The sequence below is a fragment of the Chelmon rostratus genome, chromosome 1, assembly GCF_017976325.1.
Source record: "Chelmon rostratus isolate fCheRos1 chromosome 1, fCheRos1.pri, whole genome shotgun sequence".
NCBI classification, from domain to species: Eukaryota; Metazoa; Chordata; class Actinopteri; order Chaetodontiformes; family Chaetodontidae; genus Chelmon; species Chelmon rostratus.
In genome coordinates, this window is record NC_055658.1 from 7,403,731 (window position 1) to 7,511,233 (window position 107,503).

Consider the following 107,503-nt stretch of genomic DNA (forward strand, 5'->3'; position numbering starts at 1 on the left):
TTTTTTTTTTTTTTTTTTTAGCCATGCTAGCTGCATTGATGTATAGACAAAAATGTCAGCTTGTGGGCTTGTCGGACAGTCGACCACTTTGAAAGATTTGCCTGCTACTGAGGCACTAGATGTTACCAACGACCTGCTCATTCAGACTTCGCTCTATTCTAGAAACCAAATGAAAGCATAATAAGTGTGGAGAAATACAACTTTTTTGTTAGTGGTTCAGTCAACAGCCTCAGTACCGAGGGATAACTGTTGTTTTGTTTTTGCTGGGGTGAGGAGTTTTTACTGTCCTGTGGATAAACCTAACAGCAAAGGTTAACCACTCGCAAAGGTCCTGTGAAACGCCACCAACCCTTATGAACAAAAACTTTTGGTACTCGATAAAAGCTCCTCATTGTTTCTCGGTTTGATCGATTTGAGCAACGGTGAGCGATGTGAAACACTGTGTGTGTTATAGTGCTTCCTACGCAGAAAATCGCTTCCTGCCCTCCATCTGCAGTTCAGGCCACAACAAAAGGGTGATGTGACGTCACATGCAAACAACCTATTAGCAAATGAGCACGCTTCAACGCAGTACGCTAAACTAACATTAGGAACATGTCCATCCAACATCACCATGTTACCATTTGTCATTGTAAACATGTTAGCATGCTGATGTCAGCGTTTTGCTCAAAGCACCGCCATGTATAAGCACAGTCAGTACAGAGATGCTAGTATGGCTGTAGGCTGAAGGTGTTTTCAGACAGCAGTCGATTACCGCAGTCGCCTGGTTGCTGTTTTGTATTCTGAATCAGCAGCAGTAGGACGTGACGTCTGGGGCCAGAACAATGACTGTAAATTTTGGCATCAAAAATTCAATTTGCCCAGACTGGTTTCAGTGCCAACCCGACTTTTTCCAATGCAAGTGTTTCAACGACTGACAGTGCTTCCTTTTTCAATGCCAAATTATATTTTTTGTGATGCCAAAATTTAAAGTCACTGCCCTAGCCCCATTGTAACACCACGGTTGCAGCTTCTAGCCACCCGAATGATCTCGAAGCTCTGCAGCTTTAGAAGACACAAGCAAATTAAGAAAACACCTTCATCAATTTGACACTCTGCATAGACTCACAACACAACCAAGTAGGCTACAGAAACACACTGCATGCACAGTGGCACATAGGACAAGACGTGTCTCCAGGGGACCCTGAGAATGAAGATAAACAAAGATATGTGTGCGTTTCTGGACACCTCCTGCACTCAATAAAAATCCACATCTGCAAAACTCCATTATGTAATATATTAATTTATTCTTAGTTCTTTGAAACTGTTCCCTTTTAAAAGCAAAGACATTCATATACAGTTGACAATACATGCCACCAGCAGGCATCTACATGGTCAATATACAATTAATACAAACACAGTTCATTTCTAGAAACCAAAAACATGTTACCTTAGTGTTAAATACACATTATATTTTCTGCCATGATGACACTTAAATAATGCTAAGAATTGATCTGTTCACACCGCCTTCACTTTGTTAGAGCAGGTGCCAGATGATATTCTGCTTTAGTCTGGACTCTGTGGTGTCAGCCTTCAAACTCTTTGTTTTTTATGCTGACAATGTTTGACTCACGTACAAAAAGAGGACAAAAAGTAATATTCCTGTTCCCACTGACTGACAGTTGTTTTTGTTGTCTAACTTAATTATCCAACCAAAGAAGACATATGATAAATTTGGCATTGATTGACTGAATGATGGATGATGATTTAATTCATGAGTTGGTTTTTGATCCCCTTATATTTACTCCATGCCAGTGTGTCTAAAACAGACAGATAGAGAGATCTGCACATCTATTGCAGTTTCTATTTAAAAGCGTTACACTGACTGCAGAAAAAACTCAGGACAGTCTGGCTGTCATCATGCAATCAGGTTTAATGCTATTCTTCACTGGAGCCTGGCTTGTATTGAGATGACTGCTGCAGATTGTGTTCAATAATAAATTCCCATAGCAAGGGAGCCATGGTGTGTAGTGTTTAGTTCAGTGTTTGGTAGAGGAGTGCGAGTCAGTAATGCTTTTGCACAGCAGCACAGTGGATCATTGTTGAATAAAGCTCTTGCTCTTATATAAGTCTTTTATTATGTATTCACTGCACATTAGCAGGCCAAAGGCAGGCAACTGAACATCATTCATTAAAACCATGTAAGCATTAGGGACGTGCATAAGTAGCTGACCTGTCAACTAGAACCAGAAGTACTTGTCGGTTAAAACTATTATTTTATTAATGCACACCTTGAAATGACAGGATAATGTGTTCATAATGCACGGCAGGGTTTCCATATCCACTAATAACTGTTTTTCAAGCGATAATCTGTTCAAGTCTGACATATTTAAATCTCTCGAGTCATAATCTCTCAGAGAAAATTATTCACAAGTTAGATGTGAAAATGTTCTGGCTCTTCACGCCGTTTGGCCCGCTGCTTCTCTGGTGTCCTCCCTCTCTTGGATGAATAAGGGATTTATTTTGACCAAAGCAGAGATGGTGGTGATTGTTGGAAGAGTCGAAAGATGAACCAAGAAGGTTTTATTGAGTTTAATTTTGGTTCTGTCAAGTTTGAACAAGGTGTGTTTTGTGATGTTAAAATGTTTCTGTAAATGGAGTCTGGTGGCTTTTGACCAGAGCGATATAGCTTCTGTACCTGATTAAAGAAAAATTATCTTACTCTTTAACAAAAAGGTCATTCTCTGCAGGGATCTTTTCCATAATGTCGTCAGACACTTAGAATAACAACCTGAGCCCATAAGTGGCAAAAACGAACACTTTCAGTGGTCGTTCATTGACAGTGCACAGATGCATGGAGGGATGTTTTCCACAAAATGGAAACCCTGACACATGGCGCAAAGTGCAACATTTTTTCACCTGCATTTAAAATGCAATTTGGTTATTGCACAATGTTAATAACCGTTTAAAGTGGCTCTTTTAATATACACAGCATTTAACAATGTTTAATCTTGTAGATTCAATTGTGCTCAATTTCGACTGCTTTCAAAGTGTCTTCTTACTTTTAGATCAGTCAATTAGTCTAAACTTCCATTTGAATGCCATGGAAAGTAGTCGTTACGAACACAAGCTGTGGCATCATCGAGCTCCCATAAGTTTGTAGCTTTCAGTGGATGAAAAGAGACCAAAAGAAACATTCCATCTTGGGAACTGAACAAAATAAAACAATAATTCAGCAGGCATGCCACACAAAGGGAGGCCACTGTAATGGCCTCATACACACAGTATTAGTAAGGAGAGGTGTTTACAGTATGTGGACAAATACTGGCACAGTATAACACACCACAGCAAACCACGAGCAGAGTGGCAACATATATGCACAGTAACTTTGCACATTTATGGATATCCATCAAGTCCTAGTCAACATTAACCTCTGGGCACAATACACACGGTACCACTATGTCAGCACTAGTTGCCTACAACCAGACTACAGTTTTTAGAAGTCACAGTGGATAATGACGAAGGCAATGCTGGGATGCAGAATACTGTTGACATGGAGAAAGCTGCGGCACATCCCGCCTCCACACTGTGAGCAGTGCTTCTCCCTCTTAAGATCTGTAGATACTCACGGCCCGTATTTATCTTTGACGGATGGACGTCTTTCCTTAAACCAGCATCAGCGCTTGTTAATTCATAAACGTCATGTGTTGATAAATGACATGGGAAACTATCAAGGTTGCCATAGTTACCAAAAATCCACAACAGATCTAAAAATAAACACTTGTTATTCCACTTGTTGTTATCCCCACCTAACTCCACCTCTCTGGGCGGCGGAGGGACAGCAGCGCAGTCCATCTGTCCTACAGCACATCTGACTGAATGGCGTGCCAGCGAGCCGTCTCCGTTTGCCCCCGGCTGCACATTTCCTTCCAGTGTCCCTGTCCCGCCTCCGAAGCATTGCTGCCAATCAACACGCGACCCAGAATACTGCTCTTGGTGTAGAGACGGCCCTGTAGATACATAGAGATAACCAAATTTTGTATGAAGATGTTAAGCATAGTAAGATAAAACTGCATGTCACTGTTGAATGTGTGATGTTTGCCAAATAACACAGAACTTCCAACCTGCATAACGATAAACTCAAGGACCAACGGTAGCTGAGTGATGTCACCAGAGGGCAGGTCAAACAGGAATGGAGCGTTCCAGATGGGGTTTGGACCGCTGGCCCCTTTGGTCTCCTTCGTGCCAATTACTTTCCCATCCTGACGCAGATTGATAACAACGTAGTGGTCTGTGGGAAAAAATCCCCCACAGAAAGTCCACAGTCATTATTCTGCTTATCTATGTCTGAACACATCTCTACTGTCACAGTCCCCAAATCTCCTTCATCACTTGCACAATATGATTGCCCCTGTAAATCCATTCCAGCATGCTAATTGGATTCACTAAAATGAAAAAGCAATGCGTCATTGCCAGACAGGAATCATGCATCTCCAGCGGACGTGTTCCCACTGATTTCAGGAAATATTTGCTCTTGAAGCTCACCGCCTAACTGACCGTGCAGTTCAAGTGTGGAGAGGCAAAACATCAGAGTTGTTTACAGAATCTGCTGCTTCCTCTCCTGACCGGCATCATCAAAGCAGAGCTTTAAATCAGACGCGCTGAGATACGATGCAGACAGGAGGGGAAATGACACCGGGCTGATCGGCTCCTAATCTGATTACACTGCAAGCCAATCAGGGATCCGGTCTGTCTGACTGAGGCTGAGGCAACACAGCAGAACACAGACAGACGCTGTAAACCTCATGAGCACTTTGCATGTTAGCCAGTGCGTTCATGTACGTTGCAACTTACAGTTCATGAGGTTTGGGGGTTTAAATCTGTTTGCAAATGTTTGAAAAGCCAAAACCTGAATAAACAGTTTACTGAATAAGTAGTATTGTGTTTTAGTTTGTTTCTGTTGCTTCAAAGTGTCCCAAAAGATCACTTATTGCTGTTTTTTTAAAGAAAATTGTGATAGAGATTTTGAATTACTGTGTGTAATCGTTTTGGTCTCTACCTGGAGCTCCTGGGATCCGTGTGAGCTTGGCCAGATTCTCAGCCTTTCTGACCATCACCTTGATGCGCTGGGCCAGCGTCTGGTACTGCAGCAGGACGAACAGCTGGCCCAGTGCCCGTGGCGCACACACCGAGCTCTTCCTGCGACCGAGCGTTTCCTGAGAACTCACGCTCTGAGGAGGGCAAAACCAAGAGAGGAACACAAAATGGGAGAGCTTGAGCAAGAGGGAGAAAGACGTCTTCTTTCACTCAGCAGATGTTCCCTTCATCCTTTGGGAGTGAAACCAAGAGACTGGAGCAGATCCAGGCTGTAAAGCACTTCAAACCCACACTCATGAATATGTTTCTATAGTTCTGGTTTTGACTGAGTCAACTAATGCATTCGCTCTGAATCGCTGCCTGTCAAAGTAATGGAACAGTTGAAGGTCTGGTGTGTAGGATTTAGGAGGATCTATAGCGTGGGGTCGCTACAATCTGCAGCCTCACTGCCGAATCCTACACGCCGGAACTTCAAGAGTTTCAATCTCAATCAGGTTTTCTTCAGGAATGATGGGTTTTTATTCATGAGGCATATTGGATTGACCTGCCTGAGGAGCTCAGCTGGGCTAAATCTGAATCACAATTTAAAATCACTTAAAGCTAATCAGTAAGTATTGGTCACATTTATATGGACTGTCAGGGATGAGCATTTTGTTGCCAATTTGACCATTCGTCCAAAAATAATACAGATGTTCATGCACTGAGGCGCTTTGGATAAAAGTAACATCTGATGTGTAATGTGCAATTCCCATCTAATTCTACGTCAGATCTCATTAGTTTGCATTGTTTGGGGTCTGCTGAGTCACAGTCTGTCAAGTGGCTGAATTGTAGCCCGCCGGCGGCTTGCTGAGGCCGGGCAGCAGAGTGTGAAAGCGATTTCATCCAACAACTGGGTTTCGGTTCACTGCCTCTGTCTGTCACTAGCGCCTCGCCTCAGAGACCATCGCTCACACTTACACTGCCTTTTAAAAGGAGAGATGTTATTTGTTAAACAAAGCTCAAAGCTATAGCAAGAGATTTGTTTTCAGGGAGCTTTTTCAGCCTTTCATCAAACTGGAGTTTCCAGCTGATGCCGGTCAGATCGTTGGCTGTTTAGAAGCAGCTTCCTAATAGTAAAACTTGACAATTTTCCACATTAGCTTTGGTCTACCAAGCTCAGCTCAGTAGCCATCAGTCACCCCTTCACATACAGCATACAGAACTATTGGAGAGAAACAGCTCCTGATTTATGATACAGCAAAGGACTCAGCTTAGGATGAACATACAGTATTTGATGCCAAGCACTTTAGTTTTTATGTGTCTCATTATCATTAAGGTGATGGTGCATTTAATGCAAAGAGAAGAGATGTTTTATCAGCCTTTTTTTCTCCTAAATCACTCCCACTCCCTCCTTCATGAAGCTGCATCCCTCCCTGTGGCTCTATTTTCTCTAAAACTGTAACGTCAGAGACGAGGTAATTCTTCTTAAGGTTGTTCTGAAAAGCTGCCTTCTCAAAATGCATCTCTGTGCTAAAAAACATACCTGCAGGAACTACTTGCGTGTTAAATCTTACATTCTAATCAGATAGAACATGCTTTCATGTACGTTTTTTGCTCTTATTTTAGCAGTGAGATTGCAGAAGTCGGTTATCATTTGGTAACTGTGTTCACTCTAGTTATCTCTGGTTACATAACAGATCCAAACAGGCTGATTATTTGAGTCATTCAGTGATCTCCAAAGCACGGAAGCCTCTCCCTGTGATCCTGCTGTTATTGATGGAGGAATGGTTGACTGAAAACTCAGACTATCAGCAACCACTTCACACTCACAGGAGCTGCTCAGTACAGCAGTGCGCTCTGTACGCCACTTTGCTATCTTTGTATAATACAATAAAATAGAGGGTTACGTGATGGCTGAAAATTTAAAGGAGATATCGTAATCTGTATTTTTGCAATGCAACATCTGGTCACTAGTGGCAGCATGGAGTGCTTTACTGCTGAACATCAAGAAAGGAAGAAATCCTCTGCCATCATGTAACTTGGTAAGAAGTCTGCTTCACATTAAATGTGTTTGTACTTTCAACATTGTTCCAGCAACAAATGCATGAATGCGGATGGAAACTCCGGACCTTGACACCACAGACCAGGAGTCTCATTCAGACTTCCGTATATGGTTAGCTGTAGGTAAGAAAAGCGCTTTGGTTAAGGTCTGAAGTCACTTTCTTTGAATTAAGCCAGACCATGACATTTAACCAATGTTAACCAAGTGCTGTCAGTGTCTTTCCCAACCATAAAAAAGTTGAATAATGCTGCAAATATTGTGTTACAAGATGGGATATTTTGTCAGGAAACAAATGACATACATTGTCAGTGAATGTTTTACTGATATGTTGGGTATTAGATATGGTAAAGAACATTTCCTCACTTTGTTAACAGAAACTGTAATCCACTTGTCACTATGTTTTCGTGTTTGTTGCATATGGACATCATTTCCCCGAATACACTAGAGACTGGTGAAGAAAATTAAACATCCAGCAAGCTAAAGACAATAATACTCTTCCAGAGCTAAAATAGGAATCAATGGAATGATTGCGTTTCTCTCTTGTCTGCAGGATAAGGTCAGTAGGTAACTCTTTGCTAACAGGTTAGAGATTTATAATCCAGTATTATATCAGGTGCTGTTTTTTAGAAACCATTGGCATCTGCTTTCAGCCCACAAACTCAAATAAGTCAATTTGAAGCTAAAGCCCGGCACAAAATTGTGTGAAACTGAAGTAAATGAGCAACCCGGGATAAAAGGTGAACGTCTAGCAGGCCAAAGAGACCCAGAACATTACCTCAATTATAGCTCAGGGACCGCAAAAAAGACTAGTGGGATCCCTGTGATGCTCTGTTTTTGAAGCTTGATGCAGCAACAGATCATAAAATGTGAGTTGAGGACAAAATATCACTTATTCCTAGTTCTGTCTAAGGATTAAAGATGTTTCACCCCAATATGCAGTCCTAATTTTAGTCGTATTTGTATGCTTATTGGCTGCCTCAGCTTTCTGAGGTTAATGGCAACAGAATGATTGTAAAATAAAGAGCCTGCATGTTCAGAAAGCTAACAACTTAATGCTTTTCATCCTAACAATGGAGCCTCCTCTTGTGCTGAAATGCACAGTCCTGCCGCGTCATGCCCCCTACTCCCATGAAATGTCAAAACAAGCAATGTCATGCAGATGAATAATCATCAATACTCTGGCTGGTCCCATTACACTGATTAGAAAACCTGGTGTTTTACTATAAATCCAGGAAGTGCCGACATTAAAAGATGGCGTCACTACTGCACAGCCTCTGTATACACACCCAGTCTGTACAGAATTATCCAGACTGCTGAGCAGCTCTTTCAAAGCCGCCTCCATCACACCCGGCAGCTGATGTCACTGGCAGAGAGGACGGTTGATGGCGTGTGCGTGTGTGCGTGTGTGCGTAGTGGAGGATGCGCCATACATGTACATGAAAGGAGAGAGAAGGGGAGTACACCTGACTCTGATTTTCACATAACTGTAAAATGGGAGAAATGATACCCACCACCAAGCACACTACAGAAGTGCCTGGCTGAGTAATGTCCACTGAAACATCAGGACCCCTCCCGTCACAAGCCTGTTATTAACGACCTCTGGCAGCGCTTCAACAGAGCCGCAGAGGGCACGGCGTGGGCGCGCTGCCAGTTTGCTCTCTCTACTTGTTTGCTCTGCAGTCGCTAACAACAATGTCACCATGACTAACAACAGTGGAAAACTGGCTAATGGGAGAACTGATTAGACGTTACATTCCTCCATGGATAAAACATGATATCTGCTATTTATACTGTAGGCCTGCGTGTGTCGTTTCCCTCTCTGTTCAAGCAGCTGGAAATGCAGACTTTGCTCAAAAGATTTTTGAACATCATACATTCATTGCGATCAGGCGGAGCGGTTCAAAAGTGCATACAGTTAATCCCCACCACTCAGAAACACACAAACACACACACACACATCCACACACACACACACACACACACTGTGCACAGCCAGGAAGCTGTTCCAGCATGTAACTCCATGTAAAACCACAAACTGTCATTGTTTGTAGAGATTAAAAGGGATATAACGTGTTCGTTGATGAGCTTTAGAGGTGCAGATGTTGCTAGCTGAGGACAGAGCCAGGATAGCGGCTTCCTCCTGTGTCCAGTCTTTGTGTTAAGCTAAGCTAACCAGCGGCTGACAGCAGCTTCATATTTGTCAAAGTGAGAGTGACGCTGATTTTCTCATCTAATTCTTAGTGAGAAGGCATTTTTTGAAATGCATAACTATTCCTTTTTATTTTGTTTGCAACACTTTAACATGTTCAGCATCACTTTTACTAGACTCTGCAAACGGGATCAGGGCTCAGCTCCAGTTGCTGAGAACCAGGTCCTGCTTGGGTTTGAGTCAGAAGAGATCTAATCTGCAGTGTTCTGACTACAGCACTGGCACTTTTGTGTGTTCTCTTATAGTAAAGCTTAAAGTTGTGATACATACTTCAAGTGAATTAAACCATCCAGTCACCATATACCTTTTTCAGCTTGCTTTTAGTTGGGCTAAGCTGCCTGGTGTAGGTGGTTGTGGTGTCAGGCTCCCAATCCATCTCCTCACAGGGCAGATCCACCACCCCCAGCGCAGCCTCTCTTAGGCCTGAGAAGTCCCTGCTGTAGACAGCAAGTCTCAAAGTGCAGGTGCGCAGCTCTTCCACAGAGCCCACCTGCAGCACGAAGCTCTGGCTGTGGAGGTCTGGGCTGAGGCTGCGGCGCCGAGAGGCTATCTGCTGAGGGGAGGGGCAGAGGGGAGGAAGGCTGGCCCGGACAAACAGCCCGCTGCGCCTTCGGCTGGCACCAGAGAGCCCCAGGATGTTGACCACCAGGGTGCCACAAGCTGAGGAGAAGAGCAAGGAGAAGTGCAAAAGAGGAGCCGGCTTGGTAGGGATAGAGAGAGAGTTGGACCCATACTGTGGTAGGCAGGGCTCCCCCTGCTGGGCGGGAGCTCCAGCAGCACCAGCAGTCAGTTGACTGCTCTCACTGTAAAGAAAACTTTCTCCGCTCACGGTGCTGCGGCGGCCCATTGCACGACGGGACTTGGACACCAGGCTCAGCTTAGTGAGGGAAGGCAGAGAGGCTCTGCCATGGCTTGTACGTTTATTGGGCGAGCAGGCAACAGCCGGGGTGCTGAGCCGCCGCATCGGAAAAGAAGTCCCAGGAGACTGCACCAGCTCAGCTGATCTGGTAGGGCTGGGGTCAAAGGGCAGAGCAGTGAGGTCATCCTCAGAGGGAGAGGAGCTGCTTTTAGAGGAAGGGAATTCCAGCACGTCCCCATCCAGCTCCTCATACTGCTGCTTGACAGGCTGGGTACATGGAGAGGGAGTCAATGTCACAGTCACCCTCTTGGCAGGATGCGCAGACGAGAAAACTGCCTCCTTGTCCTCCGATGAAGCGCTCTTCCTTCTGCGACAGCAAAGGATGCAGCCGAGAACCAGACAGTAGCAGAGCACAGCCAGACCCACCGCCAGCAGGATCTGCAGGTGAACTAAACAGACAGAAAACAAAGCAGCCATGGTTTAATATTGAGTTAGTGGGATTAATGAGGAGCATGAGAAAGTGAGTTTGAGTGAATCTGTGAAAAAGAAAGCAATTGGGAGACAGAAATAGAGAGAAAACAGGGAAAGGAGAGAAACAAGAGCTGAAGACAGAATTGTCACAAACAATCAAATCAAATTAGTTGCGTGCTGCTGAGTGACCTGTCAGTAAGAAAAAAAATGAAAGCGAGGCTATCAATAGAGCCAAATTCATTACGAAAGATCTGCGGAGATCTGAATGAAACATTATCTTGTTGTGTCTGCACTCTGCATCTCTGATGAGGTTAAAGAGGAAATGTCTCAGGGCTATAATCATAATAGTATAAATGGTATTGTCACAGTTACTGCTATGATCCAAAGCAGGGGCAGTGCACACATAATGCGTTGGTGTCAGTTTTCCTGCCAATCAAATTGAAGGGGATCTCCTACTGCCTCGCCAAGGACCAGATACTGACTGGATCAGGGTCAAATTATAATTCTTTGCCTAATTCTTAACTATCACTTATAATCTTAAAAATTCTAAGTCTTAGGAGAGATCAGCTTTTCTTCAAAAAATGCACAGAGTCTGGAAAAAAGAGTCGGAGTCCAGAAGAGTTGAGTCCAGGGAGCTTTATTCTCTTCACAGATCAAAAAGCCCAGGCAAGTCCTGCCAAAAATACCCAAATTCTGTTCTGCGCATCACCTTTTATACACTTGTCAGAGGGCTTGGCCATACAGTTTGGCCACATCCTTTTTATCAAGTTACATCTTTACACTGATTTTATTGGTGTTTACATAGGGGGGGGGGGGGTCTTCCCCTTTAATGCATAATTAATAATCTCTTACCTAGTTTCTACTGGTAATTTTCCACTGTAGCCTTTAGGGATTTTCCACTGAGATCCCTCTGGCCTCAGTATCTATTGGGATCTTAGGAACTTTCCAGATTACTGCTTTGTACTAAGTTTAGCAAGTTATCTCTATTCTAGTGTTTTTATTGGTGTCTAGCCAACTCTTAGGACATTTTTTAAAAAGATTTATATAACAGAACATAGGCCAAGCAAAACAGAAATAGTACTAACTAAACAGACATATGACTCACTAAGTAAACAGAAATTTCACTAAATAATCATAGATGTGATTTCTTAAGTATACAGAGTTAAGAGTAAAGATAACATGTACAGAAATCCTCTTCATGTGCCTGTCTCCCCCATGCCCCTGAGCACAGAGTGAGCACAGAGTGAGCACAGAGTGGAGTGGCACAATCTTGTCTTGCAACCCTCAAATCTGACACTACAAAATCCTGAGTGTGTGTGCGTGTGTGTGTATTCATCATTCTAGCATCCTGCTGATTACACATTAATGGACAGCATTATGATTTAAAACAGTCAAAAGACATAACATAACATGCACCATTAAAATATCTGCATTAACACATCTAAAAATGACTCAACCTATGTTTTATATTTATTTATTTATTTTATTTAAATATGTAATTTTATTTAAGATGATGGTGTGTTTTATTTGGTCACCTGTCAATAGCGTCATATCACCTTTACCTCATCTAGTTGCTATAACTTCCAGGGAAACACAGGAAACACCAGATAATACATCAGAGAGTGAGGAAGGAACTAGTTGGCTCGCTGCCTGCTTGAGCATGATTATTCATTTTCAGCTGCAATGGTGGTTGTTTAACAATGAAGACAACAACTCCCATGATCCCACGCTCCTTCACGATGTCGTCACACCCTCGTCTTTTGTTACTGTTTTGATTGAGAGATCCTTGGCGTCAGAAATGACACAATGTGCCTTTAAACTATAATGATCAGTACTGACAAAACAAAACCCATTACAAGTTAGGTGACACGTTTTCCTGCACACTGACAGCATTACTCTGCACAGTTATTCTGCATATGAGTGTCACAGGAACAACTGTATATCACAATTATATATTAGAATATTCAAATTGCAGATAAGTTTATGGCTGCACCATCACATGAAGAGAGAAATCCCTCATGCCTTTGCATTATTTTATCTAGTTTATTTCCCTGAAATCAAGGCTTTGCATACTGTAACTAACACCTTTAAAAAACATTAAGTCTTAAATGGAATTTCCAAATAAAGCTCTATGGGTATAAAATTGTGACGCAGCTGCCAGAGTTACTGAGAGCGAAGCCATTAAAGCTGAACCCTGGCCCACGTTTAACGTCAGATAATGACGGTGTAGTGGGATGACTCATGCATCAGACACATGGGTACATAGTGGTGAAAACAAGGCTGGATGGCTGAGCATTGCCAGGTAAACAACCAGCAATGAGAATGACAGTCATTTACTGCTAAAAGCTGTAGAGAAGACCATAAACTTGTATAAACCCATCACTTATTGGGGAGGACTCCTGTGATTTTTTTCTCATATAATATAGGAGGATTTATTGAGCTTAGGTGCACACAAATCTCTTCTGATGATCAGCGATGTGACCCAATAAGTCCCATACATCAATTCTCTCATCACCTGAGGCTTATCAGACAGTAAAAGCACACTGATAAAGATATGATCACTCTCAAAGCAAGTGAGTGCTAACTGTCGGTGCAGATCCATCCCAGCCCTGTGACAGAGCCTGTCCAGGAGCTCCTCAGGCAGCCTCCATTAGCAGATGAAAGTCCAGATAGGCTGCATCAGGCAGCAGCGATGTTAGAGCATGAAGGCTGATGGAATCGCTCTAAAATATGACTCAGACTGGTCAGCAAGTGGACATGATTATAGACCAAATGAGGTGATGATCAGACCTCAGCTTTTAATGCAATCTTGAAATCTTAGTCCTGATGCATGTGTCTCCACTTCATCATGCATATAGTAACAGTAACGCAATAGCAATGGTAGATATACCAATTATATACTATGTATTAGTATTATAGTAATATAATACTGCAGTAATCCATTGGCTGAAAGTGCTTCAAGCTTATTCTAACCTGTGGGCTGGAATACTCTATGTCATGTGTGTATAAAGTGTTTGGTCCTCATTCACACAAAGTTACCCAAAGCAAACAGAATTATGGACACCTTCCAGCCTCGTGCATAATGAAGCCACAAACCCGGCGCACAGACAGAGACTGCAGACTTAACGACAGCAGTTCAAGTCAGAAACGCGCAAGCTGAAAAAGACTTAAGGCTTCCTACCTCCCAGAGTGTCCTGCGACATGTTCCCATTCAGTGTGATGTGCGTCGAGTCAGTGCGAGCGCCGGTAATGAGCGCGCTCCGCCGCCAGCGCGCAGGGACCTGGAGCCTCGCAGCCAATGGCTTCACCCAGTGACTGAGCCTTGGCTCAGCCTGCCAGCGCTGCCCTGCCCTGTCATTTCATTACGTTATTAGGCCTGTTAGGTCTAATAAAGCCACCAAATGTATATGGATACAAAATAAAACAAAACTGCATGTTCATTGAGGCACATTAGCAGTCAGAGACTTCTTCAAAGTTAGACTTTTCATGTGATCAGTTCTATAGCAAACTTATATGAAATTGATAAATTCAGGCAAGACGAAAGTAAGGGACTGTACGAAAATTATGGGACAAGGGGATAGTGTATTCTTTCTTTTTCTGAAGGGACAGTCTGGTTTTGTTGGCAGGTTGAGTTAAGAAATTGGGGAAAAAGTGTTGCACACCAAATATAAATGTTTCTAAACTTAATTTTCATGTCTGGATGGAACTCCACATTTATATAGTCCTAATTTGCAGCAGCGAAAAGAAGAGTGGACTGATGAGGAAGACTTTGTCCAGACGAGTGTTTCCATCTTTCTGCCTTCTGCCTGAAGTTAGTCATTATTGCGTGCGAGTGCGCTCTTATCTTGGTGAGGCGCTCTAATTGAAGTTAATTATGATTATGGTCCTGTAGTTTGAAGTGGAGACAGCAAAGCTAATGGGAGGAAGCAGCAGAGCCTCGAGCAGTTTATGACCAGCAGAGGGCAGAAGGTGAACTTGAAATTCAACCCTTGAAGCTTCATGCAATGACACATTTTTGACTGTGAAGAAGAATATCACAGTCGGTTTGTTTTTGTTGTTTGTTTGTTTGTTTGTTTTAAGGTTCTGATGTGTCAGACTGACATTGGCCTCATTTTTAAAGCCAAAGTAGAAACGGGTCTGAGCTGTAGAGCAGGTAAGTGTACACTTCCAATTAATACTTCAGCAGAGTCAAGTTTGGAAAGGAAATAATCAAATTGGTGTTTTCATGTATTTTTCTTCTTATATTTATTGGTAACTTGAAAATCTGGGCAGGAATGCAAACAGGAACTCACATCAAGCCAACATCAAGACAGATAGCTTCACTTCCTGTGTTTCTGTGGCTGAAAGGTGAGAACCCACACATCTCTGACTGTGTTTAGTTGCACACACACAGAAAAACACACAGATATATCCATAGATATTTATATAGAACAACTTTGAAACATGCCGCAAATGAAAAAAACATGCTGCAAATACAGAAATAATACAAAGTCTGAAGTACACAAACTCTGAAAACAAATGCAACATAAAAACGCTGCATATCCAGTGAACACACAGAAGTTCTCCAGGCGTCTCGGGGCAGCACTAACAGCGTGACACAGCTCGATTCCACCTAAAACTTGCATTTGTTTTCAGAGTTTCAGACTTTCTGTATTTGCTGAGTATTTGTGGGTAATGTATTTGTTTTGGCTGTCATTTCTGAAGCTGCAGCTCATTTCGTATAAGGGAAATGTTTTGGGCCTATGCAGCACGTTCGCATCTGTCTTAGCAGCTAAAGAGCATTATATTTTTCTGAGGACTTGATGGAAAGCAAAGATGGAGTTAAAACAAAAGTGAATATTGGACTTACATTCATTATATGGCCAGATATTATGACTGCCTGCCACCGCTAACTGCTTGCTAACATGTTCACCATGTCATTGTTGTGTGTTCAGTTTGTTACGCTGCCCCCAAGTGGTGAAATTTCAACCAGTGCAGCTTTAAAGAAGAAGATAGACTACTGTTGAAAAGGAATGATTCTGTCACCTATCTCAGCACCCTGTCACACTCTTTAACATTCAACAAAGCAAAATACATTATATCCCTTATCTTGGAGAGACATTACATGCCTGTTAGCAAATAGAGTGACTGTCCATGAACCATGGGCTTTGTTAGGCCATAAATACGGCTCCCCTCAGGCCAAGGGGGAATTAATGGAAGACTTATGTCGCTCCAGATTAAAGCATTATAACACCCGGGGTCACTTTTTGTTTTGGTTTTTGTGTGTGTGTGTGTGTGGGTGGGACAAATATCTTCTCATTTGAACACATCTGAACGAGCTTCCATTTGAACGCACCCGACATAGTATTGTCTGTCAGTGTGTTGATCTTCAAATAACACGGCAAATTCTTCAACGTATATTTTATGCTAGGACACGCTTGTCCGTGTACTCTGGACTCTGCTCTGAAATTACTGTCAGTTTTGCAGCTGTCACATTAAAAACATTTAATGGCTCCGTATAGCCATAATATTGATATAACAGGATACACATGGCCATCATGCATGCGGGTTGTGTGCATGTGTATGACAGTATCAGTGGTCATGTTGGGACTACACTGAAGTGCTATACAATGACTACTTGCAGCCATGAATCCGACTTATTTCATGCTGATTGTTACAGTAAAGCAAAACCTACGCAACACACTTGAATAGTTGCTCTGAACAATGTGGTGACCAGGGGTAGACGTGTTATACACACGTTCTTTAAAATACTTCTCTATTTTGCACAGTGGCTGTACAATAGAAGCAGTCCCACTAGCAGAAGTATTTAATTCTGTTTACTGTGTTACACATTTACAGTTAATAATGACATTTTCCAGCAAAGACACAGTTGAAAAGATGTATGACAGTATTGCCTTGGCTCACGTTTTTTCCTTGGCAATCACAGCCCTGGTGCTCCTACGCACAAACCCACACTTGAATATAATTAAATTTCAGTACCTTCCAAATTCTTAATGAAGAGAACCTGAATGAGGAGCCAGAGGAGGAGCAGCAGAACGATGCCTTCGATCGTTCCCTTACAGCAGAAGGAGACGACAAGCTGCCACGCAGGCTGGTCGGGGTCCAGGCATCATGTATTGTGGGTAAATATCTGTGGGAAGTTGTGGCCAACTTTTAATATGACCTTCAAAACACGTTTTTAAAAAACCTTAACCTTGTAGAGCTTTGATACGGACGGTTTGTAACACCAAAGAGCTTTGAATTTTAGCTTGCTTCACTGGAACCTGCTAAAAGCTAAAATGTAAAATGGACATGGAGGACCAGGAGTCACAGACATTGTTTGTAAGGAAACTCGTCACTCTCTGGATCCCTTTCCATGAGCAAAGATGCCTCATTGGATGTGGAGAGAATTCTGCCTTAGATTTTAGAGAGATGTCACCACCTCCTGAAGGCCTTCCTCTCCTCCACATTCTTCTTCCAACAATCCAACACGTTCAGTCTCAATAGAGCAAATTCTATCTTGAGTGGTAGTCTGCAAAATGTTGCACACCTCAGGATCAAACATAAAAAAAAACATTGTTTCCCACTCATCTTCACTCTTTTCAGAGCAGACATCCATTGGCTGTTGCCTGATGAATTACTTACAGTGTGAGTAGCACTGATCACTTGTATGATACGCTCCTTTTCTTCTTTGCCGCAGTGTCATCCTTCATTGGGTGTCGTGAGTATCAGTTGAGTTGGCTCAACCACCTGCTCTGATTGTTAACTGCAGTCAGCTTTCGCTGCACGTGCCGCAGCAGCATTCACAGGATAGCTGGCTGACTTCCAGTCATAACTGCACACGCACACAACTACAAACTCTGCCATCATCGATCGGCCCGTGGGGCGGAGGAAATCTTCAGGAGAATAAAGTGGCCTTTCTGTGTTACCTTTTAGGCTTTCAACAGGAGACGGATGAGTTAAAAAGATGAAGCCTGTGATGTTTTGATTTCAGAGCAGAAATCACAGCAGTCTCTCTGCTAACGAGGGCGGCCTCATGAGGAGTTTTGCATAATTTGCCCGGCTGGTTGTATGAAACTGCCTTTGCCTTTGAGAACGTATCGGGTTTCCTTTATGGACCCCATACACAACTGTTATGATGACGAGGATCTAAATAACCAGTAAGAAATCTTATAACTCATCTGATTTGACAAAATGTAAATTCTTAACAATCTTAACAATGTTCTCATGTAAAAACTACATTTCCAGGTTCGACTGAGAACAGTAGGTGTAATGTGGGAGATCCACTGACAAACTGATTTGAATCGGCTTTAGTTTAGATTTGTACGATTGTCTATCCAGTGTGTTAAAGTGGTGTCATCCATTAATAAAAAGTCTGGTTGCAAGTAAGTCACAGTAACACATGGTCAGCTGTTTCTGGTGAGGTCAAATTCATCCCACACCACCACCTTTGTTGTAAAAATGAATGGTCCCAGAGCCTACACTGCCATCTGCTGGAGGTTTAGGCCTACAGTAGAAGGCCTGTGATGGTGATGATGACAGGCTTCTGGACTTTGGCAGGTCCTGCTTCTGGAGCAGACACTGATAAAGTCACCGCCTAATAATGGCACAATATTAATTCCTGTTATTTTATACTGTATTTGTTTCACCTGCATCAAAAATATGATGGACATATGTAAGCACCCCTGCTGGAATAAATAATCTTCAAATTAAAAATTTAAATAAATTCAAAACTAGAAAACTAGCCTCTTTGGCTGTTATTAATTAACATAAAGTTGTGGATTTAAAGAGAATGGAGCAAACATCATCTGCTGAGGAAGACCATGTGATGCATTTGTATGGAAGCCCATTACCGCCACTGTGATGAAAAATAAAAAGATCTTGTCAGTCAGTATAACGAGAAACTCTCAAAATTATGACTCAGCATCTCATAATTATGACTTAATATCTCATAGTTATGACTTAGTATCATTTTGAGATACTAACTCATAATTTTGAGATGCTGAGTCATAATTTTGAGTTTCTCATTATAATGACTGACAAGATCTTTTTATATTTCATCGCAGCGGCGATGCTTCCACACGTTTGAAACCCCTCAGGAGCTAGTAGAGTGTTTTTTTCTATTTGTGTGTGCTGTTAAACCTCCGCAGTTTAAGGACAGCAGGTGTTGGGTGAAATTTGCAGATGATTCAGTAATCATGATATGTTTATTGCGAAACAATTCGCAATAAACATATCATATAAGCATATCAGGAGCATTAGTAAGCGGCAATGCTGCACGTAACTTAATTTAGTTGACTATTGCCTAATTAACTACGTGAGCTCAGCATCAATTGAGACACACGCCTCTTCCGCACGAGCTCACAGACGCAGTTTAGAGCTCACAGACGCGCGTGCCTCGCTCCAACTCACACCAACAATGATCCTCTTCATGTTAACTCTGCTGTTTTCATCCCTCCATAGTTGGTCGGAGGCGAACTCAACGCTTTTGCCGAGGATGATCATCACAGACAAAGGTATGAAATATTGCGCATTTTTCCTCAACTTTGAAACACGAAGGGGTTTGGGCATCGCCACGAGCGCTGTGCGTCAGAGAAAGGAAGACAAGGCAAATGAGTCTGAGGAATGTTCGTTAACACATGCAGATGTAGTCTGCTCCATATGGATAGAGTGTACGAACAGGGCTGTGTATTGACTGACTATATGATCACACACACACACACACAAACACACACACACACACACACGCAAGTCATGAATATTATATTCTTTAAACAGAAGACTGGCAGGTGACAGTAGCAAACACACAGGTGCAAATAAGAAAGTGAACGATGGCTGAATTCCGTTTAGCTGTTTCAGCTTCAGGGTCCTGTCACTCTGTCATGAGCAGAACAGAGCCATCATCAGTGTGGTTAAACCCCTGTGCTTCTCCTGCTGTGTGTGTGTGTCTGCTCTGATGATGACTGAAAGCCTCTTCAGCTTGTGAAACACTGTGGCTGTCACACAGCGTTCACACTGTTCCCAACAGCAGACTTTTTATTCGTTGAGTAACAAACCTAACCCCACATCTTGCACAAGTTGTGTGTGTGTGTGTGTGTGTGTGTGTGTGTGTGCATGTCAAAAAGCTCTAATTAGCGCACTAATTTGCACAGTGTTGATCCTGCGGGTTGATGAGGATGAGAGCCATCAGTTGTGGGATTCGTGGACAACCGTTAAGAAAAACAGCAGTCCAGGAATTTGTTTTGACTTCGCAATAAGCGGCCCTAAATGCTACTAAGCTGGACCGACAGGAAGCAGGCAAGGCAGATATTTCTGCTGTGGCTAGACACAACACTTCTGTGGCTGTGAATAGCACAGCTAATTTTAGAGGAGCATGAGCCAGGCTCAGCACACACTTGAAAGTATGGTCCATTATTTGTGCTGCCCCTTTCTATTTAGCATAACTGTAAATTAAATATATTTTGGTCTACGACTGTTGGTTAGACAAAACAAGCAATTTAAGTTAGTTAAGTTTAAGGTTGTTTTGCAGGTATTTGGTCATAAACCAAAGTACTGGCCAAATTAAAACTTTAACATGATGAGGGTGTTAAATGAAAAGTTAAATTATCACCAAACTTTTTCCAATTCACCATGACAGGAATGTGCGTACCAGATTTTCATAGTCCAGTAGTTATTAAGACATTTCACTCACAGTCATCGGGATTCATCCTCCGGGAGCTGTGAAAATCTATACTGATTCAACATCAAGTCCATCCATCAAGTGCATGTTGAGATATTTCACTGTACACGTGAAAGGTTTGACCCGCTGGTGGCATTAGAGAAAAAGTCAGTGGATAGCAACTCATCAGGAGTCATCCTTTGGATATGTGTGGCAAATGTCAGGAAATCCATCCGACAAAAAAAGAAAAATGTCAACCTCATGGTGGCGCTGGAGGAAAAGATCGTGAGGGAGACCACAAATGTCTGCACAAAATTTCATAGCAATCCATCCAATAGTTGTTAAGATATTTCAGTCTGGACCACAGTGGTGGAGCAATGGACTGACGTGGTCATCCACAGAGCCGGATTGAGTCCCTGCTGTGTACTGTGTATACAAAGTCGTGCACCATGACAATCTGATCATATCTATTGCACACCCAATGCACAGTCCTCGTTTGTCACTCAACATTTTTTTTTGTTACAGGGACTACAATGAAGAGGTTACCTTTACCTGGCAACCATGCACCTGTACAGCTTTTTCTGGAACGAGAGCCAGACAAGGTCATAGTCGCTGGACAAAAACGCCTGACTTCATTCAACTTCCAAAATCCTCAGAAGGTACAGAGCCATTCTGACAGTGTTTGACCAAGTACATCAGGCCTTCAGTAAATCTCTGGAGTCTGCAGTGAAATGACAGACAGCATGAATTCACGGTTTATTCACCGTTTCTCTTCACAGACTGTGGTGTTGTGGGAGAACTGCATCGACAATCGGCTTCCGCAAACAGTGAGCAGTGAAAGAACCTGACTTAAAAGCAAACAGCAGAGCATTTGGTACCTCGGTCAGATCTGATTGAAATATCGCAACCATTCTCTCTCTTTTCATTTAGGATTGCGACTATAACATCACTGTGGTCCACGAGATGGCAAATCAACAAATGTTTCTGTGCGGGACCAACGGCAGAGGAACCCTGTGCTGTGACCTGGTAGGTGCACTGCAGAGATGGGCTGCATGTATCAGTGAGGATGGAAGGAAAATTGTCAGTTTTGGTCTAAACATTGGGAGTAGCCACTGGTGGTGATCTTGTTCGTCAGCCATGAGCCACTTTTTGTGTTACCAGTGATGGATATTTTAAGGCCAGCTGTGTTTTCTTGCAGAATTTATCAGAGAAGCCACCACTGTGCGTTCCCTCTGACAAAATGAAGAGCATAAGAGAAAACATAAAGGAGTTTCCCATAAAGGAAGGTGAACCGTCCATCCTTGTAGGTGAGTTTCTGTCCTCACAGGATTTCCTTTTCCATGATGGCTTTGGACTTCTTTAATCCTCATGGATTCATTTGTCTTCCTTTGCCATGGAGCAAAGGTGCTTGCTGAACATTCACGTCCTTTGCAGCACAACTAACCAGCTTTACTCAGCTCAGCACTTTGTAAAGATTTGACATTTGACATTGCACTGGTGCTTTTGCTAGTCACTTCAGACTCTAATTTCTCCTACTGGCAGTAAAACCAGTACAGAGACTTTATGCCACTCACACGGGTTTTCAAGGTTCAAGGAGTCTTTATTGTCCCCGTGGCAAATTGCTCTACATCCAGCAGTAACAAAAACAGCTAACAGTCACAGAACAACAACATATTGTACAGAGGAAATAATAAATGGAACAGCAGATTAATCAATCACTTATTCAGAAGACCTATGGCAACAGGGACAAAAGAATACTTAAGTCTATTAGTCCTGCATCTTGGCAGAATGAACCTGCGGCCTGACGGGAGCAGCACAAGCTCACCAACCAAGGGGTGACTCTCGTCATTGAGAATCGAGCGGGCCTTATTCAGGGACCTGAGCTTATACATGTCAGCAAGATCGTTGAGGTCAATGCCTGCAATTTTGCTGCACACTCTCACGATACCCTGTAGTCTGTTTTTGTCCTTGATGGAAAGTAAGCCGTGCCAGCAAATAAAAGAAAAGGTCAGAATAGACTCAATAAAGCAAGAATAAAACATTCTCATAAACATGCAGTCAACATTAAAACTCTGCAATTTCCCAAGGAAATACATGCATTGATGTGCCTTCTTGCAAACAGCATCGACATGGAAATCAAAAGTCAGCTTGTCATCAATGTTAGTACCAAGATATTTATAATTATGGACCAGCTCAACGGCTTGATCCTCAATGACAAGAGGAGGAGTGGCTGACAGGAGTTTGCGGAAGTCTATCACCATTTCTTTGGTCTTTGACACATTAATGCACATAAAGGATGAGGAACACCAGTCTGTGAATTCCTTCACTACAGGGCCATGGTCAGAGTCGTCACTACTCAGTAAGGACACGATTACTGAATCATCTGCAAATTTCAAGATGTGACGCCCCACATGTTGGCTGCGGCACTCGTTCGTGTACAAAACAAACAGTAATGGTGAAAGGACGCAGCCCTGAGGTGATCCAGTGGAGGAGACGAGAGTGTCTGACAAAACACCATTTACCCTCACACGTTGTGGTCTTTCTGTTAAAAAGTCCATTTGCCAGGCTATTAGACCAGGATCGATGTTGTGGAAGTCCCTCAATCTCTCTGCTAAAATGTGTGGCTGTATGCAGTTAAAAGCAGATGAAAAGTCAATAAATAAAAGACAAGCAAAAGTCTTGGCTCCCTCAAGATGAGTCAAGACAAGATTTAAAAGGGTGGCTAATGCATCCTCAACACCTCTGCCTGACCTGTAAGCGAACTGCAGTGGGTCCAGGTTAAAGAAGTGTTTCCTTGACAATTTTCTCGAATGATTTCATAACTAGGGAAGTTAATGCCACGGGTCTAAAATCATTTAGTGATTTGGGGGATGCAGATTTGGGAACTGGGATAATGATGGAGTCTTTCCAAAGTGAGGGGACCTTATGAAGCTGGAGGGACATTGAAAAAATAAAAGTAAATATGTCTGACAGCTGCTCAGTGCAGTTCTTGAGAACACAACCTCCAATGCCATCTGGGCCAGGGCTTTTCCTTTCCTTGACTCCCCGGAAAAGTTTACACACTTTGCCCCTGTCGACAACAATATTCTGAGAGGAGACAACATTTTTAAAAACCGTCAGTTCCTCATTAAAATTACAGTTGTTAAAACAGTTATAAAAATTGTTCAGTTCATTTGAGAGCACCAGATCAGGCTTCCTAGTAAGAGAGACGTGGCTCTTCTTTGATTGCGTCCCCATCATTGATTTGACCCCCTCCAATGCGGGCCGAGAGCTGCCTACCCTTAGAATCCTCTCAACCTTGTCTTTATATTGGCATTTAGCAAGTTTAAGCTCCTTCTTAAGCTGTTTTTGAAGTTCCCGACTAGTACTGTCACCCTGAGCGAAACAAATGTTCCTCTGATTAATCAAAGCTCCTCTGATTTATCAAAAGCAGTCCTCTATACTGTCACTGACAGGAGAAACTGTTGAATGTTTGAATGTAAAAGCTTTGCTGATACTTACTGCAAACCAAATGCTGCTATGATACCTTAAAAAGTGACATCATTTGTTCTGTCTTTGCAGAATCAGAAGGAAATGCAGACCTCTACATTACGTATTCCGGATCTGGACAGTATGTTGGCATCCACAGGTTTGGGAGGAGCGGACTTCAACCAGCAAGCCAAAAAGAAGGTATTTGTATGTTATTTCTTTTGTAAAATGTTGTTCCCGTTCACATTCATATGTCCTAAAACTACAGATTCAAACAATTCCTTTGTTTTTCCGTCTTTAGAGCAGCACTATGTGGGTTTGATGCTCAGCAGACAGGGAAACCTGCAGGACAAAGTTTACGCCTTCTATAAGGAGAAAAACAGAGACAGCAGCTTGTACAGTGAAATGTGGCTCCCTTTTGTGACCCAGGTTTGCATGGTAAGGCCTGCGTAATGGAGAAAATAGAATTAAATACCTTCTATAAGCATCTTAGCTAGATGTATGAGTAAAAACATTTTTTTAGAATCAGATATGTAAGTGTAACCGTATCCATTGCATATACAAATCATGCATATGCATTATGAAGGAGAGACTGATCTTTTTGCTGTGCGTTGCCTCCAGGCAGATGTTGGTGGTCCCAAGAACACCCTGCAGTTTACCTGGACATCCCAGCTGAATGCCAGGCTCTTCTGTGGAGACCCTGCCAGCAAACAGCACTTCTCTGAGCTGGTAGATGTGGCCACTGTGCATGCTGAGCGGTGGATGGATACCAGGGTTTATGCGCTCTTCAGAAATGAATGGTAGGACTCCATTATCATTTGTGTATTCCAGCAGCGGGTGGAATAGGTGGAATCATAACATTCAAATCAGCCCCAATGCTGGAGGGTGAAAACTAGAATGACCTGTTCGTTGGCTGTGTCTTTATGTAAAACAGCAGAGTCACTTGGTATCTCTGGAAATATAACCAAACCAGAGTACACAGCCATCCCATTATTCCCATTCCCATCATGTGATGGGAATAAAGACACAGTAAGAGAAGCTTCAGCTGACAAAACAAACCAACCATTGCAGATCATCTTCCCTGTGCTCTGAGTATTGATCACACAAACTCTTTGGTTCTGTATTTTTTGAATACTTTGTTTTTGCTTCCTCTTCTTCAGTTCCTCTTTCCGTCAGCTGGCGGAAATCTTTAGTTGCCTCACACCGGTTTCTTGTGTGTGTGGACCAGCTGACCTCTGTGTCTCTCTGCAGGGGTATGAGCGCTGTGTGTGTCTACTCCATGCAAGATATTGACCGCGTCTTCAAAACCTCCCCATTTAAAGACAACCAAATGGAAAGGAGTAGAATGGTATGTGTCGTGAACATTGATCCGGGGTGAAAAACATTATTATTATTAAAAACAAAATTATTATTAAAATACCAAAACTGATTGGTGACAGCCATAAATGAGAAGCCTGCATTTGTCGGCCTCTGTCTGAAATCACCATTATTGTTGTACAGTGCATATGAGTCAGTTTGGTATGCAACAAAACCAAAATATACCCCTCTCTCTTCAGTGTGTAGCGGACAGCACGAGGATTCCTTTAGACACCCTGAAGAAGATTGAGAAGACTTCAGAGATGGAGCAGTGGGTCCGGCCTGTAGACAACTCTGGCCCGATTCTCTTTAATCACCACAGCTACACTCACATCTACGTCGACAGTTCCCAGCACAAGAGGAACAGTCACCCGGTCCTGTTTCTGTCTCTAAGTGAGTAGTACAGTAATATGAATCGGGGAAGAAAAGCAGAAAGGGAAGAAGCATCTTTTTGTTTTTTGTTTTTTTTAATGTTTTCTTATGACTCCCGCTGATACAGAGACAATCCCAGAACTTTTTTGGTTTTGGTGTGAGGTTTATTGTCATTTCAAAAGAACTGAAAGGCACCATGTCATGACATTTGGCATATATGTTTTCTAAAAGAGTGGAGTGTGGCCACTGTGCCAAAGTAGTGTAAACAAAATCTGGCTGAGCTGCTGAAGTTGTGCTGCTCTTTAATTACATCATGCGATCCAAACTGGCTAAACCAATCCATTGTGAGCATCATTAAAAACGGTCCATGCTTTCATCATCATAAGACTGAAGACTGTTGGGCCTACTGAACAGTTTAACATGTCAAAGGGAAGACACATAAATATAAATGACTTTATATAAATGATTAATAAATTCACCACATGAGCGCCTCAGACTGATGTGTGATGACTCACCATCTGGCAACACTTGATAGGCTTTGCTGGAAGAGTCATATGAGGTGACGAAACATGAGATATGAGTGTGGGATGGGTTGTGGTGCGTTCAGACAGGTTTGAGTATTCAATCATCATCTTTTTTCCCCCTGTGTCTTTAAACAGATAATGGACGGATTCACAAGATGATCAAGAACAAAAGTCAGACCTTTGTCATCGCCGAGTATCGAGCTTTCAACCACAAAGCCCACATCCTCGGCATCACCCTTCACCCTGCCTCTGTGGGTAACACAACTGTTCCACAACTCTCCACCAATCATATCATAAGCATACGGCAAAATGTGGTTATAGTCGGTTAAAGGAAAACGACAATGCTTCTTAAAGAAGGGTGTGCAACTAAGATTTTTTTTGGATGAGGTCTTAACTTTTCTGAGGATATTGGTGTTTAAATAAAAAGGTCAGTGATGGTGCTGTCCAATTAGAAATCTGCACTGTGTGTCATTGCAGAGGAAGCTGTACGTGAACTCCAGAAGTGAACTGGTCCAGCTGGACGTGGCAAACTGTACCCAGTATGGAGACACGTGCGAGGAATGTGTCTTAGCCAGAGATCCGTACTGCGGCTGGAGCGGCGACCACTGCACCCCTGAGTAAGCCCACCGGCCTTTATGCACCTGGAGAAATATAATCTAAATATCCAAACCATAACCAAACATTACACGTAGAGGTCTTAATGTGGTCTGTGTTAAAGTTTTATACCCCTGTATGATACCACAGCCAACCCCACAGTGTGTACACAGTGTCAGTCACTTGAATTGTATTAGTGTTTTGTCATCAGACTTACAACAGCTGATTCACTGCTAACTGCACCCACTAAAGTGTGTTCACTTCCAGTATGGAGCAACTCTCCTGACGATGGTGTTAATCATGTTACTAAAGTATTTCAATACTCAGCCAATACTGACTGCTAGTAATCTAGTCATCAGCCCTTTTACCATACAGACCTGTTTTCTGTCCCTTAACACCGCAGTGCCCTGAATTCCACAGCTGTCAGCTGTTTTAGCTATTATTTGGCAAAAATATGAGTGGATACTCATAGAACATAGCTTCATTTGCAGCATCAAAGCAGTGTAGAAATGTGGAAAATAGGTAGATCTTTTCAAGACTTCCTAATTATAACGAGCACCAAAACTGAAGATACTGACTTTCCTGACTTAATTCTGGTAAGTTAATTTCACTAAACAGCACAAGCCTAATAGGAAAGTAATAAACACTGAAGTGGTGGTGTGGTAGTGAGGGTTGTCATCTGAGGTCATGTGCAAAAAAGAATGTTGTTGGTTTAGTAGAGCACAGAGCACTCGGCTGTCACGAGGTTTGGCCTCTAAACAGAAGTCATCTGACTTTTTTTAGTGAGGTTAGGCTCACAGTGATGCTGTTATTGTTGCAGTACAGCAGTACTGTGAACTGGCAGTGTTTCAGAAACATTCGGGAAAAGCCTCTCATTATAATACAATGCATAAAACTTGTAATGGAATTTCTTTCACATTACAGCAATTACTATCTATCAGGAAATGTAAGTCAAAGAACCCTGTGATTATCTGAGGAAGTAAAAAAAAAAAAAAAAAAAAACTCCCATCCTGTGCATGATAAGCACAGCCACCACCCCCACCCTGCCTCCCCCACCACACTACCACTCATTTCCACTCCTAAAGCATCACATGCTACATACAGCAGACGAGTACATCCGCACACGCACATTCTCTGATGTGGTTGATGACTTTGATCATACACTGGAGCTTAATGTAAAAACTTCATCAAAGCCTGATTCACAATTCTCCCTTTTTCTCTGCCCGGAGGAAATCATCAGTCATTCATTCCATTTAGGTGAACAGGCTGAGTAATAGGCTGAGTAAGAATGAAAGCCGGTGATGAAGAAGTGTGCATTCTGAGTGAACAGTCCCACTAACAGTGCACCTACAATGATGCAATGCAAGTCCCCTTGAGCACGGCTTACGTGAAGAATGGTAGTTGTTCATAGATTTGTTATGTACTGCTGTGGATCTGCATTAAGTCTTGTGAAAACCCCCAAAACTCCAAACTAAAAAACATGGGAATGATAATTGCTGTGATATCACGTGTATATAGCTATGTTACCTAAAATCTATATACTACTACTATATACTGTAATAATTGTGAAATTTAACAGAGAAAGTTGGGGGAAGAGAAAATGAAAGAAAAAAGATAATTAGAGTCTGAAAGTGAACCTAGGATACATTTCCTTGCATGAAGGGAAATTGCACGCTCACACAAGGTTTATCGATAAAGTCTTTATATGGTTCTGTGGGTTCCATTAAAGTATTGCGATAGCTGTGTACCTTGTGCAAAGCACGGAGTTACATCCTCTGCATTAACATCCGTTTAAATGTGAGGGGTACTTGCATGAGCTGCCAGGTGTTTGTGCATAAGGCTAACATGGATACCCTTTTCTTTGGCAGCGGCACAGTGCGGGATGTGGCGAGAGGAAACCATACCATCTGCATGTCAATGCTTGAGCTCCCTGTAGTAGGTATGACGCTATTCATGAGTTTACTGCATAAAAACAGTGTGTTCAAATACACAGCCGGGAAGTTTCAAAATACTTTACACAGCACGCTAGAAAACAAGAGGTCCCTGTGTGCTCGGCTGCTCATCGATGAAAGTACACAGAGGTGTGACAGCTGAGTCACTTCAATGTTTAGAATGCAATCAGATAAACCAGTTATCTGTTGCTTAACACGCATACACTACGTGACAAAACAAGATCATCTTCTGCTGGACTGCAGCTAAATGTTACTCAAGATTCAACTGTCTGCCTAACACAGGTGTTCCTTTATATAACATAGAATATTGGTATTCTATAATATATATGATTAGCAGACATTAAAGAAATGAATGCAGGATGATTTAGTGTCATCAGGTATGACATATATGTGTCCACTTTGACTTAAATGATAAGTCAAAGTGGACAGAGCTTTACATATTTTACATATTTTACAACCTGAATAGCTCAGTGGGTACAGTAAGACAGTAACACTGTCAGGCTTCATGATATTGTAAGTTTTGTCGAGGTTGCCCACCAAATACTGTATTTTCATTTCTGGACACTGGCAAATCAGTCGTCCACACCCAACATGACCATTTCCATCCCCAGATAAATGTTTAAGCGCTTTAAACACGACTGTAATGTCTCTCTGCAGCTTGTTGAATCTCCAGGAATAGAAAAATGTAATGCTTCCTGTCATTGTGTGTCTAATGCTAAAGTGAGAACATGCGGCTGAACACTTATTATGTACTTCAAACAAAGGACTGTGACTGTGGTATCTTGTTCTACATGCCACGTTGTTTTGCTCCGGTCATATCACTGCCACAAAGAATGATGCCCTTGACATGCGATCTACGGGACAATGTTGTGCCGCAGTTTATTTTCCGAACAACAGTTTTGACCTGTCATGCAGAATACTGAAAAATTTTTAGTCTTTTCACTGGGCATCAAGGGTGTACCACAAAGCTCAATTTTAGGTCCCATCTCTTTTTCTTTCGCTTTCTAAATCAACTGCGTCTGTCTTCCCGTGTGTCGATGTTCCAGTTCTCTATTCACCTTGTCCTGTTTTAGATTCTGCCACTGCCACACGACGAACTTCCTCATTATCCAAAACGTCTACTTGTTGACACCTCACATGTATTAACTTCAAAATTTGGATTGTGTGCAGAAGAAAAGTGAAGAACTCCATCTCTGCTTTATATCTATCATAATAACCCTTGAGGAAACACATCTTCAAGTTGTCGCATCATGAACAGCAAATGTTGTCAGAGTTCTTTTACTATTTGTATTCCAGTCATCCAAATCCCTTTACCATAATCACTCATCGCTCGGTTATTTTACTCGCCTGACTATAGTGCGACCGGCCCGCCCATCCCACCCTTTCTGTTCCACTCTGCCATTAGATATCTTTCTAAAGCATCTCAGGAAAAACTTCCATTGCACATTTGAATCATGTTCCACTGGTTCACTATTAGATGACAGTCCCTTTTGACTTGGTTCCCTTCCAATGTGTCCATTGCATGCTGGATGAGGAGCCAGAGGCTTACCATGCTCTAATTGGAATAAGAAACAGGCGTGGTAAATAATTAAAACATAATAAATATCCGTCTTAAAGCTAAACCAACCTCCCTCCCTGTTCTTTTCTCAGCGTTCAGATATTCCACTGATACACATGCAGACAAGGATGTGAACAGCATCAAACTGCCCTCCCGCTCCAAGTATTTCCTCCAGTGCCCGGTGTCGTCCCGTCATGCGCAGTACACATGGCATCACACTGAAGGGTCCACATCCTGCAGCTCGAGGGAGCAGCAGTGCCTTCTTCTGATCGACAGCATGGGTCCCGAGCAGGTGGGAACGTACACGTGTGTTTCAGAGGAGATGGGCTACAGCAGAGTCCTGGCACAGTATCGACTACAGCTGAAGAGCAGGGCGGAGGGTCGTGCATCAAGCCTCCTGGTCTGGGTTTGTTTCATGGTTGTTCTGATCAAGAGTTTTTCCTGTCAGTTCCATAGCGTGCTATGAATACAGTGGTGGTTCAGTATTCAGTGGATAAATTGAATCACTGTACTTGTGTGTGTGTCTGTAGTCATACATTAGCGAGGGCTGCAGCTTTAGAAGCATTGTTCCTGTTATTTTACAGACAAATTTTACAGCACCTTTGGCATTCATGTTAACATCTTGACAAAACAGTCATTTTCAAGTGCAGTGGACATTGTTAATGACAGCACATCGATCATGCCAACAATTTGCTTCGTTGATTGTGGAAATTAAAATCTCAGTCGTTGCCATGCTACGTAATTAGATCTAGCCTTCAGATGTGTATTTTCTCAAGAATGTAAAGTGCGTGTTCCTCTTTTAGCACATCTGAGTGCTTAGGCATGCCACTGCACTTGATAATTACCATCAGCTTCACACAGACAGCAGAATGTACTTTCGAATAATGATGCAATAATTTGTTAGCATAATTAAAGTTCAGCTTTTTTATTGTGACAACTTCGTTGTAAAACCAATTATAACACAGAGTCACAGTATGTACAGATTGAAAATTTATATAGAATATATATAGAAAATAACTAATTATATGTGTCATACAAATTGAGTGAGAAGATATGGCTCACTTCCGCTCCTTGTAGTGTTGCAAAAGATCTTAACTGTTAAATGAGCTTCAGGGGTTTTGAAAGACTGCCAGAGATCATCTTTCATTTCAGTTCTTTTGAAACGTGACCTGTAAGTGTTTGCATCCATTTCCTTCAATGTGAAATTCCGTCCAAATGGGCGTGACATACCGTCTTGGCTGTGCATTCCTATCTTGCATACTACCTCACACTTGCTTGACGGGATTTGGGTTACAACAGACCGTAGGGTGCCGTGTTCATATTGTGAAGTACTACCTGAATTTGCGGAAATGCTAAGCTGAGCAGTCCTTTTTTCAGCGCCTATTTCGTGCCTATTTTTAGTCAGAGAGGTGTGAACCTGTGAAGAGACAATGCAGTTGGGACCCTTCTCAGACAGCGAGTGGTTGTTTTAGCAGTTTAAGCACTTTATATTTTGTATGAACATGAGCTTGATATGATGTGATACCTGATATATTTAAAGGGCCTGTTCACCAACATCACACACACCTTTAAAAGGTACAGTGTGTAAAATATGGCTGGAATTTTAGCTCAAAAGAAACAATAAAGATAAAAAATAGAGCTGCTGATCACCTCGGCGCCGTTTTCCCTTTCATCAAACTGGCCTCCTTCGGTCTCGGAGGTTGTGTTCGGTTGCGGTCCGGTCGTGTTCAGTGGGAGGCTTTCCTCCACCCCAAGACAACGGAGGTGAACGGCCATTCTTATTTAGTTGGAGAGGCTGTCTGACCGAATGTCATCTGAGCAGCTACTTTTTTCCGTCCTGCTGATGACTGTGTCCTTGTAGGACTTATAGAGTGGATGAAAGATGGTCAGACGATTATCAGTGTCAAATGATTTGTCAGTGTTTGTTTTTGATGAATGTAATGTCATGTAAACTATTACATGGCCATGTTTGTTATGGCTGTTGGATGATCTGTAATGTTTCACGTTTGATCTTTGTTTACAAGCTTTAATACTGAACTTTGAAATGCTGAATTTATTTTTGTAGTTAGGAACATATTTTTTAGTCATGCATGTGTCTATATGCGATGTTCCTCTTTCACATAAATGCAAATCTGTGTTCATCCTGCTTTACTGTAATTGTCACCAGTTCTTCAAAACTCATTCAGTGTGACTAAGGGGCTCACAAGTGAAATGTCAGGGAAACATGTCAAAAAGGCCCGAATGATACCATAAAAATCCTGCCGAGGGGATTTGCTGAACCTGTTACACAGAAATGTGTGTATGGACTGTTTGTGTCGCCTTGCTGGAAGTCCAGCTTGAAGAATGTGAGAATGCTTCTTGGTGTTTCACCGAGCTGCTAATCTTAATGTTGCAGCAAAACACAAGCATGAGATAAACCGAAATGGGTGTGAATCACACATTTGCAAGCACCATATCTGGGGATATCAGAGACCCCATGACACTTCAGAAGAAATAAAACAAGCACACATGGAAATAAGATACAAAGTAAAACTTTATCATGACATACAAGTTTAAAGCCCTGAGAACCATATCTTTATATTACTAATATGAACAAAACTGAATGTGTGAAAACCACTTTGGAAAAGTGCTCCTCTTAAATACAATCAGCACAAACCAGTTTTTACAAGCATTCATGAGTTTTGTCCTATTTTTTGTTTGCTTTAATCAAAGAGAAAACTATAATATCAGTAATATCATTATTATCATGTCCATAATAATAATAACAGTACAAAAATATGCACAAACCCCACAGTTGAATTAATATACGGAGCATTGTACAAGCCAAAAACAACATAAAATTGATAAATGAGGTATTCGATAACCACTTGCATATGCGCCTGTTTTCACACAGATCAGGTTAATTTTTAAACAAATTAAAACTGAATTAACTCCAAAATCATCTGAGAGACAAAGGGTTCTGCAGACTTCCAACTTCACATCTTCCTGAGCGACGAGACCTTGCCTGCAGTTACTGACGACAAAAATACAAAAATGCAACACCAAAACCAAAGTAGCATTCAGCGAAGTGACCACAGCTTTCGTCAGTACTCGTCCCTCAACGGAGCTTCAACATCGAACGCAACAGTGACTGCAGCCCACTGCCCTGAGGTATTGTGGTATGACGAGGTAGGGGCGGTCTCTAATAGACACGCAAACACACGCACACGCACACATGCACGCACACGCACACTTACTTGCAGGAACAGCTCATCATATATACTGTATAATGTAATAGCCAACCATCAACATGTTCAACTCCCTAAAAAAACTACAGCAGAAAATGACTGTGGGTGTAATGGCCAGTTCCCAGTGAACAAAATGGAGGCTAATGTTAGAGGGAACCTTCGACATAGAAGTAAAGATTTTAAAAGATTTCATTAAAACTTGTGTGTGAGCAATAGACATGTCAGTGGCTCCACCTGCAGTATTCTGAATGATATTACAGTGTATGTAGACGTGGTATGTAGAGTATGTGGTTGCTGTTCCTCCATGTGGGGTGGACATGGAGGAACAGCAACCACATACTGTATTCACTGAACCTGCACGCGCACACACACACACACACACACACACACACACACAGAAACATACAAAGGCAGTGAAGCTACACTATTAAACAGTCATTGCTTAGACTAAGCACATGAAACAGAAAGCTTGGACTTCGAAGCAGGAAAATGTTTTGGTAACACAGCCTGAATGATTAAACTCAAGTGTTACCAAAAACAAGGTCCACCGGGACAAAAGAAAAACAGAAATAAATAGCAAAACTCAGTTGTTAACTCAACAGCGTGATAGACAACTGGTGTCTAACGTCTGATTGAATTGCTTAGCAAAATAAAAAGTGATTACTCTTTTTGAAGAGAAAGACATTTTCCCAGTCAGTTGAGTCGTGAAACCTGCACTGGGATCTCACCAGCAACTACTTTAAGGCAGCATCTACAGTTCTCACCTTTATAAAATACAATTATGTGTCATACAGGATTTTGAACGGTATACCAAACATTCGGCACCGTCCTCAAAGCCTCAGCTGTGATCTACACTGCAAAACGTCTGCAAAACCTGACACTTAATGGCTAAAGTACGGTCTAATAAAAGCAACAAGGCTGCCCACCTCAGATCACACTGGGTTTAAAGAGGTTTCTAAACAGTTAAAATGCCTCACATTCAACACAGATAAAGCTAGAAAATTCATTTTCATCCTTTGTGGTATTTCAAAATGCTAAAAATTCACTTTAAAGGGAGAAAAATACCTTACAATTGGAGGGATAATCCATCCGTTTCTGGATTATCAGGAAGAGGGTGCTTGAGTAAAAGGGCCAGACTAAGGGGGCCTGCTTCCAAATGTGGAGTTGTGTTAACACCCAGCCCCAAGAGCCCATAAGTGTAAAAGATTAAATTAGGGAGACAGCTCAGGAAAGCCACAGCAACTGGGGCTACTGGATTCTGGATAACAAGACTCGAATATGTAAGAAAACTGTTTGACTGTACATGTCATGTAATGATCTTAAATTGACTTATTTCCATTTTAACTTTCCAATAATCAAGTCATGCTGTAAATTGTGAAACAAGGGAATTCACCTCACCTCACCTAAAGATATTTTCATTTGCTTTAGGAAAAAAACACCCCTCAAAATCAGATTCAATGAGCTTGGATACATAATTTTTTTGCAGTCCAGAACAGGCCTTGAACTGCCTTGCTGTGCACAACAGCACGCGTGGGCCGGATTGTAGGAGGGATCGATCAAAAGAAGCAACCTGGCTAGTCTTTGGTATCTAGCTGTGCAATAACCAGAGGCTTACGTGAACCAGAAGATTAAGATGTTAAAACACTGGTCACATGATTGTACACATGCATATCATTTTGCCGCTGTCGTGAAATAAGACCTATAACTGCGGTTCAGGTACTCGCAGTCAATGTAAGGTTAACATGGTCGTTTGATTTGAAATTTTTTGACCCCTGTGACCTTGAAACCTGTTAACAATCCTACAAATCTACACGTGCCAGTGAGGAACCAACTATTATTTTCCTCTTCCCTGAAAAAAATGCAGATAAATCACTCTTCTCAGACAACAACTTGAGGAACCCCCCAAGAAAAATAAAGAAAAAGGAAGCAAGCATAACGCAAATTCTACAAGTAAATGCAGGAGGAGAGAGATAGCAAGCCCATCCCAGTTCTGTTTGTCCCCAAAACCAGCAGTGTGTCGGTATGTTCATGTCAGTTCCGGTAGGATTTCCATCTCGGATTGGGGCGTCAAGTCTCGATAGCTTCTCAGCCGTATGAGGTATGTAGTGTAGCTCTCCTTTTGAGAGAGTCTGATGAGGTATTCTTGAAGAGTCATGTAGAGTTATGCATTCTTCAGGTATGAGTCCTTTTTTTTCTTCTTTAAATTAACAGTGATTCCTTGCAGTTGTCACATTGTTTCCTGAGAGAGACGCCCTCCAGAGCAGAGAGGCCAGTGTGAGGTCTGAGAACCATGCATTGACGACTACGCCATGGGACTGACTTTCAGCTCTGTGGCTGCAGCTGGAGGAAGGGTGCACGAGCAAAATAGGGAACAACAGACTCAAACCTGATTCTGCACTACCTTCTCTGTATCATAGACGGAAGCCGGGGTGGAGAAGTGAGCTCAGGGTCTGCTAGGCTTGCAGTGGGTGGATTAGAGTTGCTTTTCCCCCCAACTTTGTGCGCTACGTGTTTAAAGACAGCCTGTGCGGACCTGAAATAAGTTTAATTTTAGGTGGACATAAAAATCCTGTGCATTGCTAATGAGAGTTTACAGTCTGGTGAAATCTCGTCCATATTTTGGGAGGCTTGTGTACATCTTTAGCCCTCCAACCATTCTAATGGACTCGACATTATTTGATGATTGTGTAATTAGGTTTTTAATGTGCTGATCTACAGCATATGACCATTCACCAGTTTGAGTTCAGCAAGAGTCTACAACGTGTTCAAGACACCTGAGCGGCCCGGGTTGGAGGCCTGTCACTGAGGTGGGTGCTCTGTACATGAGGTTCCACTGGTGAGAGTTACCCGACTTCCCCTGATTGCAACTAGGTCAAAAAGAATACAAAAATAAAGTTGATTCAGGTTAAATATACTAGAGCTCCTGAGGTAAAGACACCACTGCAGGTTACTTGATTTGAGGTATGTAAAAAGAGAAAAACTAAAAATAAAATCATTCTAAAACACAAAATCAAGAAGACAACAAAATGGCAACAAACAAACAAAATGTCCTAAGATAAAACTTTTCAAGTTCAGTTGTGACTACGCCTGTCAGTGGGTTTTGGCTGAGCTGATTGTGTTTAGCATGTATATTAGGATTAACAAATGCATGTGTGTGTAGATTGTGTGTTTGTACATGTAAAATTGTGTGTGTGTGTGTGTTTGTAGTGTAGTGTGTGCACGTGTTTGTATGTTGAATAAAATGCATAGCTGTGCATTTGGGCACGTGTTGTCATAATATTCTTGGGCTCTGTGTTAATGATTGGACAGCCAAGAGGTTGACAGGGTTGATGAGGTATTTGTTGTGCAACACTTTGTTATTCATATCGGTTTCTCATTCTACTGTATATTCTTGCTGGGCCTCCCGGTGGAAGAGAGGCCTGGGGAACCGGTACAAAGGGCAGCCTGAGTTAGGGTGACCCGCTGGGGGTGGGCTCAGCCGAGCCGGGACCCTTGGAGGAGGAGGAGGACGTGGGGCTGAGGGTCTGAGCCAGGGGTGCAGAGAAGCCATAGCTAGAGCTGGTTCCAGCAGGGGAGGCTGAAGAAGCAGCAACAGCTGACACAGCAGGCCCAGGGGCCCCTCCAGACTTCTGGGCAAACAGGGTTCCTGTAGGAAAAGGGAAGGCCTCTTTATCAACAAAAGGGTAAAGGTCACATTTTTAGGCACAGAAAGTGACATAAATAACCTGACAAATAAAAATCAAACGGGATGGAGGCTGTAAGTCTTCAATCTCCTGAACTTGAAAATCAGCATTAGGCTGAACAGATGGACGTCAACATTTACCACATCATTACCATGTATCAAGGATTATTTAACATTTGATAACCCTCCCCATACAAACCTGAGTAGATTGTGCCGTTGACCTCCACTGAGACAGTGATGCTGGCATTTCCATTGGTTGAGATGCTCAGAGACATGTCCTGCTGCTTCTCATCTGAAGGAACAGAGTAACAGTGCAGTGAGGATTTTTTTGCAGTATTCATTATCCAAACATTAATACATTTAGCTGGTGGGCTTCGAAATAAACCTGCTGCCAAATTGCTACCAATTTGAATCGGCACCAACACTGATTTCAAATGGCTGAATACTTCTACAATCAGTTATTTTGTATTTTATTTCTGTAAACATTTGTGGGATTTTATTTTAACTTTGACATGAAAGGTTGTTGGTTGATCACAGTCGCTGTCAGTGAGACTATTTTTCAGTAGATCATTTAATAAACAGTGGAGGTTACTTTCAGTTAGTTTGTTCTTTCCCATTTGGGGAAAAATGTTCATACATAAATGTGGCATAAATGTGGTGTTCTGACTGTATGCAAATGCACTGAATTTGCGTCATGTGTAGATTCCTCTGACAGTATTTAGACAAACTTGGCAGCACTGACCTCTGGTGGTGATGGTGGGGGCGCCCAGGCGCAGGTTCATGGGCATTTGGGAAGCCATGGCCAGCAGGTTGTGTTGGAAAGCCTGCTGCATCAGGCGCTGCTGCTCTTCAGCCAAGCGGGCCATCTTCCTCTCTGGTCCCTCTCCTCCGCCAGTCTCCAGCTTTTCTCTCAGCTGCTCCAGCGTGGCGGCTCTTGCCAAACCTGCAACCTGCTGATGACCCAGGGCCAGCGCCATAGAGGGTCTTGCTGCCATGATGGAAGGGGTCAAGTCATCTGACAGAAAGAGAAATGGAGGGTTGGTTTAATCTGGATTTTTCCCAAATTATCCTTGAAGCACTCTCTGCTTGGTAATATTTCTAGCTAAATGACACCATTCTTTATCAAGCTGATGGTCCCCTAGAAAACTACTTCTAAAACCCTTGCTGGTTACCAGAACTCCACTTTGAGATTGGCTGATTAAATAACAACTAATAAAAAAATGCTGTTATGGGCATGCAAAGCAATTACACGTCCATATTGACTTGGTGAGTCAAACCATGTGCTGTCCTACATGAACACACAAAGCAAACGCCAAACCATGGAGACTGTCAGGGTGCACAGCAGAGTCATATTCCAGCCAAGACAAAGTGACATCAGATAAGACAGCAGGGTAATGACCGCTATCATTAACTACTACTACTGAGGTGGACTGAAGACTTCAAAGTTCATAAAGTGTCCCCCCAGCGTGGGAACCATGTTATTAATCAGTAGTAAAGGTGAGGACTCTCAGCAGCCTAAGGCAAAATTGGTTGACACATGAGTCTTAAACACCTGGATGGACTACACACCCATCCAGGCATGCACACACTCACAAAGTCACATAAAAACACTTGACATCCACACACACACTGATAGTGGGATACAGTGGAGGGAAGAAACGGACTTCTTGTGAGAACTTGTGTAATACACAAATGTCTCACACCAACATTCCTACATGTACACACACAAACAACGAGTCTCACACAGATACACACACATGTCAATGAAGGAGCAGATGCTCTGAGGAAAACTAATTTTTCTTTTAAATCCTTTGTAATCATGCAAATACTGAAAGTTAACTGAAACCATAGCTTTGTTTATCCATTGCTAAGGCTGGTTGTAGTTTTTCTAACTTGCGACAGAGGGCACTGTTTGCCTAGAAATACGTCAAGCACAAGTCTCAGCACATCTAACTGGAACACTCCAGTTCAGTCTAGCCAGGGTAGAGAGGCTACAGTCTCTGGAGTAAACATTTACTCAGTTTAATATAACCACCATCATACCAGTGAAAGGTTTCTGAGCATATATGCTCATTTTTTCCAGCAACACCCTTCTTCATCTATCATAGATACAAACATGTGCATCTGAGGGCTGTGTTGACTTGCAGGCAGGCTTGGTTTACAAGGTAAACTTTTCCCACATTCCTATTTGTGGAATAAAGATAAGCCTACTCTGCTTGCTGTCATGAAGCATTGTGATTATTTTCAGAAAATACATTATACTATATATATTATACTAAGAAATACAAGAATTGTGTAAGTAATACGGTTTCTGTTTCTTCAAGTAAAAACAAATGAACATTTTTATTAGTTTTGTACATGAAGGTCAATCTTTGTCTGATTATGTGTCTGGTTGTTGACTGTATGGTTCCTACCTTTCTTCAGAGAGGGTCCTGGTGAGGCCTGCAGGCCGTTGAGGGCCACTGAGGTCCCTGCCCCCAGAGCTGAAAGGTGCATCTTGGGAGGTGAGAGGATGTGGGGAGCTGTGCTGGGAGAGGGAGAGAAGCGGAAGAGGCTGCTGCTGTAGCTCGGACGACGACCCTCACGTCGGTTACTGTCGATGGCAGCCTGAAGCTCACCTGGGGAGCTGAGGCCTTTCCTCTCGCACTCATATGGGTACAGGTATTTCATGTACCTTAAGAGGAAAAAGCACACATACACAAAACAATACATCAGATCACCAAAGACAAATTCACATGGCATTGTTATTAGCATCATTATTAAGGGAACTGGATTATCAGATTAATCCAGCATGACTACCCCAGCCAGTTACACTGGAATCAAAATCAAAGCCTTTATAATGTTTTGGCATAAATACTGTCAAATCCTTTTAATTCTAAACATTATATTGGCTGTCACTTTCAATTGAAGCACAGAAATCTATGTCTTCAAAATGTTTTTATAGTTGAACAGTTATTGAATTAACATTCAAAATACAGTTTAGGCAGAAAATCTGAGACTGCATTTACATGTACCACAGTGAACTGCTTGCTGTAAAACCTCTGTTTGCAGTGAATACGTAATCAGATTTCTCCTCTACTCAATCCCAAATTTGAACCAAGGTTGTCTTATTGTCGGTGAATCAATGATATAAGATGTGGTGTCCTGATGATAATTTATTTCGGTTATTGTCAGAGCAGATTGAATGAAGGTGCAGTGAGACGACAGAGGTCATTGTCACAGTTTTTCCTTTCGGTGAGAAAACATTACCATTCGGCCATAGAAGTTGATTTGTTACATCGCTACAATAATTTATTCTCATGCCAGTTTCACTATAAGTAAGTGTTTAGATTGAATTTTGGATAAAAGCATAAATTTCTATGAAGAACTGTCTTTGATTTTGTCCCAAACACTACTGTCACAGTGACTCTGTCTGTCTGTCTGAAGTCCTTCATGCAAAATCACACATGTAAAAACCCTGTCTGACACCTGCTTACATGCATACATATGCTCAAAATGAAAATGTTACATGTTGAATATACGTGCATCACAAGAGCTCTACAAGTATGCACAGTCACAGCTCATCTTTTCCATCCCATAACAACATACAGTACTGTGCATGCTGCATAATGGTGGAATAGAGGCACCAAGGATCAATAAGGAGCTAAGAGCAGTGTCCATTATATAGAGCTAGCGGAGCAATGCTACACAACATTAAAAATACATAAAGGTTCATTAGGGCACCCTACTAGTGGACAGGATAGAGAGGTGTTACATCTACTGAAGGATCTCCATCAAGAGAATTGGAGAGTTTTAGTCGAGGCTCGGCATACGAGCTGTCAGTCAAGCCCTATCTTAGTCACTGTGAACTCTGACCCAAATCATGTCAATAAATCTATGGGAATCAATGGGCTCTATGTGTGATGTAATAGATGGAGGGATTGAATGTGAAAAGGGAAGGTGGCCTAGTAGAAGAAACAAACTTGCATGTGAGTAAACACACAGGCATGGGTTAATATTGACATTCACCCTCATACCATTTCCTCATATAACCCATGTTTCATGGCATAAGGAAGATGTTTGTTTCCAGCTGAGAAGTCGCACATTTGAGTGTCTTTATTTAGCTCCTCCACATGAAATCAGTTTATATAAGATTTACATTACACAGACTGGGTATCTGGGTGTAAAGAGTCTATTTATAGCTTTTACAGCCAGGGAAATTAATTTTGTTTTGTGACACGGATACAAAGACTTACTGTGTGCGCAGGGTGAATGCTGCACTGGTGATGGAGGTAGGCAGGTTGAGTCCCTTTGTGATTTCCCTCCATATCTTCTTGTTGATAACCTCCACCAGGCCTCCCTTCTCTGTCACCAGCTTGTAAAGCATGTACAAATCCAGAACCTGCTTGGCCATGATGGGGATACGATTGACTGGGGTTCCTATGGACGAGAGGAGCATCATAAAGTAAATCAATACATTACAAATCATACGTCTCAATCGAATTAGGTTAATGACACACAATGAATGCTTTATGGTGGATGAATATATTTCAATGTGCATCTGTGTATCAGATGTGCATACATTTTCAACATGGACGTTCCCAATGGGAGTGGGAGCCATACTACTGACAATTTCTCTTGTGTGCATCCCTGCTGAAACACTTTAGCACCTATCACAGAAGAAAATGCATTTAAAGTTGCTACTGTGAAAATGGCAAGGCAGTATGAATTCTACATTATGCATTAATTCATTCACCAATCAATGCTGAAACCCAGGATCATTTTGTGACCTCTAGATGCTGATCTAAGTGCTGTCAGGATGCTGATAAAAAAAAGGGTGGCAGGCCTGTTGCCTGCACGCCTGTTAAATTTGGCTTGAAAACATATTAGCCCAGTTAAGGCAATCTGGCTTGACCTGGAAAAGGAGATTCGCAAACAACACAAAGCAAAGCGGCTCTAGACTTTTGATACAGATGCATTAATCTTGTCAGCAGCTTATCTGCAGTGAAGCTTGCAGGGAGCGTGTGGGGAGGAGGCGGGGGGAAGACAACGAAGAGGGAGGAGGGGGTGGGTCACAGTATGCAACAGAATCAAAAAGTGCAATGTGCAACAGTGTAAGCATGGAGCAGGAGGAGGGGACTAAGGATTGTGACGACCTGCTAATCCATGGGCAGCGGTGGGTGGGGGGCTCCTGGATAGGCCACTATAATGAAGCTTATTTAGAGGATTGTACTAAGCAAATCCACACCCCTCTGCTGTTAGTGCTGTCGGGCCCAGCGCAGGGGAGTCGTACAGATTTGCCCTCACAGCTAATGCCAGCCAATCCTTCAGCCCCTCCACAGGCTGCGCTTAACCTGGAATCAGACTCATTAATGACTCTGTAAAATAGCAGTGTGATCAGGCCATGAAGATTAGCCCTGATTCATTTTCTTAAGTTAGCAACATGTCTTAAAGCCATGTGCAAGGGGCCTAGGTGAACACATGGACCTACATAAGTGCAGAGATCAGGAAGGTGTGGCAGCACCGCAGAGCATGGCTCTGTGTATGGCTCTGACCTGCTAAGTGCACTACTTAATGCTGGTTGTAATGGTGGTGGTGTGGGAACTAAAGCGTTCTCTACTGTTCTGTTCACTGAAAATCACTCCATAACAAATATGGGATTTTGTAAGGTGGGAGAGAATTATAATCTGTTAATATACATGTCATTATGGAGCAGTGGCTCCCTACACAAGAGTTGGAAAAGCCACTAAGGCTGCGATATTGAACAACAATTATCCGCCACCACTGTCTCCTCAGTCTGCATGTTGCAACATTGCAACAATGTGATGCGAGTACAATTTTTATGGGTTGCAGGCAAAACAGAATAGAAACCTACTGCCAGGGTCTATACGTTCAAACACAGACCTGCAAGTAATTAGAGGTTGCCAGGATAAGACACACAAGGCAGAAATATAAGTAGGAATACAATATGCACAGTGGAACCAGCTTGTTTGATACACTTTTACAATCTAACTGAATCCACTACAACGTTCCTGCAAAAAAATCCAACCTTTGTCGAGTTTCTAATGTTTGCCTCCATTCATGTAAATCAAGATTGAAAAAGACTATGATTGCATTTGACTCCATCAGATGGTACTGGTGCACCTAATGAAGTAATTAAAGTAGAAAATAGATTTAAATTTAAATAAAAAACAAAATAATATACAATAAGTATAGCCCTCTAAATATACTGTACCTGTAAAATCTCCTTTCACTCTGTAAAATGAAAGTACCACAGCACACTGTATGTGGTTAGTATTGTTCAGCTTGTTAAAGCTGCAGAATCTCTCATCTGCAGAGCCAATTAACAATTAGCAAAACAAAAGGATGTTTGCCAAGCCTTCCTTCAGAGATCATTTGGATTAGCTATGTACAGAGCGAGAGGAGAGCGACATTTATTTATTGTTTAATCTCTGTAAATCTCAGGTTAAAAATCAGGTCTGTACTTTCATTTGTATTCCAATAAATTAAATTAAATTAGCATTAATTCTTCCAAACGCACATTCATTGTCTTTTACTTAACAGTAAATGGAAGCTATTTTCAAACTGGAGTTATTTCAATGTAGACATGTATTGATATGTCTTTTCAAAATCAGTTGTAACAATACATATAGTAATATATAGATGTGTATATAAATCATAACCAGTACTGTAAGATTGTTATAGGCAACTATTCAATAAATGTAACATTTTAAAAAGGTCCTACTCTCCTTTAGTTTGCAAATTTGTTTATCACATTTTTATCACACTGAGAAGAAAGTAAACTTTATTCTGAGGTAGTATAATAAACTAAATGCACTACAGATGGCAGTGACCTCTGGACAGTAGCAACATTTCCAGAACGCGCAGTGGATCAAAGCACCAGGAATGCTTTGCTGCCAGCAACTTGTCTGTTATTTAATGCAGCGTTGGACATCAATCCTGCATCAAACAATTAGTACAACTAGAGGGGTCAGAGATCAGCCAGGGGTTATTGATGTGTGAATTAAACTGCAGGTCAGCAGGAAGCCATGTTTTCATACTGGCCCGAATGTGAACAATGAGAGCACAACAAATGAGACACAACAGCACTGGGCCCATAGTGACAGGCCAGCAGTTAGTTAGGCTTTAATTCACACCTATGCTTTTATCCACTCCTTTATTAGTATCTGCTGTCGAATCAGATCAGATTTAACATATTTACAAGGAACTACTTTCAGAGAACATACCCACACAAAGCCAGCTAAACAACAGACAGGGCAACATTCAGACAGGACTGCAGCTGAGTGTAGTAGTAGTGTAGTGTAGTGTGTATATGAGAGAAAACCAAATAGCTAAAAATAAATAAATAAATAAAAATAACATCCTAAGTGAACCAGAGAAGGTTTTGAAACCTAAAACAGCATTAATTAGTCAACACTTGACATCAGCCAGGTTTCACATTTCCACATGGCCCGACCCCATATGAAGGTGCTGGGAAAGCACCTTTGGTAATACTGTAATTGACTAAAACCACATTAGCAACACTTGGCCAGTTAGCCAGAGAGTTCCCTAATTTGAGAGAATCAATGTGCCGCCTGCCTTTGGAGTCCAACATCTGCTCCATTTCCACCCCTGCAGACATTTAGCTCTAACAGGCTTAATTAGGCCAGTCCAAAACATTGCTTTTGATCACAGCAACATAACTCCTCTGACTCAGTCCCCTTAACGCACACTCTATTCTGCTGTTAAAATTATTCCCACTTCAGCCTTATTGCTAATTAGAGATATCATGATCAGCAACAATACCATACTGTACACTTCATTGTGTTAGGCCACGGAGGCCTCAAGTAGGCAACTACTGGGTATTTCATCTCTCTGTAAAGCCCTGATTTGTCCACTCGGCCGCTCTGAGCCAATCTGTAATTGGCTGCAGGCTTCACCTCCCATCATCCTTTGCCCCGGACTGATTTTCCCCCAGGGACAGGGCCATCAGGAGCCTAGTGATTAATGGCACCAGGGGTCAGAGGTCACTCTGGTGGGAAGTGCCGTGGCTGAGGGCCCCTGAACCACTCCCTAAGTCTTTCCTCCAACTTCCACAGGGAACACAAGAGCCACACGGCTAGTCTTCAAACGGCTAGACTTCAGATGATAAGGGATATAGAGTCAGACAGATGAGAAAAAAGGGTTTGACAAGTACAGACTTCTCAGGGGTAACACCTTTGGAGAGTGTTTGATATTAGGTCAAATAGCCAATATTGTTGTGCAGATAATCTATATCTTTATAGTTGTTGAATTTCAAGCCTGTGATGATTTCCCAGCATGGCAGAAATTCTTTACAGCATTTACACCATGGGAAAATAAACCCCTCCATTGACACACACTGGAATGGTAATAAAAATGTTTTTGCAAACTTAATTATATAGTAAAAATAGGTGATCAAGTAAAAAGCCTTTTAGCTGTAATATGCTGAGACACTGATCAGACCATAGACAATTTGTAATAATTACTAATATTGGCCCATGCATTGAGCAAATCAAACAGACTTAACAAAGACACACTGTCCATCTGAATCAAACATTAACATTTCCCGCCTCACATCCAGCTTTCGATCTAAATGTGAGGGCAAAAAAAAGGGAAAAAAAAGAACAAGGTCATTTTATCTGACCCCTGACCTATTTTTAGTAGGAAACAGCTGTTCGCATTAAAGGGCCTCTATAATAAATCAATCGGGTGCCCCTGACGCCAGTAGTGGTAAATTCCATATTGCTGACTTCACATGATGGGCATTTTTTAAATAATTAAGTGACAGAGTGACAGAGTGACAGCCTTCCAGCGGACAACACACAGGAAATTAATTTTTCACTGAATGAGCATTGGCTGGTTTGAGGTTTCACTAGCATATACAGTGAAAAAAAAGAGCGAGGGAGAAGAGGACACACCACATCCTCTCACGATCTTTGGTAGCTTTAATACTGGTGATCAATTTAAATGATTATTCTACTTTTTAGACTCAGACTAGTGACATGAATGCCAGTGCAAAGAGAGCATAAGACAGAAAAACCCAGAAAACCAGCGGGGTGGAGAAAGGAAGAGAGAGAGATGAGCGGAAATGAAAAAGGGTGAGAAAGAGAAAGAAGACAACTTTTGCGACCTTTAGGAGGGAAGGGAAGAAGGAAGGAAGGATAAATGGAAGGAAGGAAAAAAGGAAGGGGGAGGTGTAGTAGCTAGCCAGCTGGAGAAAGACCGGATTACTGCTGTAAGGAAGGTGTCAGCCAACACAAACAGCCCCTGGCCTCATGGCAGTGTCTGAGTCCTTTCAGAGCACCCCAGCCCAACACCAACACCTTCCTCCTCCCCCTCTTCATCCTCCTACCTATCTCAACAACCATATCTACACACCACATTAGACCCCACCAGGGCTACATCTCAGTCTACGCAATTCAAACCATTTCCTCAGTTCAATTTAAGTATATTTAATATTAATGTATTGTGAGGTGTTAATAAGAAACTCTAATGTCAAAGCAGTAACATAAATTGACCACTCTGAATGCTTTCTGAACTAAAACGTATCAACAACAAATATTATTTAAGGCATAAAATGCATCAAGTGCTGAAACTGTTTACATGCCCCAGGGTTTGTTGTATTCTCTACAATATTGCATTTTTTAGAGCAGTATCCTCATAGAGAAAAGGGTTTAGATAGTAGGTGATACACCCAAATATTTTCTTCATATCCAACGTGAGGTGACTCATGTTTACCATCTTGCATCCATAGTTTGAAAAATGTAACAGGATTTTAGGGGGTATCAAGACAGAACAGCCTAAACCCTTCATTAACACAGGACAGAGAGACACTGACAGGAGAGACAAGCGTCTGGACTCCACATGCTAGGAGTTTACTTTACGTCAGGCAGCCCCTGGCTGTTTAGTTTATATGTTCATACAACGTGGCAGCATATTGTCAGGACACTGCTCTACGGCATGTTTGTTTTATTTTTAATGCATGGCCAGGGACATAAAAGGTAAAAAAGCCTTGAGTGTATGGAATTTGCTATCTTTAGTCCAGGCAGAGCCACCGCTCGCACGACGGACCAATTCATATCAAGTGTTAAGATATGCACTCTCCACATAAGGGAAGTTAAATGTAACGTTACACTACAGATACATCGCTATTCTAAGCACGAAGCTAAAGCCACAGCTGGTAGACACACAGACAGAGAGATAGAAAGAGAGGGACAGTAGTCTAATAAAGTCTATAACAGAGCATGTGGGTCGATATGCTCTATAGCATTGGCTACATAGGTTTCATTCCAGTCATGTCAATAAAGTGCAATTAATGTGAATTGACAGAGGGAGAAAGGCGGAGAGACAAAGGGAGACAGGCAAGAGAAGACAGCATAAGAAATAATGACAAATCTCTTTTCAACTCTTTATAACCATGATGTTAAGGAACACAAAAAGCGAGGAAAACAGTATTTTTTCTTGGCCTGTGAGTTTAAACTCAATAAAAGACATGCTCCAGAGTAAACATTCGGCTCTGTGATGTCACATGTACACATCTACAGAGCCATTAAGACAATACACTGCAACATGTTAAAGTCACACCATGGCATGATGTGCCTGTATCAACAACAGTGCAATAAAGGGATTAACAAATGTAAAGAAAATTGTAAATGCACTGCATTTCTATAGCACTTGTCTTACCTACTTTGACCACTCAACGTGCTTTACAACACATACCACATTCACACACACACACACTCACATACTGATTACAGAGCATCGGGAGCAATTTGGGGTTCAGTCATGTGCCCAAGGACACTTCAACATGGGGACTGGTGGAGCTAAGGATGGAACCACTGGCCTGATTGGTGGCTGACATGCTCTACCTCCTGAGCCACAGCCGTCCCAAAGTACTGCAGATTCACATAACACAAAGTACTGCATTCATCTGTGCAGTTAAGTGAAAAGCAATTGTACATGTGCCAGATCAGCTCAAAACTATTAAGAGCTTTTTCACATGAGCATTAATGTGTCCCTTTATTGATTAGATAAAGAATAAAACATATGACTTTCAAGTAATTATCTTGACATGAAGAAAACTCTCTCCTATATTATAGTGTCTCTACAAATTTCATCATTTTAGGAAGATCACATTCCACTAGGACCTTCTCTTTTGTCTCTTCCTCCCAGTATTCCTTCCATTTCAATAAAAAGAACAAATACTACGGGGGAAAAAAGCAAACATGCAATGATGGATAAGTCACTTGAAGCTATATTTACTCTGGAAACAGTGAGAGTAGCTTCTTGGTAAGAATTATTACAGCAGGCAGACCGTCAGTATATTAAAGGAGCTGTCTTCTGTGCACTGTCAACCGCTTCAGCCAGTGGTGTAAAACACTGCAAAACTGGCGACGCTCCAAACAACAGGCAGCAGCTGTAAATCTCACAGGGTGCTGGGGAGAATGTCAGACTACAAATAATGACACTTCTAGAACTTGAATTACATGATTAGAAGTTTGTCAAATGCAGTATGGTGTTAACTCTCTGCACTGACAGGCGTTATAGAGTTTCATGTAATGTTTAAAGCACTGTCAACTACGTACGTGTCCAGCCCTTGTGTGATTGTGTGAAAAAAGCATATTTAAACTACTACATTTGTGAGATGAAGAGAGAGAGAGAGAGAGAGGGAGAGGGACAGAGAGAGAGAAACATGACTCCTTTTCCGTGGGTCATGAAGATGGGTCACCTGGTGAAATAGAGGGGGAGGGGGATTGAAAAGGTTGGATAGCGCGAAAAGTGAGATGGCCTCTCCAACTGTAACCCAAGTCTCCTCGATCCCCAGAGACGCAGCAGATCAACTGACTAGACCCCAATCAACACCGACTGATATGGAGCTGACAGAGAGATGGATGCATGGATAGATGAATGTGGGGAAGGATGGTTGAGGTCAAAATGTATTCTGCAAATAATCATTTCATTGGATGTGGATCTGACTGCAAGCCCAGATCCACATCCCTTAAAATAATTCAAGCAATTCAAGTTTTAGGCCATGACATACTCCAATTTTGTGACAGAAATGCAAAGAGAAGTTATGGATATAATTGAAGAAATGAATAGACATTTGATGGTTGAAGGGAATCTGACAGATATCTGCTACCCATCTCCTATATACAGATAAAGTTATGTCACTCTGCTCTGTTTTATTCTTGACAAGAAGGAAAAATGAGTGTGTCTACTATGTGTACATATGTTTATGCATCCATCCATTAGTGCTTTGGGCTGTTTCTCCTTGTCATTGATCTGGTTACTCCACCCTGCAGCCATATTAGAAGGTAACCAACCACTACCTTTGTCTTACACTAACATCTAGTTGACTAGTGACATTGAGCAGGTGGCTGATGAACTTGCAATGTACTGGCCATAGACCAGTGGTTTAAGTGTGTTGCTGTCAGGCCAGCATTCTGTACATTTACTCTATGATTAATGAGTCAGATAAAAGCTCTATAGCAGGGAGCCAACAGCAGCGCACCGGTCAGATACGGAAGGTAACACCAGAGTTGTCGGAGAATCACTAAGCTTGTCTTTTAGATGCAAGAGATGTTGCTTGGGTTTATTTTCATTGGAGTTTACACATTAAAGTTATGCTGGAAATTTACTCACACACACAAATACAGAATGTGTCTCATTTTCCCTACTACACAATTTCTACAGCTCGTATACATACATAGATAGGCTGTACGTCTCCACTCAAACTACAGCAGCCACTAAAACCTGTTGTATTGCTCATGCATTAGATATGCATTTAGTGTGTGAACAACATTTCTCCACCCGTGTTGCATAATACTGGTAAAGCTTGTTTTGTTGAAAATTTTGTCGTGCCAGTGCTGATAAGAGGGAGTGTGTGTGTGTGAGAGAGAGAGCTCCCCTTCTGAGTACAAACATGTTTCTCATCAGAATTTGTTTCTTTTTTTTATTTACTTGTTTCTTTTTCAATTCTGAACACAGACAGCTGTTAAGAGCTACCTACAGACTGTGTTAACAAAATGTATGGAAATATCTAAGATGTTTTCCATGTGCTGTGCTACAGACATAATTTGGTTACTCAGTTCTGCCACGAGTATTTAAATGTATCCTTTGTTATCTTACCCTCCATTTGAAGTATATCCCCCCATTTGTTTGAACCTGCTTTAAACACGAGTAATTGTGATTCGACTGCAAGTATCTTGTGTAATTCATAAATGTAGTTTGTAACTTATATGTAACAAACTTTAGGTACAAGGGCGAAGAGGCAGCTAGAGGAGATTTACAGTGTGCGGTTGTTGGAGGAGGGGGAGGTAAAGTCTTTGTTGACATATACAGTGGTTATAAACACTGATGATACAGGCCTGTATTGTGAGTTACAGTTGGTTAGGAAAAGGTCAATAAAAGTTGTTTTCTATCCGCATGCAGAGCTACTCAGGACAAGCATGAAAACACTAAAAGGTGTACAGTCAACTAAATTTCAACATGTAGCAATGCTGAGTATTAATGCCAAATTCTGCTTGCTGTGTAAACCTGCGTAAGAATCTACTTTTAAATTTGTTTTAGGAGATATTAAAGACTAAATATTAACCTACACAAAGAAAACACGTTCTGACAGAGTAAATCAGCTAATGTGTTCATGCATCACAATTTAAAACTTAACAGCTTGGTCAAATATAGTGGATGACCTCTGCTCTATATTTACATCTGACTGGAGGATCAACTGAGGGAAAAGTAACCTAATAGCTTGGCCTTGTAAACAGCCATCTCTGATCTTTGTAGAAATGTCAAGAATGTATATGTCACAGCAACAATGGTATGTTGTACACATAATAGAAGGAGGGGCTTCTGCATCAACTGTAGATTCCTGTGATAAAGCTGCAGAGTTTATGGGGCTTTACTTTTTCCACTCGAGTAGCTTGAAACACAGGTAAAACAAATCTGAGAGCGAGACAGACAATGCGGGCAAGAGTGGTATTCAGTACAAATTTGGAAAAAAAAATAGGAAAGGGTTTTAGATAACTAGGTTATAGATAAGAGAAACAATGGAAGGAACAGAAAAGGAATGGAACATATACGAGTGAAAATTCAAAATTAGAAACTACAGCATCCCGTCATTGAGGATGAGGTCATCTATGTTCAATACTGGTGACAGTTCACTGGTCAGACTGGGTGTTGCTGGTTTAAAGGATAAGAATGTGGCAGTGATGTCTTCACTGGCAGGTGCAATATTGAGGTTCTCCCTCTCCCTAGCAAGCTTTGTAACACAGCTAACTGCTTCAATCAATGGACACCCGGATTGACAGATAAAGCCATCAGCTGACGAGCCCCATTTGGGGCCCAGCAAAACTGATCAATACGGGAGACATCAGCTGCTATACACCAAGGAGAAAGAAGGATATGTTGAAACAGGCGAGGAAATTGTAGGGGGATGTGCACTCATCTTGGAAATTTTAACTACCATCAATGCTAATAACATTTGGCTTTAGAAATCCATGAGAGTGGGTCATTCATTTACCTTTCAGGGATACAGCTGATGCTCTTAATGCAGAGTGACTTGAAACATCAAGTGTGTAGGATTTTAGGGAATATAACAGCAGGAATGGATTATAATATACATAAGTATGTTTTGCTTAATGTATAATTGCCTGAAAATAGGAACTGTTGTGTTTTTGTTACCTCAGACTGACAAAGGAGTGGGTCCTCTTCCACAGAGTCCACCATGCTGCACCACCAAGTTTCTACAGTAGCCCGGGACGGACAAACCAAACACAGGCTCTAGAGAGGGCCTTTCGCATTTTTAGCACCCAACGTAGGGGAGGATGATTAAAGGAGTATTCAGTTGGTGCAGTCTGCAACCTCACTGCAGGATGCCGCTAAATCCTACACACTGGAGCTTTAAGATGAGGTCAATAGCAGCAGAATGTGTTTCAATTCCGATGTTACAAACAAAACTCTGTATCAAAAAAACCCCAGTGAAAAAGAAGACCACTAATACCTACTAATTACCATATCTAAACATGCAGTGGTCTACTTCTCCAATCCTTACACATCTAGAGGCTTTTGAGGACCCCAAATTACACAACAGCATGAAACATCAGGAAAGGGATCATGACATATTGTATACTAGAACATAAAAGGCCAACATTTACGCAGAGATTCCACCAGGTGTGTCTCCGTTCCGTTCCGTTCTCAATGCGGCTGCAAACCCCACCGGGCGAATTTCAGGAGCAGAGCATTGTCGCTTCCTGATTTTGCTGACTTGCTCAGATCTCGCTGATTTGGTCATTTTTCCTTGATATTTGTACTTCTACCACGGGTAACTAGGCATCGTTGTTAAATGGTTTGTTTTTTGTCTGTTTTATCTGTGTTTCTTGGTGATCCTCAATCGGGAGTCTGCACGGGGTCTTCTATTTTGAAAAGGTATAGGTTTTTCAACAATGTTCCTGTGTCGGATTTTCTGTCTGGCTCGATTTGCTCTGTGCAGATTCACCCATTCTACATCAAAAATAGACTCGATACATATTCTTCCCTGAGCAGAGCGGAGAGCTGCTTCTGGAATGCTACTGAAAAGGAGACGGTATGCGCCCAGTGGAAATGCATGCATTGTCTAGAAAACATCGAACGCGTGTTGGATGGAAAGCACCAGGTGAAATTTAGGGGTTAAGCCTAGTTGCAGGGGATGAAAACTAATCTTTGCAATCTTTGCACTAACCTATAGTAACCTGTTAACCGACCATTACCTCTACCTAACCGTGAATACTAGACAACCAAGCATATCAATTAAAATGCTCCCTACAAAGGGGCAACAACATTTGGCAATCGTGTGCTTCATGTCCATTTCTTCGTTCAAATCAAGCATCTTGTTTTCCATTAGGCCCCTTCGCACTCCGATCTCCGTTACTGTGTGGCTTATGCAACACTGCTGCAGAGCTGCTCTGGAAGTGAGCTCAGGGCTATTGTATTGGTGTAGGGCTCCTTTGGGGGCTGTAATGTATTTCATACCATCCATCACGGGGTGTGGAGGCCAGGAAACATTGCTTTAAGAGCACACACAGGACACAGATGGAGAAGCGAGACATGCAGATATCCAGAGATAGCACAAGTTTGGGAGCTTCATGTGGGAACAGCTTAGCTGCCACAACAAATCATTTTGTGTGGAAAAAGAGTCAAATATTTCATCTTTTTTTTCATCGATTTTATAGGAATACAATTTTTTGAAAAAGTAAAAAAGAGCCAAAAATGTATGTATGGATTAATGCTCATGTGCCTTTAATAGATTTATAAAAATGTTTACTCGTGGCTTCACTTGTATGACTCACGAGACCTATATTGAATACATCAATTAATAATTTGTAATAATTTCAGAATCAATTAAAAATTATTGCGTACTACTTTTGTCTGTTTTCTACATACAAGGTGTATTCATTAAAATAGTTAAATAATGTAAAGGTCATTTTTTAAAATCATTGCCCCATCAAGTCTTTTATGTAGGAATATTTTCATTTGAAAGCTAAATATATTTTTGCCTGTTTTTAGATTATGCCTTTTGGAAACTTCCTGAATCCCAAAGATGCTTGTTGGGGGGGAAAGAATGCTTGTTGCTTCAGTTTCAACAACATTGAACTTTTCATGTGCAGTATCCTCTTCATAAAACAGCCCCTTCACACTTCTTTTGTGGCTATCAAATGCTCTTATATTTGTGCATGTGTTTTTCAGGGTATTTGAAAATGTATTCCACTGAAGACAAAACAAGATGCACGGGTGAACCGAGCAGCCAGTGTTATTTTTACCCTGACCAATGACCTCGCTGGGAAGCATGAATCTCCTTGAGGCCTGCACTCGTCATCTTCCCTGCTCATTTACTTATGAGCTTGGTGATTAAGAATCTCCCAGCTCTGCAGCTTAGAGACTCAAATCCCTGTACAGTATGGTCGTAATTAAAGATGGACAGCACAGTGGCAATCCAGGGCTGTGGAACAGCCTGGCTAAATGACAGAGGAAATAACAGGGGCAGTGTGGATTGGGGGTTGGGTTGAAGAGGCAGAGAGAGGAAAGAGACACAAAGAGTAGTCTTGGTCATAAAAAAAAACAAACAAAAACAAAAAATAAAGTTGAAAGATTTTAATCTAACGTCCCCCAACACACACCCTCTACACACATAAAACATCAGGAAAACTACTATTTCCTTTTGTTTTGAAGGAAGAGCATAACCACCATTGATGTGTTCGTTCCCCAAAGGCTGGGCTGTAATTTGCCAGCCAATGGGTGGAGTTTACCAAAGGCAAAGATAATCTCAGCCCTCAAATATATCAACACGGTAACCACAAAATCTTTAATCACAAATGCAGAGGAGAATGGGTCCAATAAGAATGGTTTCGCCTCTTCTTCTGGCGTCTGTCTTGAGGTAATGATTAGAAAGCAGTGGTTGGAATCTGTATATCATTTGGGTCTCCGCCCTTTCCTGAGAGTAGGGGCCCTTTACTGCCAGTGCTGGTCTTTTAGTATGTCTGCCTGGATATTTTTCTGTCTGGTTGGTGAGCTTGGTCAGCTTTAGTCCACTGACAAAGTGCTTTCAAAGGGACATGAAAGAGCATGGCCTTGTTTCTACACAAGCTGACCGATGCCTCCCTTAACCTCTCCGCTGTCACCCTGGCACCCTGTTTCCTACTATGGTTTCCATGTCTGGCCTCGTCATCCTTCATCCTCTCTTTTCTCCCTTTTCACACATAGAGACACGCGACGGTCACTCCCTTGTCTGCTGTCCGTCAGCATTGCCCTATCAAAAAGGCTGGGCCCCACTTATTTGGAGATCATTAATCATCCCGTGTAGGACAGGAGGCCCCTTAATCCAGCCCACCAAGCAGGCCACAGCACTGCCCTCCGCCCCTATCCCCCATGGTGTTATCAAGTTTCAGTGGTTGTAACTGTAGCACAATAAACAGAGGGGGAAGGAGATTGGGGTGGGGGCAAGGGAGGAGGAAGGGGATGGAGACAGAAAGAAAGACAAGAGAGGACAAAGTGTAATTTCCTAATTGCATTATATTGTTGCCTCCTTTGTAAAACATGCTTCTTGGGTCTTGAAAACTGTACCTATCAAGAAAATTGCATTTTTAATGGGAATAAGAATGTAAAACTAGTTGAAATATGCTGATCACCCGACTACAGATGATGTTATATTAATTGTATAAAAGTTGTCCAGCAAAGCAGCTGGTCAAAAGGTTAAACTCAAATGAAACTCATTTCACCGCAATCCAACATTATCTAAAATGGACAAATGCGCTCACAATACCCAGTGTTTTTGTTGTTAAACCAACCAGGTGCTGCCACTTTCCAGAAGTTGTGGGTGTTAACTAAAGGAAAATGAGGCCATATCAAAGAGCCAGAGAATGTTCCTATTGTAGTGTGGTGTTTGTACAGAGGGCCTGCCTGTTACGAGGGCCAGTGTGAGGCAGACCGGGGGAGTAATATAATGCATACATGGATCCCCCAGAGCCCATTCATGGTGTAATTGGTGTGGACAGAGCTCTCGGTCTCAGGGTTACAGTTAGAGAACTTCCTCTAATGTCCTACTGGGAGGCCACTCTTCCCACACCCATAATATGCAAAATCCACATAATGCAAAAAAATATCCAGTTTAACCTGAACATAATTTATGAAAGAAAGAGAAATGAGCCACTTGAATTTGTTTTTGATGATGTTTTTCAGGGTTTTTCAAATATGCAGCAAATGGTATTCCCTTTTTATCTGGTCTGAAGTAGATCTTTTGATTCAAGACCAAACAAACGGCCATGTGTGCCATTCTGCTATATGAACCCTGAAAACATTGCTGGCAGCCACAGTGAAGATTTACAGGAACAAACAAAGCAGAGCCATGGGCCAATAGGTTTAACTGCGAAGCAGCAGCTAATTGAGACCTCTTCGTTATAATCATTACCATCTCCCCTTCCTTCCCTCCCACTCCTTCTTCCTCTAATTCTTCATATCTTTCTCTAGCCCCATCAAGCTCACTGCAACTTAATGGCACAGACAAGTCCGGCTTACCACATTATTATTATTAACAGGCCTAAATCTACGACGTGGGGATTTCCCCCTAAAATAACTCTTAAGCCGCGATACCACACCATGTGGTCCTTCTTAAGCTGAATCTACACTTCCCATTAAGAGTGTCACACTGGGATGGATCTACCCTTTGCTGGCCGCGACGTGTGGGGTTTTCTGGCTGGAGTAGAAGAAGTTAAAACACTTGTCTTTAGCCTCTGCTACCCCCTCCCTTCTTGATGTGTGATTTCACTGAACAGGAGCCTCTCTCTCTCTGGCTCTGTCCATCACAGCCTGCGGCCATTAATCATCTCAAGTGGACAGCGCTGACAGGCAGTTGGCTGCATCACTCTTTTATTTTTTTTTAAATCACGCACCCGTAGCTCCCGCAGCCACACTTACTGCCCCCCAACCCCAATTCCTGCCCGAAACTCCCATCCCCAATGAGAAAGTGCCTGGGTGATAAACCCAAACAAACATTCACCCATCTGCTTAATCGAAACCTTTGAGGTGGTTAATGGCGTCCAGCCAGCGTCAAAGCTTTTCTCTGAGCTCCCAGTGGGGGTGAAACAGCAAAACCTGTAATGGATATGATGAACAGTGACGGTTGGCGTAACTCATGAAGGCTAATATCCTCCACCCACACTGAGCTTGAGTGCATTTACATTACATCTACATGTCAGGCCATTAGCTGATGTTTCTATCTGCAGCAAATGACGGAAGGTTCTGCAGTAGAATAAATCTGAGCTTCTTTAAAATTACAAGCAACAAATAGAAAGGTGGTCAGTGGAGTAGTCAGCAACGAAAGAAGAGCCAAGGAAGTAAAGGTAGAGAGGGATTAGTATGTGTGTCTTCTGCCATTCTGTGATGCAGAGTCTATCAATGGGCCCCTTTAAGCACAGACAGGATTTAGGACAGCTGCTAAAATTCCTCAACCATTAACACACACACACACACACACACGCTCGCACACACACACACACACACACACACACACACACACACACACACACACACACACACACACACACACACACTCGCACGCTCGCACGCTCACACACGCCTGCCTGTTTTTAAGTGCAGAGGCAGGAAATGGGAATCCCTCGTAAGTTTTCCTTCCGCTGCTGCTTTCCTCTCAAGGCCTTGAGGCCCCCACGACGAGGTGGGAAAAGCACTTCACCATTTGTCTCTCTCCATCCAGAGATTCCATTGGATTCCACTTAACCTTCTTCACACTTCACAAAATGAGGTAGTATTTTTCACCATTTTGCTTGATAGGTCAGGCAAACCAAGAGGCTGGCATTTTCCATTCAACAGCTGTTATCCCCCCTTTGTCCACATGGTGACATTAAAAAGGCTTTCCACATACTCTTTCATTAAAAAAGAAGTGCATTCATTTTGACCCCATATCTATGGAGTGAAATGGAAGGAGGTGTAAATGCACAGTAATTAGAGTGTGCCATCAACGAGAGCTTGGCAAGGCTTGCGCTTCACCTCATCTCAGCCTTGGCACTAACAGCAAAAAGGGAATCCCGCCAAGCAATTTGTTCCCTGTGATTAAGACTCCTGTTTGAAAGACTGAGGTCAGCCAAGTGTCTCTTGTCTTCGGAGAAGGGTGAGGAACTCACTTCAGAGGAGTAGAATGTATACCCGACCCTCCTGTTCAACGGTTGCATCAGGTCTCCAATGTCAAAAGCAACATCTTTGTCATATCCTGGATCCATATTTGAAGCACCGAACAGCCACAGCTCTTTTCACCTTTACAGTTAGAGGTGTGAGAATGTCATTTTGTTCTGGGGCCTTTTCACTTTCTCAAATTAAAACACAGCCAAATTCCATTTGGCACCATATATTATTTTTTCCTTTGCTTCACACTGTTAGATGAGCACTCTGTAGACTTATTTGTTAAAACTGCTGTCGTGCACTGACCCTTGTACTCCCTCGCTACTGGTCGCATGTGCTGACAATAATACAGGAACTTGATCCATGCAAGCCGATTCCAGTTGCACTCACTGTAATTCTCTCCGGAAATGTAATTTAACTAAACAAGTTAAACAAAATATAAATGAAAGCCATTCTAATTTTCTAATTCATGTTGCTACCAGTGATTCAGTGTGCTGTTTTCTTTGCTTTGAGGTGGTTTAATAAGCTACAAGGTAGTTATGCTAATTAAATGAACATCATTTTCTCTTTAAATCAATGTTATAATTTCATACTGTTTGTGTTGCGCAAAACACAACAATGGGATGATTAAAAAAATGTTTGTTTTCACTAAAAGTCCATCTATTGTTTCCTGCTTTAAGTAAATCCTAATTTAGGGAAAACAGTGCGATGTGGCGCACTGTAATCAGCCAGTTATCTGCTGTCAGGTGGCATTTTAGTCAGCTTGATGGATTTCTCTGTCTGACCAGCGTGAGTAAAGGGTCAGCCAACCACTCCCAGTGTCTGCCACTGGACAAAGATGCTAACAGGGCCCTGACAGATCCTGTCCCTCCCTCTCTCTGACTCGGCTTAATTCATCACCCTCCAAACAAGACCTCCGGGTGTTCAGGCCAGACCAGACACTCAGAAGCTGCTGCTCTCGTGAATGTGAGCTCGTCAACATACAAGCACATACACATGCATGTCGATGCACACACCATCGCCGTCATCCGTCACAGTCTGACAAAACAAACTATGCATCATATACACACTTGCAAACATATCATATCACCCATCACAGCCTGTGACAAAACATAATGAAGTATGAACCACACACACACTCACAGACCATCATCGCTCATCATAGCCTGCCAAAACATAATGTAAAGTATGTACCACTGTAATAACATTGTGATTCACCTTGGGAGGTATTGCTCAAGCCATGTACCTTGCTTGGCAAGAGATTTGTCTCATAAAAGCCTAAGTGCATTAGCCGCTCTGGCCAGTGGGGTCTTGAATACAGTGTCAAAGCAGCACACCGTCAGCTGAGCCGCTCCGGCTGTTGGCCAACTAAATAAGTTAGGTCGCTGCCAGATCCTCTTGGCTCTGATACTGCAAGACCACAGGATCAACAGAGGCAGACCTCACCTGCTGACCCTTTAAGGCCTTTACTCTGGGGAGGGAATTAGTAAAGGATTTCTTAGCCAGTGAGAGTTACAGCATGTTTTTTGAGTTGATCAGTGACATGGCACACTTGACAGCCATGTTGGAAGACTAAAGCCGCATAAGAAAGAACTATTATATTTTTCCTTTTTGTTCAGTTTATATGCGCTCTAACAACTGTAGGAATATGTGTAGTATGTGTGAACTGTTTGTGCTGCTGTTTCAATCTATAGTGAAATTCCAGATGCTCTGTAAAAAATAGCAACCCCTCCTCACACTGAGACAGGAAATGAATCTTAAGAAATGGAAGTCATGTGGTATTTGCTTTTTCCACATAGGCAGAGGGTGTGAAATTAACTCGAGCCAATGTCACATTTGTGGCAACTTTTAACTGCAACAAAGGCAACAAAAACTATTTTCACCAAACTGCAACACTGAGGGAAACATGTTTGTGGTAAATGCCAGTAAAGTACTTATAGGATTCATCTGAATCTCATCTAAATCCCAACGCATGCACGCACACACGCACGCACGCACGCACGCACGCACGCACGCACGCACGCGGATCTGACTTAAGTAAAAGAGTGCCAGTGAAGAAGCATCTGCTTCATAATATGATGTGGATTTCTGGAGAGTACTCTTACCTCTTTTCTGCATGAAGGTGAAGAGATCATCCAAAAACTCCTTCCTTTTGGGGTCACTGTCCAGTTCATACAGCTGAAAGAGAAAATGTAGCTGGTCTGGCACTGCTGGCTAAATTCGTTTGGTCAATTCAGCATATTAAATTGTCATTGGAAGAACTGGAAACATTTGGACTGTTTTAATCAGGTTCACTGTGGCGTGGAAATAGTTGGCTAGTTTGTTTTGTTGATGTCTGCAATGTTCTGTGCAGTACAAATATGGACTGGTTATTTCCTCTCATACAGGCACAGAACATACAGTACATGCATGTCCATTGCCACTTGAGAATTGGCTGTTATCTTTGTGGTGTTTTCAGTTGCAACTTGTAACAGAAAAGATGAGGCAACGCGACACATCTGTCAATCTGGAGAAGGCTTCAGAAGGTTAACCTATTTACAATTTCCACTAGTTTGACTTTAATAAGAATGAATGTTACTATAATTATTATTATTAATGGTGCAATTGTTTCCTTTTTGGTTCTTTAATGACTGGGCTCACTGCCATCCGATGATCAGCGTGCAAATGCTTACCTTTGCAAAGTCTCTGGAGGCCTCTCCTCTTCCTCTGCTGCTGTCAGCCTCATCTGCCCAGCCTGCACTCCCATTCTACAACAGACAAGAGAGAAAATACAGATAAGGTCAGTAAACAAACAGAAAGTGGTTAAAAACATGTTCAGAAAGTATCTAGTCTGTAGCGGTCTCATTTTATTACCTCTGAGTCTCTCAAAAGTAACACAGTTATCTATCATTAAGATTACTGTTTAGGCATTTTACCTTTATTTGATCATGACTGTAGATATACAGAGAAGAAACATGGGCAGAGAGAAACAAAGACTATGTCATGCAATGAGGTCCCTGGCAGAGCTGAACCCAGGACATTGCTTGGTTCCACCGCTACTGTACTTGGAAATTTGTGATTCTTAAAATGGACATCCAACATTTCCTCCAGCGTTTTTTTTCCACAGCGTGTTTATTTGTTTTTTACCTGTGAAGATCCCATCAGGTTGACACTGACTGTAGGCCAAAAAGTTCATGCCGGGCTGGAAAATCTGATTAAACTCTGTGCTAGTTACAACAACTGCCAACATTCTGCAAGACAAACACATGAAAACTAATATATACTCAAACTCCAAGAACGCATTTTTCCAGAGTTTGGAGGAGTAACCTCTGGAGTTATTGTGCCCCTGAGCTCCTGTGTCCCCCTCCCCCTTCATCCTCAAACATCTCCATTTGACCTAAACCATCTGCATCTGGGCCTGCCCTGCCCCCACCCATGTCTTCCGACCCAGCTGGATACAAGGGCCCCCCATCCTTCAATCTTAACGCAGCTGTGACGGGTGGCCAAGTTCATGGAGTGTAGCTGGTTGTCAGGAGGGGCCAGGGGAGGGTGGGCTGGTCAGTAGCTCTAGTGCACATGCACGAGCATACACACACACACACACACACACACACACACACACACACACACACACACACACACAAATACACAGTGCAAAGGCTGATCATGGCTGTGTGTATGTTTGTGAGTGCAGGAAGGGGGGGGCAATGGCCCCACAAGACGGGAAGGAAGGAAAATAGGGGCAGAAAGGGGTGCACGGTATGTGCCGACCAGGAATGTCTCCTAAAGACAAAACCTATAAAAGCATCAGGAATCAAAACAAGATCCGTTTGGAGGGGGACGTTAATAGCTGTAGCCCAGGGTCTAGTTTCAAACGGGAGCCCATTGGTCAGTGGCAATTACAAGGCCTGAAACGAGAGCTGGCAGGGCAAAGGTTGTCAAGGCCCCTGAGAGCAAGTCATTTTCACCCTCTCACTCTCTGTATGTGTAATGGATGTCAACATTCATGCTCCCTAAACAAATACTCATCCACCATCAACCTAAACGCATGAAGACTTCTGTTACAAAAAATATCTGCTATGGAGAACAGCCAGCACCCTCTCTTACACACTGAAACAAAAAAGTCTACAAAATGGTCATCTTTGTAAGTGTGGAAATTAAGTTGCATATTGAAAACACAGATGCATGAGTAAAAAAAATGTGCTTCTTTATTTAACTAGCATGACAAGCTCACTTCCAAAGTCATATCCATTTTCAAAAAAAGCTATTGTTTTATCACACTGCCTTTTTAGCAGATATCGTGTGTTAAAACAAACACAGCTCATTCCTTATCAAAAATACATTTTGCTGTCAACATTATCTGTAACATGTCAGAGATTACAACAGGATCATCATGACGCAAAATATACAGTATGTGCTAGACATTTGGAGGACGTATAGACCTTTGCACACAATTTGACCACCACTGTTAACCATTAACCATTATAAATGATTATAACAGTAGATAATTCAGACTGCGGCAATGTATAATCTCACATGCTTGCTGCATGAAAAAAACGTTGCATTCTGCACCTTTTATACAAGCTGCATGTTCCCTATACACTGTACCAGAGGTCAACACTGTAATCTCAGTCTCAGTAACCAAGCAAGGAGCCATAAAGCTACATGGGAAGCACCATCAGTCTGCTTGTTAGCCAGCGCACTTGGCTAATCTTTAAAAGTGCAATTCCGCCACTATTTACAGATTTTTTTTTAAATAATAGTTAGATAAACCTGTGTGTAGGAATGTCTCAACTGATAAAACCCAAAACTCAAACCCGATTAAATCAAATATCATTTGTATAATATATTTACAAAAACAGGGAGACCTGTGTGTATATATACAGGACACACTGGTAGTTGTATAGAGTGAGAATTGTGTGAAGTGATTTATAATGTCTACTAAATCTATCATTTAACAAATGCCCTTGTCCAAAGTAAATTACTACAATCCTTCTAACACTAGAATTAGCTCCCAGCTCCCCAGAATCAGATGTAACTATGAAAGAGCAAGCAGTCGCGGCTGGGTTACTCGCTTTGCATTTCTTAGGCCAACAGAAATGTGTTCACACCCAAACCATATGCACACCTACAGACACGCGCATGCGCATACACACACACACACACACACACACACACACACACACACACACACACACACACACACACACACACACACACACACACACACACACACACACTCGTGCCTCCCTGAGGGACACTCTGCGCTATGGGAGCTCAGGGGTCAAGGTGTTCCTACCATCAACCAAAAAGAAAAGTCTGAAGGGACAGAACATCACTGTCCAGTCAGTGTCAGACTTCCTCCTCCTTACTCTCCTCTGCTTTCACTAGATTTTCTTAACTGCCTGTATTAAACACGATTTGGTACAAAACTAGATCATTTCTTTCCCATCTTTGGGTGAATTATATTACCACTGATGTTACACAGATCAAGATACTGTTGTTCAGAACTATTACTCTCTGATCATATAGAACATACATTTCATTTTGATTGTCGCCATGCAACTGTCAATTGACTCCATGCAACAGAGAACTGCAGCTACAAAGCCAAAGCTTGCTCAGTGCTCAAAGCACTGCAAAACTCAGCCAAAATTTGCATGAAGCTATAAGTCTACTGCAGCAAATCTGAGATGCTACATTCAAATGTTGTAGCTAGTGTTTGTAGCTAGAGATGGGGGATGAAGATACAATTAACTATCAAAGCATTATCTTGATATCCTTTGTAAAATAATGGACTACAATTTTGAAGTTTACATAGCAAAATGTTAGTAACATTGATTCCACTGAATCAAACTACAGCACTACCTACTTTTTACACTGTGCTAGCTTTCTGTCACAGCAACCATCTGTTGCAATTTCACATCAAATTTAAACCAAACAACATATCCACTCAAGTTTGCTCCAACAGGTATACATTTGACTAACTGAGTAGTGATGCAGAGGCTGGTATGATGAAAGACAGATGAAACTACTGCCATACTAACTAGCACAGGAGCACAAAAGGCTCTGGAGTCTGGGAGAGTAAATTCTGCTGTCACTTGTCATATCACAAATAAGCTCAGCTGCATCTATAGAAAACAAGTCTGCTTCTCTAGCTGGTTCAAAAAAAGGACAGTAATTGGAACATGAAGGTCGTTAACCATGAATAGACATGTTGGCTCTTGAATTGGGACCTTGGTCAGCTTAGGAATGTTAACACTATGTTGCTTTTTGTCAAGTTAGAGTGGATACTGATGTTTTGGGACCACTCCTTATGATCAGTCACCTCAGCCCCTTCATCACATTCAGCGCTCCACCCAGAAAAGACTTCTTTAAAAAAGAAATTCCCACACCCTATCTACATGACAGGCACTTACATGGCTCGGCTTGCCTGATCAGAATTGTTTCAAATGAAATGTTTGAAACATGTGTCTCTATGTTTGTGAAGTGCCTATGTTACTGCAGTATAGATTTTTTACTTTTCTTCCAAGTCTTACAGACAGACATTTAAGAGTATACTTATCCAAACCACAGCTCAATTAGGTCAAATGAAATTATAATTTCTAATTTTTGTAGTTTTGAAAAAAAGGAAATTAAAACTACTAAAGGTGCAGGGTCCTCTTTTTCTAAAATGCCAATTAAAATGTACAGTAATAACCTGAGTTGGACAAAAAGTCAACTTTAGAATTTGCCTTGTACACCCATTTGTGAAGAGAACTAGATCTGAGATTGAGGCAGAAAGCTACATATACAATAGTGTTTCCCTTAATATTGGAGTATTGGAATATTGCCTGATCAGAATTGTTTCAAATGAAATGTTTGAAACATGTGTCTCTATGTGCCTATGTTACTGCAGTATAGATTTTTTTACTTTTCTTCCAAGTCTTACAGACAGACATTTAAGAGTATACTTATCCAAACCACAGCTCAATTAGGTCAAATGAAATTATTGTATTCAGTAAAAGCATTAAACATGTCAGCGTCTATGTATTCAATCCGCCTGCACATGCCAGTGTGTGTGTGTTTTGGTTCCTAGATGAACAGAAGCCTTCATATGTTTGAGCAGCCCATGTTTCCTCTCTGTCTCTCTCATGCTGTTAGTTGGTTTACTGGCCAGGCAGTGGGTGGCCTAATCACATTATGGCCATACGTGACTGACTGGCGCAGTGCCAAATCAGGGATAAGAACACAGTTGTGATGACTAGTGAGCTGTGGCTAGTCATCTGGGGGTGAGGGGTTAACTAAAAAATCATTCCAAGTCCACACCATAACTATAACAACAACTAAAGGGGTGAACAATATCATTAGGATCACTTTCAGAGCCATTTGATTAACTATAGAATTGCTGACAGCTGATCAAATCAATTTGAATTAACATTTTTATAAAAAGAGTCACAGGTCGCCCTTCACTATTATTCTAGTGCTGACATTACATGAATTTGCGCAGTTCTATACTACATCATGGAATTAAATTAATCTGCAATTCCAGATTTGGATTTTTCTATTTACAGTATCTTTGTTCTCTAAAACACATAATTTTGAGTGCACCAGTTGTGAAATTCTGCATGCATTTGGATTGTGTATTCATGTGACAGTATTGTCACACATTACAGTGGACATCCTTCCCTCTGCAACAAGTTGACATTCTTTGCATATCCCTCCATCTGCATCGGACAAACTATACAACACATGTCAATACATAGCTTGGGGGGTAATTCTACGCAGCCATTATAGAAAGATGTCTGGAGTAGAGCCACCATTTTAGTGAGGCCAGGCATGCCGGAACAAGAAGGGTTAATGGCTGCTGCTTGGGGAGTGGGGGATGGATGGCATTGATTGCTCAGGATGTTGACAGCACTTCTCCAATTTGATAGTGGAGCTGTTATTAGATGAAGAGGCTTGTTCTTAATAAAAGCATCATGTGATTTCCCTTCACTCTTCAAGTAGGAGGTTGGGTGGGCTCAAATAGCAGCCATTGAGCTAAGGAAATATCAATTGTGTTACACCCACTTTAGAATCATGTCAAGATAATAAAAGCGGAGGAAAAACTGGATCACGTAAATTTCCACACACGCTTTGATAGAGATCAGCAGCCATTTGCACTGCAGGTTGAGTCAAACCTGTGTGAAGTAGGTCATTTTCATACTAAAGATAAGGAGCTGGATGACTCTGGCTGGTGTGATGGCAGAAAGAATAAGTGACACCACAGCTCATTTAAAATGTGGAGTAAACCTGAAAACAGCTGTTGTTTTGCAGCCTTCCGGCAGGATCCTGTGGACTAAACAAAGCATAATGAAGGGACGCACGTGTATCTGCCAAATTAGAGCCCTGTTAGCCCTGAGCCATGCCTCAACCCCTGTCTTCATGCTCCAAGCTAATGTCATGGCTCTCTGTGTCCCACCCTACACAGCTCCACGCCACAGACCAAGTCCCCTGGGCCACAGCCATTGAACAGGAGGCCCAAATCAATAGCGCTGGATGTGCAAACACAGGGAAGTCCCCAGCCCCCTCCGGACGCAATCTCACAGCACACGTCAATACTCATCATCCTCAGTCATCTACCACCACGCCAGAGAAACTGAGATGAGAGCAGATCACAACTCCCAGGGTGACCCCTTTACCTCCAACAAGACGCCCTAACTTTGACTAACACAATAAATGTTTCCATGGGAAACACTCATGAAATTGCAGTTCTCTACAAAAAAAGTGTCAACAGACACACCTATGCTCAATTAAAACAAAATATATGCACATACAAGGCCAATCCCTATAGCAACCCCGTGCAGTAAATTAAGAGCAACAAAATGTCTTTGCTGAGCTCTGCCAGACAAGACACAGGAGGGAGGGTGACTTTACTCTAGCGTAATTCACCAACATTCCTGTACACCAGTTACAGGACCTCACAATAACAGGAGAGCCCCTCTCATCCCACAGGTACTCTTAACATCTCATTCCCGGACTAATCTTTTTTAGCCAAATTGCTGCCTGTCAAAACAGTTCAGTGAGGGAAATCTTTTAAACAGACACAGCGGCAGTAATTTAATCACAATCAAGGCCTCCTTCAGAAATCTGGATTGCAGCCAACAATAGTGATAAATGACAAGTAGGCAGAAAAAAGGGCTACACAAATGTTTAGTCGTTGAATTTTCTAATTTTTGTAGTTTTGAAAAAAAGGAAATTAAAACTACTAAAGGTGCAGGGTCCTCTTTTTCTAAAATGCCAATTAAAATGTACAGTAATAACCTGAGTTGGACAAAAAGTCAACTTTATAATTTGCCTTGTACACCCATTTGTGAAGAGAACTAGATCTGAGATTGAAGCAGAAAGCTACATATACAATAGTGTTTCCCTTAATATTGGAGAACAACAGCCCTAATGCCATTAGTTGTGTCCATCTGCAGGAGGGTCACCAAGTTGCCTTCATGTTCTCAAAGAAAGGGAATCTGCTTCCTCTCAGCATGCCTGTAAAAACGAGCATTGTGGGGGGCAGCAATCTCTAATCCAAATCAAATAATTGAGGCCTTGATCCCACAGCGGGGCTCCGGGAATTATTTATAGTGCCTCTTTCCATCGGGAGGGGTTGATGGGTGAGGGGTGTTGGGAGTCGGGCTGAGCGGATGGCATTCTTTATCTGCTAACTACTGTAAAGGATCTCATGGTGAGCTGCCATACGCTACCGCCAACAAAGGCTCTGGCTAATCGTAATTCCATGTGCGACAAGAGGGAAGTAAATCTCACTGCCACTTGGGAACATATGGTGCAGTTCCTACTTACAAACAGATCCACTATGGAGTCTCTGCGCCCATTAAAAATTGTTGTCACATATGACATGAGAGCTGGCCGGCGGCAGAGAACAGGTCCCAGGGGCATGTCTGCCTCAGAGTGTCCGATCATGTTTGTAGCTCGAAGAGATTTCTGGCTTTTAAGGTAACAGACAAAGTGGCAGGGACAAGGGGCTAAACGTCCAGAGGCAGAACGTGTTGCTACCTGCCTCTGCCTCAGCAGTGCTAAAAAGGCCACTGAAAAACAGCCCTCCAGGCAAGACCACCCCTCCCTCCATTAATCACTCCAATTACAAAGATGAAAAAGAGAAACAGAGGAAAAAAGAGAGGGGGGGAGCGTAACAGATAGAAAGACACAATGAAAATAGGCGAGCTGACAGACATGCTGAAGATTTTCACCTCATTCACACTGGAACCAAAAAGAAGGACCAATGTCTGAAAGAAAAGGGGTGGATTTGCATTTTCAGTTCCTGGGTAAACACGTCTGTTGGTGCCCAGCAAGCCTGGTTTGCCAAATAAACTGACTGCATTTGTTCAGCTCGAGCCCTTTCACCAAGACACCACATTCCACAGGCAGAGGCCCCATCCCCCATTACACTAGCTGGCCCCTTTCGCTGCCTCACACAAATGCAACGTTTATAGGCTGGTGTGGCCAGAAGTTCACACTCATTGGTTCAAAGACCCTTTCACAGGCAGAGCAAACATTTTAGTGAATCACATCTGTGCCACCACATACAGTACTCCACGAGTTAACCCTTTCCCGCAGTGTTTCAGGCCCACAAGAAAATAGACCTTAGAGACTACATTTTCCAACTAAACTATGCATAGACTTGCATGGGCCCCCTCAGTGCCCCTTCAATGATAATTTGATTTGAAGCTATTAGTTTTGCTCTGTGAAGTGTACAGTGACAGGTATTAAGTTGTCTCCAGTGTGTAAAGCACTTATCATTTCACAAACATTGAAATTCATATTCTCACAGGACATTAGGGGAAAAAAAAATATTTTTTTTAAAAGTACAACAAAACCATTTTGTAATTGTAATTGTAATTCTTGAGCCCCCTTGCAATCAGTGCTGCAGAAAGCAAAAAGCTATTCTGCTGGATACAGGTCTAAGCAGCTCTTTCTTGTAGGTTAAAAGCTTTGGCTAAAAATACCTTGCATATCTCACATCTTTCAAAGAGCAAGCATCCACTTCACCCCCATGCTAATGGCAGCTGGACACATCACACAACCCTGACAGACCTTTATATGTATTCTCATTATACTGACAGCGTCTGGAATTTGATACATCACAATCAACTAAAAACCTTCACTACTATTAGGACACATCACATCTAATTACATATGAAATGACAGAGGTCACAACGCCTGCAGTCAGATGGGAAAATGACTTCTTTGTGTGGCGTATAGCGGTTGTGTAGAGAGGTACTTGGGGGGGCGGGGGTTGCGCCATCAGAGAAGTTAGTGTTATGACTATCTCTCTGAATCTGAAGTATCAAATGTTCAAACCATAAGCGCAATTCACAGCTTTCTGTATAGTCTAATCGATAGGGAGCGATTTCTCAGTTCAGAGCCCGAGGTATCTGTTTCCTCTCAGCTAGAGTTAAGTGTGCAGGGGCATTCCACCTCTGACAGACCAGTACCCCCCAGAGACTTGGGCTAGGATGGTGCAGCCCGTTACGCATCTGGAGCTCATCTCCAGGGGCTGACAAGCCACGACATCTCTACTGGACACTCAAAAGACAGCAGAGACACCCAAAAACCTGAAACCAAACTACACCAAACTCATGGTGAGTGTGGGAATTATTGAACCAAAATTTAAAAAACAAAAAACAAACTGAGTGTCATTTTACTGTGGAAGTCTTGCAATCATTATGCGGATGCACGACAATGTCATCACGCCATCAGTATCAGCTGATTAACCCTTTAAAATGAAACAGCATATCGACCTGAAATTAACATTTCTGCTGATGTGACGCTGACAACATGATGCTTTAATTATTCGCATGCGATGCAAGTATGTGGCATGGATGTTTTTTGAAGTGTCTGAAACAAACAGCAAAGTTGCTGTTTTCAGTGATTGCACAGCATGGACCAGGAGATAAAGGGTATCCCTTCAACACTACAAATTTAATTCCCCATTTTCAGAGAGGTCATCTTGATTATTAAGGCAAATTTGTGAAGAACAAAGAGAAACAGGGACCAGCAAAAAAAACCTGTCAGCATAGTTTTCTAAATACACCACCCATTTTAGACATCTTATTGAGGTGTTGTCAAAACATGAGCCTTACACCTAAAATATTAATAATAACCATCATTGTTATTTTTGCGTCATCATTAAATGACATTTAATTGACTGAATGTCGGCCCACACAATGAAAAGCAAAATGAACAATCACTTTATGTATCAAAACTGCAATTAAAAGAAGTGATTATATACGAACATTATCAGCATTTGTGGGGGATGCCAAAAGAAAAGCCCTGCAGTTTCTAATCCAGACATAACAGTGAATGAATTGAATCTTTACCACCATATCATTACGAGTGATAAAATTCACAAATTCATACTGTAGCTAACCAGCTTCCTCAGGTTAAAGCTGGTTCCCAGGGCATTAGAGTCGATGAGCTTACATTATTCAATGTCGGTGGCTAGCACTGTCCAGGCAGTGGAGAATTCTAGCATAAGCTATCAAGTTCACTGGTTTAAAATGTTGACCATCCTGTTTGAAAATGAGAACACAGTTTTCATAACTCAACACGCACTTCTACCTGACCAGCAAAGTAATTATTACGTGCCATAGTAATATGGACAATAAATACTGCTTGCATTACAACAGAAGCTAATGGTAGCTAATAGGCTCTGTTCATCTTTACAACAAACAAGCCGCACAAAGTCTAGACATTCTATTTTTGTGTGTGTGTTAACCATCCAAACAGGTTGGTCCAAAACATCACTGTCAGTAACTGTCTGCGTATGTTAGCTCATCACTTGTGACGTGTCGCATCATGGTGCTTGTATATGTGGAAAATGCGGCTAAAATCTCAGAAAAAAATGTTGTGCCAACTCAGAAAATTGACGGTTAATGTATTTTTGATCAGTCAAGTTCTCAGCAGTGATTTATTAATCGTTGGTTAATCATTAAAATACAGTATATAACCTGCTTTAGCCCACCTAAACAAGTTTCCAAACACAGATCTTGCTATATACTCTGTAAATTACCTTTCTACATAGGCTGGTTTGAGGGGAGATGATATTTGTCAGGTAAATTATTATGCTTAGTCAAACTAGATATTTAAATTGTTGGCCGCCAAGATGCAGAACCCACTGAAATGCTTGCTTGATAGTAGGCTATGCTGCAGACGAACCCATAAAATATGATCAGATTAGATAAATCTGTAATGATTCTTATGTTGAAAATGGATTGTCGCAGCATCACGGGATATGATATAGATAACAGAGCAAACAGACTGTACTGAAAGTAATGCAATAGCAGCCAAAGCACTACTAAGAATAGCAAAACCAGTAAATGCTCCCATGGTGGACAGCCAGCCTATGTGCCACTATTGTTTCAACACTAAAGGATGTTTTACTTACAATGGTAAGTCCATAAAGCACAGAAATTTGATTATCTAATTTGCCTTGAAACTTTTATATGTATGCTCACTCATGCAAAGTGCACATGACTTAATCTCTGATTCCAAAGTATAAATTATCGATTCAGAACAAGACTGCATCCAAATGCATTCAATTTTATTGCAATTTCATGCTGTAAATAACTTAAGAGATTTTACTACCACTTTTTTAAACAAATGATCTGACCACACAGCCTCCCTGTGCTGAAGAGTGGAGCTTCCTCAGGTTTTCTAATCACATTTATTTAGGGCCGGAAAATCTGAGACGTCTTTGTTTGACCAGATGGCTCGATCATCAAGGCTGGCTCCTGCTTGGGTTGGGGCATTCCAAATTTTCCACAAACACTATTGCACCATGTTCCACATTAATATGCTGATGTTTGTAAGAAAAAAAGCCTTGTGATCTGATACTATGTACATGTGCGAAAGTTTGACAAGGCAAGATTATATTATGTTGTCGAACAATAAAGGGCAAGGGAAATATTCAGCGCTGCAGGCTCCATCACACTGAGGGATACCAAACAACTGAGCCACATTTAAGATGTTCTCAAGCTAAACAAGATAGAGTTTTTATGATAACCTGCATTCACACGAGCCCCTGCTGTTAATAATTCAATTTTCTGTACCACTCTTTAATCATTTACTAACATGGCTTTTGAAATTATTGACTGCAGCTGACATGGTCCATAGTACTATTCACAGTGTGATTGTCTATTAACCAGATCAGCTACCAGGTCAGAGGCTGACGTGTTTTTTGTCATCAGAAATTATTCAATGATTCAATACCAATTTTTCAACTAAATTATGGGGTTAAGCTTGTGTGCTGCAAACAATCTAAAAGGGCCATTCCACTCTCTCGTAACAAGCTCTCAAATATCTTACTTCCATAAAGCTGAATACATAAATTGATAATAAAAACTAGGTGGACAGTCTGAGACATGTCTTTTTTTTTGCCCTTAACATGCAGCAGCATACTGAATAAAAGCCACATTTTTAAATTCTACCTCTAAAAATATGGCAATGTGATCAACATCTGTCTAATTCTTTAGTTTTTTTTTTATATTTTACTCCTTTATGTAAATATTCCAACACATACTACATATTTAAGAAAAGTTCAGATCTTTTTTTAATCCAGAAAAGGTAGATAGCAGAAAAGCACTAAGCTCTGAGCCCTTGATCTTCAAAGGGAGGTTACCCAAAAGAAAAGAAAATCATATTCTTGAACATACCTCTGCTCGCCACTGTGTCAATGAATCACTATATTACAAACAGGACTTTGCTCATGGTAGTGGGAATGTTTTTTTCCTATATGAAGCAGTGTGTACACTATTTAGGATTACCAGCCGGTGGCTTGGACAGACACGCAGCTTACTATTGGTTTCTTGTGATGGCAGTGACTCAGGAAATGAGCAGCTTTGGAGGATGTGCAGCCCTGAATGTAGAATGTAAATGTTGGAAGCTGAGCTGTGAACACATTGCTTTTAGTGTAATGTGACGTTTCCTGGGAAGCAGCCAAGAGCTTTTTTTTCTTCCTTCCTCCTCTGCTGGTAGCTCTCTCTTACAAGCACATGATTACGCTCAGCTTGTGTTTGAAAACTTGGCTGACACACAACCTGGCCACATGCTACTATAAACTACACGAGATTTTGGCAGGCAGTGCAATGACTCTGCAGACTGAAAAGCAGGCAGGCTATAGAAAGGAAAGCCTCCTGCACCTCTTGCACGTACTTCTCCATTGCAAGGCTCTGTTGAAGGCCCAAGTCAGCTGCTGTGTTTACCCAAGGGCCTTGACACAGTAGCCTAGTTAGCAGCTACAGGCCCCTGACACCAGCCTGGAGCTCAGCCAAGACAGTGGCAGAAGACAGACAAGAAAGCCACTAACAATAGACAAGTCTTCTGCCCCTCCTCACTGCCTGGCCCTTTCTACAAGAGGAAAGCCCGGATATGACACAACCTACAGCTAATTATAAATATCGTTGAAACAACTGCTATCTGGTAGGTCTAGTAGGTAGGATTGAGCAGATCAGATCTTTTTCAATCAGATCATTTTCAATTTGATCAATATCAGCAATAAAAAGGCATATCCATGTCCAATCTGCACTACGATGCCAGAAACTTCACTTAACTTATTTTCACTAAATTGTGAAAATTACCTGTGTCCAGGCATTTTTACCTGGTAGATCTCCATCCACAATAATATTCCAAAAACTATCAGGAATCTGCTCTTTGACTTTTGTTCATTACAACAATTATTTGTGAAGGAGGGCCAGACACTGTCTGATTACACTGCTCAGTGTCAACAAGTCCTCCTATTCCAACATGGTAAGCAGCTAAAATTTGGGAACTTCCACCACAGGTATAAACTTATTAAATTAAGCTTTTAAAAATGTATACACAGATTTACCAAACTGAGTGCTAAGAAATTATATCACAGTACTCAAAAGCAACTGCAGCATGACTTTATCTACATTGAACAGTCCTACAAAACACATTATATGGAATCAGTTTATCGAAATTCAATACTTTTTTTTTTGGTACAAACTGGAATGTGTTGGTAACACAAAGTATTGAAAGCTAATTTGTGATTCAAATAACTATTAATATATTAAAGTAAGTATTTTAGACTTTTGTTTTGGCAAAGTTCTTGTACAGCTATTTGGTTGGTTTTTGAAGTTTTGCTGCTTTTGCAAACTGGAAAAAGGGATTGTGTTTACCCTCTTCGTCTAAAATAAGTGTTTCTCTTACTGTTTTGACGCCTGCCTAATCAGCCTGAAAGAAAAAATAAATGTATTTATGAATTCTTCACATTCAGAGACATGTTTTTAAATTACGAGTTTGTTTGTTCTTTCGGCTGTTTCCGCTTATCCTCTGCAATGTGTTTCTGCTGCAGTCATTACAGTACTTATCGGCGAAGTAGTCACAGACAATGTCAATTCTAATATTGCTATATATGCTGCAACTTTGCAGTGTATGGTCGATGTTAAGTGCATTTATTATACCGCTGTACAGGCACAACTGACAAACGTGGAATAAGTACATCATTTAAAAAACACAGCAGTAAACGTGTAATACAACAGTGTGGGGACCCGTCCTGCCGCCTCACCCACCCTTATACACAAACGTTGATTTGGCTCTTTTACTACCTCCACTGCTGGCTTAAAGGCGGAACAACAATGCAACCCCCCAATTCCATGGTCAAACATTTTATACAGAACAACAGAGTAGAGTAAAGCCGCAACATTCCCGACTTGAACAGGCTGTGTAAAAGGGGCTTTAGTGACTGGAGCTCCTGCCATCCATGCCCCGACATTGAATTCTCTTTCAAAGTCACTTAGATCTTTTCCTCTTGCCATCTTGTACAAAATCTGAATTAACTGGGTCTGCTCAGCATTTTTATACATAACACAGAGCATGATTGGATGTTCACTGCTTAACTGCACCATGAAGTATACTTGTGTGGAAGCATATGCATTTCTTTGGTTTCTCCACTCATTTATTCAGGTTCCTCCCTTTGTCAACCGTCTATACGTCTGTACTGTATATGTCACTACATGCAATAAGCCTATATAAAACTCAAGGAGACTTCGCTCTACAGTGTCATATGACCTTGGATCTAGTTCCCTGCAGCTGCCAAAGGGGTTGGTGGATGTCTTTGTTTCATTTGGCTATTCCCCTTTCTCTGTTTGCTTCATTAAAGAGCAGGTGTTGAGATATGCTGAGTGGGAGTGGCTGTAAAGGACGAATAGAACCAGCAATGGTGTGGGGAGGGGGGGCTTGTGGTTTCACTACCAACTGATCAAATTACAGCAGGCATCAGTAGCTCCGTTGCCATTTGAAGCAAGGAAGTCAATCCTCCAGGGTCGATTTAGGAAAAAAGTGTGACAACTCTAATGGACATGCACCATTTGCATTTAAATGTGAGAATTTTTGCCTTTAAATTCAATTAAGCAATGAGCAGTGTGGCCCTCAGCAACAATGCGCATGAGGGGTCATCCAAGGGGTAATTTGCATGATGTTACAGGACCGATGACTTCAGCTGAAAGGCAGACACCTCAAACACAAAGGCAAGAAGACCTTGTGCTCTTAACAAATACACTTGGCAAATCAAAATGAAACTCGTCCACTGAGAGAAGTGCAACACACTTTTTCCTTGTGTGGCACAACTGACGAACGTGGAGTAAGTACGTAAGATGCAAAGCGCATCTCCCACATTGCTGAATGTGAAGGGGGATCTGCATGGGAGTATGGAACTTCAAGGGCCACAACTTCACGCAAACATGTCCACAATGCAAATCAGTAGAGCATAAAAATAATCAAACCACAGAGGAAATGAGCATTTTAACGGCACAACAGCTGCATTTCTATCTCTCTGAAGGAGATTCAGACACGAGGAAAGGGGGAGGTCCAAATATGATCTATAAGAGAATAAAAACTGCCACTTGTAAATTAATAAAAGCAAGACTATTGAAAATATTTATTTTGGTATGCTATGTTGAATATGTAACATCTACTTGAACAACCGTGATGCTAGAAAAACTGTTCAGTTGAAAATGTACAGCTCTTATGTGATGTGTTACAAAATACTACAACACAGGTTGTTTTTAAACCAACTGATCACAGAGCTCCATTTGTTTTGAGTTCCACGTATTCTCCGTCTAAGGTGTTTGTATGGCTTATATATCACCCACCCAGCAAGTAACTAAACCATTCCTTATTTTGGTGGCAAAGACCCTGGGTGAAAAGGACGATGGAAAACATAACACACTAACACAATCTGGATCAGTAGACACTCTGTAGTGTGTGGATGGCAGAATCATTGGGACAGACAAGACACTTCCAGTTAATGCTGTGACCAGGCCATGGTGACGGTCCGGACCCAACATGAGTGGCCTCCTCCCGTCCGCCAGCAGCAGATGTGCCCTTTGGGACTCAGACAAACACTAAACAGTGTTTCTGCCTGCACTAGCAGGCCCTCCCATCCAGCTCCTCCTACTCAGGCCCTTTGCCTTTTTTCTTTTACAGCCCCTGCGACACTGTGTGAAATGAATTGAAAGATCACCAATCAGAGGCCTGAGTACAACACGGACATGCACCCACCCACCCCCATCAAACCCCCTGTCTCTTGTTGGGAGCCCCCGGTGGGAATGTTCACTGTTTGAAGAGTTAACTCTTTAATTCCGTCTGGAATGTTTCCTCTGGGTGGGGCAGTGTAGTGTGTTGAGCCAGACCACTAACCCCTCCTCTCCTTCCACAGCATCTCCTCCCCTCCCTCTCCCTCCCCCTTCATCTCCCTACTAAATTCAATACCTCTATTTCTGGGAAGGGGGAATCGTCCACACTTGGCTGTTAAGAGCAGGTCAGCACAAAATGATACTTGGTCTTTGCCAGGATGATTACACCTTAACCACAACACACTAATTCAGGTAAATTTGAAACTTCCATTGCATAATTTCCAACTCACATGTACAATTTAAACACACTTAATAGAATAGTTAAAATATAACATATGAGCACCATCATACTGGAGATTTTAAGATCATCCAAATTCATATTTGGTGGCAGCCAAAAATGTCACCAGTTTAATGGGGATGGGAGCTAGTAAGTGCATGTTACCAAAAGTAGCAATGATATGCAATATTTTGAATGAATGTATAACAATGTGGTTATTGCCAGAAGCAGCTCACAGGCTAGGCTATTTGAATAAACAATGTGATAATGAATCTGATGATTTGTATTACTTCCCTTTGACCTTTCACATGTGACTATTTTTAAATACAACAGACAATTTAAATTAAGTTAAATGTTCCAATATTGCCTATACACCAACTCTACTGGAAACTGGAAGTACAAAATATAATTACACAGCATTAATTGTGCAGTTGTTGGCCCTTATTTTTTTCCATCACACAAATTCAACCGCAGACTTCAGTTGGGCTACATTAAGAACAGAGAAGCATCAATCAGAAAAATGGCATTGAAAAAGGCGGTGCAGAGCTAAAAGCCCAGTTGCATCCATCCAACCCAATCAGCCAAGGCCTGCTGTTGATGAGGCAAAGCAAGGTTCACACAGCATTGAGCCGCAAACATAAACTGAAAATTCCAAGTGCAACACATAATATAAATAAATGTGTTGAAACTACATCCCACCTCTGTCTGTTGAAAATGCTGGACTACCAAACCTCACCTTGGGAAAAGCTTGTTTTGAGAGTTTAGCAATTCATAGAAAAAGATGCCAAAGTAAAATGATTTGTAACATAAGTGCTTAAATTTGTTATTAAACCACAATTTACCATGCAGATGACACAATTTCTACATTCAAATCAATTTAAGTCCTTGAGGGTTATAAATGAATGCATTTAAACAGTAAAATGTTAATTCAATCTGTTGTCAGCAAACAGTGCACGTCACCTTCTGGATGATCAAATGCATGACTAGAGGAAGGAACAGAGAAAGAAAAAGGTAGGTGAGCCAAAATGTTGAGAGGAATTTCACTCCAGTGAGCTAAAACCAGACACCTTTAGCCAGCCTAATCTGTTTTGAGATTAGTGTTGGACAGTTAGTGGACAATTTGGAAATGAGGTTAACCATTTAGCGTTCAGGCCATTCATCACTAATGCCATTAGTAATATAATTTTCTAGCCATGAACTCACCCAGCTGACAAAGAACCTGGTGAGGAATTCATTTCCACTGCATGGTGTAGCTTGGCTTGCCTTGACTCCTTTTTGGTACCAGGTACTTTTCTTGATTTTGTTTTCCACTACAGTCAGTCGATGTAGGCAGGATTCTTAACTGATCATCATAGCGACACCACATGAAACTGCCGTGACATCATCTTCAACGTGATACAAACACAGGAACAATGGAGCATATTGACGGAATGGTGTTCTTGATTCTCGGTATGTGGCCGTTTGTCACAGTAAGGAAACACACTTTGTTTCAGAGAGGGTGAAAGGCAGCAAGACAAGAGACAAGAGAGAAAGCAAAACAGAAACAAACAGGAAAGTTCGGAAATCTAACATCAGCACACAGGTAACAAGACGACTGGTAGCACCGTGTCACACAAGTGACGACTGTCTGACCAATCAGTGGTCTGCAATGTTTTCGTTCCTTTTTTTGGTATCAGCTCAGCTCGCTCGGAACCTCGACAGAGGTGAAAAAAGTACCAGGTACCAGGTACTGTCCAAAATTTTTGCCAATGAAAAACCAAAAAACCAATGGTCCAAGCAAGTCGACTTGAGTAGAGCCGAGTCGTACCATGCAGTGGAAAAGAGGTTCACTTTCACAAACATGAAATGAAGGGGACATTTTTCAAGGAGCGTTAATAAATTGACTGCGCACCAGCAATAAATGTAACAAGGTTCAAGTTAGATCAAAGTTACATATGCTTCAACACATAAGGTAAAAGAACCACATTTGTCAGGTTTTACAAGTCATTCCCATTATTAAATTGTTAAATTGTACTTTTCCGCATACTGCTCAAAATTCCTCAAATGTGGGAACCACTAAACTGCTACACAAAAGTAACTTAAAAAAGATAGGTCCTTCATTGCTCCTTCACTCCTACTTGACCGTAACATTCTCCGATTCTTGGTCAGGTAAAATATGAGAAGCAGTGTGCATTCATTGTGATATGAATGCATCATTGCCAGTGTTCACAGCAGAGGTGAACAGTCAGGGTTGAGGATTTAAACTCCCTGTGCAGCTCAACAGTTTGAGAATGGCAGAGACAATACAGGTCCCTGACATTAAAGCCATGCTTCTTAGTCTGAACAAGCACTGCAACATGTTTTAATGGACCTCAGCCCTCCTCATTATTTCTCATCTGAATGGCCTCCATTTGCAGGCGGTTTGTACAAACAGAGGTCAATTCCAGCCTTATTACATCAGCATAACAGGAAGTCCAGTAAACGAAATAAGACTAAGTACACCATTTAAAACCCACTGACATTTATGGCATGTGAGAAACCAATGTAACATTCAAAAAACAGAAGTCAGGTCAGGTTGGCGTATACAGCATGGACAGCAGGGAGGGAGGCCTCCTGGCTCCCACTACAACACTACTGAGAGACACTGGTGATACTGATGTTTGTTTGTTTGCTGCATGTTTCTCACACATCCAGCGACTTTCCCAAAAACACTGCAGCGGTGGGCTGCTGTACAAGGGCAGAGTTGTTACACTGTCAAAATGAAAACTTGAGTCCATTTGCTAAATACAATGTCCTCCTCATTTATCATAAATGAACCATAAACGAGGCCAAACATTCCTGGCTCTAAAAGCTCACACACAATCCTTATTGATCTCTGCACAGCAGCCATGCAGCTCCCCACTTCCTGGCTGATGTGTTGCTGGGGCGACAGCTAAATTATGCAACAGTGCTGGCTCAACAGACAAGCTTCAGTGCTTGAGCAGCAGGAGAAGGGCTCGAGGGTGGCAAATGATGGCAGGGCTCAGGAGCAACACATGCCCAGTTACTGTGGTCTGCTTGCCCTTGCCGGTCACCACTCCTCCCATGTCAAATGTATCCCTCACACAAGTTGTAGACTAATTCTGCGTTCTTTTGTTCTGACCAGGCAAATGAGAGGTCTACTTCTGCACTGATTTACTTGTTCTGAAATGATGGGAAGTTTTTCCAGGTTTGCCTCATTTCCAGATTAAAAACGTCTCTGATCTGACCCAAATGAGTGCAAACCTAATCCTGCAGGGGGTAATTACTCAGCCTCTTGTAATTGAGCCTGTTAAATACATTATTTTGCAAAGGTGCAACCAAAATGTTTTAGCTTAACACCCATGGCTGTTGTGACAGTCATGTCACACATTGAAAGAGAGAACCAAGTTAAGTAATGTTAAGTATTCTTAACAGAATTTTCATCACTGAATTATGGGATATTACACAAGAGCACAGACACCCCGATTTAAAACAATTAACATATGACCAGCAATCTGTGAACTTCATGGCTAGCAAGCACTCTAAAAACTTACTATTCTGCCCGGTGACATGATGAGAAAAGTACTCATATCAGTTTTTATGTCTTGTAACCTCATCAACTCTCCCTCTGTGATTAGCAATTCAAATGTGGACATACTCTGCTTACTGCCTCCACTTTGTCTCATTTGTCAGAAGGTGGAGCAGCATTGAGAGCATAAAAGTTGTAAACCTGTGGAATGAAAACCCCTGCACTCACACCACTTGTAGCATAGACCACAACATCTCTCAGTTACAACATCCAGCCAATCCAACTGAAGCAACATCACCACCAATATAGTGGGACATAAGGCACAATCTTTGTTCTGCAGCCATGATTAAAACTCTATTAATCACAAGGGGATTATCGCAAGGAGTGGCAGGATCTATAGGCGTGTGTGTGTGTGTGTGTGTATGAGAGCAGGAGGGGTTGGGGGGTGGATTACAGGGGTCATACACCCTCTGTCCCACTGCGGTGGAGGCCAGAGTGCTGAGGCCGGCCGGCTGCCCACCGTGGCTCTCTGTCCCCGCGATGCCTTTGTCCAACCCCTTGTTTGACAATTATTTACTCTGCTGTTTAGGACAGGGCTGAGGTCACCATACATACATCACTGACACGAAAACACTGGCTACCCATGTCTGCCCCCCCTTCATTTGACCCGTATAGGCCTACACCACTCATATACACTCTCAGGACTACGGGACTACAAGACAGAATACTCAAATGGCTGTCAGTCAAGTGTTGCTGCTGGGTGAGGTAAATTACATATAACTAGTTACCGTGTTATTACAGGGACATGCACTGGTTGTTCTTATTCTGCGGTATGTTAACCATCTTCCACCTATTGTCTAGGGGCTACATCTAACCTTTGCAATCATCTTTGCTTAAAATGTTGGGGAGCTAAAACTGACATTACTATCCTGTTTGTCTCTATCAGGGGTCAAGAGCATGAGAGTAGTCATTCGCACACAGGGTGCTTTGGGTAAAAGCCTCCACCCAACGTGACAGACTCTGTGAAATGTAAATGTTAATGTAAATGGTCTTTCGTACATCTGTCTCTTCTCGCTGGTTATCCCATGCCCCCCGTCACTGCTTTTAGAACATAGTAAATGTGCTCCCCACATTATTACAGGGGGTAGGTATTTGTGGCATCTACCAGGCTTGTCTCTGGCCTCCCGAAGACAATGACATCAAAAAAGAAAAAAAAAAAAGAAGGAAAAAAAAAAACAGTTCCCCTGCCTCCACTGTCCCCCTCCCCCTACAGTGGTGCAACCTGAAACTGCCTGAAGAGATGAGCCGTCATTAAATACTGCAGAGCTGACATAATGACAGGAAAGATAAAAGAGAGGAAACAAAAAAAGGCCAGACCAATTCTCGTCCCATAATGCCTCCCCCAACCCCCAGGCTCAGCCCACCTCTCCTAATAAAAGACACCAGGCCACAGATAGGGCACTGGTCAGCTACAACTTTGCTGCTGTGATCTTCTGTTCTGACAGCGTTCACACAAAGCCTGGCCACCTCGCTGAATAATACTACTCTACTCTTTCTGACACCTCTTGAAACAATAGGCAGGGCACACAATGCAGGGACACTCCATTTCGTACATCACTCATAGAATACAGTGATGTTTTTAATAATCTCCAGCAGATCCCCGTGAGGGCAGAGGCTCCAGTTGATATGCAATAATAATAAAAAATACAACTACTACCTCTGCTGCCGCTGCTCCTCATCCCACCTCTATACTACTGCCTTCTCTAAATTTGGAAATGTGGTCTCGGGAAGCACCATTCAAACATGACATTTGCCTTTAAATAGACAGTAATAAAATCCAGACACATGATATTCCGGTAGCCTCAGCCCACTGATCAGGCTCAGATATGTCCTTTGACACAACCTACTCTTGTGCAACTAGGGCTTTTTATATCACTCACAGACTGCTGAGGTCTGTTTAACTTGCTATGTCCCAAGCTATGATGCTTAACCACATGTAGCTCGGCTTGGCTCCAAGTTGGCATTCCAGCGTTCTGTAACACTGTGGTGAGGCAATATTTACCTTCAAGGGAAAGTGCACTTGGCACACAGCCGAAACTCTTGGAGGGGGGTGTGACAGGTTGCTACTGTGTACTACATCCAAGCTTCCCACCCACCCAAAATCCTCGAACTGACCCCGCCAACCACCCACAGCCTCACAGCAGCTGCCCTGCCTGACTCCGCTAGCTGGATCAGAGCCAAACCCGAGGTTGAGCAAAGTGCCAAGAGGGACATAGAAAGAGACTGACACGCACACAGAATGTGAGCGCAGAGAGAGAGAACTAGTGAGTGTGAACACGTTGTGCCCCAGCCTGGCCCTCTGCCAGGAGGCACTTGGGAGGATTTTTAGCCACAAAAGCCAGTCGGCGGTCAACCATCCACAGAGATTTGAAGTATCTCACAAAGATACTGCTGGAGAGGTTTGTTCCACATACAAGATTAAGCAGTCGCTCACAGCAGGGGGCTGCACTGAGAAATCAAACAAAACACTCAACAGGAGACTAGCGGACAGAGAAGACCATACTCCTTTGAGTCACAATGAACAACAGCTGTGTTGACTCATTAAATTCTAGAAAAAGTTTAGACAAGTCTTATGACATATTAAGATTGGCAGAGGGAAATGTTCCACTGCTAATCTTACTCTAGATAGAGTAAACCTGATTCTATAGACACGACAGGAAGGTAGTTTTAGTTTGAGGGGCAATGTTGGAAGACATAACTGGGAAAAGATCAAAACAGGAACTGATGTAATAAGGAAGAAACAGTGTGGCAAGAGGCTTTGGCAGAACACTAACCTGTCTGAAGTGATCATCAAAGCCCCAGTCAGCCTGTCCGTTAGGAGAGGTAGCAGAGTGAGGCCCTGCAGGAGACAGGCCCTCGTCAGGTTCCTGCTTCACTCTGACAGGTGGGGATGCAGCCCTCTGGGGTGCCGATGCAGAGTAACTGCCGAATGGACGGGCCGGGATGCGGGAGGCGCTCTGCTGCAAAGCGAGGGTCTGCTTGCGGAGGAACTCCAGACCACTGGCACTTCCCTCATCCTCGTCACTGCCCTCGTCCCCTTCCATCATCTCATTGTCTTCATCCTCATCCCCAGAATCCCGGCCTCTGTCCTCGTCATCCTCTCTTTCCGAGTCCACACTGCTCTGATTGGACACCCGGAGAGGCAGCCCACCACCAGGGACCCCTCCAGCCAGGCCTTTGCCCATGAAGCTGGCCCCAGAAGCCCGGGCAGCAGCCAGGATGGCCTGCTGGGCAGCAACCTGCTGAGCATACATGATATGGGCCTCTCGCAGCTTCCTCTCCTTGCGCTCCATTTCCAGTCGGGCCTGCTGCTGGCGCTGGAGCTGCTCCATTACTGCCTCCAGCTTCATCCCCCCTGTAGAGGTGCTCTGAGGAAAGGCCACACCAGGCTCTTGAGACATACTGGGCTGTGGGAGGAAGAGAGCGAGTTATGGATGACCTACGATATACTGACATCTAATTACCCCCTTATCTCATTATACAGGATGAAATGAGACATGTGTAAGGCACATGAACCCCCACAAAGTAATCAAAGTTACAATGGAAACAAAGGAGCCTGATTTAAACATGCTCAAAACACAGATAATGTAACCTCATAATTTTCATCAGGTTCATGTAGTAGCAAAACTTGTAAACTTGGAACTCTGTATACCCAGTCACTTTAGTCAATGTTTGAACCCGAGGCCTGGGCAAGTTGGAAAAGCCCTCAGCATCATAGCAACAAATCTGAATTATATTTGCTAATAAACAGAGAAAATGTGTTTACTTCCTGATGGCTAGGGCTCACAATCTTTACACCAAAGACCTGAGCATGTGTAAAAGCAGAAACAATGAAACAGGAAAATTCACACTCACAAAACACTGTAACCCCAGTAATGTAACCAGGCTCGTTACAAAGTAGCCAAAGCGACCTACAGAACACTTTTAAGCTTTATGGATCCCACACAGATACCACAGCTAACGCCAAGCCTAAAAAACATAAGGCACCACAGCAGCCAACCACGAAAAACCCTTATGTAGCAGTAGAGAAAAAATATAAATAAATTTAATGATCACCAATCAATTCAATAAAATGTTTACACGCCTTTATCAAAAAAAGAGGCCAATAATTAAACCCAACGACTAAGTTTTGGTAAGAACAGCAAAATGGTAATTTACACAGCTAGTGTTCAAACTAGTTAACCCGAGAGGAAGATAAACTGCTTCCAAACTTCAGTGTTAAAGGAAAAAGGAGGGTATTGTGACCTCCAGGCATTTTAATGAGACAAACAATCATTTAGATGAAAAAAAAATCCGCTAAAACTTATTTAAAAAAATATTCACCCTTTCCGCATTTGGCTAGCTGCCACATCCTCAAAATACGTGGATAACGTACGGTGGTCGCAATGGGTTTTAGGATAAGTTACCGTACAAACAAGCAAATTTAGCCTAATAACGCCATGGCTTTTTCTAAAAATGTATTGCAGTGTTATGAAATCACAAAATAAGTAAAAAGGCAACCTACCATACAGGTCAAATTAGCTCTGAGAGAGTTTTCTTCTTTTTCTTTAGGAAAATGCAACGTTAAGCTAACTCAAGGCGGTCGAACTGCGTCTTTCGGGGAGACTTTTCAGCTCGTTACAGCTCAGATAAACGAGGAGGGACGCCGAGCAGGACCACGACTCACCATTTGTGCCTTACTACTGCCTGAGTTGTCCACCATCCCTCCTTCCTTGGCTTTATCCTCCTTCTTCCCTCGCTTGTGGCAGCCGTTCAAACACTTGTAAACACACACGCGCGCGCGCGCACGCGGGGACAGGCGCTGTGCACGCACCGTAGACTGCGACCGATCACCAGCTGGAAGGCGCTGCGAGCTCTTCTGGGCGACCTCTCCTACCGCGGCTGTGCTCCTGGCGTTGTGTCCCCGCCGATTTTCGTGATTTCCTTCTTTAATAGAAAAAGAGAACGACTGAAAAATGGCCCGATCTCATATCTCGGAGAGCGCTGAGGTAACTCCCTTCACTCGTTTTTTTTTCCTCCCCTTCAATTGACACCCCCCACATGGCGTACAACAGCATTAGGCCCGCCCACCGACAGCAACAAGTCTCGCAGCCTTTTCAATTTCATGACACTTTTATCAAGGACTTTTACGTGTCATATATTCATTTTTTTTTTTGTGTAAATATATTTCTTCAATTGTGTAGCGTAGCATTTAAAGGTCTAAATAAGTCACATAAGGGTAGCTTTCTACGCCACATAATCTCAATAAAAAGCCTTAAGCAAAAGTATATAGCACGTTTCAAAGTTTTGAAATCGCGAACGAGTCATACAGTGTCAAATACATTTATCCATGCAATCTATTGATCTATAAAGACACATTTACAAATTTGCAATATCCCCATCTTTTCTCAATGGAGACTGGTTTCTCGTTAAATCTTCAAAATGCACATCTTTCTCTGAATGCTTCATAACGTGACAATGACTGTGATGCAATGTTTAAATGACACACAGCTTAATGGTAAAACGCAAGGGGTGTTGCATTAAGAGTGCAGCGCGGCTCCACGCCGCCCCCCCGTGGAAAAGACGACCACCACGTTCAGGGTGCTTGCTGCTTTTTATCAACCACTTACAGAAAAGTCACATCCCATAATCAAAAAGGTCTACTGATAAACGTCCTGTTTACACAAGCACTACCAGAAAAGATTCTTAATAGCTATAATCACAGTCATACACATGGAAGTATAGATAATAGTTTTATTTAATAATATAAACCAATAAACAGTACAATCAAATAAAAAAAGACTAGTGTTTACCATTAGAAAATAACTTTCAGTTATTGCCTTTAGCACTCAATGACACTATATTGTCACAATGTTGTATAACAAGCAGATTGTCCCAACAGTTGCATAGTACAGGTGAGTACAGTGACCACTGGTGTTAAGTGCAATATTAGTGTACATAAAACATCGTGCAGAGCCAGGGCTGGGGGTCAATACACTTTAAATTCAGCTGTTACACTTAAAGCATTTACCTCATGCCTGTCACACTTTGTGTAACTTAGTAGAATCAGCTTTTATTCCTAAATCACCCACATTACAACCATGGAGTGCCGTGAGGAGACGATGTACACGACTCGTGTTAATAATGTAAGATTTTCAACACTGGACTTTTCATTGCAAAGGTTTTAACAAATCCACTTCCTGAATCAGAAATTTGGGAATCTGTCCCAACAAATCAGGTTGCTACTCTTTCCAGTTTCATTATGGTGGTCAAGTGGTCTGCTATACAATTTATATATATGACAGAGTTACACCTTGTAACAACCAGCATGAGAAGTAACAGTGTGGTCTGCAGGCAAGTAAAACAGCAGCCATACATGTATCTGCACTTAAAACCTCTATGCACTTTAAAGAGTTGTGCAATTTTATTTAATTTTTACAAACGTATGTGAAAGGCAGATTACCCTCTAGCTGCACACTCACACACAAAATCTCCCGAGAAAGTGATCACTGTCACTCGTTCTGATATTGTACGTTTCAACTAATGCACAGATTAAAAATAAAACACCTACAATTAATAGCAAAATATGACCCAGACTGTAACATGAGTGGACAGATGCTTTTTTTAAAAAGTGAAAAACAAACGCAAATAATATCACTGTTTCTGAGATTCAGGATTGCCAGTTTCTGCACATCTGTGGGTCTGTTGTGTAGAAACAACAGACACATCATAACACGAACAGAAAGTAATTCCCAACACACAGGTCAAACTGATGTATGTAAATATACTTTACAAATAACAAGCGGAGACAGATACCTAAATCCTTATGCAAATCTGGTTTACTGTTTTTTAACCTGTAACAGCTATTCTTAGTGTCTCCAACAAATGCACGAAAAAATAAATAAATAAATACAATGGTGTAACTGAAATCTGCCCCCCCACCCACTCTGATGTGTTAAAGAGGAGTTACATTAGATCCTGGAAAGGATTCAAATCCAAAATGCTACATATCCATCTTGGCCCCCCCAAAAAAATAAAAAATTCTTCCAATCCATCCCACAGTTTCCTAAAGCATATGAATTAAAAAAAAATCTAAATTAGAAACAAATACATAACATAAACCATAAACATTACCAAATATCTTTGGATGACAAAATTACTTGGTGTGTGGGATTTTCTAATATAGTTTGCTTTTATACCTACAATCTTCAACTTTTTTTTTTAAGTGTCAGACATTGGCTTCTAGAATAAAACTTATTTTTACAATACAGAGATTGTAAACTCCAATCTAATCAAATATCATTGGTTCATCTATCAAAGCACTTAAGCACCTCATCTGCTTACATGTTGTGCCATATGCCATAGTGTAACATTTGGTAACTGTAGGTATCACTCTTTGAAACAGTGGAGAACTTGGTCGGACAACTTTTCATTATCTCGTTCTCTCCACGTATATCTTCATCAGCGAGAACATGAGGGAACCAGTAGAACACGATCCTGGGTCGGGCTTATCAGCCTTCACCTCATGTCAGGTTTGTGAGATAGCAACATTTACTCTGAGAGACGCACGCACGCACGCACGCACGCACACAAAATCTCATTTGGGGGTAAAACTCACATGTCATTTTTGAAGACAGATTAAGTAATGATAATTAAAAAAACAGTTAATGCAACTGTAGTCAGGGAATGTCAATGGTCAAGTGACAACTGGACAATTGTAATTCACCGAACGGCCAGAAAATGAAAACACAGTCGCCCATACGTGTATGTATGTCATGCTTATAGGGCTGCAGAGCTATTCACCAGAGCTGAAAACACAGTAACCAGCTCTCCATTGGGTCAACATGGACATATCTCAAATGATTAATTATTCTGCCGCTCTATTTGGAGCAGTGGCATAGTTAGCCTTTCATGCAGTCTTATAAAAAGTAGAAGAAAATAAAATACATCAAGCTTTGGGGTCACAGTGGATAAGGCTTGTTCTTATGTCCATCCGCGTTTTTGTGTGTTGAGCGATTTCTGTGTTTTCGCTGTCCTGCACAAACAGGAGTTTGGCTTCAGAGCTGGAAGTCCTCAGGCAGCACTGCAGTGGTCCTGGGTTAGAAAGAAGACCTCAGGCACCAGTGACTTAAGTCAGGGAGGGGAGCTGGAGCCGAGCCTTTATAAGGTCTGAGTAATAGCACCGGCATCACTGCATGGAACAGGACGGGCTCTCAGAGCAGCAACACAAGGAGGAGCCCATGGCTTTGGGCGGAATCAGGTCCAGGTCCTCGTCATCGGGTATCTCGTCCAGACGGTAGCCGTCCTGAAGCAGCTGCCTGCTTAAATCAGGATGGACCTGGAGAGCAAAGAGACGGACCTCTTGAACATACACACACATCAGAGTCAAATGGCTAAACCTGGTAGACATTACACTCTGGTTAATCCGTTTACAGTGACCTTTTCATACCCCATGGTTACTTAAAGTATGCCTGCTGCTGTGAACCAAACTAAATAAATATAATTAATGGTTTAGCTACCTCTTCCCTCTGCAACTGGGATAAATCACATTACCTCAAATACAGAGGATAACAGCAAGACGTATGATGTCCCTTATGGCCCTAAATAACATGTTGCCTACACTCTAATTGTGGCAGTTAAACTCTAATTTGCCATCAAAATACAGTTTATAATGTGATAGTCAAAAAATGTGAACCAACACAAAACTAGTGATGTGTTTTCAAGCCACAGTGGCTTTTTAGTTTACGATAGAAGTAAGCCACAGAAGTCAACAAGTAAGTCATCATAATTGTGTTATGAGCTCACCTAAACTGTTCTGAGACACTTGGACATTTAATGAAACGGCGTGACCTGAGCAACCAAGTAAAGAGAAGTGGACATGAATTAATGATACATCCAGCTTTGGGGTCAAGTTAGGTTGCCAGTGATACCACCAAACCAAGTCATGTTACAGGGGAAGAAAACGTTTTTATTATTTACTTTTGAATCACCCAAAACCAGTCCCCTTCAAATATAGAACAGAAATATTTAGCTGGGATGAGGGTCTACAAGTCTGTTCCTCATCCATGAACTCTGTTTGAATTTAAATACATATTTTATGTGTATCTTAGCTATGATGAATTCCACAGTTACTCAACAACAATGTAGGAAAACAAGTAAGACTGAATTTAAAGTTCTGCTAAAAGGTCGAGTAAACAGACCTGGCTACGCAATCAAGGTCAAGAAATAATCAGAGGCCACAATGATGAGGTCAAAGTCCTCTGCTCTTACATTTACTCTTACACGGGCTCACTCATTAGATACTGTTCCTACAATATATATGAGTGCACACTAAGACAGACAAGATCCGGCCCCAGTTCCAAGTGTTTGATGTACTTATAGCAGCCGCACTTAGAGACAAACCGGTTCCATTTGACCCATTACCTCTTTAGTGTTTGTAAAATGTGAATAATCTCGTGGTGCAAATGTCCTACAAAAAAATAATTAAAAAATGCAGGGAACGACTGGACCTGGGCAAGGATTTCAAAGATATATGTCCAGCTGTGAGTGCTGACCTGACAAGCCAAGCTGCTGTCTTAGTGTTTTAAAATAAAACCCAGGTTGATAATAACACTAATTATCTTTGGACATACACCAACAGCAAAAAACAGGTTTTTGCACACCCACACATCTACAGTCACCCAGCCAGTTAGACTGTCTGATAACTGAGATTCTAAGAACACGTGAGGAAGGTCCCACAGGGCTAACTCACCTCAGCTGAAGAGTATCCTGAGGAATACTGCTCGAAATCGATCTCTTCATCACTGTAAGCACAAGTAGGACAGACAGTAAAAAGGCCAGAATTCTAACTGGAACTGGTAAATGTCCAGGTGACGTAATTTAATGGCTACATTAGAAAGCGGTGAGTTAAACTTAGACATTACACGTGACTCCACTCTGTAATCACACCTGATTACACACATAAAATGAGTTATTGCGTCTCATAACATTCTTTGAATGGCGAAACAAAAAAAAAAAAAAGTTTTTTCCTTTAGGACATATTTGCTGATACACTCAGATGAACTTGTGCATGTTCTCTCTTTTGTGGTAGAATGCAATCATTTGTGAGGAATCTTTTAGATGTGTAAGCACGTGAGAAAAACATTATGGATAATGAATAAAGGGAGTACTAAAAGGAAGACCTACTGTCACCACTTCTTAGTGGTTAACAGTAGACTGTCACTAAGTATTTTAGTGCTAAGTTGACATGCATAAAGCAGGAATTCATAAGTGCGATCACCTGGTGTAACCTTACCTGTCTGAGTCCAGTGCAACCAAACTGTCCTCAGCGTGCTGACTCAAAGCAGTGTAGCCCTTGTTATACTTCACTGTCCTAAAAGGAAAACCAGAAACTGTAAATAATTGCAAAACAAACACGTGTTCCCCTGCATTATTCAGACATCACGAACAGCAGCTTCCTTCTTCCTCCCCATGCCTCCTCTCCTCACCTCTTGCCTCCTTGTCTGGGCTGATGCAGCACTGGAGGTCCTGGTGAGAGGGCTTTCTTCTTCAGTGCTTTTCTTGCCATCTCCCTGTGTTTCTCTGTGAATAACAAGGGACGTGTTTGTGCTGACAAGGACTGACTGGATGATGGTCAAAGCAAAGTTCACTCAAGAAGTTGAAAAATTACTCTAATCTGAGTGTAGGACTTGAGATTTATGAAGAATCCTACACAAACGTGCTGCATGTGGAAGTTCTGAGATTGACCATCACTGTGTTATGATAATGAAAACTATATGACAATAATACTTACTATATACAGAGATAAAGGCAAGAAATAAGATAAAATTTCTTTTTCTCACTGCTCTGACCTCACGGTCCAACCAGACCTGAACTGACGCAATTCTTTACTACAAATTTGGGTCTCATCAATACATTTGTAAAAGCTTGTACTTTTAAATCAAGGCTTAAACTTTCTCCACACCTGCCGGTATGTGTTTACATGCTGGCCCTGTCGTTTGCCTCTTGCCTAGTATCAGGTTAAAGCAGCTCTCTACACCCTAGAGGAAATAAAGATGACTTCTTGAGCCTCAGAAAGTTTATCAAACAAGTCATTCTTCTTCCCTGGTAAAACCAAGTATGCATCATTTTAAGAATTCAGTATTCTGCAAGTTCGGACCTATTTTCTACTTTGAGATATTAATAAATCCAGGCCCAGACCTATTTGTTGTGATGTGTGGGGGCCACAGATTGCATCAAGACTGCAAACTAGTGAAGTAGAAGAGTTCAATTACAAAATAGATAAATTCTATTCCAATTCCATAATCTGACCATGCCTTCTTTCCAATTAAACTAAATTGAGTGTGTTTTTTAATATGTTTATTCAATGAACAATAAAGTGTTTTCCATCAAATGAAATGCTAAAAGTCAGTAATGTTTCAGGGAATCCATCAGATAAACTCGATTACATTACACGTTTCATGTCCCTTTTCCATTTACAGTACAGAGTGTGAACATACTTCACACAGACACAAAAACTGTGTGAAATATGTCATGTTATTTTTTTCAATGCATCTCACAAACCTAATTCATACTCCTGTCTCTTTACCGTGCGTGAAACCCAACATCACCTCTTCTCTGTGTGGAAATCCTCTACATCCATGGCATTTCCATCACTGGCACCGATGTACAGCTACACAGGGCCTTTTTTTGCAGATGCCAAATGGAATTTGAGCCAGCAGTCAGTCCGCAGTGTGAGGTGCAGAAATGGTTGTTGTTGATACCGTGACAGCTTACAGTTACGCAGGACATTTTGATCTACATAATAAAACCATTTCAGGACCTTAGATGTGATAAATGTAGGCAGTGAACTACAATTTGGAAAGTTGACTTGTAGACTCCTTTCTATACACACAGACTGCACAAAACTGTGGGCGACTGAGCTCATCAATGTCATATGACTCAGGCTCCGCTGTCCTGCTAACTGCACTTTCAGCACTTTTTAGCTGCCCCATTTTGTGCTGTGTACAACAGTACGGACCACAGCTGAACTCATAAAAACAACAATTATGAAAAGACTCCTGACCCACCGACAGGCATAATAACGCCCTGTGTATTTCATTGGTTATGCTGAGTCAAGAAAATGCTTACGTAGTTTCAGGTGGATTGCCGGAGCTCTGGACATGATGTAAGGTCCTCTTTTCTCCACAGGCCTGATTCCTCCATCAGCAGTCTTAGGTCTCGTGCCACTAATGGGTGCCTGAGGTTGCAGAAATGAAGGGTAATCTGTATTTCATATTCACATATGGTAGCCAAATAGGCAGTGACAAAACAATAATATACTGAATGACAAGCTGTGATGGCTAAATGTGTCTTAAAGGGCAAGAAAGCCAACACCTGTGTGATTCAATAATAATCTTCATGAGAAGCATTAGTTTGTTTCTTTTTGCATGACTCATTTTGATCTATTTCTAAGTTAGATAAAGTCTGCCTCCAGTGGTAAACCTCAACATTTCACCCGCCAGATGATGATTTTGAAGAAATCCCCAACAAATTTTCCAGCAGTCCCTTCGGTTCACAGGAAGACATTACCAGTTTCACGTGTTTATGAGCCCATTAATCATGTCAATCGATATAATTTTTAGTCAAAACTTAGCAATATCTAACGACCAAAACCTTTGCGTCTCGACACTAATTTTAAAAGCATGTTTCAACCAAATAACTGTCAGAAATCACAGGCTAGGTTAGGCAGCTAGCCTCCCAGTCTTTATGAGCAAGCTAGCGTTAGCCGGGCTAGCTTTAGCTGACATTACCGACAAAACTTGTGGCTCCGACTGGGCTTCCAGCAGAGTGTCCTTCTCTGGTTCCTCTATGATGTCGTTCATCATCCTGGCGTTTGTTGTCACATTTTACACCACAGCACAGCCATGACGACAGGTGTCCCACTCGCGCAGGACTTTGTTGTTTTCCTCAGGGGCAGGTGGCATAGGCACTTCTGTAAGCTAGCTTTGCTATTATGCTAGCAGTGACAGGTTTTGTACTACTTCCGGGAAGAAAATACAAAATAAAACCCTGCGTCGCTAGCATACTCTGTAAAGGCTATGTGATCTATGTCAGACTGTATAAAATAGATGTCAACCAAAAGGTAAGCATTTTTGCAGTTTCGGTTCACGATCGTCACTATCGTGACAAAAGTCCGTAATTTTCAGCAGAGTAACAGTTCGACATAAAAACAGAAGTGTTGTTGGAAGTAAATCGATTCAAATGTGATGATTTTAAAAATTACTTTATACTTAGTTGCAAATAATGACAGTAATAACCATGAAGAATTTTTTTTTCCATCCAAGATGTGGTGTATATTTTCAAAACATAGAAACGGTGCAATTACAACTTAAGTACCGCTTACAACACAGAAAAGCAGACCAGTGCATGCCGTCGCGCATGCATCGCTGTGGATTTCCAGCCTCCTGTCGCCATCTGGTGGATGAGTGAGGAGCTCTCATCGAGAAACTGGAAAAACATTTTCTAAAAAGTCTGAGGTAAATTCTTTGTAAGGGCTGTCTCCATGTATCTCAAATTGAAATTTTTGGACCGTAGCAACTGCTAAGAAAAGTTCCTTAGACGCCAGTGATGTGCAGTTTTAACTAATAACATTTACAATGGCTCCATTTCATTTAACTAGCCCAGTAACACAACAGTGAACAGGGATGCACATCAGCAGGGAACCCCTAAATGGAAAGCAGCAAACATTAATGATAATCTACACATGTGCTTTCCCTGCTATGATGAGTCAAAATGTCTGCTGTAAAAAAGGTCCATTATAAATATAAAAACATTTAATAATTTACCGGGAAAAAACACACATTCTTCAATTATTGGTTATCTTTATTAGGTCCACCATTTTGTACACAACAGGACAGCATGGGTTAAATCAACAATATAGACATATTTGACAGGAGAGAATCAGGAGAGGTCATCTCTTCATGTATCAAATTACCTGAGGAAAGAGCAAAAAACAAAAAAAGATATTTTCAGATGTAGATATAGTATTATGCAATATAATTAAACATCTACTGTACATTCATGGAGTGGGCCATCACACATAAAGGGTCTGAGGCAGCCCTGGACAAATTCAGTGTTTTTTACCTGAAGGAAGTTTCTCTGTAAAGCCACATCACTTTCCCAAGTAACATGTAATAATAAGGTATAGTGCAGCCTCACCTTGACAGTCTACACCTTGTCAATGCCCAGCTCCTCTGGCGTTGAGATGCCGAGTTCTGACAGGGTGGGCTTCAGCTCTTGGATCAGGTAGGGATAGATGTCTTTGTGAGGGCCTGCTTTGTCCTGCAAAACACACACAAACACACACACACACACACACACACACACACAAAAGTCAACAAATGAGGAGCATTTTATCATACACAATACTTACAAATGTGGCAGCAAGCAGTAAAACTAATGATTAGTCCTACAAAATATTGTCCCGTGATTAATTTGCTATTTGGGGTTTTGCATTACATGTTTGTGTTATTTTTATCATTATATGTTTAAAAAACAGCTATGTGTGATTTTTACTTGACAGTAGTATCATGGTTTTTATTTGTGATTTATTTCTGTTGAAGCTTTTTTCACGTAAAGTGTGATGGAATGAAATCAGCGATCTACATTCAAGCTCTGGGTCTGTCAGGAGTCACACTTCCCAACTGAAAGAAAGTTCTTCAAAAAGGTTTATGGCAGGCCCTAAATGGACCTATGAAGCAATGGTCGCTCACCTTAACAGCCTCAAGGATGCGGATGGCACTGGCTAGGTCATTCAGTCTTCGGCAAGCTCTTAGTGCCGAATCCAGGATCTTGGCCTCGGGTACCAGGTCATACCCAATCAGAGTATTCATGCCTTCAGGTTAAAATAAATGGAAAAAGCCCTATAAATCAGCAATAATAAGAAGAGCAAACGCATACTACAAAAGAGAGAAAAAGCAATATTTGATGGACAATTAAACCCACACAATAGTAGCATAGGTATAGGATGTTCCTCTGGGAATCAAACCTAGGGCCCTACAATGTCCATGATGAAAAAAAACAAGGACAAAATAGCAGAATTTTATTATAAATAGTAAAATCTGGAATATTGTAGAACTTGCCAGAATGTGGATGCAATATATAAAAATCAGGGTTGTCCATGCTGCTATGTTTTGGTGTCTCTCACACACAGTTATGCATGTGTGTGTGCGTGCGTGAGAGAGAGAGAGGCAGAGCATTAGCAAGAGCTCAGCCCTTCAACAGTTCCTCAGAAGTGTAACCACATCTGCAGATATGAGACGCAAATTTGTTGACTTCATGGCTGTATGCACAGAGTCAGATATTCTGTTGGAAAAAATGAAAAAGCTACGTCCCTTTCTGGTTGAGCACCGTAAACAAGGAGCAGCGTTGCCCGAACGTGAAAGCAGTCTCCGTCAGATCCACTTACCCGGTGTATTTGAGCTGCATATGGAAGCTGTCCTGCAGAAGATCCGTTTGATAAAAAATCGTTGTGTTGTATCAAATTCAGTCATATTAATTAAATTTTGAATATTTTCTGATTGAAGTGTAGAAATTTTATGAATCCAACCTATGATTAGACACTCTTTCTGATGGCAAAATGTACTTGAATCTTAAAACACAAAATACAGAAAAAAAGATACGAAACCACGTAATTTGGGAAAAAAATAATAAGAATGTTGAAAAAATTTAAACAGATTTTATAGGGCCCTACAAACCCCACTGCCACCACGGCTGGACAACATGGGAAATTAAAATAACCAAATAATAATGCCAAATTTTGTTCATGTAGGTCTGATATTTTGACTGAATGTTTTTGTTGTGATTTATAAATTAACCCAAAATGGAAAAATAACACTGACCAAACTAGGACCAATGGGACGAGAACACATAATGAGAATATAGAGAGAATAAACTGTCAATTAAGTCACCTTTCCTCAGTTCCCAGGCATCGATGTCAGGCTTGCTGAAGTAAGTGACCCAGCGGGCATCAAACTCCTCATCTGTCTCCACCACCCCATGGGAGTAACATCTGGAGGCCAATGGAGCTGGAAAACATGAGGCACATATAGATTTCCATATAAATTTTAAATACTAGTGATGATACAAAACATTTCAAGAAGTTACGTGGACTCTTATAATAATATGAGTACATATAATATATTAATAAAATAATGTCTTTCTAGAAAACCTTTTTTAAATGCTATAAACATTAATATGTATGATTATCAGTGAACACAGCAAAATTCTAACAGACAGTCAGACATGGAGTAAGACCTTTCTTAAAAATAAAATAGTCAAAACTTAATTGCACACTGTACAGCTCCTCTTTCAAAGCTTAATCACAAAATGGAGACAACGTCTGTATTAAATATGGAATAGAAACTGTGTCTCTCTGGAAATATGGACAATCGAGGTTAATTAAGCATTTTAAGGGACTCCATTAAAATACGGGCACACAAAAACTTTTTCAGCTCCGCTGCCTTCATCTGTGTGGTTGATGTGGTGGGTCTGTGACGCTGTACATGATACAGCTCTATAAATGTGCCTAGGCATATGAGCTGGGTTTCTTTAAATACACCCAATGAATGAATGAATTCAAACATGAAAACAGGCAAAGTAAATACGTACAATACTATAGTTCTTTCCACCATGATTTTCTTCACACAAATATAATGTAATGGCACCAAGTCCCAACACACACATACAGGGACTGACTTCATTCCAAATCCTTGTTTTTCTGTACAGCATCTCTAAGATCATCTCTAGCTCATCTCCCCAACACATTACACTGACACCATCATAATCATCATATGCTAATCACGGTTAATTACGGGGTTTATTTCTCCATAGGAGCCTGCTCACTATACAATATTATCCCTTACATAGACACGCAATTTCTTGGAACTGACAAGAGTGGATTGCACCCTATTAGCTGGGACATAGACTGGTCACAGGTCACAAACTACATTATTCTAGACTTTCGGAGGAAACTATGAGAAAAGATCAAATTCATAGCATTATAAATAATAAATTGCATGGTCTGAGTTAGACATGACAACCAGCTGCGTACAAGCTGCGGTCACTGACACTCTCGAACTAACTGAGGAGGGTCATCACAAGGTCGTGACATTTTTACTGAAATTCATTTCGCGCCTCTTCATTTAAAATGCTTAATGAAAGGTAGGGATACAGGAAAATATTCATTTCAAGACCACAAGGATGGCCAACTGTAAAAATAAGTCAATGTCACCCTAAGCTAGTCTTCACGTATACACACACAGCTTAATTTAGCTAAGCCAGGCGGCTAGCCGAGCAAGCTTATTACAGTCAACTCTTTCCCGGAGGTATTTTAATTTCACGGCCGATGTAAAGCGGACAGTCCTACCTGAGTAGCAGGGTCGTGACCGAACTAGAGTCCGGGCCCCTGCGGCTGACAGTCGGAACACGGCTCCGAACATGGTACCGTATCGGGTGCTAACCGTCCTGTATGCTAAAGGGGGAAACAGTGGACGGACGGAGACGATGAGGACGACGAGGGTCACGTGCTGACGGAAATTGCCGAAAGTTTTACGTCAGGCCGTTGATAGGTCCGTTTCCTGATCACGTGATACTCATATTGAAAGTGTTTTGGTTTTGACAATAAGCAATACAGTCTTAGAGAGATTATCATTATGAGTATGTGTTTTCTCACTCATCTATTTGCCACAGTGTCTTTTACTCAATTCAGCACGAGTACCATGAATGTGCATGTACATGTATATGCAGTAAATAAGGTTGGACAAAAGAATAAAATGGAAAGGCACTATCTTTGATCTTAAATGTACACCAAAACTCCCTGGCTGTAAATGGTTTGCAGGGACCCGCTCTGACAGTCAGTAGAGAGAATGGGAGATCACAGTTACACATCAACATGTGGACATTAAGTTGAACAACTGATATCATGTGTTGGTCTATTTAACCCATCCTTGCACTTCTATAGTATTCCCGAAGCTGGCTGTGTAGACAAAAGAAAGACAACTGATGGAAAAACAAATAGGTGCAATCAGAGTATAAATAAAATGAAAATAAAAATGCAAATATAATATCTCTCTCTGTCTTCACTCACTTACACAAGTGAAAGATAACAAATCACTGGATTGTTGTGTGTGACTCATAATTGGGGAGAATTAGTGATAAACAACTAGTTTGGTCTGTACAGAGGTCAGTGTGGTCATTTTGGAGAAACCCTGTTGTTGGCTGCGCATGATTTAATCCATTGATCCCCAACCCGTGGGCCGCGGCCCACTACTGGGCCGTGGGTCATTTGATACTGGGCCGCACAGAAAGAAAAATAATTTCCATTATTTTGTTTTTTCACATAATTTGAAAAACAGGTGGTGCCTGACAGTGCCAGTCTGCAGCCAGGTCCTCTTGACATGATTAAAAAGTGGATTTACCTTCATTATTATTGTTATTATTATTATTAAAGAGAAAATACCACAGTTTTTAATGCAGATCTTATCATTTTATTTTGTTTTTATCTGCTACACCTAGACTTAGACTGGGCCGTGAAAATATTGTCAGACATTAAACTGGGCCATGGTACAGAAAAGGTTGGGGACCACTGATTTAATCGATATACCCAAGCTTCACTGTGTGTGATGACGCATGTAGTGCAATGCAGGTCGTGTCTGGTAGTTGTGAGGTATATGATCAGATGAATCAAATATCAGACATATGTCAGATTGAGCATGATAGTAGATAAACTGATGTTTAGACTGTAGGCCACTCTCAGTTGTGGTATGTGAGATCACACAGGGCAGACCAGCGAGAGGGAATCCAGAGGTGCTTATGTATACAAAGGGGCCCATCCAGACGTAAATCCCCGATAGATGTGGACATATATGGACAGGTATAACGGGTGACTGCTGAGGAGAACATTCCCCGGTAAGACAATTCGCAGGACATGATCTTGTTCTTGAGATAGGAAAGATATGGGTGGAGTAGGACAAAACGTTATGCTATATATTGTGTTGTCTGTATGTTAAGGGCAGAGTCTTCTGATCTGACCATGAAGCTCTCTCAGATGGCCGGCATCTGGTCTGACACTCCTTGTTAATAAAGTTCTCTTCAACTCAAGCTTGTTTCAGCAAAGTTCTTCCTACACCATCATCACACCACTGCTCAGCAGGACCTGGCTGATAAACATCAATTTGGCGTCACGAACTTGGAAGGTTAGTGCTCCGGCCACCGGTGATTGGTGGCCCCTGGTGATTGGAATCTGCCTTGGTGCTCAGCCGGGCCTGGCATTGAAATAAGGTGAGTCTATTCACCAGGTGCCAGGGCACATTCTTGGAGGGAACTGCAAGTTTTTGCTGATGGTTGTGGGCATTATAAAAGATTAATTTGTGTGGGGATGCAGGTCACGGTTGATGGTGGTGTAGTGGCTCTGTCTAAATTTGGTTCTTGTCAGAAAAAAAAAAAACAACAGGGGCAAGGTAGATATTCTCAGTGTGTTTAGATAGCAGAAAGAAAGAAGCAAATGTCTTGAAATAGATGAGAAGACACCAAGAGAAAAAGAGAATAAAGATTTAAGTAACGGGGAAAAAAGAAGAAAACAGAGAAGCAAAGAAGTTGTGTAATACATAATCAATTAGTAATGTGAGTGAGATGAACAACCATCCGAGATGAATCAAGAAAAGGGGCCTTAAATCTTTTTAACAGGAAGTCATGTGTAAATTAGTTGCTGCGTGAAAGTTGGATTCATGTTGAAAGAGGTTTGAATTGGAAATAATGTTTTAAAATGGTAGGGAAAGTGTAGGAACGTGACAGAAAAAAAGAGTGATGTTAAAGAAAATATGGGAGGATGTAAGTCTAATTTGGAAAATGATATTCAAATGGGTAGGCAGAGTGTGGGTAAACAGAAGAAGAAATAAGTTTGAAATGGTAGGAAAAGAGTAAAAGAATAAGAGAAAAGAGATTTAAAGAAGAGAAGAAAAAGAAAACAGATGAGAAGTTGAGCATGCATGCATTTTGAAGCTAGTTGGTTCTGAGAAGCTTGGCCAAGGGACAAACTGAGATGAAGACGAATGAAGATTAAGATTAAGTGTTGTTTTGTGTTGTCTTAAGTGTTCTTTGTTTTGCGGTGTGGAAACTTCCATATATGTTCTGTCTCTCTCTGAGCCGTGTGTGCTGCAGCTGTCTGCGTCTCCAGCTGTGTATCAGCATGAATGTGGAGATCTCCATAGTTTGTGTGATTGTATGGTTGACAGAGTGTTAGAGCAGGATGCTGATTGTAAACTCTGAAGCAATGGAATCTGGCTTTTAGCATGTTGGGTTGCATTTTGGTTGAGTGAAAAGTGTTGTGTGAATGTGAATGTGAAGTCTGGTTTGATCTGAGTTTATGAATGAGCCAGAGTGACAATATATTTTAAGGCATATATATGTGCATACTGTATGTTGTATAGATGCCATTATAATTGGGCATACAGTTTACTAGTGAAAATAGGATTCATTTGTTATTCTGTTAAATAAATATAACCCTCTGCTCAGTCTGACACTCATAAAGACCAGTGAAGACTTGCACAAGCACTGTTAAAATTCAAAATACCCTCTTGCAATAGCGCCCCAAAACTGATTTTATGTTTGTATTGTTTTTTAATGGAAGTTCTCAAAGAAAAGAGGAAGTAATGGAGTTTAATGGAATAGACTGACTGACTGACTAATGTATGTTTTAAGTCTGTTTTGTTTGCCTGTGAGTGTAAATGTATGTAAATGTATGAAATAATGCTGTATTTTTCTGCTTGGTGGGGAAAAGCTGAAGATATTCTGTGCTAAAGTTGAGTGATGGTAGTGTTGCATAATTCATAAGTGTGCTGTATTAGTATTGAGGAAATAATCTGGTTCCTTTTAGCATTCTATGTGGAAGAACATTGGGATTCAGCTAAAACTCGAACTCATAGCAGCTGCATTGACAGGGTGTGGCTGTAGATAGAAATGAATGAAGTTGTCTCTTCAGAGGCTGGAGACACACTGGAAGTACTATCTAGTTTTGAGAGGAGGAGCGAAATTTGTGGTGTTACACACACTATCAGCAGACTTGCCCTCCCGGTGGAGAACACACACATATAGCCCTCCCCTGCTTCCTTCGGACAGCAGGAGGAGAGCTGAGGACTGGCTTTCCATAACTCTCAAGATAGTATTCAAAGTAATTTTAATTTTAATTTTATTCACTCTAGTAATCCCAAACTGGGAAATTAGTCTCTGCATTTCACCCATCGCTGATTTACTGAAACACACACATGCACATGCAACATGCAGTGAGACACACAGGAGCAGTGGGCTGCCGCATCAGGCGCCCGGGGAGCATATTGGGGGGTTAAGTGCCTTGCTCAAGGGCACATCAGCCGGCTAATGGAGGGGGGGAGTGAATACTCCACCACACCCAAGTTTCTCTGCCAGTCCGGTGGGGGGAATCGAACTGGCGACCCTCCGGTCACAAGCTGCTTCTCCAACCTCTAGGCCACGGCTGTAAATAAAGAATATTAAATAATTTGGTCCATACATCGCAATCCGTGTTATCCAAATATCTGAATTTACAAATTAAACAAATCAAACTACATTAAAAACATTTTTTGAGGAAAGTCATTGTTTTTGATTTAATCAGCTTTGGTGCATGATTTGAATGAAATTAACTTACACCTTTATTGATTTATTGTGATTTGGAATTGATGACAGATTGTATAACCAAAATTAAAACATAAAGAATGGAAAAATGCATGTGAGCTGGAAGCAAATTCGCCTTTTCTACTTTTCTACGAGGATCAGTGGAGTAGGTTTGCTCTAGATTAGCACCTCACTGGAGCAAACAATCGGGAAGAGAAGGGGGGTTGGTGGAAATTATTAACTGTTCTTTGTCTGTCAATAGTTGTTTGAATCGGACACTCATGTGGATGGAAAGACACTGAGCCCCTTTTTTCTTTTCTTCTTTTTCTTTCTTTATTCAGCTGTTGGGTATGAGACTCCAAAAATAAGGAGGATTGGATCTGAATCTGGATCTTCCAAGGGACAGATGAGGGGACAGCTGAGCATCGATTGAGGCTTGTTGGTGACGGCGCGTGCGAGGACCTGCATCCAAGCAGATCAAGATATGGCAGGGGGACCAGTGGACCCCAGAGAGATTTTGAAGGGGATGGAGGCTCTGTTGGGTAAAGATGGAGAGCTCCGCAGCCTGGAAGGAGTCCCAGAGGTGTTTAGCCTGATGAAAGCTTCTACGAAGATGGTCAGTAGATGTATGTACCTGAACATCCTGCTGCAGACGAAATCCCATGATGTTCTTAACAGGTTTATCAGAGTTGGGGGGTACAGGCTGCTCAACTCCTGGCTCACCTACTCCAAAACCACCAACAACACCCCCCTGCTGCAACTAATCCTTCTCACACTACAGAAGTTGCCTCTCAGAGTGGACCACCTCAAACAGAACAACACAGCCAAGCTGGTGAAGCAGCTGAGTAAGAGTGCAGAAACTGAAGATCTGAGGAACCTGGCATCCATGCTTGTAGATGGCTGGATGGCTACAATCCGCTCCCAGAGTGTCTTGAGCAGTGCAAACTCTCCTGCTGATATAAAAAAGAAGGAGAAGAAACAAGCTGTTGTCATGCAGAGTCAGACACAACCAAATCAACCATCACCACAACCACAGCCGAACCAGATCCAGTTTCAACAGCCCCAGTCACTATCTGTAGTCTCAGTCGCCGCCCTGTCACCACCAGTCATCAGACAACCACAAACATGGAGAGGAAGAGATCGAGGAACCTTAGGAAGAGGAGGAAGAGGAAATTTTAATCCAGGTTTCCAACAGCCCCCAGAAGTATGTTATAATTGCGGGCAGCTTGGTCATTACACTCGTGATTGTAACAGGCCAGGAGAGGGTCTTTTCAGAGGAGGCTTCAGAGGAGGAGGCAATCACAGTGACCCCAGGGACCGGAGAACCTTTACTGGAGCCCGGAGCCTGGATTTTAGGGGTGCCCAGAGAACTCGAATGATCAACCATTGGAAGTGATGGCTGATAGTGGAGCTGCTTTTACCTGCGTCCGGCCCGAAGACGCTATATATCTCCCCAAAAATCGAAAGATCACAATACCTATTTTGGTGTCGGAACACACTCCCATAGCACTCTTGGGAAGAGATGCTCTTTGCAGACTGAATTGACATGCCATGTGGACTTAAGTTGTTGCAGATTTTGACACAACAGGGACATAAGGTCTCCCAGAAGAGGCTACAGTATATGCCAGAACACCTAGTTTATCTAGGGCAAACAATAACTCAGGGCCATAGGAGTATCTCTGACAGTCATTTAGAGGCCATTCGAAAGGCTCCAAAACCCACAACACTCAGAGAGATGATGACGTTTCTTGGCATTGCTGGTTATTCATCGGCATGGGTGGAGGATTATGCCAGTCCAACCGGGCCTTTGAGAGCTATGATCAAGGAAACAGGGAATGACCGGCTACATGGTTATCTCACCTGGACACAGGATGGTCTCTTGGCATTTGAAACGATTAAACAAAGGCTACAGGAGGCCCCTGCTCTAGCATTGCCAGACTATTCTAAGAACTTTTTGTTATATGTGTCTACTTCCACTGGAGGTAAGTATGCATGTGCGTTTCTTTGTCAGCCAACAGGGAAGGGGACAAGTCCTCAACCTGTTGCTTATTATTCTACTGCCTATTCAGAAGTTGAATTTGGATTGCCACGTTGCTACGGAGCAATGGTGGGAGTCTACTTGATGTATGATAAGGCGTCATCAGTGACAATGGGTTACCTGGTGGTAATCTTTACTCATCATAGTCTCAGAAATCTTTTGAATCACGCAAATATACTTTGACCATGTCTAGACTTAGAGACTATTACAGGCTCTTGGAGCAGGAAGATGCTACATTGGCGGGTTCACAGTGTACCACTGTGAACCCGGCAGAGAGTTTGCCAGCCTCTGAGGATGGGGAACCACATGATTGCGTTCGGGAAGCATAGAGATATTCGAGGCTCACGTCAGACTTGAAAGCCCTCCCATTGCAGGTCCTTGCAGTATTGGACTGACAGCTCCTGTCATCGAATAGGAGACAAATTGGCTACACATTAGTAAAGGCCCAGCGAAATGACTTTGTGGTTGAGAAGGCCAAAGTGATACCACAGCCTGCATCAGCACAGCTCGCTGAACTTGTGGGCTGGGCTGAAGCGTGCCTACTAGCAGAAGGGAAGAGAGTGAAAATTTACACAGATTCTGCATATGCACATAATGTGTGTCATTTGTTTGGATCGGTGTGGAAAAACCAAGGGTTTAAGAAAACTGATGGTTCTCCTGTACAGCATCATGCTCAGATAATGAAACTGTTACATGCTATGATGAAACCTAAAGAGATAAAACAGACGTGTCATGGGTTACACAAGGCAACAAAGCGGCTGATGAGGCTGCAGAAAAAAGTCACAGGAGCAGATCAGTCGGACAAGGTGCTTCTGGTCACCCATTAGGAGGAACTGGAAGACAACATTATGCTCAGAGATGTGACTTCAATGCAGGAAGCAGTTCATTTGACTGATAAGTAGCTGTGGTTGGATCGAGGTGCTACCCAAGATTCTACAGGCCTGTGGAGAAACCGTTAGGGGTCTGATGGTGGCACCCCCGAACCTCTTGAGTCTGTTAATTCAAGAAGCACATGCTTGTCCCATGTTTCAAGGGGGAAAGTGAAGAGAAAGATGACAAAAGTATGGGTTTTGGGCACCGTACTTACTTGAACACATTGATTACTTCATAGGCAGATGTACTATCTGTCTCAAAAACAACGTCCGGAGAGGTGTAATGGTGGCTCCTGGTCACATTACAACTCCAAGAGGTCCCATGCGCAAGCTAGTTGTGGACTTTGTTGACATGATAAGACCAGTTGAAGGTCAGAGATACATGCTGGTTGTTGCAGACAGACATGGCCTGAGGCGTGTCCAACTAAGCGGAAAGACACTCAGTCTGTTGCCAAGTTCTTGCGTTGTGAGGTCATAAGTAGATGGGGACTTCCAGATCGGATATCCTCTGACAATGAGAAGGAGTTTGTGGATAAAACAGTACAATTAATCCTACAAAAATTAGGGATTAAACAACGTTTGGGAGCTGTTTACCATCCACAAAAATTTGCATTGTCAAAATCTGTCAACACACAGGTCTAAATTGGGTAGCGGCACTTTCATTAGCATTAATGGTGTGTCATTGGAGCGAACTCTGCGATTTGCATATGACACCGCATGAGTTAGTCACGGGCAGACGGATGCCAACGCCTTGTTTGCGTACAAGCGGAAAGGGTTCAAGTCTGTCCCTTTTGGAAGACAAAATGAGAGCATACGTCAGATATTTGACCACTCTACATAGGAGTATACCCACGTATGTTTCTAGCAGGCAAAAACAGGAGGAGGTGCAAGAGAAGCTTGAGGAGCAAAAGGGAAACACGATGCAACCTGGAGAAGGTGTTGGTGAAGGTGTTTCAAGGAAAGTGGTTTGATGAGGGTCATCAAGGACCATTTGAAGTTGTTCGCAGTACTGGAATGGCGGTCCAGGTCAAAGGATCTCCAACGTGGTATCATCTATCACACTGCGTTAAAGCACAGAGTGAAGAAGCGCCACACCCACAGAGCCATGCTGAAGGCTCGAGAGAGCCAGAAGAAAGTGCAGGAGAAGCAGAAGTGCAAGTGGATCTTCAGGATCAAGATCCAGAAGAGGAGACCGACCATGAAATGGACACTCCTGATGATGTGGTGGACACTTTTAATGATGCCAGCGATACCCTCCAGTCAACGAAAAAGAAAGAAAGTTTGTTGACATCAATGTTTGTCCCAGAAACAACAGATCCTATTTCCAGATAGCAATGGTCGCATTCCAGGAACATCCAGAGACCCAGACAGGAAAAGCCCAAGACCAGTTGGACAGGGAGTCTGACTGAAACGCTTCGAGGATTAGGATGGAACCTGCATCTCTAGTTTTGAAGACAGCAGTTCTAGATGCAATGGAAGTTAAACTTGTAAGGGCTAAGGATTGTTTTTGTTCAAATAATACGCAAAATGGCCCGGGGATGTTTATGGGCATATCAGACTGTGATAGATATATGATGGATTTTGGTAAACATGGTCATACTTGATTGATGACTTGTACAGCAACTTTTCATGCTCCACATCATAAGCAGAGCAGAGCTTTGACTGTATGAAATCAGACATTGCTGGGTAATGTGACAATAGGACATTTCCAACATATTTGGTGGATTTGTAATGATAAGGCATAAATATTTTCACCGTATGGGTCGATAGGATGCTGTTATATGGCAACATTGAACCTCCCATATGAGGTTTTAGCTATTCAAAAGGGACATGCACCTAAGGAGAACAAATCGAATGAGGCTCCACAAATTAGGACCAATGGGAGCTGCAAATTTTGGTAGCAGTTATTCTTTCATTGTGTGTGATGTTCTGTTTTTGCACACTGTTGCTAACTTTTGCAAAAGCCATTATAATGAGATGGGTTGGAGTGGTAATGCCAGCAGAATAGGTTCAGATGCCTTTACTGAATAAAGATGACCCAGATGAGGAGGATGAAGAAGTGAAAATAGACGAGGAGATGATTGAGAAGTATCCATTCAGAATGTCTAACTTCACTATGATTTGATAATTTGTTTTGATGATGTTTTTATTATTTTTATTGTTGTTTCTTTGTTGATTTTATTTTATGTGCACCATCTGGCTTTGTTATTTTGTAATGTGTTTGGTATGTTACTGAGTAACCACAGAGGGATGAGTGATTTCTAACAGCAGTGTTGCCTGGAGCAGAGGTGTTCAAAGTCTGATTGGCTTGAGGGTGAGGTTTCTCTGTTTTGGATTTAGTAAGGCTTCCTGGTCTTTTCCCGACCTTTTAGGTGGGGTTGTTTTTCTGACTGGAAGGTAACAGAGGATCAGTGGGTTTCCTTGCTGCTTGAGTCACAAGTTGGTGATTTTGGTTATTGCATCCATAGGATGAAGTGTGTTTTCCAGTGTTTGCTGGAAAAGAGTGTGGCTGCAAGGAAATCTCCAGATGAGGCTAAGAGTAGCCGAATCAGCCTAAATATTTTTATTATCAGATGAATCAAATATCAGACATATGTCAGATTGAGCATGATAGGAGGTAAACTGATGTTTAGACTGTAGGCCACTCTCAGTTGTGGTATGTGAGATCACACAGGGCAGACCAGCGAGAGGGAATCCAGAGGTGCTTTTGTATACACAGGGGCCCATCCGGACGTAAATCCCCAATAGATGTGGATATATATGGACAGGTATAACGGGTGACTGCTGAGGAGAACATTCCCCGGT

The 107,503-nt window shown here is 41.9% G+C and overlaps 5 protein-coding genes across 7 annotated transcripts; 1 reads left to right on the top strand and 4 right to left on the bottom strand.

Moving 5' to 3' along the window:
* Window positions 1-1,311: 1,311 nt before the first annotated feature.
* On the bottom strand, window positions 1,312-13,887 carry LOC121609172 (synaptotagmin-5). The gene is made up of 5 exons (XM_041940738.1): window positions 13,838-13,887; window positions 9,631-10,634; window positions 5,039-5,210; window positions 4,104-4,270; window positions 1,312-3,989 (listed from the first exon to the last, which is right to left on the bottom strand). The coding sequence occupies exons 1-5, from the start codon at window positions 13,857-13,859 to the stop codon at window positions 3,840-3,842; spliced, it is 1,515 nt and encodes a 504-aa protein (XP_041796672.1). The 5' UTR covers window positions 13,860-13,887; the 3' UTR covers window positions 1,312-3,839.
* A 5,124-nt stretch (window positions 13,888-19,011) lies between these two features.
* Window positions 19,012-32,258, top strand: LOC121621709 (semaphorin-7A-like). Its single transcript, XM_041958326.1, has 14 exons — window positions 19,012-19,151; window positions 20,819-20,952; window positions 21,073-21,120; window positions 21,224-21,319; window positions 21,492-21,600; window positions 23,855-23,962; window positions 24,063-24,199; window positions 24,383-24,561; window positions 25,013-25,109; window positions 25,318-25,510; window positions 26,149-26,264; window positions 26,491-26,630; window positions 28,476-28,546; window positions 30,210-32,258. Exons 1-14 carry the CDS (start codon window positions 19,055-19,057, stop codon window positions 30,581-30,583), a joined length of 1,899 nt encoding a protein of 632 aa, XP_041814260.1. The 5' UTR covers window positions 19,012-19,054; the 3' UTR covers window positions 30,584-32,258.
* A 380-nt stretch (window positions 32,259-32,638) lies between these two features.
* Window positions 32,639-85,102, bottom strand: LOC121621788 (AT-rich interactive domain-containing protein 3B-like). Of its 3 annotated transcripts, XR_006007663.1 has the most exons (10): window positions 84,810-84,984; window positions 82,918-83,550; window positions 60,366-60,440; window positions 59,799-59,871; window positions 41,262-41,445; window positions 39,441-39,700; window positions 37,769-38,041; window positions 37,226-37,318; window positions 33,699-36,990; window positions 32,639-33,644 (listed from the first exon to the last, which is right to left on the bottom strand). XR_006007663.1 is itself a non-coding variant. In XM_041958585.1 (9 exons), exons 1-9 carry the CDS (start codon window positions 84,843-84,845, stop codon window positions 36,794-36,796), a joined length of 1,824 nt encoding a protein of 607 aa, XP_041814519.1. In that variant the 5' UTR covers window positions 84,846-85,102; the 3' UTR covers window positions 32,639-36,793. The 3 variants fall into 3 exon arrangements, 2 of the variants coding, with proteins under 2 accessions (XP_041814519.1, XP_041814434.1); XM_041958585.1 differs by having other exon boundaries at window positions 32,639-36,990; window positions 84,810-85,102; XM_041958500.1 differs by having other exon boundaries at window positions 32,639-36,990; window positions 84,957-85,055.
* A 760-nt stretch (window positions 85,103-85,862) lies between these two features.
* Window positions 85,863-93,111, bottom strand: fam219b (family with sequence similarity 219 member B). Its single transcript, XM_041935885.1, has 6 exons — window positions 92,914-93,111; window positions 92,252-92,360; window positions 90,610-90,703; window positions 90,417-90,494; window positions 89,874-89,925; window positions 85,863-88,460 (listed from the first exon to the last, which is right to left on the bottom strand). Exons 1-6 carry the CDS (start codon window positions 92,986-92,988, stop codon window positions 88,311-88,313), a joined length of 558 nt encoding a protein of 185 aa, XP_041791819.1. The 5' UTR covers window positions 92,989-93,111; the 3' UTR covers window positions 85,863-88,310.
* An 856-nt stretch (window positions 93,112-93,967) lies between these two features.
* Window positions 93,968-97,683, bottom strand: LOC121607917 (cytochrome c oxidase subunit 5A, mitochondrial-like). Its single transcript, XM_041938962.1, has 5 exons — window positions 97,530-97,683; window positions 96,073-96,189; window positions 94,876-94,997; window positions 94,322-94,444; window positions 93,968-94,097 (listed from the first exon to the last, which is right to left on the bottom strand). The coding sequence occupies exons 1-4, from the start codon at window positions 97,600-97,602 to the stop codon at window positions 94,331-94,333; spliced, it is 426 nt and encodes a 141-aa protein (XP_041794896.1). The 5' UTR covers window positions 97,603-97,683; the 3' UTR covers window positions 93,968-94,097; window positions 94,322-94,330.
* Between the last annotated feature and the right edge of the window lie 9,820 nt (window positions 97,684-107,503).

Excerpts from the sequence above, each read along its gene's own strand:
- LOC121621788 (XM_041958585.1), bottom strand. The coding sequence starts at position 84,845 with ATGGTGGACAACTCAGGCAGTAGTAAGGCACAAATG. Across the intron at positions 83,551-84,809 it reads GCAGTAGTAAGGCACAAATG|CCCAGTATGTCTCAAGAGCC; the intron begins GTGAGTCGTGGT and ends TTCCTCCCACAG. Across the intron at positions 36,991-37,225 it reads CAACGGCACAATCTACTCAG|GAACCCTGTTTGCCCAGAAG; the intron begins GTTTGTATGGGG and ends CTTTTCCTACAG.
- LOC121609172 (XM_041940738.1), bottom strand. The coding sequence starts at position 13,859 with ATGTCGCAGGACACTCTGGGAG. Across the intron at positions 10,635-13,837 it reads GTCGCAGGACACTCTGGGAG|TTCACCTGCAGATCCTGCTG; the intron begins GTAGGAAGCCTT and ends CTGTCTGTTTAG. Across the intron at positions 3,990-4,103 it reads TTGAGTTTATCGTTATGCAG|GGCCGTCTCTACACCAAGAG; the intron begins GTTGGAAGTTCT and ends ATGTATCTACAG.
- LOC121621709 (XM_041958326.1), top strand. The coding sequence starts at position 19,055 with ATGATCCTCTTCATGTTAACTCTGCTGTTTTCATCCCTCCATAGTTGG. Across the intron at positions 24,562-25,012 it reads GCGCTCTTCAGAAATGAATG|GGGTATGAGCGCTGTGTGTG; the intron begins GTAGGACTCCAT and ends GTCTCTCTGCAG. Across the intron at positions 26,631-28,475 it reads GGCGACCACTGCACCCCTGA|CGGCACAGTGCGGGATGTGG; the intron begins GTAAGCCCACCG and ends TTTCTTTGGCAG.
- LOC121607917 (XM_041938962.1), bottom strand. The coding sequence starts at position 97,602 with ATGTTCGGAGCCGTGTTCCGACTGTCAGCCGCAGGGGCCCGGACTCTA. Across the intron at positions 96,190-97,529 it reads GTCACGACCCTGCTACTCAG|CTCCATTGGCCTCCAGATGT; the intron begins GTAGGACTGTCC and ends CATGTTTTCCAG. Across the intron at positions 94,998-96,072 it reads TGCCTGGGAACTGAGGAAAG|GCATGAATACTCTGATTGGG; the intron begins GTGACTTAATTG and ends TTTAACCTGAAG.
- fam219b (XM_041935885.1), bottom strand. The coding sequence starts at position 92,988 with ATGATGAACGACATCATAGAGGAACCAGAGAAGGACACTCTGCTGGAA. Across the intron at positions 90,495-90,609 it reads CCCAGACAAGGAGGCAAGAG|GACAGTGAAGTATAACAAGG; the intron begins GTGAGGAGAGGA and ends TTTTCCTTTTAG. Across the intron at positions 89,926-90,416 it reads GTTGCACTGGACTCAGACAG|TGATGAAGAGATCGATTTCG; the intron begins GTAAGGTTACAC and ends TTGTGCTTACAG.